The sequence below is a fragment of the Enhydra lutris genome, unplaced genomic scaffold (genome assembly GCF_002288905.1).
Source record: "Enhydra lutris kenyoni isolate GAN:26980312 unplaced genomic scaffold, ASM228890v2 scaffoldscaffold1, whole genome shotgun sequence".
Lineage (NCBI taxonomy): Eukaryota > Metazoa > Chordata > Mammalia > Carnivora > Mustelidae > Enhydra > Enhydra lutris.
This window is the reverse complement of record NW_019154085.1, coordinates 44,223,399-44,365,002: the sequence shown is the minus strand read 5'-3', so window position 1 is coordinate 44,365,002 and position 141,604 is coordinate 44,223,399. Positions and strand designations below refer to the sequence as shown.

General features: G+C 45.9%; 1 protein-coding gene across 5 annotated transcripts; it reads left to right on the top strand.

Moving 5' to 3' along the window:
- The first annotated feature begins 20,099 nt into the window (after positions 1-20,099).
- Positions 20,100-98,142, top strand: LOC111141881 (collagen type VI alpha 3 chain). Of its 5 annotated transcripts, XM_022494722.1 has the most exons (44): positions 20,100-20,151; positions 33,217-33,337; positions 34,828-35,445; positions 40,486-41,088; positions 44,824-45,408; positions 47,124-47,723; positions 49,226-49,798; positions 51,367-51,975; positions 53,634-54,239; positions 55,809-56,423; positions 57,319-57,918; positions 58,565-58,902; positions 60,084-60,162; positions 60,569-60,714; positions 62,129-62,221; positions 62,700-62,753; positions 63,522-63,593; positions 64,306-64,332; positions 64,441-64,485; positions 64,599-64,652; positions 65,212-65,274; positions 65,897-65,962; positions 66,350-66,403; positions 68,628-68,663; positions 69,253-69,315; positions 70,288-70,350; positions 71,644-71,706; positions 72,596-72,658; positions 74,134-74,184; positions 74,379-74,414; positions 74,862-74,924; positions 75,622-75,684; positions 76,870-76,902; positions 76,987-77,023; positions 77,127-77,138; positions 77,235-77,728; positions 79,230-79,326; positions 80,229-80,927; positions 82,322-82,427; positions 84,480-84,898; positions 85,933-86,196; positions 87,245-87,340; positions 96,667-96,831; positions 97,481-98,142. In XM_022494722.1, exons 2-44 carry the CDS (start codon positions 33,247-33,249, stop codon positions 97,519-97,521), a joined length of 9,555 nt encoding a protein of 3,184 aa, XP_022350430.1. In that variant the 5' UTR covers positions 20,100-20,151; positions 33,217-33,246; the 3' UTR covers positions 97,522-98,142. The 5 variants fall into 5 exon arrangements, with proteins under 5 accessions (XP_022350430.1, XP_022350439.1, XP_022350436.1 ...); XM_022494731.1 differs by lacking the exons at positions 34,828-35,445; positions 40,486-41,088 and having other exon boundaries at positions 51,373-51,975; XM_022494728.1 differs by lacking the exons at positions 34,828-35,445; positions 40,486-41,088.
- The last annotated feature ends 43,462 nt before the right edge of the window (positions 98,143-141,604 follow it).

Sequence of the window (141,604 nt, the reverse complement as noted above, 5' to 3'; positions counted from 1 at the left end):
CATGTCATAAAAGCCCTCAGGGATGGCTGGCTTGTACAATGAATGAATGAATGAATGAATGAATGAATGAAACAACAATGCCCCCATTCTGTTGCCACCAGTTTCCTGGCCATGCTGCTGCTGGGAGCCCTGCTGGGACACCAAACCTTCCATTTCTGCCCCTTTTTCATCTGTCCAGGACACAGACTTGCAGCCCACCTGCTGCCCCGCAGTTTGACCGGCAGGCTCGACTTGCATCTTCAGGGTCCGTCCGAGCATCGCCCTGTGCTTCTACAACATGAAGCAGCGGCATGAAGCAGTGTGGCCAGGATTCTGCTCAGGGCTGGAGAGGTCAGACGAGGGGAGGGTGCGGTGGGGACCCACTGGCATGGTCACAGTTACTGTTTACAGCACCTAGGCTGTTGCAACCAGTGGAAAAAGGACTTCACCGTTGCTTGTAAACTGTGAATCAGGGGCCGCCCTTGCTAATGGCTTCCTCCGTGAGTGTCCTGTTACTGAGCCCCTGGAGGGAGGAGGGGGGCTGAGGTGGCAGCGAAGCGGGCGTGCCTGTGCCAGTTGCTATGAATGGCTGCCTGGCAGTCTGTCTGCTCTTCCCAGGATGGCTCAGCAACCCCCGCTCAGTGCTCAGCCCCTCCTGGTCTGTGGCTGCGGTGGGTGGGTGGGAGATGAGCTGGCTTTCCTGTTTGCTTCCACCCTTACTCACTGCCATGTCATCTTCCGGGAGTGTCCCCACCCACCTGCCCATGTCTCCGAGTCCTGGGGCTACTCACCTTCCTCCCTGCTATATCACACCTCCATCCATGCCCCCTGTAAAGGGTGCCTGGCACTGCTTCTCCAGGTGCTCATCCTCCCCTCCCAGTCCTGTCTGTCAGCAGTGTGCTGGGTCCCACGTCCAGTACTCAGAGGCGACAACGTGGAATGTCGAGCACAAACCCACGGGGGGCAGGGTCGCTGTACAGAAGAGGTGATAGTTAGAGGTGATGTGGGCAGAGAAGAAGGGAGAGGTAGAGAACACTTCTAGGCAGAGGAACAGGAAGAGGGGATACGAGGCACCAAGGCTCTTCACCTGTCACCCCTGCTAGACCATCCTATAGACTTTGGAATGCTTTCACTACCTCCTCTCAACTATACTCCGTGACAACCTTGGGAGACCTGAAAGATGGGTGAATTATTCTCATTTTATCCTAGAGAATGGAGCTCAGGTGGAGTAACTGGCCCAGAGCCCCATGGCCGGTGAGTGGAGAGCTGTGTCTACTGCGATCCACGTCTTCTCGTTCCGTCCTCTTGTTCTTGCTGTGCCCTTTGACTGTTGGGTTGATACAGGATCTGTAATATTCCAATCCACCCCACTCTATCCTGTCCCATCCCATCCCATTCATTCTGTTGCCCTCCTTCTCCCCACACCGTCCTGCAGCCCCACCACAGCTCTAAGCAACCACTAATCTTTCTGTTACTATAGATTTGCCTCTTCAGACGATACATATAAATGGAGTACAATCGTACAATACCTGGTCTTTTGTGATCGGCTTCTGTCACTTAGTGTCTTGTGTCCAAGGTTCATCCACGTGGTAGAAGTACCAAGCCTTCTTTCATTTTTAATGTTGAATACTATTCCATTATAAGGATAGACTGCATTTCATTACCTACTCATCAGTTGGATTGTTTTTACTTTGCGGATATTATGAATAACGTTACTATGAACATTTTGTGCAGATTTTTGTTTGGATGTGTGTTTTCATTTCTCTTGGATTTAAAACTAGGAGTGGAATTGCTGGCTCATAGGGTGACTAGAGGTTTAACCTCTGGAGGCGCTGCCAGACTGTCTTCCCAAGCGCTCAGCAAAGTGGTGTTTTCACATTCCTGCCAGCAGTGAGCGTGTGAGCTTTTCACCTTCTCCACATTCTCACTGGGGATTGTCTAACCATCCTGACAGTTGTGAAGTGGCCTTTCGCTGTGGCTTTAATTTGCATTTTCTTGATGGCCGGTGATGCTGGTTCTTTTCATGCACTCACTTACCATCTGTGTATGGTCTTTGGAAAAATGCCTATTCAGATGCTTTGCCCGTTTAAAAAAAAATTGGGTTTTCTTGGTATTATTGAATCATAGGAAGTCATTATATGTTCTAGAGGCAAATCCCTAATCAGATATATGATTTACAAATATTTTCTCCCATTCTGTGGAATGTTTTCCCACTTGGAGGTGTCTTTCAAAGCACAGTAATTTTTTTTTTTTAGACTTTATTTTGAAGTCATCTCCGTCCAGCATAGGGCTTGAACTCATGACCCCAAGATCAAGAACCATGTGCTCCCCTGACTGAGCCAGTCAAGGTGCCCCTCAAAGCACAAGAACTTTTAAATTTTATGAAGTTCAATTTATTTTGTCGTTGCTGTTTTTATTTTAGAGTCATATCTGAGAAACAATTGCCTAATCCAGGTTGTGAAGATTTACCCTGTTTTTTTCCCCAAGAGTTTTACAGTTTTAACTCTTACATTTAGGTTTTTGATTCATTTTGAGTTAATTTTTGTATGCGATATGTTACAATGTGAGGTAGGGGTCAAATTTAATTCTTTTGGATATGAATATCCAGTTTCCTATCACTGGATGTGTTAGGAATGATTGAAAAGACGACACTTTCCCCTTGGAATAGTTTTGGTACCTTTGTTGAAAATCAATTGGATGTAAATGTATGTCTTTATTTCTGTACCCCATTCTATTCTATCGATCTATATGCCTCTCTTAGGCAAGGTCCATACCATTTGATTACTATTGCTCTTGATCTTGGGGTCATGAGTTCAAGCCCCATGCTGGACATAGAGACATCTTAAAAATAAAGTCTAAAAAAATTCTATATGTGGTATGATCTCTATTATTTTAAATGTGCTAAGGTATGTTTATGACCCAAAGTGTGGTCTATCTTTGTGAATATTCCATATGAGTTTGAGAAAAATGTTTATTCTGTTGTTTGATGGAGTTTTTTTTTTAAGGTTTTATTTATTTATTTGACAGAGAGAGAGATCACAAGTAGGTGGAGAGGTGGGCAGAGAGAAAGGAGGAAGCAGGTTCCCTGCTGAGCAGAGAGCCTGATGAGGGGCTCGATTCCAGGACCCTGGGATCATGACTTGAGCCGAAGGCAGAGGCTTAACCCACTGAGCCACCCAGGCACCCCTGATGGAGTATTTTTAAAATATCAATAAGATTGAGGTAATTGATAGCAATGTTCATCTATATCTTTACTGATTATCTGGTTACGTACATCTTTTTTTTTAAGATTTTATTTATTTATTTGACAGAGAGAGAGCGAGAGCGAGAGCAGGAACACAAGCAGGGGGAGTGAGAAAAGAAGCAGCAGGCTTCTCACTGATCAGGGAGCCCAATGTGGTGCTTGATACCAGGATACTGGGATCATGACCTGAGCTGAAGTCAGACACTGTTATGTACATCTTACATACGTTATTATTTGTTTAATTGATTTATCAATACCGAGAAAGGAACTTTAGTCTTTTAGTCTTATAATAGACTTTTAGTCTATTATAATAGGGGATTTGGTTTTTCTCCTTGCATTTCTATCAGTTTTTGCCTAATGTATTTTGATGCACTGTTGTTAGGTGCATGTTAAGAATTGTTATCTCTTTTTGGAGAACTGACTCCTTCCTTATGTAATGCTTCTCTTTATCTCCGACAACTTTCTTTGTCCCAAAGTCTGCTTTGTCTGAAATTAAGATAGTTACTCCGACTTTCTTTAGATAAATGTTAGCACAGTATATCTTCCTCTATTCTTTTACTCAGTCAATTATCTGAGTCTTAATATTTAAATTGGGGTTCTTACAGAAAACATGGAGTTTCTTTTTTTTTTTTTAGATTTTGTTTATTTTAGAGAGAAAGAGATAGAGAGAGAGGGACATGAGAGGAGGGAGGGGCAGAGAGGGAGGGAGAAGGCTAAGCAGTCTCTGCACTCAGTGCTGAGCCTGACGTAGGGCTGGATCCCATGACCCTGAGATATGACCTGAGCCCAAACCAAGAGTCTGAAGCTTAACCAACTGTGCCACCCAGGTGCCCCAGTTGGGTTATTTTTTAATTCACTTTGACAATTTCTATCTTTACTTGGCACATGTAGACCATTCTTATTTTAAGTAATTATTGATATAGATGTATTTTAATATCTATGATGTTTGTAAATGTTTTCTATTTATTGCACTTGTTCTTTATTCTCTTCCACCCACTTTTATGCCTTCTCTGTTTTTTTTTTTAAGATTTTATTTATTTATTTGTCAGAGAAAGAGAGAGAGAGAGAGGGAGAACACAAGCAGGCAGAGAGGCAGACAGAGGCAGAGAGAGAAGCAGGCTCCCCACTGAGCAAGGAGCCCGATGCGGAACTCGATCCCAGGACCCTGGGATCATGACCTGAGCCGAAGGCAGCGGCTTAACCAACTGAGCCACCCAGGCGTCCTGCCTTTTTTAAATTGAGCATTTTAACTCAATTTTCCCTTTCCTCAAGAAATCAACTTTAAATCTTCAAAAATCCTTGGTGGCTGTTCTAGGGGTTGTCCTACAAAATTGCAAGTAATCTGGGCCCAATTTCAGATAATACTGTACTGTTTCATAGACTCTCAATTCCTTCCTACAGCACCTTACAACTTTGCTGCCATTTATTTCATATCCACATGCTATAAGCATCTGATACCTTGTTGCTATTATTATTTTGAACAACTATCTACTACATTCATTAAGAGTAAGAACAATAGCGGATTTTATTTTCCCTTCATGAATTCCCTCTCTGATGCTTTTCCTTTCTTTATGAAGATCCAGGTTTCTGGTATCCTGGCTTTTTTATGCCCAAGAGATACGCCCAGGATGGTGCTGGGAACGTGTTAAGAAACCCCTGTGTCTATGGAGACAGAGGAATGGGCAGTAAGGGCAGGAGATGATGGACTCCAATGGGGCCATAGGGCCAAACTTGCTTTGGTTGGGTGGATTGAAGACACTGACAACCCCCCGAGTCCAATGGAGCAGTTCAGCAGTCTTTCTTAAAAGTTCTTACCAAGTTTGGGACAAATTCATACTTGTTTTGGGGCTAATAGGAGAGAGAATTTTGCCCCTAACTCTGCACTTACTCTGACTTTAATTATTGTATATTAAACTTGGATAACATATATATTCATTATCTTGGAGACTTGTAACACCAAGCAAGTTTCTTAAAGTCTGTGTTGGAACTTCAAATGTTCTAATCTTGGATATGAAATGAAGGCTGGCAAGTTAGCAAGGAAGGGCAAAGGAGACTTCTTTCTTTCCCCCTGGAGCTTGCAGACATGTGACTCAGAGCCACTTTGGGGTGTGGGTGACATGAGGGAAAAACCAAGGTTGATTTGGTATGTGGAAGAAAAATCTCATTACAGTGTATCTTCCAACAAAGACTGAAATAGTGAGAAGCTGCCTACATTTTAAGACTGAGAATAGACAGAGTAGAGAAAAACTTGATGTTCTTTTCAGGAAGACTGTGGTTAAGGGTGAGAGAATGGAGCAGCCCCCAGGGAGAACCACGGAAAAATGAGAAGGTTGTCAGGACATACCCTGTGAGTCGCAGGGTTGGGGAACCAGGAGGCTGAGTTCCAGAGCTGGCTCTGCTGCTAGCTTTCCCTGTGCCTGATGAGTCATGGTCTTTTCCTGCCTTGGTTTCCTCATCTGTAACTGTGAAGAGTTTGTATTAGATGCTCTCTCATGGGGCCTTCAATTCTCAAATTCTCTAATTCTGTGGATTGACACATTCTGACATGATGTGAGTTTCTCTTCTTCCATTGCACCAGAGTTGGAACAAACCTATGGTAGACGAAAGGCATTTATTGGACTGAAGGGCAAGCTGAGAGTTAATCTTTGTCTCTTTTGCCAACTGACAACATCCAATTAAACTTTGAAGAGAAATGGTTTTAGTTGGCAAGGTGTTTGTTCATGTGCTAGGAGCTGAGAAATTGGATTTTCTTCCAGGTCTCTTACAGAAGCAATCTGGGTAGACATGATGGTATTTCAAGAGAAGGGAGAAGTGAGGAATGTTGAGAAATTATGAATGGAGGAGGAAAGCCAAACGAGGGGCTGTGGTAATGGCCCCATTAGCCCATCTCCATTCCAGGCACCTATAGGGCTGAACTCTGGACCCAGCTGTCTTTCTTCATCTCTCTGCCTTGGAAGGATGTTCAGGGCTCAACTGTCTGGATTACAATCTCTACCCTGCCATTTATTAGATGGGTGAGCTTGGGCAAATGTCTTCACTGCTCCACACCTTGATTTCCTCATCCATAGATGCCAGTGGTGCCAGGGAGACCTCATGGAGTTGTTCTGAAGTTAGATGAGGCAAGCATGTGATGCCCTTGGCATTAAGCCTCCATTTGATGGTGGTCATTGTCACTTGGTAGGGGTGGCAGATGTCCCTGTAGAGTATCAGGGCTTAAGGCAGATGAGGCCTCCTGACCTTGGGCTCCGCATTCCAGAGACCAGGCCTCCCCACAGAGACTCAGGGAGCTGAGAACAGGATGAAAGTTCAGGGAGGACCCTGATGGCAGATGAGGAATTGGCACCATTGGGTAAACTAACCATCAAACCAGGACTAATACCTGAAATGCAGCCTTCCTCATCTCCCCCATTAACAGAGCAGAGCAGAAAAGGCAAGACTGTCTTTATAGGAGACTCCCAGCCATGCTGAGGGCCCAGGAGAAGCTTCTGGCACTGAGAGGGACAGTTGCTTTGCGAAGAGTTGAGGAAGGGGCTCAAGTCAAAGGGACACACCAAACCAACCCCCTAGAATGTCCAGGAAGGACCACAGTGCCTTTGAGTGCAGATGTCTCTAGAACCAAGTGGTAGGGCATGTGGGAAGGTCTGGTTGGCACAACCTCTCTAGGATCTGGAAGCTCAAGTGTGGGGACTGGCACTGAAAATTGATGAGCTATGGGTTGGTTTGCAACCACAATGTTCTAACTGCCTTGGAGATGTGCAGTGTCCATGTCTGAGGAGTGGTAGGGTGTGACAGAAGGGTCCCTCGACCTGCCCACCCTTGAGAGCTCTTAAAACTCATCCCAAATATTCATGGGTTGTGTTGGGGGGAGTGTAGGCCAGTGAGATGTGACCCTGGCCTCTTGCCTCTGAAGGTTTCATGTCTCTGCTTTCCTCCCCTTCCACAAGGATGCTTATGCTTTTTATTTACTTCATTCTATTTCTACTTTAAACTTATTCAAATTTCTTAGAAACTCCAGAAAATTGGTTCATTATAACTTTTCTTGGTCATCATATGTATTTTTTTTTAATGGCAGATTAAATCAAGAGGAGCTGAGCTGTATTGGGCTATTTGGATTTTGTGGAAAGTTACTATGACATGGAGTGGCTGGTTATATCATCTGAGATACCAAGGAGAATCATTTTTCAGTAAATGAGTTTTTTTCAAACGGAAAATTTCAAAGAGCTCATCCAGAACCTGGGGTACAGATAAAATGTGAAGGGTAGCATTTGATCTGGAGGAAGACAAAGCTGGACTTGTTTAAGGAGAAGAGAGGGCATGGGCAGGTTGTCTTGGGGAATGATCTTCCACCATCTTTGCAGTAGGTAGCAGGTGCAATCCCGGCTAATCGAGTCTATTAGTCAGCTGTGTTATGGTAACAAACCATTCCAAATCTCAGTGGCTTTCAACATTGAATGCTTATTTCTTCGTCATGTTGCATAAGGGCAGCTGTGGGTTGGCTGTAGGGGCTCTATGCTACACATCCTGCTGTCTGGAGAAGCCTAACCTGGTGAAGAGCTCCTATTTTGGACATACTGGTTTTGCCGTAGAAGAGAATGTTAATGTTGTGGAAGTCTGTGATGCATTTCTGGTCTACCCTAACTAGTCATGCCTAGTTTGTCATGCCTGACAGTGGGGTGGGAGTTATAACCTGCATAGAAGTAGATGCTACAAATTAAAGGCAATTGGAGGGAATGTATACTCTTCTCCTGGGGAACAGAATGAATATTGGGCATGGAGCGGGGGGGGGGGGGGGAGACAACAATACATTCTACCACACCCAGCGTGTTTTCCTCTTTTTCTTGTAAACAAGGCAAAAGCAGAGAATACTGGAAATTTCAGATCGCCTTGGCATGGTGGAATGGGTGGGTCATTAGCTGGAATCCCTACACAAATGCAGTGTGTCCTTCTTACTAAGAGTTTGTTGAAAGAGTTAAATAATGACCACTATAGACACAGTTGAGATGATCACATGTCACGTCCTGTAGTCATTGTTCTACATGTTCTACATGTCTCAAATAATTTGAAACACAAAAACTGCATTAAATTTCACTGACAAAACAAGTTACATTTGGGGCTCAGCTCTCAACATGGTCTTTTGACCTTCTTTTCCAAGCGGGAAAAATTTCTTGGAACCCAGAAATGGCAGTTCATTTGGCATTAATGAAGACCAGATATTTTTAGCAATGTTTAGAAGTGGAACTCTTCTCTAAATAAGTCCTTTGTCTTTGAAGAGTGATTAAAACACTTCTGGAAGGCATAATGACACAGCACAGCTGAGCTGTCTCAGTCCGTGCCCGTGTGGGGCAGGGTTTGCAAACACGATCGCTGTCTGGCACACAGTGTGCTCCACCACAGTGTCCTTGAAGCTGAGACATCGGGACACAGTAAAACATCCCTTGGTTATGTTCAGGTTGTTACCCACTATTATGGGCTTCTGCCATCTTGCAGGGCATTGTGGATTTCAGGAAAGGGTTTCAATGGTTCTCCTCCTCCTCCTCCTTTTCCTTCTTCTTCTATTGATGAAAATGAAACAACCATGTTTACATGCCTGGAAGTTTTTAAGGCAAATGATCCATTTCTCCAAATCGAAAAATCGTACTTTGGGACATGTCAACTTGATGCTGCTGTTAGGGACCCCCTCATACTTTTTTAGCCTTTCATTATGGTCAGAAAATTTGGAAAACAATTTTTACTCTTTTTGTTCTTTCTTGTTCTATGTTCATCCATGTATCTATGTGAAATGTCTGTTTTGTTCTCAGCATTTTCAGTACAAATATCTGACCTCTTTCTGTGGACAACAGTGCTTAGCTCTCTTACCTGCACCATTCCCCTTTCCCTGTTGATAATTGTATCACATGTTTTGGCTCAACAGTTCTACTGACATAATTATGAGAGTTACTACTGGCGTCTTCTTGGTTTGTTTATCTAGGGGCTGACCCAGGTTTCCTCCCCAAGCTTCTTCCAATTATCAACAAACACCACACTAATCTCTGTGTTTTCTACATTCCTGGCACTTCCCTTTTAGAATCTCCACCCTATCGTTCTGCTCCCAGCCCACCCATTAGTCCTTCATCATCTACCTGTAAATGCCCTTTTCCTGCGTCTTCTGTTAGATCCCTGCCTCCCAGAGCTCATGCTTTCCTCTTTTTTGTTTTCTGTCTCCACATGATGGAGCACATCCTTTAGCAGACTCCTGAGAAAAGGTACCAGGAAATAATTATTTGAGATCTGGCCTAATGGTGTCTTTATTCTATCTTTGTGTTCAATTAGTAGTTGTTCAGGTTTCTAGGATTTCCTAGAATATTTCCACCCTAGAATCCTAGGGTGGAAATATTTACTTCTCGCAGATGTTTGAAGGCATTGCCCCATCATTGCCTTGTTTCCAGCATTTCTCCCGAGGATGTCTGACAGGTCTTTTGATCCCTAATGCTTTGTATAAAAGTCCCATTTTTCATTTTGCACTTTACCTCTTGGTAAGGTTTTAGGATATTTTCTCTTTATTGTCTGTGTTTGTGAAATGTCATGGTGATGTGCCTTGGCAAGAGTCCTTCTTCATTCACCATTTCAATGTTCGAGCTGGAAACTTCCACCCTCCAATTATGGGATTTTTAAAAATATCATTTATCTGATAATTTCCTCCCTATGGTTTTCTGTTCTTTCATTCTGTGATTCTGTTTCTCAGATGTTGGACCTCCTGGATGGGCCTATAATTTTCTTGTCTTTCCTCTATTTCTTATTTTCTCTCTCTTGGAGTTTTGATCATACTCTCTGAGGGATTTCCTTTAGTTAATCTGCCAAAATATTGATTTTTTTTTTAGTTTTGCTATGACATTTTTCCCCAAATATTTTTGCCAATAAAAATTGTACATATTTATGGGGTATAAAATAATGTTTTGATATACATATACATTTGAAATGATCACAATTGGGCTAATTAGCATATCCATCACCATACATACTTATCAGCGTGTGTGTGTGTGTGTGTGTGTGTGTGTGTGTGTGTGTGTGTGTGGTGACAATACTTAAGACCAACTTTCTAGCTAATTTCAAGTATACTATACAGGGTTATTAACTATCATCATCATGCAGCACATCAGGTCCTGGAACTTATCTTAAAACTGTGTCTGTGCCCTTTGACCATCTTCTCTCGAGGTCCCCCATCCCTTCAGGCTCTGGTTACCACCATTCTCTGCTTTGGTGAGTTCAGCTTTTTTTGGATTCCACATGCAAGTGAGATTTCTTATGGTGTTTTTAACTTCTAAAAGATGTCTTACTCAATAAATATTCTCATTTAAGAAATAACATCCTTTTCTTGTTTCCTGAATGCAATATATATATGTTGAGATATATATATATATATATATTTTTTCTTTTCTTTCTACAAATGTTCATTATTATCCCCTGGAAAATTCTCTCTGCTTCCTGCATTGTCTCTGTTGCCTCTAAGTTCCTTAATCAATGAACTAACTAATTAATTAATTTCTGTTGGTTGTTTAAGTGTCTGTTTCTTATTTATGAGTTTCCCTAGAGGGCTTGATTGGTGATGAATATTTAAGAATGGGCCATGAAAATCCAGTTGGAAGCTCTGTGTTCACAACCAGAGCTTGTCGGAATAGGAGCTTCACAGTGGCATGAAGACCTGCCTATTTTCCTGTGGGACTCTGTAGATTAGCCTCTGAATATGTTTTCTTTTGGCTCAGTGAGTTTCTCTATGGAGTAACATTCTGCTTTCTACCGGGACAGTGTTATGGATTGAAGTGTATTTCCAAAAAAGGACATGCTCAATTCCTAGCCCTTAGTAACTCAGAATGTGATCTTTGGAAGACGGGGTGTTGCAGAAGTGATTGGTTAGGGGGAGGGCACACTGGAGGAGGGTGGACCCCTGATCCAATATGATAGGTGCTCTTAGGTGGCAGACCTGTCCAGGGAGAGATAGCATGGCAACAGAGACAGAGCCTGTGGCCATGTTATCACAAGCCAAGGAGAAGCTGCTGTTCCTGGAGCTGGAAGAAGAAAGGCAGGATCCTCTCCTGGAGGCTTGAGAGGGTGTGTGGCCATGCAGACATGTCTGTTTTGGACTCCCAGCCTCTATCACTGAGAGACACCAAACCTCTGGTGTGGCTCTTCGTGACAGGAGCTGCAGGACATAGTTCCAGAGGGTACAGGTCACTGACTGTTGCTGCTGGGGAGGTGGAGGGGCAAGGGGCTAGGAAGGGACACGTTTTCCTCAGGATTGTAAGATGGTCCTCTGTGGCCCTCACCCCTTCCGTGGTCAATGTAGCATCTCCCCTTGCCCTACTCTGCACCCCGTGTCTCCAGGGTCTGGACCTTCTTTGGTTTCCTTCTTCTTGAAAGGAGCCTCCTGGTTCTCCTGGGGGGAAGAAGGGGTGATCTGTATGGGGCAGGGATCTTGCGCCCGAGTCCTTCCTACCCAGACTCCCAACTAACACTTGTGTTTTCGCCTCAGCTCATTCTTGAAAAATAACTGGAACCTCCTGTTCCTGAGCCACCTGCTGCCCATATCAAAGGTCCAGTGATCAAGTCCCTCCATTCTCCTGTGGGAATGAGGACCCCTTCTTGTGGTCCCCAAGCATCTGCTCCATGAATTTTGCCAACCTCCTCCTTTAGCCTCGGTCTCACCTGGGGTATAAAAATGTTCTGGAAGGAAGTCTCCATGTCTGATGGAGACATCAACATCTGGGCATCACCCCCACTTCCTGGCACAATGTTTTCACACAAGAGCCCTTCAGGACATGTGTGTGGAATAAATGAAGGAACTCAGAAGACACTGAAGCTGAAATGATTAGACAGTTGACTTAATGCCCAAGAGAAAAATCAATCCATCACTTAAGATTGCTAAAAAAAGAAAAGAAAAGAAAAGAAAAGAAAAGAAAAGAAAAGAACCAGTCCACCCATCCTTTATAAATGGAAATTTATATTTCAAAGTTTAAAAAAATGAGTCAAAAATGGAACCTTGGTGTAGTCTGATAATTATAAAACCAAACATCTCCTTGCTAAGATTTTTGAATTCCAATCATCTGCGAAAGTTTCTTGGCTTGTCTCACATTTGGGTTTGACATCCTTAAAATTAATTGGCTGAGCATGGTTTATAGCTCAAAAAAATTCTGGGAAGAATGCTATATTTTTATTTTACACCAATTTTCCTAGAACCAGCTCAATGCTGGCGTGATACCTCTGCTCAATGTGATCTTCTTATTCCCCCAGACAGAGGGGGCTAACTTGTTCCCCCAAATTTACTTGTTCAGGATAAATATAAAACTCCTCCTGTAAGGCATTCCTTCGAAAGAACGTATATTATTACAAGGTATTTCCCTGGCACTGAAGGTCAAAGCCCTCCCTCATGCCTCTCAGGGTGAATGCTTTTGTGAACATCTAATTTCTATTTTAAGCTTTTGGGTCCAAGTGCCACTCAATGACAAAGACTTCCCTTCCTGATTAGAAAAATGATTTTAAGAAAAATCACGGAAAGTCAGGATGGGGTCCATTTTGACTGTAGCAGAAGAAATCACAAAATTCCTGTGGTTATTATGCTATGGCCTGATTGACCTGCTAACCCAGGACCCACATTAGGAAGTTGCCCTGTGAACAGCTTTTATTCATGCATCAGGCAACACTCCCTTGGTTACATGGGTTGGAAACCTGACTCAAATTAGTGTAAAAAATGAATAATTTTTTGGCTCACATAATCAAAGGGAAAGTTGAGATGGATAGGGTGGGACAAAGTCTGGGGCAGACTTGGGTTTAGACATCTGGAGCTGGGAGGCTGTGGTCCTCTCTCTCCCTTTCTCTTCTCTCTGTTTTGTTCTCTCTGGTTGGCTTTCTCCAAATGGCTGCAAATATGGCAGTTCCTGGCTTCGTACCAGAGATGGCCTGAGACTGGCCGGCTCTAGGCACAGCAGGAAACCCTGGAGAAGAGCTTAGTTTGGATCCCTTGGGTCATAGGCTCTTCCCTGAATTAACCCATGGAGATGGTGCTGGAAGGTTCTGCAGGAAAAGGAAAGCTCTCTTGAAGCACATGGTGAGAGGACATCAAGCACACGGTAATGAACACAGTATTTTCCTTCATAGTGTCCTAGCCTGGAATATGTTAGTGATTGGAGGTGAACTGTCATTTAGCTTTAGACTTTCTCTCTCTCTCTCTCTTTTTTTAAAATTTTTTCAGTGTTCCAGAATTCATTGTTTATGCACCATACCCAGTGCTCCATGAAATACATGCCCTCCATAATACCCACCACCAGGCTCACCCCATCCCCAACCCCACTTCCCTCCAAAACCCTCAGTTAGTTCCTCAGAGTGTACAGTTTCTCATGGTTCGTCTCTCACTCCAATTTCCCCCAACTCCCTTCTCCTCTCCATCTCCCCATGTCCTCTATGTTATTCCTTATGCTCCACAAATAAGTGAAACCATATCATAGTTGACTCTCTGCTTAACCTATTTCACTCAGCATAATCCCCTCCAGTCCCATCCATGTTGATACAAAAGTTGGGTATTCATCCTTTCCGATGGAGGCATGATACACCATTGTATATATGGACGATATCTTCTTTATCCATTCGTCCGTTGAGGGCATCTTGGTTCCTTCCACAGTTTGGCGACTGTGGCGATTGCTGCTATGAACATTTGGGGTACAGATGGCCCTTCTTTTCACTACATCTGTATCTTTGGGGTAAATATCCAATAGTGCAATTGCAGTTGCAATTTTTAATTTCTTAAGGAATCTCCACATTGTTTTCCAAAGTGGCTGCACCAACAGTGTAAGAGGGTTCCCCTTCCCCCACATCCTCTCCAACATTTGTTGTTTACCGTCTTGTTAATTTTGGTCATTCTAATTGGTGTAAGGTGGTTTCTCAATGTGATTTTGATTTGAATCTCCCTGATGGCTAGTGATGATGAACATTTTTTCATGTGTCTGTTAGCCATTTGTATGTCTTCATTGGAGAAGTGTCTGTTCATGTCTTCTGCCCATTTTTTGATGTGATTATCTGTTTTGTGTGTGTTGAGTTTGAGGAGTTCTTTATAAATCTTGGATATAGCTTTAGACTTTCAAGACTTGCTACAATGGCATTATTGCACCAGGGGACTGAGCAGGGGATGGAGCAGGGGAGGGGTTGCATCAATATGTGAGCGCCAGGTACCTGGGAAGAGTGGGAGGGGGTAGCTAGCCCACTGCATATGCTTATTTCCCATCCTTGCCCCTGAGCTTGGGGTTGGGAGGAGCTGAATCTGGAGAGTCAGGTGTTTATAGCCTGGGGCAGGGAAAGAAGCCAAAGGCTGGAAATCAGGCCGAGGCAAATCTGGTTGTAGGGGCTCAGTGCTGGACCTGTCCCGACATTGTCAGGCACAGCTGTCACTCACTCGTTCTGCAGACAGGGAAACTGAGCCACAGAAGGCTGAGCTGAATTGCTGGAGACCTGCGGTTCATTAGTGGCAGAGAAGGCTCTGGGGCCTCATTCCCTCTTTCCACGATGCTACTCGAGGAGGCTTGAAACTGGCACTGGGGTGGAAGGAGGAATGCCAGCCGTCCTCTGGCTGTGGGGTCAGTGGAAACCTCAAATCCTCCTCTTTGGTTGGGCTTACAATCCTTCTTCTTTTGAAATAGTAGAGTTGTGTCTCTGGAGGATTTTACATTAGGTTGCCTCTGGAATCTCACGTGGTCCCTGTCCAAGGTGGTGCTCTCCAGCCTCTCAGGCAAATCTGTGCATGTAACTGCTTATGCTGGTGATGGGCTCTGCAGGGGGCAGACTCCCAAGCAGGCAGAAAGCCTTGAGACTCTCCCCTCCATCCATGCTCCATTTCTTCTAGGAATTTGATTTTTATCTTACGGACAGAAATGCCTGTTAACTTGCCTTGTCTTTCCTTTCTCCGTGCCTTCTAAGCATCGGCAAGCGTGGGATGCGATGAGCAGGACTATCTGTGAAAATTCAGGAATGCTTACCGCACTGGCTGGGAAATGAGATTCAGCTCATGTGCCGTGACCTTAGACTCCACCCTCCTCCACTCTCACCCAAGGAAGGTGTCACTATTTGCCTCCCTAGTTTATGTCTTTGTGGAGATTAATGTGCAGCTGATGACAATGTGTTGTCCTTTTATCTGGGGAATAGTGTGATTTTAAGATTGGGGCCAATTATGCAGAAGCGGGATTCTTCTTTTCCTATAATGCTATAGTCTTCACGTCTGCATGTTATTTGCCGAATCTATTGATGCTTGTTGGGAAGATCCTTTCTCAGTCTCGAACAATATCCTTGGGTCTGTGGAGTGGGGGGTGTCAGCTGTGACCCAAAAAAGGCCTTTTCAAGTGTGGAAGGCTGTGAGGCACCTTTGGACTTGCCAGGGAATCGTGGGCTCATCTCAACTGGGGATAAAGGTCACAATGATGGGCTTCTGGGTTCCTTTAGCTCTTTTAGTGCTATCCTGTGGTTACTATGGTGATGGGGATGGGGGTGGTGGTAGGGAACCTTTCTGGGGAGGATTATATAAAATGGAAATAGGTTAGCTCTGGTCTTCTCCAGCTGGTTGTGAATCATTCCATGTCCAAAGTGTCCACCCATAACCTCCCTTAAGATCCTCACAAACTAAATGGGTCTCCCTCCAACTGAGATTCCGTGAATGACGTCAGGGGTAGGTCTGTTGTGTTATTTACATTATCTTTTCCATCATCATGGACTTATGTTGAATGAGAATGGTATTTGAGGAGAAGCCATTCTGCATTTAAAAAATGAATTAAAATTCTACGTAAGTATATTCTTCCACATTATATCATAGCATGGATAGATGGCTAATTCATTATGAGTCTGTATCTGTGTGGGTTGATTTTATGTGTTTGCTGGTTTGGTGGAGACTGCAAATGGCAGATGGAATTTATCAGAAGAAATGCCAAGAGAGAGGTACAAAAGGAACAGCAACAGAGACAGTCTTTTGAGAAGATGCTCGAAGCCTGAGAGGCAGCCAGGTAGAGGAGTCCCGTGTGTGACTGAGTGGGACATAAATGAAGAGCAACAGGCCTCTACAATCCCCTTTGGGCCTCGCATTACTCCTTTTAGTCTGTCATCTGATATATATAAACACAGCTGTTAGACCTGAAAGAAAGTTCAGAACTGATGTAATAGGTCTGTGCTGGTCAGGGGTTGGTACGGGAAAAAGAAACAGCTCTAGTTCTTGTGAGCACAAAGGGATCCATGGTGGGGATTTAGGAGATGGGGGCAGTGGGTTGGGCTTGGAGCTGGGCCTCCGGGAACCACTCCCAGGACTTCCTAGCCTCTCCTCTGGCCCATTCTGGAAGGTGGGGAGCCAGGGGCTGCACTGGAGAGCCTGTGCCCTCATACCCGGAGGTAGGGAATGTAGAGGGGGTGAGGAGGGACAAGGACACATTCCTTAGCTACAGCCTGGGTGCTGGGATGTGGACTCAGGCTGCTGTCACTCTCTTCACGACTTCCCCTCAACTTCAGACCTGCGCTGGGGCGCTGGGATGCCCAGTCCCACTGCCCCTGCCCCCATGACTCCTTGGCACGCCGGAAGCTGGAGTTTCCCTTAGAATTCTGCCTGCTACACATATTGCAACCTCTCTCCAGAAGAGACAGCAGCTAGCAGCCCAGGATAAGCTTCCAACATGGGTGCAGGTGTGAGCCCTTAGCTGCTGACACCCACACTGGCTGGCTGGGGCAGGGACCCCCCAGCCCGTGAAGGAGTCTGGGAGAGGGTGCCTAGCGCCTGATAATCAGCTAGCCAGCAGAAGGAAGACCAGCAGAGAAACCTCCAGAGGCTGCCTCTTCTTTTCTGATGTTACAGCAGCACACTGAAGAAGGGGAACCCACCCAGAGCCCTAAACGCTAGCCAGCCTGGGAAATGGGATTTGTGCCTCTCTAACTTGGGCAGGAAGATCTGGGACGAGGTGCCAGGACTAGTTCAACACAACGTTTCTGGGGAAGCTGAACTGAGAGACTCTGTGGTTTCTGAGATCCCTCAGGACTCAGGATCCTGGGGTGTTTAGGTCACTGCTGGTATCTGAGGTGGTTTCCTCCTGGGACCAGGTGTCAGAGAGGAACTTGGACATTTCAGGGAGAATCTCAAAGTCCGGTGATTAAGTGAGGAAATCACAGGAGACAAAATGCTCTCTCTAGTGATTCTGGGGGAGAATGCTGGAGTTTTCTGCCACCAGCTTACAGAAGTTTCTTCAGTCACAAGCAGTGTTGGAGATAACCTAGTTACAATGCTAGGTACAGACAAATATTCTAGAGTATGGTTCCTGATTGAACAGGGATTTTTTACGTCTTTAAATCTTGTTCTAGGTGATGAATCACCTTTGCTTTTTAAATAACGGTAATTATGGGATGAGTAAGTCACAGGAATAAAAGATACACCAAAGGGAATATAGTCAATGGTATTGTAATAGGGTTGTATGTGAAGGATGGTAGCTCCCCATATGGTGAGCACAGGTGATGTATACTCTTGTCCAGTCACCGTGTTGCACATCTGAAATTAATGGAACATGTGCGTCAACCACACTTCAGTTAAAAAAAGACACTCATTCCTAAGGCCAAGGAAGGTGTATTCTTAGGTATTTTGAAAGGAACTAGTCATATTCTTGATTGTAGAAAGGATCCACCTCAAGGGACACCCAGCACATGCTTGTCCAGTAGCCTCTGTGGGCTGGACTGCTTGGAACAGGAAGTTGTCACCAGAGTTGCCTGTTGGCAGCAGGAGACAAGCCCTGGACACATGGCTTTCCCCGGTGCTGAACTTGCAGCCGCCAACCAGCCAAGTCCAGCAAGTGTCCCAGCTGCACAGGGCTCAAGTCCGCACCTGTCCCGGGCAGCGGGGACCCTATGTGGGTTGTGGTGCCTGGACAATGGGGTTTCTGCTCAGAGCCTCTGCTCATTGTTTCTTCATCTACAGGGAAACAGCACAGTCCAGGCCTCCCTCCCTGTCCCTCAGCCTCTGTGACATTCCTGGGGCTGACCCCAAGGGCACGGAGAAGGGGTGAGGCCCTGCGCTGCGGGAGGGGAGCGTTAGCGGTGGGAGAGTCTGCGATGTGTGTGAGTGGAAGTGTCCTCCTCTGATTCCCCCACGTGGACTGCACTGGGATAAAGGCAGCTGGGAGGAGAGTGGCAAGCACAAAGCGGTTTGTTAAGGACACTACACTCTCAAGGCGGGAGAGGGCAGGCCCCGAGGTGGCAACCGTCCTGAGGTCACAAGGGTCTTTTCTTTTTATGGAAGTGGGGGTCTTGGGTCATGGACAGGACAGCACAGGACAGGCTCCTGCCCATCATCAGGAGGGCTCCACACACGGGTTGAGAGGGGATCTATTGACCCAACAAGGTTTGTACTGAGGGTCCTGACAGCCTGGTCCCACGGAGGGTGGCAAACACACTGTGTTATGCCACCTAGGGGGTGACCCTAGGCAGGAGTTGAAGAGGAGAGCTTGTATTCACACCTGTGGCTCTCGGTGGGTCAGCCCCAGGTGTTGGAAGCCACAGAGCCGGGATCAGGCTTCTGGGTGTACCTATTTGTTGCTGCCTTTGCCTGTGGCTCCTGTGTAACCAGCTGCCTGCTCTGTCTAGGAGCAGGTGTGGTCTCCTCCTGCTGTCTCCCCACCTTCCCTAAACTTGAAGGGGATAATCTGTGGAAAGGAGCACAGGATGTCTTTACTCTCCACACTTGGCTGTAAAAAGATCTCAAAGTCAGAAGTATCTATAAGAAGGTTTCTTCATACTTCCCCTGAATTTCACCGAGAGTCACAGGACGGAGAGCAGGGGTCTGGGGTGTCCGAGGCCAGGCTTTCGACTGAGCCCAGCTATGAACCTTGGTTTTTCTCACCTGCAAAATGAGGCCATAATCTCACCTAACCAAAAGAGGGAGAGAGAGAGAGAGAGAGAGAGAGAGAGATATGTATTTAAAGCCATGGGGGTGGTGATATTTGGGAGAAAAGAGAAAATGGATAACGTATATTAAAGGGTTGTAAAATGTGCAAAGCCTGGCAATTTGTTTCTCAGGAATTTTCTTGAAACTCTGAGCAAGGAAATCGTCCTCGTTCCCCTTTTCCCTGTCCTAGAATGGGACCATGAGTCTCCCAGGCAAAATCATTATGTACAGAGCTTTTAAAAAAGAAGTAGCTTCACATTCTTGTCCTTTCATTGGTGAACAGAGCTCTGCTCAGCACAAGGCCAAGAAGATGTTAATTGTTTTTATCCTTGAAAGGGAGGTTATTAAGAGAAGTCTCCATTCAGAAACTTCAAGGAGAAATGGGAGGGTGTGGTGAGGGTGGTGGGGGGGATTGCATTTCCTGTTTTCCCTGCAGATGGTGTTGGAAAACACAGCAGGAAAACCATGGATACCCGCGTAAAAAAATTCCAAAATTCATTCTCTTTGCCACCAGGGGCCCAGCCCAAAAGGTGACGAGTGGAAGAGGTGGATTTCTTTTCAAGGGTTGGGGTTTGCAGGAGTCCAGCAAAAGGCTTGGAGGGTGAAGACAGCCTTCGGAGGGTGACATCAGCCTGCAGCGGGGGCCAGAAGCAACAGAGCACAGAGAGTCTGGTTTTCATTTACAGTTGGGTCAGGCCCACAGCGGGGAGAGGGAGAGGAGGGGTCGGGAGGAGGGGTGGGGAGGAGGAGGAGGAGAAGGAGGAGGAGGAGCTGGAGGAAGCCCTGACTGTATCCTTGGATCAGGTCCAGGGTTTGGAGCTCAGTCTTCCACCAAAGGCCGCTCAGTTCTCCTGCGCTCCAGCCTCCTGCAAGGACCACAAGGGGCTTCCTCCTCCGCCCGGAGCCCCGCTCTTGCAGAAAGGAAAGCAGACGCCGTCAGCGGGAAAACCATGCGAACCTAAGTGAATAGAGAAGCCCAGGGACATACATTTCTTCAGATTTGCTCAGGGTAAGCGTGCGGTCCCCTCTGCTTTCCTGGGGTAATGGGCGAGAAGGGACGGTTTCAGACCTGGCTGAGCGTTACTAGGGGGGGGTCTCATGGTCGCTCTGTTGGAGTTGGTGTTCTGGACATGGTTCTGGTCCCTGGAAGATTCAGCTGAGCTTTCTTTCCCACTTTGGGGCCCCGGGGTTTCTGCAGCTTGGTGAAGGCCACGGCCCGCCCGTGGGCTGCAGTCGCGTGGCGTTGTGGGTTTCCTCCACCCATCCTGCAGTGTTTCTGGGCTGCAGTCTGTTTGACAGTCTCTCCTCCTTCTGGAACTTGGGGGAGGGGAAGAATTTGCTTTGTTAGCAGAAGTGTCTTCGCGAGGATTCGCAACTACCCGTTGAGCGGCTTTTTGGGGAAGATTCTGTCTGAATCTTCCCAGGTGGGCACATCAGGTGGGCCTTCTGCCCCAGGCTCCACGTGGACAGGGGCTGGTGGAGCACATCTGTTACCCTTGGGGGCTGGGGGCAACTCTGGTGCCCTGGCTCAGGGCCAAGTCAAGAGTTCTCGGCTGGTACCAAGGGTTTCCTCTTTTCAGGAACCTGAGGTCACTGTTGGAATCTCTGTCCTGGGGTGGGGGGTGGGGGGTTTGCATAAAACTGCTGCCTAGGCCAGAGGAGGAGAAGGCATTTGGTGTTCGGGCCACATGCCCAGTGGATAAGGCAGGGCTCCTGGGGCCGTGGGGCCTGCCTGGCTTGCCCAGATGTGGTGCGGGTGCCAAGTCGGACGGCCCAAGTCCTGTTCCTGAGCTGGGACACCCAGGATGGATGGTGTTCCCTGACAGTGGTCAGCCAGCCTTGGGGACCTGTTTCAAGTGTTAGAAAGTGGACCAGGATTGAAGCAGGGGTAGGGTTGCTGGGAGGAACCAAGGGAATCCGGGGGTGAGGGGGGGAAATAAAACCCACATCAGCATTTCACAGCTTGGCCCAGGAGCACACTAAGAGGCTGGTCTGGGCTCCAAGAACAAGCTGCTCTGAGCACAGGGGTGTGTCCTGCACCCAGAGGGAGTGCAGGGGTGCTGGCCCATGCCAGCCAGCTCCTTGCCTGGTGCACAGCTATCCCTGTAGGATCTGAGGTCTGCAAAGGCACTCAGAGCCCATGTGGACTGATACTGCTCCTCGACCTGAGATTCCCCCCACCTCTCAGGGTACCCATTCCCAATAGTTCAAGACACTGAACAGAAACGACTTTAATTGACATCTAGGCCACCTCTGGGGTGGAGGACCAGAAGGGTGGGACCTGTACTTTACTTTGTTCTTAATGTGGACTTGTTGCTGAGTGTGAAGGCACAGGGATGGAGAGGTGAGGGACTTTTGTAGGAGCTCAACGTATAGTAATGGTCATGTGGTCTTAACCATCTTTGTTGAGGCAGAGGTTGCCATTACTGTGAGACTTATTTTTCTCTTTCCCTAGTCTGGCAGGGAGAAAACCAAGAAGAAGACATTGGGTGGAGAACAGGGCCTGGGAGAGGATGTCACAGCAAGGTGGAAAAGTGTGGCCATCCTGCATTTTTCCTTTGGGGGAATTGGAGGGTGTGACCACCCCACCTTCCTGGGAGGTGGCCAGGGAAGCCTCTAGAAGGTTAGCTCTTGACTCCAGCTCTGCCAGCTCCATCCCACCATGCTCGTGGCTCTTCTGATGGGATATATGGCCAATGTCCAAATGAGGGGTCTTAAGGGCATTTTTGATATAAGATCTTTCTGAATAGAAATGTCTTTGTTTCCGCACTGCCCTTTATTCTGGCCACATGAGTACCTTTTGTCATTTTCATAGCTTAGAACCTAACACATCACCAATGATGAAGTAGGAAGAAACCCTCAATTGATAATCAATGATGGATTTGTAGTTTTGGGGCAGAGGGCAGCAGGGCCCACTGCTGTAACCAGCTTGAAATCAGTCCTCTATCCCTCCTGGAAGTTGGTAGAGAGTTCCTGCCTCAGGAGCTTCCTGCCCGGGCAGCTTGCTCAACCAGATAAAGCATAGTTCTGACCAGGAGCCCGCGTTGCCACCCACTTTTATGTGAAATTCCACATTTAGGGTTTAAAAGTTGCCAGCAAGCCACAGAGTCTGTGCCACGAGACTGTCTTACAGGCATGCTAATGGCCTCAGACAGTTTTCTTTACAATTCGTTTTTGTCACTATTCAGTTTGGAGGAACCCTAGAGGATCTGTTATCTCTTGGAGGAGGAATCACAGGCGGCTTCCCCTTCTCAGTGGGACAAATTGTACCAGGCGGCCTTTCCATGCCACCCCTGGGCTCTCGTGGTATCTTCGCCGTGGGAAGCAGGCAGGGAGAACCACTCCACTGTGGCACCAACAGCTGACAGTGTCAGGAGGGACCTGACATTTAAAGAAATCTCGTTAGCTGCTCTAAGCTGAAGAAATGGAAGCCCAAAGTAATTCAAATTTTAACGCAGGGAAGCTTTAAAAAGTTCCGCTAATTCAGACAGCCTTGAACTAGACAAGGACGCTTCTCTTCACCCTCACATTTCCAGATACGGTGTCTGTCTTTCCAACATAAAAATTCTGGAAGGTTATTCTCTGTTTTAAGGAAAAGATGCTGCCTTCTCCCTCTAAATAAGGGGGATGCCTGCTCCCTGCTCATCACACACAGCATCCTGATTCACAAAGGGTGGCTGTCCACATTATCTTGATTTTTGAAAGCATAATTTCGAACACCTTCTGGTCTCATAAGTCTATTCCAGGAGAGAGATGAAATTTTGAGTTAGCACATTGACCCTGTGTAGCTTACCCTGAAAACGCAGGCTGGTTTTCTGTCCTCTAGAGGGCGGTGTGTGCAGCCTTCCGAGCTCCAGAAAAGTCTTCAAGTGGTGGGAGTGCTTCAGGGTGTGGTTTCTGGGTTTGTAGGGAGTAGGTTGATAGCCTTCTCAGCAGGGCTCAGGGGTAACTTTAGCCTGTTTAAACACACATCTTTTTAAATGTGACTGTAATACCTGAAGTGGATATACATTTAGAATTTTATTTTATTTTTTTCTGTGCTCAGGTACTGAAGTGAAATTGTGCCTTGAAACGAGGCATTCTGCACGCTCAAATAATTTTATTACAAGGGCGTCAGTCAAGTAAGAACTTATAAAAGAAACATTTTGCTCCCATCCCCTAAGAAAAGTGTAAATTAACAGTAGGTTGTTTCAGAACCAAAGCCAATTTGCATATTGAGGCCATGCTGTCTCCATGTAGGACTTTTGAACTTTAAAACTGGCAGGAATAATGTGAAGGGGAACTGATCCAGTAATTCCCAAACTTTTCATTACCAGACCTCTGCTACTTGCTCCAGAGAGGCAGCTTACTTGAACATCTTTTAAAAAATTCATGGGGCGCCTGGGTGGCTCAGGGGGTTGAGCCTCTGCCTTTGGCTCAGGTCGTGATCTCCGGGTCCTGGGATCGAGCCCCGCATCGGGCTCCGTGCTCTGAGGGAAGCCTGCTTCTCCCTCTCTCTCTGCCTGCCTCTCTGTCTACTTGTGATCTCTGTCAAATAAATAAATAAAATCTTAAAAAAAAATTCACACAGACTATCATTACAAACATCCCGTTTTAAATTAGACTTATCGTTAGCTCAGATTGTTGGCCTGAGCTCCCCACCGTTGGGGTCCTGAAGGACGGGATGCCAGCTCAGAGAGAATGTACCTAACCTTCTACTTGGTTCATGTGTTCTCATTCATTCAAGCTCAATGAGCCGTGCTCTGCTCCATGGGCTGGGGAGCTTAGAGGTTGAGGGAGGGTACAGGAATGACTGAGACATAGACCTCGCCCTCTGTTTGGCAAATATGTGATTTCCATTCAGCTATTTTAAATATCAAAAAATTACTACCTGGGTGGATGCTTTCTCCACACCCTTGACATTTCAGATGAAAGAATGGAGCACAGAGAAGTGAATGACTAGTCTGAGATCACAGTGTTAGCAAAACAAAGTCAGCATTTCTGGGTGCTCCTGCCCATATTAAATTGAGCTCATAAGCAGATACCCCAAGACCAGGAATATCAAGGGAGCAGAAGTCGTTAGAGAATATTTTAGGATATCATATGAACAAAGGCACTCCTTCCTATTGACCAATCTTCTATGGAGTAGTATATTATAAGTTTACTTAGCAGAGAGGTAATTGTTTAAAAAAATCTGGAAAGAGGAGAAAAAATAAGACAAACAGGAAAAGTTCTGCCAAACCCTTTCCCAAAGGCAAATTGCTAGTCTTTTGTAGGAGTCTGGCTGCATCTAGCAGAACATGATCCTGCTGTCCTCCTTCCTGAATTCTAAGTCTCATGAGATACAGAGAAATATTCATGAGTTAGGAATGGTCAGTGGAAATCATGGTGGGAACTAGTTCTGTAAGATTTCCCTGGTGTGCATTATACATTTACTTCATGGACCCAGGGCACTGAACATTGGCCACTGGAAGGAAGAACTCATGGGTCAGTTTAATTGGAAAATTAAAAATTGAACAGCAGCTGTAGATGACTCAGGTCTCAAGGGAAGCCATTCCAGGAAACTGGTTTTTCTCTTCTGGAATCTTCATCAGTTGATTCAGCACTCCTGAGCCAGCACCCAGAGCTAGGGCCAGCTTGGCCGAGGCTCACAGATTGCGGGATGTGCCCCTGGTGGGGGGCTCTCTGTTTCTTGTGGGGGCAGCAGGACACCCATCCCTGGTCAGGCCCAGGGAAACAGAGGGAAGGAAATCATAGCAGAACCTTACACGTAAGAGCCTAGGGAGATTAACTGATCATTACTGATAGAGAGGTAAGGAAGTAGAATTTTTCCAGGCTATTACACTAAATCTGGTGTTGATAATATTATATTAGAGGTTTTGACTTAAATTTAAAAAAAAAAGTCCATTTTAAATAATTTTCTCTTTCAGATTTGATCATGAATCAGAGCAGAAAACAAAGATGTTTAATTTTTCCTTGCAGTGTGAGCACGTTTTAACCACTTTGGGTAATTCTACAGTGGAACAGCATGGTTTTGGAGAAGCCAGGAGCCCCCAAAGTTTGTGGCCAGGAAAGGCAGAGAGGTGGCCAGAGGCCAGTGCCGGCCCAAGCAGCAGTCTCTCGGGACACGGCACTGGCATGGGCTGGACATGTGTGCAATTTCTTCTGAAGTGTTTTGGAAGGTACTCTCTCTCTGCTTTAACGTCAAATCCCATCTAGTCTCTGCTGAATGTTTATCATTAGCAGGAGAAATGGGGAAAATGCCATGTCTGGCTGCCTGGTCTTTAAGAGGGCAGAATGTTTTCTACACATGCGTGGTGGTGTCGAGCTTTTCCAGCTACCACTGATGTGGAACTTTCTGCTTCGTGGTTATTATCTTGGACCTTAGGAATATGTCCTTTAAATAAGTTTCCACGTATCTGACAGCTCACCTGGAGGCTCTTCAAGTGGCCTTTACAGGGGGAAGGAAGCTAACACTGACGGTGCTTAGCCTATGCTTGCCCGTGGCCTCATTCAGTGGGGAGGCTGCGTGTGTGTGTGTGTGTGTGGGGTCATCCCATCCCTCCCTTTCTGTATTGCCCTGTTTAAATACAGGAGCTGCTGAATGGGTATCGTTTTACTTGACTTTACCAGGAGGAGCCAACAATGAAAGATCTAGACTTGGCTACTGAGTGTTTACAAGGACACTGTGGGTGGCAGTGAGGCCAAGCCAACACACATCATCAGAAGAGTTAAAATTTCGCTATCGCAGGAAACACGTTCAGAGCCTGGGTCAAACAGATAATGTCTCAGACATATGTATGTGTGGTTGATATCTTCTTCCTTTGTGCATTTTCATAGAATGGAAAGATGAGCTTCAAGTTGTAAAATAAACAGTTGAAAGACTACCTTTAGATTTAGAAGGGTTTTCTCTGAGATGTTCCAAAGCCTTTGCTTTTGAGGATTCCCCCAAAACTCTTTCAAATGGCAGGGATATATTAAATTCCACCCTCTTCCTTCTATAATGGAGGACCTAATAAATTCTTTATTCTCTTCCTTCCTGGTGGGCAAGAACGAGGACCCCTTTCCCAGGATTCCTGCCAGACAGCAAGGGGAGTGAGAGAAGGAGGCCTGAGAAGGCAGCTTGGGCTGCCAGCTTGAGCCCCTGGGGTTTCCTGAAGTGTGACTTCTGGTCTCGCTGCAGAGAGGCCACACGCCTTCCTGGTCATCAAGGATTTCTGTAGCTCCCACTTTAAATGGGACATCAGGAGTTAACAGAAATCCTAGAACTTGTAGGAGGGCCAGACTGATTTTAAAAAGCAGTGCTCACAGAAGAGTGAATAAATGCCCTCAAAATGGGGCCTCTGGATATATTTAAGCTTTTGTTTCAAAATTATTTCCTTGTGTGCCTGTGTGTGTCTCTTTCTTAAAAAAGATTTCCAGACACGGAAAATGAAAAAGCTTTTGAGTAGACGTTATGAAAACTAATTTCATGGAATTGCAGAATAGCTTGGGGGAAGTCTTTGGAATATGACCCAGTAGGATGGCAAATTGGAGGTCCATGGAAAGCCATCTTTGAAATGAGAGATGTCTGTAAATTTCAACTGGACAGATACAAAAAGGAAAAATGCAGCTCGGAACCTTCTCAGAACAAGACAGAGTGATGAAAGGAATTACTAATGCCAAATAGAAAGATAAGAATGCAACTTTAATGAAGTTCTATGATCGAATCCACTGACTTCTGGACCCAGAACCTATGACACAAAGAAGAACCTCATCGCACCCGACCCAAGGGTCTCAAGCGGCCAATTCTGACTTTTCTTTCATGTTTAAAACAAGAGCAGCAGGCAAATGGATCCTCCTGACACAGAATCAGTCCCCAGAGAAGTCTATTTTTCCCCCAGAAGAGATAGGGAGTTTCCTTGGGATCTGGGCCAGACCTGGCACCATCTCTCAGGGTTTTCAGGGGATTTTCCCATGGGCTTTGCAAACACAGACTTTGGTTAGGATTCTGGTTAGGATTCTGGTTCTATCTTGTTTTATCCATGTGGTCTTGCCTCCCCTGGTTTCAGTTTCCAGCTATAAAATGAGGGGGGTGGTGGATGGAAGAAGTCATTGGGTTGTTGGGTGGAGGGCATGAAATCCCATGGGTGAGACAGAAGTGCCATAAATACTACTCGTGCTCTCTTGTCTCTATTTCCTGGGGTGGGGGAGGGTGATGAGGGAGTGGCTGCGTCCTTCTCCCTTGCTAAAATGAGCAAGCCCACTGCATTTGGGAAGATGATGTTTGACATCTTTTAAAAACTTCAGTTTTAAAAATTGGGACTCCATGACATGATAAAAAGAATAGACTTAATTGCAAACAGACACATTAACAAATATCCAGCAGCTGGGCTAGGAACACTTGAGCCACATGACTGGCTCCCAAGCATGATGGCAAGAAAATGTGTGGGACCAAAAGCAGTTTTCCCACCTGGGGATTCAACTTGGGCCAAACCACGTGAGCTCATCAGTCATGAGTATGGCTTGGATAACACAAGCAACGTCTCCAAAACAGGAGGAGTTTTCCACATCTGTCCTCTCTCCCCTCCCCTCTCCTCTGCTCCCCTCTGTTGTCTTCCAGTCTTCTCCTCCCCTCCCTTCCTTTTTTCCTTAATATCTGGGTAGATTTTAGAAAAGATAATTCCTGTGCACTGTACACTCATTTCATTATTTTGGGTACTTCATTTATGGGGTTACTCTTCTAAAGATGAGTATCTTGGAAATAAAAGTTTTTATATGTCATTTTCAACCAATTTAAGGTTCATTTTCCTTAGAGAAGAGTTGGAGTAAGTAATGTCTCAGGAAGATGTTAGAGATTTCATCTCATTATAGTTTAGATTTTTTTGCGCTTTATCAAAGATAAGAAAATTATTTCAGAATTTCTCAGTAGAGAGCCTACTCAGCGTTTAACGTATGAGAGGACCCGAGGACTGTAAGAAGTCAGATGTGTGAGTTGCAGGGACGGTTACAAAGCCATTAGTAAACTGTTGAACACAGTGTACCCGTTTGTGAAGGCTGCTTGCAGGGGCCTGGGGTCCTCCTGTCCCACACCCAGCAGGGAGTGAGCAGATCTTATCTCCCATCCTGCTTTTTTCCATATGGATTACGCGGTCCAGTGATTTCTGCTGAGGCCCTGTGATAGTCTCCTGCTCTCATTCTTAAGCAAAAGCACTACTTAGAACCTTGCATCTTGTGTGTGGATCAAATGTTTAGAACGGTTGAGCTAGACTCCCTAAAAGACTCACATTAAAATTTTTCACTGAAGCGGTGGTGCTATGGTGCTTAAACTTTAGTGGGGAGGTAGAATAGATGCTTCTAGAATCACACGCGGACATGGATCCTATCCCCAGAAAACCCTGTATACTCAGATACTGTTGTGTACACATTTGTGGGAAGTTGACAGGTCCTTTGAAATTTATGGATCCATATTAAAAAAATGTTTTGACCAATTACAGTATTACAGGTTGTTTTAGAAAGGGCTGCCTAGAGTTTTAGGAAGAATCCAGTAGCATTTAAATAATATGGACATACGGGACGCCTGGGTGGCTCAGTTGGTTGGGCGGTTGCCTTCAGCTCAGGGCATGATCCCAGTGTTCTGGGATCGAGTCCCACATCAGGCTCCTTGCTCAGCAGGGAGCCTGCTTCTCCCTCTGCCTCTGCCTGCCTCTCTGTCTTCCTGTGCTTTCTCGCTCTCTCTCTCTCTCTCTCTAACAAATAAATAAATAAAATTAAAAAAAAGAGTCTTTAAATAATATGGACACACAATTTTCTCATAAAACTATTTTCTAGTAGGATGCTTATTGATGATAGAAAAATCCAATGTTTAATTTTAATAGAAAGAATCAACAATAGCACATGTACAATGTACTTTTACATTGTTCTAATGTGTATATCCCCAGGCGCCTGGGTGGCAATTAAGACTCTTGATACTGACTCAGGCCATGATCTCCAGATCGTGAGATTGAGTCCTGTGTTGGGCTCCATGCTGGGCGTGGAGCCTGCTTGAGGTTCTTTCTCTCCCTCTTCCCTTTCCCCCCTTTAAAAAATGTGTATATCCTCAACTGAGAACACAAACATATAAATTAAAGACCTTGCATTTACTTTTTTTTCCCCCAGAAGAAAAATTCAGAGATAGGTCTAGCAGAATGTGGGGAAAGGGAGTTATGGCTGGATGGAAAAATCTGGAAAATTTCCAGGGTAGAACATCGGCTTGAGGAATTCCTAGGTGGTGGAGGAGGCAATCCTGGGGCTGGGTTGGAAGGTCATCTTCAGTGGAGAAAGTAGACCAATCAGGCAAGTGGTGCCTGTGGGAAGTGCCCTGAACACTAGCCAGGACTCAGTTAGGACTTTGGAACACCATGGCACCAAGAGCCAAGCACTGGGGGCTGCCCTTCTCTACTGTATTGATCCATGTCTAATGCATGTTCACCATTTCAAGCCAAGATGTTTGGGTTGTGCCTTTGAAATGCTGCCATTGTGACCACTCGCTGTCACCTTACTGTAAGAAAGAAAGGATGTCCTCTTGAAGACTGGCCTCCTGATCATCACGAGAACAAATTTTTCTTCACAGTGTTGATATGTTTCCAAGAGAAAATTGTATCAACAGGTGGTTCTCTTTTTAAGCTCTCAGAAGTGGAGTCACAGGGTTGATTTATCTTTTTGTTGGCTTTCCTTGGAAATCTAAATTCGCAGTGGATCTTGGAATCCACTCTCTTTTTTATGGTTTTGCCTTTCTCCATCTAGTCCACCAACTTTTGGCCAGCTGACTGAGAGCCCACACTCTGCGTCTTGTTGTTCCTCAGAGCTGGGCCAGATGTTTGAACTCCAGCTTCTCCCTCTGGGCCTGACACCTGGTGGGCAAAACTGTGGGCCTCAGCTTAGGTTTTCTTTGTGCTTACTGCACCTGCGTCCTTAGGTGGCAGCCTTCTGAGGGCTGCCGCTTGTTTCTCCTTGGCCCTCAATGCTGTCTTGTTGAGTAGTCCAACTGGACACTGGTCTCCTGCCAAGGCCACCTCACTAAATAGACTTTCCTCTGCTATCATGACTTGTGTTTCTCTATATGACAACACTGACAATAGTAGATCATCCTTAATACTGGCTTCATTCGCAATGTGGGGAAGATGGAGTTCCTGCATTGTATGGTGGACAACTGTGAGCAGAATCATTGGGTCATCTCCTAGGGCAAGAGGAAGGTCAAGCTGGAGAGGTCAACAGGTGCAAAAGCTTAGGCCTTTCCTGGAGCTGATTTAAGAGTTCAGACCGTACTGAGGGAAGAAATAATTTTTGCACCAGGTCTCACTGTTATATCAGATTCTTTTTTACTTTCAAACGACTCAAGTCTTGTTCCCCAAAGCTTAAATTTTGCTGCCTGATACATATTTTCTTCTTCCTTTCCAAGTATTATTTATGGGAGAAAACAAACATTATGCTGATTCATTATAGGGGCAAGGAAGCATGCTTTAAGAAAATGTTTACTTGGATTTTGTTCCCATTTTAGCTCTTAGCCATGATCATACCTCAAAAAAAGTTTATATTATACCTGTTAAATCGATGGCTACATTTAAGGGGCACATTCTTACCCTTACTTTTGAAAACAGGTGATTTTTCCTGTCCTTTCTTAAAAATTGTGGTAAAACACACATAGCATAAATTTACCATCTTAGCCATAGTTTTGTAAGTATTTTTAAAATTTATTTTTGAGAGAGAGAGAGAGAGAGAGAGAGAGAGAGAGAGAGAGGTGGGGAAGGTGAGGGAGAAAGAATCCCAGACTTTCCAGTGGATCCTGAAGTGGGGCCCAATCTCATGACCCTGAGATCACGATTCAAGCCAAAATCAAGAGTCAGATGCTTAACCCACTGAGCCACCCAGGTGCCCTCCATCCTAACCATTTTTAAGTGAACAGTCCAGTAATGTTAACTATATGTTCCTTGTTGTGCAATGAATCTCTAGAATTTTCTCATCTTGCAAAACTGGAACTCTTTACTTGTTGAGCATCTCCCCCCTTCCCCACCCTTTGGCAACCACCATTCTATTTTATGTTTCTAACGGTTGGACGACTTCAGATACCACCTCTAAGTGGAATCTTGCAGTATGTGTCTTTCTGTAACTGGCTCATTTCACTTCTCATAGTGTCCACAAGCTTCATCTCACAATGTCTCATATGGTAGGATTCCCTTATTTTTTAAGGCTGAGTAATACTTCACCATATGCATGTCCCACATTTATCTTTATCTGTTCATCCATCAGTGGACATTTATGTTGTGTCTACTTCTTGGCTGTTGTGGCAAATGCTGCAACAAATTTCCATGTGCAGCTCTTTCTTTGCAATCCTATTTCAGTTATTTTGGATGTATGCCCAGAAGTGGCATTGCTGGGTTATATGGTAATTCTATTTTTAATTTTTTGAGGACCCTCCATATCATTTTCTATAGTGTCTGGATTGTTTTATATTCCCACCAGTAGGACACCAAGGTTCCAATTTTCCAACATCCTCATCAATTATTATTGTTTACTATTGTTTTGATATTCATTCTAATGGGTGTGACGTGATATCTCATTGTTTTGATTTGCATTTCTCTGATGATGAGTGATATTGAGTATCTTTTCATGTGCTTAATGGTCATTGGTGTATCTTCTTTGGAGAAATGTCTATTCAAGCACTTTTCCCATTTTTAAGTCAGATTATTTGCTGTTGCTGCTGTTGTTGAGTTGTGGGAGTTCTTTATATATTCCGGATTTGAAACCTTTGTCAGATATGGGGTTTGTGAATATTTTCTCTTTTTCTGTAGGTTGATTTCACTCTGTTGATAGTTTCCTTTGCTGCGCAGAGTTTTTGTTTGATCAACTCCCATTTGCTTTTGGTGTCATATCCACGAAAACATTGCCAAATCCAATGTTATGAAGACTTCAATATTTTCTTCTAGGAATTTTAGAGTTTCAAGTCTTATGTTTAGATCTTTAATCTGTTTTGAGCTAGTTTTTGTAAATATTATAAGATAAGCATCTAATTTTGTTCTTTTGCATGTGGATATTCAGTTTTACCTGCACTATTTGTTGAAAACTGTCCTTTTCTTATTGTTTAGACTTGGCACTCTTCTGAAAGATTGTTTGACAATATACATGAGGTGAGGGTTATTTCCAGGATCTCTGTCTCTTTCCATTGGTCTATACATCTGTCTTTATTCTAGCACCATTCTGTTTTAAAGACTGTAGCTTTGTAATATGTTTTGGAATCAGGAAATGTGACACCTCCAGTTCTATTTTTCTTTCTCAAGATCGTTGTAGCTCTTTTGGGTCTTTTGAACACCTGTATGACTTTAGGATTTTTTCCCCCTATTTCTACAAAAAAATGTCATTGGAATTTTGATAGGGCAGGGGTGCTTTCTGATTTGGGGTGAGGAGAGGGTGTTGTTTGTAGGACAAAGGTTTGGTGACACAGGCTACCGAGCCCATCTGAACATGAGCTTGGCTGGTTGAAAGTCATGTGTGCAGCCACCAAGTGGTGTGTGCCTATGGGACACCATGTAGCAACGTGGTCAGTCCTCAGGTTTGGCTTCACAAGCTTGTTGGTTCAATGTCCCTGGATACATTCCATTCGGAGATTGCTGGTTGGCATACAGCAGGTTTTTGTTGGGAAGAGAGTGCTAAATAGAGAGTAAGGGCAAGATTTGAAGTGGGTCCAGAGGCCATGGTTGTGTTGGCACATACTCCAATGTGGGCAAAGCCCATTTTCTCCATAAACTAAAGATTTCCTGGGGGATTCTTTCAAACCTAATCTACACAATTAAGCTGGGTGTCACAGACCTACCATTCTTTGTGCCCACAAATACCTTTACTCTTGATTCCTTCTGCCATTTGTTTGGTGACTTGATGCCCAACTCAGTCTGAGAGGAAACAAAGTTTAATTGCCCCCCCCCACCTTTTTTTAAGCTATGGCCAAAGGGATATAATCATTAGATTCAAAGATTCTCATGTATTGTTTAGTCAAAGCTACATTTCATAAAACGGATAAATCCTAGTTTGTAATCTGAGTGTTGAAACTGATCACTTCGCTTTGCCCTATTTTCTCGTTCAGGTTCCCACTTGGTGCTTAGACACGTTCAAAATGAGGAAACATCGACATTTGCCCTTGGTGGCCATGTTTTGTCTCTTTCTCTCAGGCTTTTCTCTTACCCGTGCCCAACAGCAGCAAGCAGGTAAGATCCAGAAACATTTCTTACTTTTATTCAAAGGAATATGTTCTCTGATTATAGATCTGAGACCTCAAGAGCTTGAGATAGAACCTAGACATGGTTTGAAGGGATGGTGAAACCCTTTGTTATCAGGTGTTCATTCAGGCTACAGACCTTTCCAGATGCTCTGTATCAGGGATAGATGGCTTATTTTTATGAAAACTTAGGTTGGATATCCTGAAGTTGGTTCACAGGTGGTTTGTCTTTACACTGGTTGTGAGCAGAAAGTTTGTTTCACAAATATTTTACCAAATATAGAGCTTTTCCACCTTTTTGGCACTGGTTTGATCTCACAGCACATAAAACTAGGGCAAGACAATGATTGAAAATAAACATTTTTCTTAAAAACAGAACACACAGATCATCCCCTCTCTATCACTCTGGGCACATAAAGACATTTTTGATCTAGAATCACCCTATCTTGAGAAAGTCAGTTTCTCAAAACCATTTTAAAAAATAGATCTGAGTTAACTCTCTTAAGAAGTTGCTTGCAGAGTTTTAGAAAATTGAGAAATGCTTCATGCAATATTAGCTTGTAGGGATGGGGGGATGGGCTTGGGTCTTCCTCTTCTTTACCTGGAAAGTTGGGAGTTGGGCAGGGATCCTCCCACAAGGTTCTGTGGTCCTTAGAGGGCAGAGAGCTGAGTACCGTCTCAAGGAAAGGGGGACATTCCTTGGGGCATCAGGGCAGCTTGAGGTAAGTAGAGTCCAGGAGCTGGCTGTGTGCGGCCAGCCTTGCCCACAGCACAGAAGGCACTCTTTGGCCCCCCACAGCCTGACACCCTGAGCCTCCTGCTTCTATTTTTCAGAGAGGACTGGATTCATCTTTGAAAAAGACAGATAACGTCTCACATCTCAAAGGCTTTTCTGGCCCTGAGAAATATATAGTCACTGGTTAGAGTACCTTTCTTCATGTTAAAAAGACAGAAAAACGAGATGCTGCTTTTTTCTACAGTGACACAAGTCTTCACTGAAGGAAGACCTCTTTATTACATTTCTTCTTCTCACAAATTACTCAAAGCATTGGAGGCTAGTTGATGTAAAGTGGTGGGAGTTTTCATGGTTCCTTCTTCTCGAGGCCCAGTCTCAGAGCCCAAACTGAAGGATGAACTCATAAAATGCTGGTGGGTGATCTCTGATGAGATAGCCTTCTGGTCTCATCAGGTGGGTCTTGGGGCTCAAGCTGTCACAAAGAATCATGCCTGAGTTAAAGACACTCCAGGGAATGCTCCCGCCCCCGCCCCCATTTTCTGGAGCCTGCCACTGGTTCCCATATAGGGTTCATTGCATATGGAACATGGGCTAGTGAGGGGCCACCAGCTGCCGTCAAGTCCCCGCACCCAGGTAAGTCAGCGAGCTCCCTCAGAGAGTGCCCAGTTCAAGGGCAGACAGAGGAGGAAGGAAGGCTTTGTGCTGAACAGGAGAAAAATCTAAACAAATGTCTTTTTTTAAAGATGTCAAAAATGGTGCTGCTGCCGATATAATATTTCTAGTGGATTCCTCTTGGAGCACTGGAAAGGAACATTTCCGACTTGTTCGAGAGTTTCTGTATGATGTTATAGAATCTTTAGCTGTGGGAGACAGTGATTTCCGTTTTGCTCTGGTCCAGTTCAACGGCAACCCACACACTGAGTTCCTGTTAAATACGTACCGTACTAAGCAAGAAGTCCTCTCCCACATTTCCAACATGTCCTATATTGGGGGAAGCAATGAGACTGGAAAAGGATTAGAATACGTAATGCAGAATCACCTTACTGAGGCTGCTGGAAGCCGGGCCCGTGATGGAGTCCCTCAGGTTATTGTAGTGTTAACCGATGGACACTCGGACGACGGCCTTACTCTGCCCTCAGTGGAACTTAAGTCTGCTGATGTTAACGTGTTTGCGATTGGAGTTGAGGAAGCAGATGAAGGAGCGTTAAAAGAAATAGCAAGCGAACCGCTCAATCTGCATGTTTTCAACCTAGAGAATTTTACCTCACTTCATGACATAGTAGGAAACTTAGTGTCCTGTGTGCAGTCATCCGTGGCTCCAGAAGGGGCTGGAGGCACAGAGACCCTTAAAGACATCACAGGTAATGGCAACATGGCCAAGCTGCTGCCCGCCTTGCTGTTCTTTGGAGATAAGCTTGGCAACCGCTGGCATTCGAGCAACACTGTGGCTAGTGGTGGGTGGGTGGGAGTGGGAAGAGATGGCTCTTCATGGGTCTAAAAACAAAGGTTTGACCATGCTCTATAGTGTCCTTCTGAAATAGAGCTCTCACCTACCTCAAACAGTTTAATATGAACTCAATAAAACCCCCATCTGCCATTATGATCCCACAGGAGGTCCTTCAACCATTCCTAGCAAAAGCAGCTTCCACGTGGTGGGTCAGGAGTTTAACAAAGATCCCTCGCACCTCTTACCTGAACAGAGAGCCTATTTCCTGGAAAGAGGGCTCCCTGCTGGATGGCTATGGCGGAGCTTGCAGAGAGAGAGTGAAAGAGGCAAGGGGACCTTCTTGGGAGGGAAATCCGGGATGGTAGTGAGTCAGCTCCTGCAATGGCCCACACAGGGGTCCTGCTTTGGGGAAGATGGGGGGAAGATGGGGACAGTGGTGTGGACCAGGATGGGGAGGAGCCCTAGAGAGGCAACCGGATGTGTAACCCAGGGAACGCTACCACTGTGGATGGATGGAGATTGAGGGCTGATTGTGAGGGTAGGTAGTGTCCAGTGATGCTCACAGGCCCATGTGGCCCTCATGAGTGTAAGGTGCAGTGGGAAGAGGGCCTTGGGGGACCTGGGAGGCTGCCATTCAGGAGGGTTAGCCACAGAGATGTTACAGTCTCTGGAGATGAGCCCAGGGTGTGTGGTGTGGACATAAGGCTGAGTGTGATGGGAGGGAATCCCTGAGGAAGGTCGGAGATCACTTGGGTACCCTGAGGAAGAGGAGGAAGTGGATGACTCTTTGAAGGAGGAGTGAGTGGGGGGTGGCCTGGGCAGGCTCCACACCACACCCAGGAAGCAACCACGGGAGCAAGATCCATGCCCATGGCTTCTCCCAAATTTCCAAAGTGGTTGCCGCCCAGGGACTCAGAGATGAGGCAGGAGGCTGGGTGACTGGCGGAGAGTCTGTCTCTTGTTAATTCCACACACGGGGTGGAGCAGGGAGAAGAAAGAGTTGAGATTCTGAGGCATAAATTGGGCAATCTAAAAGGCCACATGGGAGGGGCTGGTGGAAAGGGGCATGAGGGGCATGAGGAGTCTGGAGAAAGGTAGAGCTTTCTGGATTGTGGTGAGGATAATGGGGGAATACAGATTCAGAAAGCAAAGGCTGGGGAAGAAGTTGACTAGATGTCAGGAGAAGGAACCGGTCATCTCAGGCAGAGCTTGGAGGAGAGAAGGGTTCCAGAACTAACCAACCCCAAGTTGTTTCAGAGAGTGGTCTTCCCCAGGGTTCCCATGATCTCAGTTGTGACAGGGTTGGGAAGGTTGACACCCCTGCCAGCAGGTCTACCTCTGACAGAGGAGTGAGTGACGGCTTCCATCATTTATGTTTAACCCTGGAAAGTGTCCTCTCCTACGTGCGACATGCCTTTCATGACAGACGTGTCGATCCTGCCAGATTATAGGAGAAGGAGCTGGGACCCCCCCAGAGCATCCCAGACCAAACACTCTGGGCCACAAGGATATGACACGTGGGTATTTGTGATGACCTATCCCAGTCTCTACAATATTCTCAGTGTCAGTAATTCACCAACAATCACATTTCTGAATGGTGGAATAAGAACTAACCCGTGTCCAAACAGTGAAGTGATCAGTAGAGAAATGGGACATCTTTTCTTGAGTGCTGGCTTGGCTGACTCAGGAAAAAGAGGGGATGAGTTTACCTTTACCTTTAACCATTCTATCAATGAACAAGGAGCCTGTCCATAGAGTCTGTTTCCACACGGATGATAAAACCTTTGTTTTTATACCTAGAAAGCATCTCTGTCTTCTAGTGTCCAAGCCACTAGCAGCTCCAGGGTGGAATATTAATCCGTTTATGTTGTCTTTTCTGATTAACTTCACTCTGCAATTCCTCCAGTATCACAGCCCACTGCATGTTCCACAGCCAAAAGTAAAATAATAATCATTCTCTGCTTATGGTTTTTAAGGTTGCCAGAGGGCAGTATAGAGATTGCTAGTAAGTTAGGGCCATTTCTTCCCATCACCTGTACGTGTACGAAATGTTAATGGTCCCCACTGTTCTAAATGAACTCTGCTCAAGTCATCAGTCTCTGAAGGTTGCGTTTTAAAAAAATCTCTTTCTTATTCTTTTGTAAAGGCATTTCACTAAGATACAAAAGGTCTGCACTGAAGCGAAACTGATAAGTGGTCTGTATTCAGCGAGGATTTCAGTGTCAGCCTTCTTTTCTTTGCAAGATATCGTTTTAAAGCACTCACAAAGTCCATCTACAATTTTTCAGATTTACGTAGGAAATCTGTATGTGATCTTTTTTACTATACTTAAAAAGAGGAAGCATCCCACGAGCTCAGGAAGGCACTGAGCCCACACAAATGTGCTCAGGGAAAGAGTGTTTCCAACAGTGTTAAAGGAGCTTGATGTTTCCATGGACATTGTGAAACGTCTCTGTAGAAAATGCCAGAGAGGGTGTGACACACGAGCTGTTAAAGCAGAGAACCAGGCAACCTCCTGTTTTTAAGTTTATTATACCTGGTTATCCTTAAGAGTTGGTGTTGGTCATTGGTATGGCTTGTTGTACACAAGAACCCATAGCTCTTGTGCTCGTCTGAGGCTTTGGTTCTCCTGGATAACACAGCATGCCCTTGTTCATTCCATCATTGTGTGCATCAGAGGACAATGTTGTTTTTTCAGTGATGACAAATTATCCAACATGTTTCTATGACCTGTTGCCATTCAGCCTTTAGGAAGAGAAAAGTTCAAGGATTCTCCCACAGGGCTTCTCTTCTTTATGTACTCCTGGAAATTGCAACCACAAAATAATAATGCGATAAATTAACTAAAAAGTAGTAAACAAATAAAGAATGTGCCATTTTGTGTTTTAGGTGTTGTTTTTCTCTTCTTGACCCTAGGCTCATCACTAATCCTTCTTTTAAATGACCTGGCATGTGGAGTCAGTGGCCAATCTTCCATCATCTTTCTGGGGTGTTGATTCACGCCTGGGAAATGTTGAGGAATATGGTGGTGTGATTGACAGAGCATCTGGCTCTAGTGATGCTGTGGGCCATTTCTGAGGCCCTGCATCCTCCCAGAGATCCCTCAGGAATCTTAAGTTTTGGCTAAAGAGTAGTAAATGCTTTGGCATTCTTAGCAAAGTCCCACTCTCATTTAATACTTGGGTGTGATGTTTATTAAAAATATGAGAAGCAAATCAAAATTACTGTGTCAAAAATACTGTAGTAAATTATTCCTCTCATTAGAGCTCATAGTTACAAGTTAATATCTTCCCCTATGCAAGGAATTCATCTGCAAAAATGTCAAGGATTTTGTGGAAAGGAGGGAAGACCAAGCTGTTTCAATTCTAGCAATCCCTGGTTTGGCATACACTGTGAGGGAATTTGGGGAAGAACATAATTGCTCTATAGCAAAATTCTTTCATTTTATGAGATTGGATTTGTATCCTATTTCTATAGTGAAAATGAAAGCAATTTTGCTGGCCCAAGGAAATTTTCATTTTAAACATAAAATATTCACTGTTGTTAAAAAAGCCAGAATGACTAGTCATAGTTTTGTGATTATATCCTAAATACAGCCTCCTAAAATCTCAGAATATAAATATCACATATGCTCCCGAAGAATCCATTCCTGTTCCTGACATGCACTTATTAAAAAACATTCACCAGACTAATTTGGCTTTTCCACTAATTTTAAACCAGTCTGATATAAATGTTCTAGCCAAACGTTTGAAATATTCTGCTCAGGTCTCCAAATTATTGATTGGCCTTGTGAAATCCCCATTCTCCCTAACGGGATAGGAGTGTGTAACTTGCCATTATGGGGAGAAAAGAGGCCTAGGTCTCCGTTTTTATGTCCATCTGTATAACCCCAGAGCTAATTCTGATTCAGGGTTTATTAGAGGCTCATGGTCTCACTAGGCAGTCAGTGTGGGATGTCATAAAAATAAGGTTGGATAATTATGTCATGACTGGTTTCATATCACTCTGCTTAACATTGTTCTGCATTATGTGATTGAATATAGAGGCAATAGCAAAAACACAAGAGCAAGACATCTAGCCTAATCCCAGACCCACATGTGAATTTCATGCAACTAAATGTCATATGAAAAAGGAAAAGACCTTGATACAATGAGCACTGGGTGTTACGTACAACTGACAATTTACTGGACTCTACATCTGAAACTAATGATATACTAGATGTTAACTAATTGAATTTAAATAGAATAAGTTATTAAAAAAAGAAAAGATCAAACCAAACATCTCTAAGAGTGCTTTTAAGATGAGAACTCTAAGAGTAGCTTGAGTTCTTCCTTTCAAATTTATAGAGTCGCGTACCTACGCCATTTTGGTTTTTATAGAAAAGAGAAGAAACTGTTGCTCAAAGAATTGTCTAACATGCTGGGACGCTAAGTCACCGAACCCTGAATCTGAGATTCTGTTTCCTAGCTGTGGATTCGGACAAAGAAAATTCCTAAGATCACTTGGGGATTATAAGAGAAATGTCCAAAACTTAGAAATCATGTTTGGACTTCTGTTAAGAGCACGCACTCCCTTATCTTCTCCTGTGGGTATGGTAATGCACAATTCCATGCAACAACATCTCCCTCCAAATTCTGTAGAAGTTTCTAGAATACATACCCATGATTTCTCAGACAAATGAATATGATGTTTTGAAGTGTAACTGAAGAGTTGGTGCAAATGCAAATTTGGTATAAATGTCCCATTTTCACACCATGGTTCTTAAGAAGTTGCCTCTTATCCATTCAGAATGCAGAACTGAAACAGAATTTCACATTCCTTAATCAACATGTGTTTTGTGTGTCCATATTTCGTGTTTCTTATTGGTTTCCAAAGAAACATGTCAGAACACTGAACGATGCATGTGGTCACTTGTTCTAACGCTTTCACATTTTTGCATTTCTCTCTTTTAAAGCACAAGACTCTGCTGACATTATTTTCCTTATTGATGGATCAAACAACACCGGAAGTGTCCATTTTGCAGTCATTCGCGACTTCCTTGTAAATCTCCTTGAGAGACTCTCAGTCGGAGCTCAGCAGATCCGAGTGGGGGTGGTCCAGTATAGCGATGAGCCCAGAACCGTGTTCTCCTTGGACACCTACTCCACCAAGGCCCAGGTTCTGGATGCAGTGAAAGCCCTTGCATTCACTGGCGGGGAGCTGGCCAATGTCGGCCTTGCCCTTGATTTCGTGGTGGAGAACCACTTCACCCGGGCAGGGGGCAGCCGAGTGGAGGAAGGGGTTCCCCAGGTGCTGGTCCTCATAAGTGCTGGGCCTTCTAGTGACGAGATCCGCGATGGGGTGGTAGCACTGAAGCAGGCTAGCGTGTTCTCGTTTGGCCTCGGAGCCCAGGCCGCCTCCAGGGCCGAGCTTCAGCACATAGCTACCAATGACAACTTGGTGTTTACTGTCCCGGAATTCCGTAGCTTTGGGGACCTCCAGGAGCAATTACTGCCGTACATTGTTGGCGTGGCCCAAAGGCACATTGTCTTACAACCGCCAACCATTGTCACAGAAGGTACGTATGCTCTTCTCTCCATCCGTGGGGGAATGGGGGGTTTTGTGTATTGGTTTTTGTAGAAACAAGGCAGGCTCCTACAGAATGATTCACCTCAGGAGAACCTGTAAGTACCCACAGCAGAGTCCTTCTGCCGTGTGCTGGCTCTTGGATGTGATGTCTGTGATTGCTGCAGTGTGGGAAAAAAACCACGAGATCTGGGGGTGAGCGGGAAGCTCATGTTGACATATGCATTGTCAAGGAAGTGTGCTTTGAAGGTGAATTCTAGAGAACTGTTACTCTGATGCTGTCGAGCATCATTGTACTGTTTACTTACAATCCAGTCATCTGAAAAATGGATCTCAGGGGCTCATGACAATTCTGAGAAAACTGGTCTTGGACAATGGCATTGCCTCGAAGCTGGCATGTTAAGAGGTGTGCTCATAGGTAGGTGTGGGCTGATCCACAGGGTCCTCTCTGTGGTGGGTATTAAGGACCTCTCTTCTGAAGGTAAGCAACAACACAGATCCCTTGGGGGATATTCAGGAGATGCTGTTCGCCTGGGCTTGTCCAATTTCTGACTGGTTCTTTGGAGTGGCAAAATCATGACATACCTTCAAATGGGGGGCCTTTGGCATAAGAGCCCAGCTGGAGACATTTCTGAACATGAAACCAATCCCATTACCTAACACATATACATGCAACAAATGTGGGAGGTGAGAATGTGTTTTCAAATGTAAAGAGTCCAGCTGTGCTTGAGGCTGTGGCAGAGAAGTTTCAGGCAGACCCTCTGGTACCAAGTCCCCTTAACTGGTGATCTCATTTGTCTGCCAGAGATCACCTGTGGTATTCTGCAAAACTGCTGGGTAGGGAAAACCAGAGTTGATGCCCAATTCCATCCTGAAAATTCCCTTAATGTTTCTAGACATCCCTCTGATTGGAGGTTTCTCTGGATTTGCACACTTTTGGAAACAAACAGATGGTTTCCATAGGTCTTGTCCACATTGAGGAAACACCACAGCTGTAGCTGGGAGAACTCGCCTTTAGTCCCGGGTTTTATGGTAACCAGCTGTGTGATCCTGGACAGGCTGCAGAACCTCCCTGGGAGGTTTATTGAGTTTTATATTTGTTTATTGAATTTATGGTCTGGGAGCTATGGATGAAGACATTTCTGTTCCAGGAGAAGCTTCATGTTTTTCTTCTTCACAAGCAGCACACTGCTCTCATTTCAGTTCTCCTAAGCTAGGGGGTTAGCTCCTCACTCACAGACAGCATCTTTGTGACTACTTTGTGAATATTCAATAAAGATCCTTGGCTCTCTGGTGTGAGCTGGGCACCAGAAACACGGTGGTGGTGGACAAGAGAGACGTGGCCACTGCCCCGTTACAGGATAGTATTCCAAGTGTGAGAAGGTAGATGAGGGCAGCCTGGGGCTGTGAGGGGGAAGAACAGGGGGAGAGAGCTTCAGATGGGATGGCCAGGGATTGTGGGTTAGAGAAGCTGCAGGATAGAAAGGGGACAGCAGAGGGACAATGCTCTGGGTGCATGTCCCTGCAACACCAAGGAGCATGCCCACTTTCCAGAACTGTTGTAAGGTAGTGGGGCTGGAGCTCACTTAATCCACGGAAGGTTGGAGCTTAGGGACCACCCTCCAGTGGCTCTGTTTTCTCAGGGATCTGCGTGGTGAGATGGGGCATGGGTGTGGGCCACATTGGAGCCGAGAGCAGAGAATGAAAGTGGTCCTTCCAGAGGTTGGGAGAGGAAGGCTTCCAGGAGAGCACTGGTCATTGTGAGCTGGTGTAGGTTACTTCGCAGGTGGGCTGTGGAGCAGGGTGAGCAGATCTGGGGCCTGGCATGGCGGAGGCAGGTGGAACATGCGTGAGCAACAGGCAGAGGCCAGGCCGAGGTGGGGTGGGTGGCAATCTCCAGAAACAGTAAGGGCAGGTGGGGCCTGAATTACAGTTGCAGGGTGAGGGGTGGGGGGTGGCGTGGGAGGACAGGCCTTACTGCGGGCTAGGGTCCTGAGTCGCTGAGGATGGGCAGAGTCGGGTGGAGACAAGACAGCCCGGAGAAGTGACAGGAGGGGTCTGGATGTTTGCCGACAGCATTGGGGCACTACCAGGGAAGCCAGCCCAGTCCTGGGCTCCAGAGGTCTGGGGGAATATGTGGCATCCTGGGGGTGGGCTGGTGGCAGTCATTGTAGGAGGTGCAGGCAGAAGCCTGCTGATTAGCAGGACCTTAGGTTCAGCTCCCAGCAAGGGTATTTCAAACCCAGTCCCAGCAGAAGACAGCTGTGTTCGGGTTGTCATCACAAGTCAGGAAGGAGATGTCACTTACTGGAGGAGGAGGGGACTTGCCACTCAGCCAGCGGAGGGAGTCAGCCTGGTGATCTGGGATTACAGCTGACCTGTCTTTCTATTCATCTACGCTATGTGTTACATACATATATGTATGTACATACAGGGAATGCAGGAACCTCTGCATTTATGGTCTTAGGGTCAACTTCTACGTCCGAGGTGGGAGAGGAATGTGTGTGTGAGTGCGTGCATCTGAGCAGGCTCACTCCCCGTGTGTTCATGGAATGCACACGTGTGGTTAAGACTCTGTATACAGGTACTTACGTCTGTCTTCTGTATGTGTGCAGCGGGGAGGAGGAGGCAGGGCTGTGCCACACTCATGGTCTTTCACACACACACACACACACACACACACACACACACACACACACAGTGAGAATTCCACATGTCTGCACGTCTCTGTGAAGCATTTAAGGACTTGGAACTCATCATCTACCCCACAAGCCACGGCCAACGCAATGGTCCCTGCATGCTTGTCCCTGGGTGTTTTGTGTCCATGTGTGCATTTACGTGTTCTCCCTGAAAGAGGAGAGTTTGGACAGATAATAATAGAGTCAAATATCAAGACATATAACCCACATCCTTCTAAGTCTTGGAAGCCCCAGCAGGTGTCTGGATTGGGTGTAGTGCCTGACCTGATTCTTTGTTCCTGTGGCTCAGCCTGGCTGCTGTGTGTCCCTGTGGCAGGCAGATCCAAGTTTATAGCTGAGAGGCAGTGACTTCACCCAGATGCTTTTGCTCTGCAGTTTTTCACAGTCCTAACACGAAACTCAGCCCCTTACCAACACAGGTCTCTCACATGGACACCCTTCTGTGCCACTTGCTGACTTTGACATCGATTTCTTTTCCATAAGTTTTATGATGTCAAGTACTTGGTTTTCTTTCCTTTGCCTGAAAAACTCAGGCATGGAGAATAGAATGGAAGGGAATGGGGATGTTTACTCTCTGTCAGCTTGATGGTAGATGATCGTGATGTCACGGCAGTGAAACAAAGGACCCCCTCAGTAGGCACTGATGCTCCTTTACTCTATTAAGCTGCGGCTTCATTCTGGGCTCTCAAATCTAACCTCAGACTTTTGGCAGAAAAGAGCTTCCTGGCTTTTTTTACTGACGATGTGCTAAGCAGGTGGTGACTAAAACTTAGTTTTTGTCCAACGATTTTGTAAAAAGTTCTAGGAGTGGGTGGGGGTGGGGGATTAGGCCAACCTGCCACCCCAGAGGGAGGATGCAGCTGACAGCAATGTGTGTGTTCTGACAAATTCTCCTGGGGCTCCCACTGACTTCACACTGGCCAGAGCAAACGGGAGTGCCCTCCGAGTCTAGTTAGCTGTCTAGAGAGTCATAGTTGAATGTGATAGGTAAGGCCATTCTACTCACCTTATAATGTTGCTACCTACAGTCATTGAAGTCAACAAGAGAGACATAGTTTTCCTGGTGGATGGCTCATCCGCACTGGGACTGGCCAACTTCAATGCAATCCGCGACTTCATTGCCAAAGTCATCCAGAGGCTGGAAATCGGACAGGATCTTATCCAAGTGGCAGTGGCTCAGTATGCCGACACTGTGAGGCCAGAGTTTTATTTCAATAGCTACCCCAATAAAAGGGAAGTCATTACCGCCGTGCGGAGAATGAAACCCATGGAAGGCTCGGTCCTGTACACGGGCTCCGCTCTGGACTTTGTTCGCAACAACCTGTTCACTAGTTCGGCTGGCTACCGGGCCGCCGAGGGGGTCCCTAAGCTTCTGGTGCTGATTACAGGCGGTAAGTCCCTAGATGAAATCAGCCAGCCTGCCCAGGAGCTGAAGAGAAGCAGCATCATGTCCTTTGCCATTGGGAACAAGGCGGCGGACCAGGCTGAGCTGGAAGAGATTGCTTTTGATTCCTCCCTGGTGTTCATCCCTGCTGAGTTCCGAGCTGCCCCTTTGCAGGGCGTGCTGCCTGGCTTGCTGGCGCCTCTCAGGACCCTCTCCGGAACCTCTGAAGGTATGGTGGGGAGGAAGTCAGACTCACGGCAGGGTGGGTCTGCAGGCAGAGCCTTTGAGAAACCAACCAACCAACCAAGGAACCAAGTTTGATTTGTGCTCAGCTGAGAGACAGGTCTTAAATGATGGAAACAAGTGCCATAACCAAGATTTATTTCAGGCTTCTTTTTACCGTGAGTTGGGGATTGTGTGACTTGAATGCCGTAGGATACAATTGTAGGTCCTAAAATATCATCATATAAGAATTGTATGACTTGATGTGTCATCAAACAGAAATCATATGATGGAAACTGTAGGGCTGGGGGCCAACTGTCCTTCTAGCTTCTGGCTTAGGAGGTCACTTCTAGTTGTTACCTCTTGTCAGATCCCAGGATCTATCTCAACTGGTGACTCCTGTCCAGCCTGCTTCTGCCACCATCAAGATGTGGTTTGGCTCTTGCTTTCCTGAGCTCACATTCCCCGCTCAGTGGCCCAGCCCCCAACAGGGCACAAGGTTAACCCTCTCTCCTTTCTCTGAGGGATTTCCCTTCAGTCCATGAATGGGCATGGAGATAAAAGCCTAGTGGTTTCTAAAATCTTTCATTTAATAGGATTATCAGTGAAAAGTTATTTTCAAAGACACGGTAGTAGTCTGTGAGCTCACACACCAGTTGGGTGCAGTTCGCCGTCCTTAACGAAGATGAGTATCACAGGAGCAAGCTTTTCCGCCTCACAACTTCACCACTGGAAGACTGTCAGATGCATGACCCATATATTGCATGATGCTTGCTTTCTCCTCAGGCTCTTTGCTCTTCTGAAAGTCTCTCTCTCTCTTCGTTCCTTCAGGCTTCCAGTCCACACTCTCAAAGCCAAAGCCGTTTGATACACACAGGAAAAAATTAGTCGTCAGGTTGAAATTTTAGTGAGACACCAGGGAAGAGATGGAAGAGATTTTTTTTTTTTTTTAAAGGCATGTATTCCTAAGCGTGCTGCTACAAATTCTGTAATTTGGGAACTGTTCTTTTGAATCTCCATTTGCCTATCTTCAACCAAGCATGCCAAATAGTCTTTTTGCATCCTAACATGTTTCCGTGATCCTATTCTCTCCCTCTGGAGGAATTCCCAAGGGCACCCCGTGGGATTATTGCCAGGCAATGCCGTGACTCCCAACAGAAGGGAACCAAGAAAGAATGACAAAGGGGTCATCCTAAGAATACTTCAGGAGGAGAACAGCATAGTTTTATTATTTTTTTCCCTAGCCTTCAGGAACTTGTCTTCTCAGGCGACTTGGGCTAACACTTCTAACCTATCTGCAAATGTGTAGAGGGGAACCCTGGGGGACCTGGTGTCCCCCATGTGAGCCTGGCTGCGACCACAGTCCTAAACCCGAGTGAGGTGGAAATGCAGGGCATGCTGGTCACTTCCCTTCCAGGGAAGAAAGGTTCTGCTTCAAGGATTCTGATCATTTTTGTTGGTTGCAAACTCTCCCTTTGGCGCTCTCTCTCTCCATGAGCCAACTTGGTGTTGTCAACTTGGCTACTGATACGCCTCACACACCCCAGCCACCATGAAAGGAAAATATGCCGCCTTCTGCCATATTTGACGAGCCGGACACGCTTTGCCTCACCGACTGTCTGTGTGTTCTAAATGTTGGCATGTGTGCCCATGGTGTGGGCACACATGGAGTGCCCCTGGCGGTTGTGTATGTCTCACTCTGTTTTCTGTGCTTCACTGCAGTTCACGTAAACAAAAGGGATATCATCTTTCTTTTGGATGGATCGCTCAACGTCGGAAAGGCCAATTTCCCTTATGTGCGGGACTTTGTCATGAACGTAGTTAACAGCCTTGATGTCGGAGGCGACAATATTCGTGTCGGTTTAGTGCAATTTAGTGACACTCCAGTAACGGAGTTCTCCCTAAACACATACCAGGCCAAGTCAGATTTGCTGGCCCATGTGAGGCAGCTGCAGCTCAAGGGGGGGTCGGGCCTGAACACGGGCTCGGCCCTGAGCTACGTGCACGCGCACCACTTCACCGAAGCTGGCGGCAGCAGGATCCGTGAACACGTGCCGCAGCTCTTGCTCCTGCTTACGGCCGGGCAGTCCGAGGACACCTACTTGCCCGCTGCCAATGCTTTAGCGCGTGCAGGGGTCCTCACCTTCTGTGTGGGGGCTGGCCGGGCGAATAAGGCAGAACTTGAGCAGATGGCTTTTAACCCAAGCCTGGTGTATCTCATGGATGATTTCAGCTCCCTGCCGGCTTTGCCTCAGCAGCTGATTCAGCCCCTGACCACTTATGTTAGTGGAGGGGTGGAGGAGGTGCCGCTCGCCCAGCCAGGTAAAGCTCCCCGACTGCGCGGGGCTCCCTTCCCTCAACACCTCCCCCCAGGGGAGGACAGGTGGCCCAGCCTGAGCTCGAGAGCCTGCGGAGCTATAGAACGAAGACCGGGCATCTGTGGTCCAGGTGTTTTGGATGGGGGCTTGAGATACCGTGCCAGCAAGTTTAGATCCTCTGTCTAAAGGGTGTTTGTTCACAAAAGAAAGTCTAGGACATCCAGCTGCCATTCCTCCCGTCTTACCACCACCCCCCTTTTTTTGTCCCAGTGCCTGAGAATTTTCTGGAGCACAGATCCAGATAGAAGTGAGAGGGAGAGGGATGGCGTCCCTTTCATATGGGAGAATGCATCAGGGTCATTTAAAAATGGCAATTGTTTTATTTATATGATTTTTAAAAAATATTCAAAATCTGCCAAAGGTAGAAAATTACTTTTTTTGAGAAGCCCAACAAGGGCTGCGTCTTGATGTGATGACAGAATGATTTCCAAAGGAAGTCTGGACTCTTGCTGTCACTGCACATTAGTGCAGGGGTGAGATTCCAACACATTGGCTCTACCAGCTTGCTGAGATCACACAGATGGGGAGCAAGACTGAGACAACTGAAACCTAATAAAAATACCTCTGAGAATTCTTTGAGCTGAAAATAATGCTCACGTGACATGTTATAGACCCCTATGGGCTGTCCTCCCTGTTTTCTGTTGGCTAAGTACCGCAGATTGGGATGCACTGATATACAGGGTGACCCAGAGTAATGATGGGCACTCTTTGGGGTCCTAGTCCATAACCTCAAAGTTAGGAAAAGATAATCCAGTTAGAGCAGATAGGTGTCAACTCAGTTCTCCTTGGGTGGCTAAGCCATGTCAGCCTTTGTTGCTAGAGACGGGTCAATTTTTAAGCAAAAGGATGACCAGGACCACATTTTAAGTAGTTTAATTTATAACAGTTGGAAAACACTCTTCTGCTAGAGTGATATGACCTCCTGATGCAAGAATAGGACCCTCTGGGGCTCCCGTTGTCTTGCTTTGTTGAAGAAGCATGATACTGGATTGAGTAGAACCATCAAGTTCAAGTCCTTTGCAAACAGGCACTGCTTTGAAATGGGACGTTTTAACTACAGCTGTGCTTCAGGTTTTTTTTTTTTTAAAGATTTTTAATTATTTATTTATTTGACAGAGAGAGAGATAGAGAGAGAGAGAGAGAGATCACAAGTAGGCAGAGCAGAAGGTAGCAGTAGGCAGAGAGAGAGGGGGAAGCAGGCTCCCTGCTGAGATGAGAGCCCAAGATCATGACCTGAGCCAAAGGCAGAGGCTTAACCTACTGAGCCACCCAGGCATCCCATGCTTCAGGTTTTGACAGTGGGTTTTCTCCTTCCTTGCTGGTATAGTGCTCATCAGACGATTGTGTGACCTCCCATGACCAAATGCTAGTGGTGCTGGGCTGAAGTCATGTCGGTGCTGGTTATGTTCTCCTCCCTCACTGTGTCCCAACCTACTTCTGTTGTAGAAAGCAAGCGAGACATTCTATTCCTCTTCGATGGCTCAGCCAATCTCTCGGGCCAGTTCCCTGCCGTCCGCGACTTTCTCTACAAGGTTATTGATGAGCTTGATGTGAAACCGGAGGGGACCCGGATTGCAGTGGCTCAGTACAGTGATGACGTCAGGGTGGAGTCCCGTTTTGATGAGCACCAGAATAAACCTGAAATCCTGAGTCTTGTCAAGAGAATGAAGATCAAGACCGGCAAAGCCCTCAATCTGGGCTACGCACTGGACTACGCACAGAGGTACATTTTTGTGAAGTCTGCGGGAAGCCGGATCGAGGATGGAGTGCTTCAGTTCCTGGTGCTGCTGGTTGCAGGAAGGTCATCAGATCGTCTGGACACTCCTGCACTCAACCTGAAGCAGAGTGGGGTGGTGACTTTCGTACTGCAGGCCAAGAACGCAGATCCTGCTGAGCTGGAGCTGATGGTGCCTTCCCCCGTCTTCATTCTGGCCGCCGAGTCACTTCCCAAGATCGGAGAGCTTCAACCTCAGATTGTCAATCTCTTAAAATCGGTGCACAATGGGGCACCGGCACCAGGTATGTCACAGACATTCCGCTTGCTTCCACAACCCAGTTCTGCAATGCATGAGGACAGTAGGCTGCTGGCTCTTTCTTCTCCCACTTTATTGTCTAACTGCTCTCAGGGCAAATCAGGAGAATCAGGGTGACATTAGATAGATATTTCATAATTAGATGATAAAGATTTAGACATATTAAGAGTTAAGAATCCTTTTACAAACACTGTTTTTACACTATGCCTAATAGAAGCCACATACCATGGATGCGTTATAGCTAAAACAGTCTACAGCTTCATAGTCCTCCAATGTCTTACTTTAAGTGGGTCTCACTGTGCTGTAATTCATCCACAACTCATTCATCAAGAATATAAGATGTGATGAGCGGTGGGTAAATTTCCACTGTAAACACAGCACTGGAATTTCCAACTGCTGATCTGTGTTACCATGACTTTGTGTTTAACCGCTTTCCATTTGTTGATAAAAATGCAGTGAAAAGAGTAGGGGCGCCTGGGTGGCTCAATGGGTCAAGTCTCTGCTTTCGGCTCAGGTCATGATCTCAGGGTCCTGGGATCGAGCCCCGCATCAGGCTCTCTGCTCAGCAGGGAGCCTGCTTCCCCCTCTCTCTCTGCCTGCCTCTCTGCCTACTTGTGATATCTCTCTGTCAAATAAATGAATAAAATCTTTAAGGAAAAAAAAATGCAGTGAAAAGAGTAATTAATTTCAAGTATAAATCTTTTTATTGAAAACTGATAATTTAGTACTTTTGCATTGACTCTTCAGACATACACTGCTGGTTTTGAACTATAAGCCTGACATCTGGTCTCCATTTCTCCCCATTGATCCACTGTGACTTGCAGCAAATCATTCGAGAGCTCCCATCTATGTAATGTGCTTATGGTTACGCGGGTTCCGCCATCCTGTCTCTCCACCAGCACTGTTTCCTGAGTATACCTTTGAAAATTGACAATGCTGTTCAAGCATCAGGAAGTTCTAAAATAAAGGGCTATCATCTACCTACCTACCTATCTATCATCTCTCTATATTGCTGTATTCATTTTTGATTTCTGCAGTAACAAATTACCATAAACTTAGTGGCTTAAAAGAAAATGGATTCATTGTCTTCCAGTTTTAGAGGTGAGCAATCCAAAATCAGTTTCACTGGGCTAAAAGCAAGGTGTCAATCAGATTGCATTCCTTGTGGAGGTTCTCATGGCTTGTGCATTCCCTGGCCTTGTGCGACCCACACTTCTTGGCTTGGGGCCCCTACCTGCATCTGAAAAGCAGAAGCAGAGCCTCTTCTGTCTTCTCTGGCTTCTGCTTCCTCCCCTAGAGCTTCTCCTTAAACGCTCATCACCTTATCTCCCTCTTAGAAGGACACATGATTGATTATACTGAGTCTACTTGGATAATCCAGGATAATTTCCTCATCCCCAAACACTTCATGTAATCGTACCTGCAAAGCCCTCTCCATAAGGTCTGAGGATTCTGAATTGGATAGCTGTGTGGGGCCATTATTCAAACCAATCATGACCCATAGCAGATGGTCCCTTTTGGTCCCTTGTGTCATTGAGGCTGTCTCCCTCCCAGTTTCAGGTGAAAAGGATGTGGTATTTCTGATTGATGGCTCTGAGGGCGTCAGGAGCGGCTTCCCTCTGTTGAAAGAATTTGTCCAGAGAGTGGTGGAGAGCCTGGATGTGGGCCCAGACCGGGTTCGTGTGGCCGTGGTACAGTACAGTGACCGGACCAGACCCGAGTTCTACCTAAATTCCTACATGGATCAGCAGAGTGTGGTCAGCGCCGTACGCAGGCTGAACCTACTGGGAGGGCCGACCCCCAACACTGGGGCTGCCCTGGACTTCGTCCTGAGGAATATCCTGATTAGCTCGGCCGGAAGCAGGATAGCAGAAGGTGTCCCCCAGCTCCTGATTGTCCTCACGGCAGACAGGTCTGGGGATGACGTGAGGGGTCCCTCGGTCGTCCTGAAGAGGGGAGGGGCAGTGCCCATTGGCATCGGCATCGGGAATGCTGACATCACCGAGATGCAGACCATCTCCTTCATCCCCGACTTTGCCGTGGCCATTCCTACCTTCCGGCAGCTGGGGACCATCCAGCCTGGGATCTCCGAGAGAGTCATCCAGCTCAACCGGGAAGAACTAAGGAGGCTGCAGCCAGTTCTGCTCCCCCCAACGAGCCCGGGTAAGGAGGGCATTCCTTGGGTCATTATTCCTAGAAACCGCTGGGGCTACTTGTTTGGACTATGGGCTTTGAAGTGTCCTCTGTTTTTTTTTTTTTTTTCTGCCATATTGGGTGAAAACTGGCTTTTCATGAAGAAATAGGGGCCATATGCCTTTGCTCTCAGTGGCCAGAAGTGAGAGGGGGGTTGGGGACCTGCTACAATTCATGTTTTGGGTCAAATTAAAGTTTTGAAGAGTGCTGACCCCTAAGTCTATGTAGAGGCTTCTGCATAATATCGGGAGGGATGGGGCCATCTCACTTATGACACCAGCTCAATATCAGTTCTTAGCTGTCCCTGGCAGCCTTCTGTGATCAGGGAGGGGACATGACCACAGGGTCCCTCAAGCTGGGGCACAGTCTCTGAAATATTGGTATTTCCAGAACCGAAGTGTGATGACTGTTCTTAAATGTGGCTGGTGTTGAGAAGTAAATGTCTTAATTGGCAGGAGTGCGCCTTGCTCTTACAGCTGCAGTCCTATCTATTTCATCTTTCCTATTTTGCTTTTGTAGGCCTGGTTATAATAAGCTAGAAATCAGTGTGAGCCTGGCCACTGAGAATGAAGAGGGCTGAGATATATTTCCCCTCACAGTCCCCACCAAGGACCTGCCTGCACTGAGCCCTTGGTAGAGAGGGTCTCAGTACTGAGGAGGCAGTAGTGACTTACCTTCTACAGAGTGCCCTCTGGGGGGGGGGAAAGGCAGAGGGGAACAAAAGGAAGGGAAAAGTAGAAGCAAGGGAGACAACAGTCAGATGCTGGATATGGTGCCCTTTGGGTGAATGAAGGAGGTGAGGACGACCAACATGGTGCAGTTGAGAAGGGCTTTTCTTTGCTGGTGTCCGGAACAGAGTACAGTATGCCTCACAGGCTTCTGTGGAATGTTCTAAAGGGTTTGTGGTGAAATAAATCTGGGAGACAGTTGATGTGTATTGCATTTCTCCAATTCAGTAAGAGAACCACATTTCCAAAATGTATGTGACTGCAGGGTCCTTCTAATATGGTGCACTCTGGGTACCAGGGTTCTCAAGAATGCACTTTGGAAATCTTGTCATAGTGTACATGTGACTTCTTTACTTTAAATACGAGCGTATATTTCTACAGCATATTTGCTCTCCCACTCTTCAAAATGACGACTATTTTCTACCTTTGCCTTCTTCCTATCCTCCTACCTCTACACTTAGCCTCTTTTCAGAACTGCTCTCTGTATCTCAGCCCCACCTGTTCGCAGGTGAGCTGTCTCTGCCTCCTGGGCATCGCCCCTCTCATCTACTCAAGGGCACCATCCACCATTCTCTCTCCTGCCTCATTGCTTCTCCACCAAGGATGAGAAGGACGATTTCTTTCTGGATAAAAACACTTCACTTTTTCTTCTTTCTTAAAGACTGTCTCTTGATGCCTTCTTCCCCCTCCAGCAGTGCCTCAATCTCCTTTTAAAAGAGTTATCTAAATCTTTACAAATCCCCTCTGAGCTCACCCTGATCTGTATTTTAACTAGAATAGTCAGAATGAAGATACCTTGCCTGTTGGGTGGTGATTCCATGACAAACTGGGAGGTGTTTCATTAACACTAAGAATTTGGTGCCTGCAAAGGTGAAGCCCCTGATAACATGTGATTCGCAGGTGTTGGAAGCAAGAAGGATGTGGTCTTTCTCATTGATGGGTCCCAAAGTGCTGGTCCTGAATTTCAGTATATCCGCACCCTCATTGAGAGGCTGGTTGACTACCTGGACGTGGGCTTTGACACGACTCGGGTGGCAGTCATCCAGTTCAGCGAGGACCCCAGGGTGGAATTCCTGCTGAACGCCCATTCCAGTAAGGATGAAGTACAGAATGCAGTGAGGCGGTTGAGGCCCAAAGGTGGGAGGCAAATCAACATTGGGAGTGCCCTGGAGTACGTGTCAAGGAATATCTTCAAGAGGCCCCTGGGAAGCCGGATTGAAGAGGGTGTCCCTCAGTTCCTGGTCCTCATTTCATCTGGGAAATCTGATGACGAGGTAGACGATTCTGCAGCCGAGCTCAAGCGGTCTGGTGTGGCACCATTTACCGTGGCAAGGAATGCAGACCAGGAAGAGCTGGTGAAGATCTCCCTGAACCCTGAATACGTGTTCTCAGTGAGCACATTCCGGGAACTGCCCAGCCTAGAGCAGAAACTGCTGACCCCCATCACAACCCTAACTTCAGAACAGATACAGAGGATCCTGGCCAGCACCCGCTATTCTTCTCCAGGTAAGATGGGCTATTTGTTGTTGTTCTCTGAGTATTTTTTTTTCGATATAAAAATATAACAAGTTCAGAGGTCCGTGGAACTCATGATAAGTTAAAATAAAATAAAGGGACACCTGACATTGAACTAGTTACATCTATTGCTTGTTGAAAGGAGGGAAGATGCACATAGTGGGGAACCACGGAGCATCTCAGTAAGAGGGCATTAGAATGGACTTAGGATAGGATTTGAGTTCATGGTAGGCAGTTCTGTGGAAGGCTGAAGGAAATGGCAATTTGGCCTGGATAAGCTATTGTCAAACAGTGAAAGTAATTCTGTGATTAGGTATCTTTCTACATCCTGTGGCTAAAGCTGTAATTGGTAAAGAAGCAGCAGTCATTCCCATTAGCCAGGATGGCAGGTGTTTGGTTATTTTTGTCTTCTTTTTGTCACTGTGTATGCATGTATGATTCTGGTGTTGATGTCCTGTGAAATCTTTTGTATTCTACAGGAGAACCCAAGGCCTGGATGTGTGTACTGGTCCAGCTTTTCTCTTTCTTAATATTAATGGCTCAATTCCATGACTTGCTCAGCTTTTGCTGTGCTGTGTTTCCATTATAAGTAGCCGAGGGATTTATGAAGCAAACAGGCTGAATTTGTTGAGTGGCAATGTATGAGCAGCTCAATAAAATGACAACCAAGAAGGACCTAGAATTCTAACTAAGAGGAAAACATGGTTCATTTTTCCCAGGACTTGTTGATTAGTTTTGTAGTTAAAAATGGATTGATTCAGGGGCGCCTGGGTGGCTCAGTGGTTAAAGCCTCTGCCTTCGGCTCAGGTCATGATCTCAGGGTCCTAGGATCGAGTCCCACATCAGGCTCTCTGCTCAGCAGGGAGCCTGCCTCCTCCTCCTGTCTCTCTCTGCCTGCCTCTCTGCCTACTTGTGATCTGTCAAATAAATTAAAAAAAAAATCTTTAAAAAATGGATTGATTCATATAAAGAAAATAGGGACAATAACAATGAAGACAAAAAAATTGTGTAAATGCTAGGCAGGAGGAAATCCCATGAGTCAATCACATGGGGAGCTCTTGTGGCACACTGGGAGAGAGTTGGCATTCTCCAGGTGTCCCTATGTGAGTGGTGGCCTTGGACAGACAGGCCCTTTGATCTCAGTTGTCTCTCTCTCCTTGTATACCAAAGATGTTGCTCTGGGTGATCTTGATCCCTTCTGTAGTAAAAGCTCATAATTCTGTAGAATCTGATAATCCTGTTTCTAAATGCTGTTTACACTTTTTAAAAACAAGTTGTAACCCAGACTGCAAAGCCAAAATCAAAATAAAGTAAATGTAGAAAGTTTTGGAGAACCTTGAATAATTCAAAAACCAGAAACTGTTTTGGTGGAAAAGGCCCAAATTTTAGTGGTTAATTTTAAAAAGCTCAAGAGATAAGCACATGTACCTCAGCTTATAATTATAAAGTTAATTAATAATGTACAATGGAAGGCAAAGTTCAGAAATGCAAGCGGAAACAAAACCAGAGAAACAACCAGTCATGTACGGAGTTTTCCTCTTCTTTTCTTTCTGCCCACAGCTACGGAGAGTGATGCTGCGGACATTGTCTTCCTAATCGATAGTTCTGACAGTATCAAGCCTGATGACGTTGCACATATTCGGGACTTTGTTATCAAGATCGTTCGCAGACTCAACATTGGCCCGAATAAAGTGAGGATTGGGGTTGTACAATTCAGCAATGAAGTCTTCCCAGAATTCTTCCTGAAGACCCATAAATCCCAGGCCACTGTGCTCGATGCCATACGTCGCCTGAGGTTCAAAGGGGGGTCCCCACTGAACACTGGCAAAGCTCTGGAATTTGTGGCAAGAAACCTCTTTGTTAAGTCTGCTGGGAGCCGGATAGAAGACGGGGTGCCCCAACACCTGGTTCTCTTTTTGGGTGGAAAATCCCAGGATGATATTTCCAGATTTTCACAGGTGATTAGTTCCTCAGGGATTGTGAGTTTAGGAGTAGGAGACCGAAATATCGACAGAACAGAGCTACAGACCATCACCAACGACCCTAGGCTGATCTTCACGGTGCGAGAGTTCAAAGAGCTCCCCAGCATAGAAGACAGGGTCATGCACGCCTTTGGACCCTCTGGGGTCACGCCTGCACCTCCAGGAGTGGACGTACCTTCTCCCTCACGGCCAGGTATGACCCGTGGGACCTGTAACTACAGAGCACATCATCAGTTATCTTTTAATTGAAAAATATCATCAGCATTTATTTTAATAATTTTCATCTGTTAGGGTTGTTGCTGCACATAAAACTAGAAACTAAATATTGGACAAATGATTCAGTTGAAACTGTAGAAGGAAACAGAGCCTGAGAAACATGGTTAAGGATTCCTCCGAGAGGCTTCTCTGAGGTTACTCCCAGTGCCATGGAAAGGTTCTGCGAAGGAGCATTGAGGATTAGCCATAGATTCATTGGCTCTCAGAATAGGATGAAACCTTGGAGGTTAGCTAATCCATGCCCCTCTTTTACTCCAGTCTTGATAGCTTGATTGTAATTAGGAAATTACCCCCAGATGCCATTGAGTTTTGGCAGGCTTCCATGAAGCTCTTAGCATGTGGGTAAGCAATTCTCCAAAGGTGAATGGGGTCTGCTTCCCATTTTCCAACCTGCTTCTCCCAGCCCTTTTTTGGATCTGCCTCTAGCTCATCTCCCTCGACTCCTGTCAGACATCATTGTTTATTTTTGGCCAGAAGGAAAGGGGTTAGTGGCATTTACTAAAACATCTGAGTTTATGGACCGCTGAATCTGTGACGTGATACCATTTTGCATGGGATAATCAGGATCAGTTCTCAGTTTCCCCGAGTCCTTCTGTCTCCTATCTTTTCGTTCAGATGATTTATCATTTGTCTTCTTGTTTTTAGCATCATGGTGGGTGTGAATTTAGGAACTATAGAGTCAAGCAATAAAGCAAAGGTGTTCACTGTGAATATGTTACGGGAATGTCTTATTCCAATTACTTTACACATTGTGTATTTGGTGTGGATATGGAAACTGGATTTCTCCTCATTTCCATTTTAATCATTTTTAGAGAAAAAGAAAGCAGACATTGTGTTCCTATTGGATGGCTCCATCAATTTCAGGAGGGACAGTTTCCAGGAAGTGCTCCGTTTTGTGTCTGAAATTGTGGACACTTTGTATGAGGGGGGTGACTCCATTCAAGTTGGGCTGGTCCAGTACAACTCTGACCCCACTGATGAGTTCTTCCTGAAGGACTTTTCCACCAAGGAGCAGATTATTGATGCCATCAACAAAGTGGTCTACAAAGGAGGGAGACACGCAAACACCAAGGTGGGCATTGAGCACCTGCGGGTGAATCACTTCGTGCCCGAGGCGGGCAGCCGCTTGGATCAGAGGGTCCCTCAGATCGCCTTTGTGATCACGGGTGGAAAGTCCGTGGAGGATGCCCAGGAGGCCAGCCTGGCACTCACCCAGAAAGGTGTCAAAGTGTTTGCCGTGGGGGTGAAGAACATCGACTCAGAGGAGATTGGGAAAATAGCGTCGAACAGTGCTACCGGGTTCCGAGTGGGGAACGTCCAGGAGCTGTCTGAATTGAGCGAGCAAGTTCTGGAAACTCTGCATGATGCAATGCATGAAACCTTATGTCCGGGTGTGACTGATATTTCCAAAGGTAACGATCTACTTTACGTGCACATTTTTATCCTGTCATGCGGATGTTTAGGACTTGTTATTTAGGTGCGTGGTGCTAACCCATGGCTTCCTTGAGCCTTTGGCTGCTTCAGGCATTTTTCCTATATCTGGGTGGGTTGGGTCCTGGCAACCACCTGTCCTTGTTATTGAGAAGGATATGTTACTTTTCAGGTAAGGGTGGAAATCTGTATTTTGTTGTTCTTCCAAGATTTACTTTTTCCCTCTGTTCCTGGATCCCCCAAATAATTCAGACTGATTGATCCTTGTTTCTGTTTATAGGTTTTATTAGATCAGCTATTTGAGATCAGAGTATTTGAGTTCTCAAGTGCATTTAACTTAAAGCACAAATTGGGGATGCATGTAAACACTGACTAGAGAGCAGGCCAAAATGGATTAACATCCAGAAAAGCAAACCCATTAAAATGGCCTACACTCTCAGTTCCCAAGAGTCAGCACCAGTGTTCCCCAAGAGAGAGGCAGACTGGATTGCTTCTCCAAGCTCATACGTAGAGGATCTGGTTTTGCCCTTGAGCGTGACGCCTGGTGCTGATCCTGGAGCTGTACCTGTATGTCCGACTCATCTCGGCCACCTGACTTAGATCTCCTTGCATATTTCCCTTTTGCAGCCTGTAACCTGGATGTGATTCTGGGGTTTGACGGATCAAGGGATCAGAATGTATTTGTGACCCAGAAGGGCCTTGAGTCCAAGGTGGATGCCATCTTGAATAGAATCAGCCAGATGCAAAGAATCAGCTGCAGCGGCGGCCAGATGCCCAATGTGCGCGTGTCAGTGGTGGCCAACACGCCCTCAGGTCCCGTGGAGGCCTTTGACTTTGCTGAGTACCAGCCGGAGCTGTTTGAGAAGTTCCGGAACATGCGTGGCCAGCACCCCTATGTCCTCACTGCGGACACGTTGAAGGTCTATCAGAACAAGTTCAGACAGTCCTCACCAGACAATGTAAAGGTGAGCACGGGCTCCCCTTCTTTCAGCTTCCTGCACAGTTTCTGGACTTCTAGTGGTCAGGGGGAGCACCTCAATGTCCAGATGCCCCTTTCCCCAAAGTGTTCTTCATCTATAAACATTCTTCATGTTTGATGTGGTTGACAGCACTGAACATAAACACGTTTTATCGCCAACTGATCATAAAGTCTGAAATGTTGTATCTTCCTCATTTCAGTAGTTTTACTTGTGCTCTAAAAAATAATTCCTGGAAACCAGTATTTAAGTTGGACTGAGTTGAAGTTATGAATAATTCATGTTTAATTATAGTCCTACCCATCAAGGACATCATCCTCTGTTTCTCTTTCTCTCCATGGGATGCGTAGATACATGCATATATATATCTATACAGATATAGTGTGAAAACACACACATGCATACACACACACACACACACACACACACACACACACACACACACTCTCTACTAGTCTGCTCAGATGCCATAGCAGATTACCACACACTGGATTGCTAAAACAACGGAAATTTATTCTCACAGTCCCAGAGATGCTGCAAGTCTGAGATCAGAGTGTCTGCTGGGTTGGTCCTCAGAGGCTTCTCTCCTTGGTCTCCAGAAGGCCACCTTCTCCTTCTGTCTCCATATGGCCTTCCCTCTGTGTGTCTGTGTCCCAGTCTCCTCTTCTTAGGAGACAAGCCCATGGATGAAAGCCCACCCCAATGACCTCACTGAATTTAATGACCCTTTAACAGCCTAATCACCAAATACAGTCATATTCTGGAGTACCGAAGGTTAAGTCTTCAACATATGATATTTGGAGGGGCCTAGATCAACCCATAACAAACATAAATACACACACACACACACACACACACACAATTTCTAGAAATTATATCACATAAATAGGAAAATGAGATAAACTCTTTACTTTTATTGTGTGTGTGTGTGTGTGTGTGTGTGTGTGTGTGTTTTTAGTTAATCAAACACCACAATCGCCTTATTTATTTTATCCCTCATTTAGTGCAGAGTATTAAAGAGCTATGCACGGGAGATGATGGCTTCTAAACATTGGCCCCAGTGTCCTCAACTGTAAGGTGGAGGCTTTGAACGGTCCAATCTCCCCTCTGAGAGTCTGTACTCTTTCCTTCTAATTGTGGCTGGGGTTTGACCTGTTCTTTATTTGTAGGTGGTCATTCATTTTACGGATGGAGTGGATGGAAGTCTGGCTGATTTACAAAAGGCATCTGAGGAACTCCGACAAGAAGGTGGGTTGCGAGCTTTCTAACCATGAGAAGTTGGCCGGGGTGAGACGCAGGAGTCCCCTGCGGCACCCCTGGGGCTCCTCCCCACAGCCTGAACCTCTGTCAGCTGCCTGGAGCTGTCAGAGATCCCCCCCATAGCACAGAAGGCTAGAATGTATGGACATGTTCTGTGACGTCACCTCCGGCATTTCTCCTGGTCAGCTTAGTTATAGAGCTGAAACAATTGCCTGAGAGGTGCCCGAAGTTCCTGGATGTGAATTCTTCAGAGTAGCTAACTAGTTTGATGCCATACAGTTCAGGTAAAGGCCACATTTTACACTGAATTTTCTTTAAAAATAGAAAGTCAGGAGGGCGGAGAGATTGTGGCTCGGAATGCTGGCTGAGCTGTCCTGAATGTCTCTCATTGCAGGGGTCCACGCTCTGATCCTGGTGGGCCTTGAACGTGTAGCCAACTTGGAGCAGCTGATGCAGCTGGAGTTTGGGCGAGGCTTTCTGTACAGCCGGCCACTGAGGCTCAACTTGCTGGACCTTGATTATGAACTGGCAGAGCAGCTTGTGAGTTTCTATGCCTCTCCCCACAAACTGGTCTAGATACCAAATTCTTTGTCATCTTCAGAAAACGAAGGTATTTTTTCTTCTTTTGCCCAATGAATGGCAGAGGGGCCCTTTGGGTAGGTAATTCAATAATTCAATTCATTTAATTCATTTGGGAGGGACTTGCCTTGTTGCCACCTCCAGCGCAAGTCCTGAAACTGAGGTATCCAAGAGCTGGGAGAACAGCCCATGGGATGGTGGGTCTCTAGGCATGCTGCTGCTGGTGTCACCTGGCCATTTCCTCTGCTCCCCCTCATGAGCGTCTTGCTCTTCATAAGCTTGCCATGAAGGTGAAACATCAGAGTGACTGTCCCCAAATAAGGAAGAGTGTCATCGGCATCAGAAAGCTTGCACGTGAAAACAAGGCTATGCAGGAAGAGAAAGACCATTTCTGGGCAGAGGTGCCTCTCCGTTGCTTTCTCTCCTAGTTTCTTCTGGAGGAGATGAAGGTGCCCCCCTGAGGCTTCCCAGTGCGCAGGTTCAGCCTCTCTCAGCTGGAAGTGCTAGCTCCTGGGTTGGGAGTGGGGCAGACCTTTGGGGGATGTGGGGCTGAGTGGTCAATTTAGGGATTGTTTGCTGCTGGCAAGAGTGGGTCATGGGACAAACTGACTGTCCCTTCTTCCCAGAGCTGGCTTTAGGATTTTATTTTGTTATTGGGTGGAAGGAGTTGTGTTAGCTGGTGTATCTGGGACATGGAAGAACGTGAAATCTCTAAGAAGCCCAGGGCAAGAAAAGCATTTGACCACCATAAATTGAAAAGTCGGAAATGTTTCTTGGGCCTGCGCTTTCCCGCAAGGTCAGGGGCTAGGATCGGAAGGGAACGTCGAGGGTGTCTGCTGAGGGTGGCCCCACTGGTGACCCAGAGTGGTGGTCCTAGTGGTTAAGAGGCAGATCACTGGGGTCTGCCCCCACATGGGGGCTGTTCCCAAGGCTTCCTCTGGGTGGACAGCATTATCTGTGCTCTAACCATGGTTGTGAGGAAGCGTGTATGGATCTCTATCCTGGAGATCCTTCTGTCTGTGCCATATGCAATTTGTGTCTTACGTCTTGCTCTTTGCATTTGAGAATACGTGAGTTATGTTTAACGTTTGAAATTGGAAGCTGCATATTGGAAACTTCTAGAAATAAGGCCCAGCCTGAGGTGACACCGTGAATAAGATCTCTTTGACCTTGGTTGCTCTTCATGCTCCCATTTGTGACTTCCCACTGCCCTCCTGATGCTAAGCCAGTCTCGGAGGGAACGCCACGCGGGCAGAACTTCATCTCTCACTGAGAAAGCCACACACGAAGATTTTGACCTTCACAGCATATTTATGCTCTTTGTTTTTTTTTCCTAGGCTTTGTTGAGACTTAAACTTTCTTTTCCTTTTGGTAGGACAACATTGCTGAGAAAGCTTGCTGCGGAGTTCCCTGCAAATGCTCCGGACAAAGGGGAGACCGCGGGCCCATTGGCAGCATCGGGCCAAAGGTAAGGCAACTTTGCCCTCCCGTACACCTGGGGCTAGATCTCAGCGGAGTCCCAAGGGTGCAGCAGGAGGGCCGAGGGGCACTGGATGCCCACAGCCTTCTCTCTTTCCTCGGGGTGAGGGCATCTGCTCTTTTATACATTGTTCTTCATTTTACAAAATACTGTTAAAATTGGTGGGCATCCCTGGTTGGTGGGCATCACGGACAGCCTCCCTGTGGATGATGAGCAGGATTCTGAGCAAATGTGTCTAAGTTACAGGAAACAAACAGAATTTCTTGGTAGATCAGCCTGAAAGATCCTGATTAATTACGCTGGAATAATGAGCGGAAGCCCAAGTTCAAGGGGACGGCTAAAGCCATGCTAATTTAGCCATGCTAAAGCCACTGCTCTATTGAAGGAAGGGGGTCATGGAGACATTTGAAGGTGGAACAAAGAGAACTATGGGCTTTAACTGAGGAACTGATTTTCTCTGTTCTAGGGTATTCCCGGGGAAGATGGCTATCGAGGTTATCCCGGTGACGAGGGCGGCCCCGTAAGTACAAAATAATTTGTTCTTGAAGTTTTTATTCCCTCCTTGCTCCCCACACGGTGGGGTTGGGTTCTGGGCTTCAGAATCTCTATTTCCAGTGACTTTCTTACTGGCAAAACAGTTTCTGACGTCCTCAACAGCTGTCCTCAGATCTCTACACTGTGGAGCACAGTGTGATGACCGGGACATGCACGATGTGGGCATGAGTTATGGGTGTCCTGGTTCTGTTTCAGAGGGACACACTTGACGGCCTCTGGGACTGGGGACCACCGAAGGGTCCCATTGGGGGTTCAGGAAGCAGTACCTGGGACTGAGGAGGTCTGAGAGGCTTTGAGACCCTAGAAGGAAGGCCGACCCTGGGATGGGGATAAAGGGCCCCATGGGGAGCATGTGAAATCACAGGGTTCCAGCTGGAAGTGCTAGGTGCAGGGTTGACCCCAGCACCCTTCGGAATGCTTGGAACAAAAGATGGTACAGAGGAGTCCTCAGGCCAAGGATTCTTCCAGCACCCAGTACCCAGAGCCCGGCCCACCCTTGTTCCTCCTGGGAGGTACCCTCTGAGCTTAAGACGCTCCCAGGCCCTGCTCCCTCCAGGGGCAGGAACCACCCAAGGCTGGGGGTACAGGGGTGTTGGAGGCTTCACTGGGGTCGAGCAGCATCCCTGCCCAGTGAAATCTACCTTCTAGGACACGCCTTTCCTGGCAGAGCAAACTCAGTGGAGGTTTGTGACAAGGAGCTCCAACCTATAACTGCCTTTGTCTGTCCTGGCAGGGTGAGCGCGGTCCTCCTGGTGTGAACGGCACACAAGGTTTCCAGGGCTGCCCCGGGCAGAGAGGAATAAAGGTACAGTGTGCTGACCCTTGAGTGTGTGTGTGTGGAGAGACCACAGCCCCAGGGCCCCGACAGGCAGAGGCCACTCAGCAGCATGTGTGAAAGTGAGACAGTTTCCCCAAATGCCTCCTTGGGGAGGAAGACCCCCAGGGGTTTCAGTGGCCTCTCATTGGAGGGTGGGTCCAAAGTCTGGTGGGCTCAGCAGCCCTGGCTGCTGTGGGAAGGGGGTCTGAGGATGGTGGAATAGTTTCCCACAGGCACGTCAAGAGGCAGTCACAAGGACAGAGAATGCATGGGCCAGCGTGGAGGGAGGGCCAGTGGCCAGTGTCTCCAGCCCCAGACCCCGAGAGAAGCCAGGGAAGTGTTGGGGCAGGGTGAATGGCACACACTGGAAGGTTCCTTATGTGAAATGCTTGGATGCTCTTTCTCCTCCGTTGGCTGAAGTTTGAAAGCAGCTGCTGGAGGGAAGGGGCCACAGGGCCACAAAGTCACAAAAGGGCCTTGGAGCCTAGTCCCCTCCTGCCCAGGGACCCAAGGTCCCAGCAAATTAGCCTTAGGATCCCCCATGTGATGGAGAGTCGGGGTGTGGGGGAGACAGATGAGTCTGCAACACTGAATTTTGGGTTCGGGGTGTTCAGGTGGGGTGGGGCCCCCAGCCTGTTCTAGACTCTTCTCTTTGGCCTCCAGGAAGGACCTAATGTTTCCCCTTTCCCCTACCTTCCAGGGCTCTCGTGGATTCCCAGGAGAGAAGGTACCTACACTTGTTTTTGTTTTTTAAATTTAAAGCTGTCCTAGTATTTGTCATTTTTCCTTTGCCAGATGGCTTTCTATACTCACTCTGTGTCTTGCTCCCTCGTAGGGTGAATTAGGAGAAATCGGGCTAGATGGTCTCGACGGTGAAGATGTAAGCGATTTCACACTCAGTCCACACCGCGTCCAGTCCTAAACATCCCGGCCACTCATACCTCGGTCCTGGAAATTGTGCTGGGAGTGACGTTTTCTCATTATCTTTGACAGGGAGACAAAGGATTGCCTGGTTCTTCTGGAGAGAAAGGGAATCCCGGTAGAAGGGTCAGTATATTTCCATAGTGTTGCCATTAAAGAAAAACTAAAACATTTTACTTTTTAAAAAATTTTACATTAAATTACATTAAATTTTACATATATATATGTAAAATTTATATATATGTAATATATACATATACATATATATATATGTAAAATATATATGTGTGGCGAGAGAGAGAGAGAGGGAGAGAGACTGCTTCCTCCAGGCAGCCTTTCCTGATGTCCTCGAGGGGGGCATCCTTGGTATCTCCTCTGTCCTCTGTCAGCTGTTACAGATACATCAGATTTTTTTGTTTGTTTGTTTGAAGATTATGTTCCATAGTGCAGGGACCGAGTGAGTTCTGTTTAAAAAACTCTCTAGTGTCTAGTACAGAATAGGTCCCATTAATATTTGGATTACCTGAACAGATCAGAAATACCTAGAAGTCATTTTACCTTCATGCAAATGAGCAAATGGGAAATGTTGTTCTGTTGAAGATTTATGAACCAAAGAACATGAGTTTAAGGGTGAGATACAAATTAGAAACTCTGATTTTTGTCTCTACTTGTGCTTTTTATTTAGGGTGACAAAGGACCTAAAGGGGACAAAGGAGAGAGAGGGGACATTGGAATTCGAGGTGACCCGGTAAGGGAACTTCCTCATCCACAGGTTGAGACCCATGTCTGGAGAAGAGGGTCATGGGGAAGGGGTTGAAAGGAAGAATTTTAAACCAGAATTTTGAAATTGTCTTCAGATATGTTGATAACATATGTGGTTTGTCCTTTTCTTACAATTTTGGAGATATGTTTGCTTTCTACCTACAAAGGTAAGTGCTTGCAAGGCTTAACATACAAAGGAAGACCTCAGAAGTTTCTCGACAGCTGGTCTCAGGCACTTTAATCCAGCAGGATTGGGTGGTTAGAAAGGTATTAAGGGTGGCAAAAATGTCAGACCCTGAGCCACCACCCCTTGACCACGTCCCACAGAGCCCACCCACCCCACCAGGACAGCCTGACAACAGGGTCACCAACCACTCTCGGCTTCGGATGGTGGGCAGTGGTCCTTCCTCACTGGGGAGGGCAGGGGCCCGGAGTCACTATTGCCTCGTTCTGGCCCGAAGGATGGGAGGCTGGCCTGGCATGGGTCTCAGAGAGCCACAGAACCAGAAAAACTGCAAACCCTTTTATTCCTTCTCTTTCCCTAAACGGAAATCAAACATTCTTTTCTTGCCTATGCGGCTCATGTCCCTGACCCGTGTTGTTGACAGGGTGACTCAGGACGGGACAGTCAGCAGAGAGGACCCAAAGGAGAAACTGGAGACATTGGTCCCATGGTACGGTGCTCTGCATTCCCAGACCCCCTTTGCTGAGGGCTTCCCCAGCTATAGCGGCCATGAAAGTGGTCTCCAGGGCTGTGGGGCATACGAGGTTGGGAGCAGACCTGTGTGTGGGTGACGGGCATCTCCCCAATAGGGAGCAGAAGCAACTGCCACCAAGAGGGGTTTCCTTTCTGCAGAATTTGTGCCCCTTAGATATTCATGGAAGGTGTTTGTCAAGACAGAGGCTTGTGGAGATGGTCATGACCCCTGTCTAAGGGGTTCCACCAGGCATCACCCCCTAGTTGTGTGCCCCTTTTCCTGTGGTGTCTGGTGCAATGCACCAGAGCTGGACAGTCTCCTTCGTAGATGAAAATCTTATGCCAAATTTTTTTCCCACTTCAGGGTCTCCCAGGGAGAGACGGGGTATCTGGAAGTCCTGGAGAAACCGGGAAGGACGTGAGTGCCTCTTGGGCCTTGGGGGACTCTGTAGGGAGATTTAGCAAGTGCCCCCAGAGTTGCCGAGATGATCTGGGGCATAGCTACTCAGCAACTTTACATTTAGGGACTTTAAGGGGATTTCTGGAACTGTTGTCACCCAAAGCTTGCTGCTTATAAAATTTTTCATTCTTACAATTTGCTCTGTGCTCTGTCTCTTCCCCCACCTCCTGGTTCTGCCTCCTTCCCATGAGAAAAACCACATCTAACAGATGCTTTTAGAAGGAGTATCTTTGCTGCTTTCAAATATTTGGCTAGGTTTTACCCTGTTAAATATTTTTAAAATCCAAACAGAAGCCTGAGTACAGGGGAGTGAGGGAGTGAGGGGAAGCAAGGCTGACAGGTTGTATACAGGCTGGTTGAATGATTGTTTGCTTGTGAGGATGGAATTCAAGAGATACACCCCGGTTCTGTTTGCTCGTGAATGGTATCTTGTAGCTGTCTTTTCAAGACATTTCACAAACGTCTGTTGTAAGACAGCTGGTGGCGTGCCGGCTCTTTGAGTCTTGTTGAAGAGTTGATAAAGCAGAAGCTGGGTATACAATCTTCAGGTGGCTTCCCGGGAACCTAGAGCTTGGGGTTCTGGAAGGGGGAGAGAGTCCCTGCATGGGGAGGATGGTCTGGAAGTTAGTAAGTCTTCAGGTGCTCACTGGCTGGTGCAGACAGCCACGGGAGGCTTAGCAAGAACGTAACCTCCACCAGCCACGCCCTGGGGGGATGATGGTGGGAGGACCGTCAGAGATGTGACCTGAGCTGAGGGTTTTGGAAGGAATGACTTTCACCCGTGATCAGATGATAGGCTTTGGGCATCAGTTTTTCAATTATGCTTTTAAAATTCAGAATAAAACAGAATTGAAAAGGCCACCTTGAAAGTTCTGAGGATTAGAGCTGGGTAATTCTGAGGAGCCGAGTAATGACACAGGAATTGAGGACACACTCGATGGTCATGACAGGCTCTCAGCTCCATGGGTGAGCAGAGCCAAGGCTTGTTTTCATGAAAGGACTTAAGATAGAGGCATGCATACGATTTGTTTGATTTCTAGGTGCAAGGTAGAAACTTGGGTTTGAATTTGATGTGGTCGAGGGCTCTTGTAGCCTCCGTTCTTCCGTTGAGGCTGGGTGAGGCCTGGCCGCTGGCCTCCTCCTTCTATTCTATTATGACCTCACTGTGCCAGGTTCATGCTGAGGTGAAATGGTCCCTCTCTCTGGGCCACCTTGCCCCTCACACCACCACATCAGGCGTCTGGAGGCTGCCTCTGGCATGAGCTGTGTGTCATTAAGCACTGGTGGCCTCTGGCCTTGCTCCAGGATGTCCCTTTTTGGGAGAGGCCAGCCAGACTGTTACTTTCAAGGAGTGGTCTGGCTTCTCTCCTCTTCTACTGGTCCATGTGTCACCCGTGGAAGAAGGCCAAAGTCTTCCATTAAAGGAGCTGCCTCCACAGTGACTAATGGCAGAACAGTCACCCCAGAAAATCTCTGGGCTGGTCCACTGGGAGCAGAGAATGCGAGCTGGTGTGTTACAGAATCCAGAATACCAGCCCTTAACCTCACAGAGATACGCCCAGGACCTTCATGCATTCCCATCCTAAACCTTTGCATGAGAGAGGAAGCATCACAAAATCGGGATTGAAGGATTACTTAGCACGGCAGGCCCACATGTATTTGAACTAAGGGTCACTCCTGGAACATCGAGAACGATGTTGCCAAGTCATGAGCCCAGACTAAATACAGTTGGGCTTTTAGGTTCCACATATGTGCTTTCCTTAATGGAGTGTGTGTTATATTGGCCAGGAGCATTTGGAGAGTTTGGGACTCTCTGACATTAGAATGAGCGTATTTCATTACTTCTCCCCACTGTTAGGAAAATGATCATAAGGCGGACAGGTTGACATTACCATTTCACACGCTTGTTTGAAGCTGGCTGGGATCGTGCAGCCGGAGCGAGTCGTTATTTTGCGTGGCAGGTCTGAAGTTAACTGTGAAAGCTTGCGTTTGGGTGGTTAACAGGGTTGCATGGACGCGAGGGTGGAGAGTGGAGAGTGGAGATGAGGGCAGGAGGGAGGGCGTCTCTTGTGCATTTCCCTGGGCTGGCTAGTTTTGGCATCTGGTGCTCGGGGGCTCCCATCACAGAGAGCCCCGGGCTCTATCCCCAGGCTCCCTTTCAGTTTCTTTGACTTCTCCACAGGGTGGCTTTGGCCGAAGGGGACCCGCGGGAGCTAAGGTAGGTCTCTCACTTGGCGCCTCTTTTCTGCTGTCATGTCAGGACTCACTGTGTGCTTTCAAAGGGCAGGGAGGCAATCCAGCCAGGGGGCCAAAAACATTGTCCCTTGGCCACCAAGGCACAGAGCTCAGATAGCTGCCCCCACTTTCTCCGCCAACTCCTTAACTTGAGCCTCTTCTAAACGGCCTGTGAAACTGAGTGGCCGTGGGGACGAGGGGCAGAGATAGAGGCAAGAGATGGAGGACACTGTGTCCGGGAGCCCCTCAGCCTTAACGTGCCTGCTTTTCTGGGCCTTGGCCTGTTTTAGCACCTTACTGTGTCTGTCTGTTCACCTGTGCAAGGTAGGACTCCCCATTTCACAAAGCCGTCCTGAGGAGACGTTGAAAAGAGTGGGAAACTATCATAAGAGTGCGGAGTGACACGGGCTGCAAGGTGTCGTGTCTCATCCTGGAGGCACGGTGCCAGTGGCCCCTGCCCCCTGCATGGGGCTGTTCGCCTGTCCCCCTGTCCAGATGTGACGGTGGAGCACACAGCTGACATTGGCATAAACCACTCTGACCTCTCCCCTTCATCTTCTTTTGTTTCCAAGGGCAACAAGGGCGGCCCCGGCCAACCAGGCTCGGTGGGAGAGCAGGGGACCCGAGGTGCACAGGTCAGTACCCCCGGCAAGGCCGCGGGCCTGTGAGTCTTTCCCAGATGCTCTGGTATTTGTTTTTATATTTAAATGAGGTGACAGTCAGTTTTACAAAATTGAATGCAAATTAATCTTTGTAAAGTGAACAATTGGTGGTGGGTAGTCCATTCAGTGTTGTACAAGCATCAGCTTTATATAGTTTGCAAACATGTTCACTGTCCCCAGAGGAGTCCCCTCCCTGTCAAGCAGTCACTCCCATTTCCCCTCCCCCAGCTGCTGGAAACCTCTCATTTCCCTTCTGTCTCTGTGGATTTCTCTCTCCTGGAAATTTCGTGGGAATGGAATCACATTCTCTGTGACCTGTCTGGCTTCCTTCCCTGGGCATCATATTTTTGATGTCCATCCGTGTAGTAGCAGGTGTCTCTGCTCCCTTCCTCTTCATGGCTGAGGCATATATTGCAGTGTGGACAGACCACAACTGGTTTATGCAGGTGTCAGCTGGTGGACACCTGGGCTCTTTCCCCTTTTGGAAATTGTGAATAGTGCAGCTATGCACATCTGCATATAAGCTTTTGTTTGAACTCCTGTTCCTTGGCATTTTTAAAAAGAAGTAATTTACTTATTTTAAAGGGAGGGGGGGAGGGCGGGGAGAATTGGGGGAAGAGGGAGAAGGAGAGAAGCTCAAGCAGACTCTGCAGTGAGTGTGGAGCCCAACATGGGGCTTGATCTCACAACCATGAGAACATGACCTGAGCTGAAATCAAGAGTCCAATGCTTAACTGACTGAGCCACCTGGGCACCCCCTGCATTTGTTTTTTAAACTCACTTCCCCATTTGTGTCCTGGGTTGGGGTTGCTATTCGCCGAGACTGAAGAGTGGTCACTAGCAGGGTTTTGGGCCAGCAGAAGCGAGGCTCTGGCCTCTGGGTCCTGAGCTTCCTCACGGAACGCCCCCTCCTCGCAGCACTTATGTTGGCTTTTTACTTTTCAGGGTCCACCTGGTCCCACAGGTCCTCCAGGCCTGATCGGTGAACAGGGCATTTCTGGGCCTCGGGTAAGTTGGCTGGATCCCAGCCCTGTCTTTAGCTAAGCAGAGCACAGGGATGCACAGGCTGAGGTCCCGGGGACTGTATTACTGTAGACAGACTTCCCATCGCCTCCTCCCCGGCCACCCAGACCCTGGGTCACCCTCAGTCTTCACAGTGACTGGCCAGTTTCCCCGAGGGAAGAAGAGACCCTTTTCCTTGTTGCTCCAGGGTCTTCTAAATCCCAGTACTGCTGCTTCCAAACCTGGACCAGCTGGGTGGTAAGCAGAGGGAGGCCGTCCTGCATCCCCCAAGTCTGAGGATAGAACACAAGATCTAACTAAATCTGTCCAAATTCTCAGCCCATGCCAAATTGTGTCATAGGTGGCCCCTAGAGATTGCCTTGTGGTTTGGTATTTTGTGTAAGGCATCTCCCAGCCTCAGGTTCAACGCAGAAGCTGTTCCTTAAACTTGAACGGCCACAGGCATGAGCTTCTGTCTCGGTGGTTGGTGACGATATGTGGCACGTGTCAGAGCTGAGTGGGGACCGGGTTCCTAGCACACACACTCCGCATCCCTCCCGCCTGATGGGTACCCTGGCATTTGTTATGGAAAGTCAGAGCTACCAAAAACTGGCAGAGACCTGACCTGTTGCAACATGAGTGAACAAAGGTTGGGACAGTGAAGCAGGAACTTCGTGCGAGCCATTGTTTGCGGAGACAATCCTTCCCCCATCTGCGATCTGAGATGTATCTATTTTCTGAGCTTCTGTGGTTTCTGTCCCATTATCTAAGTTCTGATTAGTCACGAGTTTAAGGTGGAATGGGGGCATGGTGAAGCTCTTCGAGGGGTCACCAGTGACAAGTAGTTGCTCCCCTCTGTTGTTGGTGTGTCTGTTTTGCTCATTTCTGGGCTCTGGAGGCCACACTCCATTTTTAGAACTATGTTTCCTCATTATCTATTTGTTCCCTCAATGGATACACGTCCACAGGACCCCACACCTGTATACACAGGTGTTGGCATGGAGGTGTGCAAAGGGAAACAAAGGCAGGTGAAATCTGGGTGCTGGCCCTTTAGTCAGGGACTTGGGGTATGTGGTTACAGCAGCATGGGTCCTTTTGCGAACACTTGTGTCACATGGTCACCCTGATGGTTTAGATTTGCACAAGTCCTGTCCATGCGAGCTTGCATTCAGGTCTCTAGCACCATGGTTGGCACTCAGTGCGGCTGGATGGGGTGCAGGGCTCAGGACTTTTGGCTTGGTGGGGGAGGTGAACATTTCATAAATATTTCATTGACAGACTCCTTTTCCTGTGCTCTAGGGAAGCGGAGGGACCGCGGGTGTTCCTGGAGAACGTGGCAGGACCGGTCCCCTGGGAAGGAAGGTTTGTCTTGACAAACGTAGAGCTCATTTCCTGAGGTCAAGCCCCAGCCAGACAGCCCCCTCCCCTGCAGCCTCTGTCTCATCTGTCCTTGTGCTCCCAACCCCCCCCCCCTGCCGCCTCGCGTGCACCCAGCTTCCCCCATCGCCAGCCGGCTTGGTCAGGGGGGATCCCTGTCCTGTCCCCGCTCAAGGAAACACGCAGGCTGTACTCAGCAGACTGGCTGTCTTGGGGCCAGGACCTGCCAGCAGCTGGGGGTTCTCTGATCTCTTCATGCGGCAGCACGTGGCTCCTCGCCATAGGCAGACTGGAGGCGCTTAGTACTGCATCAGAGCTGCGTTGAACACGCATTCTTTAAACACTGGCTGTGCACACACGGAGAGCACTGGCCATATTTAGCTAATCCAGGAGCCCCACATCCCCGACTGTTTTGGATAATGGCAGCTTGTTCTACGCAGGCTGTCTGAGAACAAACTTTCCATAAGCCTGAAGAGAAAGAACAGTTTATCAGAACCAGTCTGAAAAGCCAGCATTTTCTCAGTCAAGAAAATGTGCTCATGGAAATGCACAGTCATCTCTGGGTCTCTTGCTGGTGTTGCTGGGTGTCCCCCGGAATTCAGCGCCCACTGACTTTCCTGGCTTCTTCCCCCTGTTTCTCCTTCTCATTTCCCCGCCAACATGTCCCTGTGCTGGGTTAACGCAAGGAGCAAACACAGACTCTCCTGGATTCTTTTCTGCGAATCTGCACACTAACACTGCAATTTAAAAAATAATTTTTATCAGAATCTAGAAGTTAGCAGCTTGCGTCATTGTGTAGAGCGCAAGGGCTTGGAATCACATTTTAAGTTGGCCTTGGACCCACAGCTGTCTCAGCTTTATTTCTTGTGTGTAGGGTGAGCCTGGAGAGCCAGGACCAAAGGGAGGCGTCGGGAGCCGGGGCCCCCGAGGGGAGACGGTAAGGTCATGACGTGCTGTGGTTCACCCTTCGCTGAAAGGTGGGAGGCGAGGAGGTGGGGACCTTGCTCTGGGCTAGGCTTCATCCTCGCAAATCGGGTTGGTTCTGAATAGAGGAAACTTGATCATTGCTTCTTGTATCCTTGGGGATCTGATTGAACACAGTGAAACCTTCTTATAAACAGCAAATCAATTTCCAAGTAAGTTACATTTCATCAGGAAGAGTGGGTGAAGACAATTTTTTCCCTAAGAATGTGGGGACACAATGGAGCTTGAACCACCTTCATTTTCGGTTCTGCAAATGGTTTGTGACCATGACTGGGTAGAGCTTTCCTGCAAAGAAATAAATGTCCTTTGGTTAAAATGGAGTTGGATCTGATCTGGTCTTGATCCAGATAGAAACAATTTCCTTTGAATGAGACATCTAGGAATAGAGGTTATTACTTTGATAACTCATTTAGAAGTATCATTTAAAAATAATCTATAACGATAATCTATCTGCTCAGTAACAATAATTTTGTAGTATACATTTCCTTTACAGGGAAAAGATGTCTACAGAGCATGGAGAATTTTTCAAAAATGAGGTGGTATACCTAAACATTGTAAATGGACCAGTTTATCTGATTTATAATCCCAAACTTTAAAATTTTTTTTGCATGTATGCAATTTCTTTACAAGAAACTGAAGTTTAAAAGATCCATTTCTGTTATTATTAGTTTCAGGAGCGGGGGTGGGGTGGGGAATCAAACTTTAAAATCTATTCAGACCGTTGAAGGAAATCTCTTCTTGATTCTGTGTCCATACATTTTTGGGCAATGGCTCTTCACCTGTTGATGTTTGCTTAAAGCTATAAATGAACTAGGGAGCCATGCTCGACATATGTTTTAGGGATATGAATGTATAGTTTACATGCAATCTTCTGATTCTTTTGAAATAGTTGATGGAGTCCAGTTCTGAAAGTCTTCCATGGGGGTGTTGACAGGGCAGATCTGAGAGCATAGGAGGGGGGTGTTTGGAAGGAAGGCAGTCTTGTGGCACGACTGGAAGGAGGAGGGGGCTACAGAGGAGGGGACAGGTTTGAGCACAGGAGACTTGGGAAGGTATGAAAGACTGAGTCCCATGTTTTTGCTGTGAAGGAGAATCAAAGATTCCTAGATGCAGAGAGTCAGGATGGCTTTCTGAGTCTCAGTTCAGTGGGTCTTTGATTCTTCACCCAAGTGCTGTCTTTCCCAGTGGCTGTCCATTGTTCTTTACAGTTGTGCCACACCAGCACCATTTTGCCAAAGGAGTCCATTAAGCTTACTGTAGTACAGACTCCATCTTGTTGCACCTGGAGGATGGAGTGGGAGCAGGAACACTTCCCTGATCTGGGAACACTTCAGGAAACCAAGGACACTGTGCTCAGGGCTCTAGACAGAGGTGGTTGTGCCTTGCCCAGCGTGGCGGCCCACAGTAATGCTCTCTTTCCACCCCCAGGGTGATGATGGCAGAGACGGGGTTGGCAATGAAGGACGCAGAGGCAAAAAAGTGCGTATCTGCTAGATTTCTTGAACTTCTGACAGCTTGTATTTTTTAAGAATTATTTCCCAAAATTTTATTGTAATATCGTGAATTTTTTCTCTTGATGACTCCAGGGATATATTTTTCCTGCTCAAGAATAATTTATTTTAGATGCCTTTAAATTGGGACCAAATATTGAGTTATTTATTTATCTCTTACAGGGAGAAAGAGGATTCCCTGGATACCCAGGTTCAAAGGTAATACTTGCAAAATAAATACTTGCCTAGTGATGGGACATCGCCATTGTTTGGAGCTGAGTCTGGTACGATCATGGGTTGAAAATCAGAATATCGTGGTGCCAGTGCTGGGTCAGCCGCTTATTAACCAGTGACCCGTGGAAGGCCCCATCTCTCTGATGTACTCCCTCCCCTGTTACATGGAGGTGACAGTGAGTGTTAAATGAAATGACATGGCAGTAACGTACTTTGCAAACTTAAAATGCTGGGATCTGTATGATATTGTCCTTACGGTTCAATAAGCTAAGGCCGACTCTGCGAAGGACACAGGTGTACTAGGAACCCAGTAGAATGTAAATCAGAGTGAGCCACTTGGCTTCCCTGGGAAGTGTGGTCTAGATGCCCAAGGCCCTCAGCTAGACTCTCCATTTCAGATATTAATGCATCTCTTTCTGGCTCTCTTCCCAGGGTGCCCCTGGTGAGCCGGGGACAGGCGGAGCGGTGGGACCCAAAGGCATTAGAGGCCGAAGGGTGAGTCTGTCTGCACCTGGATGCAGGTGGGGAATGAGAACATGTGAGGTGAAGATTATCCCTCTTCACTTGCAGTGGGGCTAGTGGTAGTAAAGGGTAGAAGAAAAGGAGTCCTAAGCCCTAGACCAGTGTCCTCTGGACCCTCCATGATTGTCTGCACTGTCCTCCTTCAGCAATGCTGTCCTTATGGGGAGGTCCCAAGAACCCCTTCCTCTAACACATCTCAGGGATCACTAGACTGCACACTCCCTCTCTCCCCATCATGACAGTCCTCTTCCTTAAGCTACTTTTAGTGCTGAATGACTCTCTTCAATGGATGTTTACTCTCCTCTTAAGATTGCACGGTGTCCTGACTTAACAAACTGCAGTCTAGATGTGGGAAACTGTTATTTTTAGTGAAAACCATCATATTATCCTATTCATTTGCTCAATGAAGAGTCAAACTACACCGTTTAAGATTGAAGGTAGGGTCTTAAAACATTGGATTGGTTGTCTCCACTGAACAGTGACCTGATTAATTGTCATTTTTTGGTTTCTTGTACATCCTCATTCTTGGTTCTGGGGGAGGCATCTTACAGTGAGAGAGTTCTCGTGGTGAAAGGGAATGTAGGGTTAGATCACCTTCACCGCTTCTGCCAACCGCAGGAGTTGGGAATCTTCTGCCACAGCTGAGCAGTGTTTGTTCTGCCCTTTCTAGGGAAATTCAGGACCTCCAGGGGCAGTTGGGCAGAAGGGAGACCCTGGCTATCCAGGACCATCTGTGAGTATCCACCCAATTCTGATCAAGCCACTGGAACGGGATGCTCTCCACATACCTCTTTATAAACTTTCCACTGTCTCGTCTCCTCACAGAGCGGGTTGCTGCATTTTTGTCATTACTGCATTTTTTTTTTAAACAAACCACTTTTCTTTTGATACCACAATAGAGAAAAGAGCTTTTGAATTTTAGAGTTACAAGAAACTTTAAAAAGAAGTTTCTTGTGGAACCTTGTGCTCTAGGGTATATTGTAATTTGCCTTCATAATTTCCTGGTGTAGGTTTGTTTGAGGTTTGTGTACAGGACCAAAAAAAAAAAAAATACAAGTTTTATACCTCTTGGGTTACATCTTGCAGAATTAGTATAATTTATGTCAGATGTTGGTTTGCAGACTTCTTCCTTTGGTTTATAAAATCCCCGGGAGAGCTTCAGATTTGTGGTTTAAAAACCTCGAGTGCCCGGCCACCTGGGGACTGGAGGGTGACCTGCAGCCTTTCCACTATGTCTCTTCACTATGAATGTCTTTGTTTCCTTATTTGAAACTCTCCCTGTGTTGTCTCCCGACATGAAATTTGATGAGGTTCAAGGAATGATGGATAATCACTCCTACAAGAAATGTTGAGGGACTAAGACAGGTTGAACTTGGGTGAAGGCCAAGTCAGGTGATTACCGCCTTTTAAACGTGAACCATTTAATGGGAAAAAGTAAGCTAGTCACGTTTCTTGTGGGAAGACACCTGACTGGCTCACAAGAGGACTGCTTGACATCAGGACAGCCACATATTGGGACGAGAGGCTGAGCGTCACTGTGGGTCTATCCTCGGAGCTCCTTTGACTGGGGTGGAATCCGCCTGGAGCCGAGGGTTAGCTAAGTGACTCCTCACTGTCCCTTCTGTGTTGAGACTCAAGCCTAAGTGTGTGATCCCTTTGATTTGTCATCAGCTTCCAAGTTTCCAAAATGTAGAACTACTTATCTTGCAAGATAAACACTTTTGCCCTCAAAGTTGTCTCTCTTTTATTCCTTGAGCAGTAAAATCAAATTTATAGGGAGAGCCTGGAAAGGTTCAAGGTCAGCTAAGGTCTACCTTTGCTTCCTCTGTTGTATTTCTGAGATTGGAGGGTGGATCCTTTGCACTGGTGGTCCCGCCCATCTGCCTGGCTTCTCATCCGTTCCTTCCTTGTTTCACAGGGTCCCAAAGGCAACAGAGGGGACTCCATGGATGTAAGTTGCATGCATACACCTCTAGTCATTGCATTGTAAGCCTTTTGTCCACCCCCCTCACATTTCTTTCCTTTCCTTTTACAGCAATGTGCCCTTGTCCAGAGCATCAAAGATAAATGCCGTAAGTACATGATTCTCTGTTGTCCATGACACGCTTCTGTATTTTACATTTGAAATTCTGACACAGTAAACATGTTTCATTGCTCTCTTTCTCTCTTTCATAGCTTGCTGCTATGGTAAGTTGATTTTAGCCATTTGACTTCCTCCTGCAGAAAGAAGAGCCCCTTTTCCAGTAAGTCAGATTTGTCTTTGAAAATCCCCACTCCCTGCAGGGCCCCTGGAATGTCCTGTCTTCCCGACGGAGCTGGCCTTTGCTTTAGACACCTCAGAGGGTGTCACCCAAGACATATTTAGCCGGATGAGGGATGTGCTTCTGAAGATTGTGGGTGACTTGACCATTGCTGAGAGCAACTGCCCGCGGGGGGCACGTGTGGCTGTGGTCACCTACAACAACGAGGTGACCACAGAGATCCGGTTTGCTGACTCCAAGAAGAAATCGGTCCTCCTGGACAAGATCAAGAACCTCCAGGTGGCTCTGACATCCAAGCAACAGAGTCTGGAAACAGCCATGTCCTTCGTGGCCAGGAACACATTTAAGCGCGTGAGGAATGGATTCCTGATGAGGAAGGTGGCTGTTTTCTTCAGCAATAAGCCCACAAAGGCATCCCCACAGCTCAGGGAGGCTGTGCTGAAGCTTTCAGATGCAGGGATCACACCCTTGTTCCTCACGAGCCAGGAGGACCGGCAGCTCATCAATGCGTTACAGGTCTGTGCCCTGTGGGTGTCCTTGGCACTTTCCTCTGTTCTTCTTGGGCCCCGAGAAGGTTCTCAGACCCATCTGTGCCTCCTTGAGTAGTTCATGCGGAATTTTCCAAAGCTCCTGGATGAGGTTGTTGTGATTGGCAACTACCTGAGTGAGATTTCCAGGACAGCCAATGGGGCTGGCTGTAGGGCAACATCCAGATGCCTGTGATTTATTCCCATGTGTCCCTCCTCACATGCTGGAGGAGCATCTCCCAGGGCTGACCCTGAGGCCTACAGTTTTCTAGTCTGATCTCCCTTCAACATCAATGACTCTAGCACCCCTATCTATGCCCCTCTTCAAACCTTTCCTCAACCTGGATGGCGGCCAAGGCTTAGCCTTCACTGTGAAGCTACAAAGTGCTCCCTTGTCATTAGCTTGTTTAATTATTATAACAATAGAAATAATTGCTATAGTAATTGGTGAATGAATCAATTAATATTTATTCAGTGCCAATTCTGGCAACATTGCTCAAGATAAGTCGGGGGTGGGCATGATTGGAAAGAGCCCTAGTTCCGTTAACGCCCCCTGGCCCCCCGCACACTTTGTAGCTTCAGGTCACCACAAATAACATGGTTACGTCATTTAACTGCCTGGGTCTTAGATTTCTTGCCAGTGAAAGGTGGGGTGTGGCGGGATGGTCTCTAGCATCTTTCCTCCCAAACTGGGGTTTCTATGGTCCTACCACTGCCTATGTCAGTGAAAGACAGTCTGGATGTTGGTGCCATCTCTTGGGGCTTCTTCTGCCAAACCACAGGCTGTCTTGAGCCCAGAGCACTGAGCTTGGGAAGCCAGCTGTGGTTGCCAGCTGTCTTCCCTTGTAAGAGTGCTCATTTATGTACACTTTCCCTCGTAGGGGCTGAGGGACCCAGAACCACATGGCTCTTGACCGCACTGTTTCAGCAAGTTAGAAAAGTCAATTAATCATTCATTAATTTAATTCAATTATTTACTAAATAACTACTTAGTGATGTTGTGCTAGGCACCATGATGATGAGCAGGGCTTCCTGAGCCTTCTAGAAGTGACTTTATTACTTGCTTTGCCGTTATATCCTTTTCTGGACCAGGGAGAGCTGGAGAGGATGGGGCTACCCTTTGTCAGTGGCTGGAACTGCTGCTAAAAATAGCCATATTACTCATGTTCCCACTAGCCCCTAGAAGGAATTTACCATTATCCCCATTTTGCAGCTGAGGAAACTGACAGAAAGGACAGCAGTGGGATTTGAACTGTAGCTCATCTGTACAGAAGAAAACCTGTGTTTTCCTATTAAGCTCAGTAGCTCCTCCTTAAGAAAACCCCCAAGAGGATACTGATAAGGTATCAAGGGTACCAAGAAAACCCCCGAGAGGATACTGAATCTGTTGGGTGGTTTATTTTTCTGAGGTGACTCTCCTCCTGAGCTCCATTTCAAGTAGTTCCTTACCATGGACACTCCTACCAGCCATTTCCTTTTGTTTCAACCAGATCAATAACACAGCGGTGGGACATGCACTCGTCCTCCCCGCTAGGAGAGATCTCACGGACTTCCTGAAGAATGTCCTCACGTGTCATGTTTGCCTGGGTAAGGGGCTTCTCTAGGAAATCTGTTACAAAGCATGCTATCCATAGAGCGACACTTGAATGAATAGTTGCCATTTATGGAAAGGGGTTGTGTTAAATGAAGATTCACAGAGCCGCATGTTTACCAGTGAAATTCCTATATAGGTAGCTTCCATATTTAGAGTGGATCCCCTCAAACAGAGCTTCTCTAGGGAATGATTGATTTTATGGGAAATAAAGGAAAAAGTCAGCTTTGTTTACAGTTTGACCTTAGAGTTCAGATTTCAATTGTTGATCTTTGTGACTTTCTGGAACACATTTCTTCCAAGAGTGGCAAAGAAATAGTTTCCTTTCCTTTCCTTTCGCTCTCCTCTCCTCTCCTCTCCTCTCTTCTCCTTCCTCTCTCTCCTCCTCTCTCCTTTCCTCTCCTCTTCTCTTCTTTTCTTTTTTTCCTTCTTCTTCCTCCTCTGCCCTTCTCCTCCGCATCCTTTCCCTATGTCTTCCCCCTCCTCCCACTCCTCCTCCTCCTCTTCCTCTTCCTCCTCCTTCCCCTCCACCTCCTCCTCCTCCTTCTGCTTTTCCTTTTTCTCCTTTCTCTTCCTCCTCCTCTTCTTCTACTTCTCCTTCTCTTCCTCCTCATCCTTCTTCCTCTCCTCCTCCTTCTTCCTCTTCTCCTCCTCCTCTTCCTCTTTCTCTTCTTCTAATGTCAGTCCCATAGTGTACTAACAAGGACTTTAGCTTCCTGATTTGTTTCATTTAGGGTTAGATGATGAGAACTGAAATCTGGCCACAAAACGGCATCAAGCTATAAATGGGCTTCTATATTATGTGACGATTTTAATTACCCCCGACTCTCAGCACACTGACGTACAATATCTTGCTGTGGGAGTCACAGAATAAATGGGTTTCCATGCTTCTTTCTAGACATCTGCAACATTGACCCATCCTGTGGATTTGGCAGCTGGAGGCCTTCCTTCAGGGACAGGAGAGCGGCTGGCAGTGATGCAGACATTGACATGGCGTTCATCCTAGATAGCTCTGAGTCCACCACTCTGTTCCAGTTCAATGAAATGAGGAAGTACATAGGGTACCTGGTCAGACAGCTGGACCTCAGCTCAGACCCCAAGGCCTCCCAGCACTTCACCAGGGTAGCCGTTGTGCAGCATGCACCCTACGAGTCTGTGGGGAACGCCAGCGTGCCGCCCGTGAAGGTGGAATTCTCCCTGACTGACTACAGCTCCAAGGAGAAACTGGTGGACTTTCTCCACAGCAGAATGACACAGCTGCAGGGGACCAGGGACCTGGGCAGTGCCATTGAATACACCATAGAGAACGTCTTTGAAAGCGCCCCCAACCCACGGGACCTGAAGATCATGGTTCTGATGCTGACGGGAGAGGTGGAGAAGGAGCAGCTGGAAGAGGCCCAGAGAATCATCTTGCAGGCCAAATGCAAGGGTTACTTCTTTGTGATTCTCAGCATTGGCAGGAAGGTGAACATCAAGGAGGTATACGGCTTTGCCAGCGAGCCAAATGACGTCTTCTTCAAACTACTGGATAAGTCGACTGAACTCAACGAAGAGCCTCTGATGCGCTTTGGGAGGTTGTTACCATCCTTTGTCAGCAGTAAGTCCTACATCAGACAGTGTGGGCTGGTCCAGGGTTTTCTGCCAGCTCGTAGCCTTGGGCTCTCTGGGACATGGGGCTATGGAGAAGATGTCTGGTGTACTGACGTTGACTTGTCCATTCATCCAACACATATGTATTGACACCTGCCATGTCATAGACACCCTTTAGAAGCCAGGTTGGCTGTGAACACATGGAAATTCTGTCCTCGTTCACTCACTTTTTCAGCCAAATTGGACTGGCATCTCTCAGCCATAGACCCTGTGTTCCTGAGAGTGAACACGGGTCAAGTGCACATTGTGCATGACATCATAAGTGGGGAAGCTCCTCAAAGGCCTTGTGTTGATCTGGGCTTAGCCACAACCCCCACACTTGGAAACCGTGGACCTTTGCTGATGTGAATCTCCTCCCCGCTTTAGTGACAAACCCACATTCAGCTTCAAAGCAAATCCCTAGCTGCCTCTACTCACCATGAATGCTCCCCACTCCCAAGGCTTTGTCATCTTTAACCTGCGCCCTATCTACTTATCTACTCCATGGCCTGCTGGTTATTCCTTTGTGGCCTGTGTTCCCGGTAGACTGGACGGTCCTTGAGGAGATGCATTGATTCCCCTGTGCTCCAGGGCCCGGCACAGTACACAGCCAGCCCCAAGGCAGCACGGGAGAGTATCTAACCTCTGAGGGAGCTCTGGAAGTTAGGGACGAACATGTATGTACAGAGAGTTTATTACTCTCGGGAAAGGTGAGGTCCTTGAAAACTGTATTCACATTTGTGAAGGCCTGTCCCTCAAAAGCATTAGAGAAAAAGCGTGAAGCGAAAGTGAGGCAGCAAGTTCACCCTGGGGCCACAGTCACTACCTTCTGAAGATTAAAAACAATTTTATTAAACACAAAATTGAGAAAACGTAAGAAGTAATTTGGTTACCATTTGATGTTCAAGGGCTTCGAACTTGTTCAACTCTGTTTGATTTTTTCTTTTATTCCTGTCTCCTCCTGACATTGGGTAAATATTTTCTTCAATCCAATCATCCAAATATTGCCAAATAGAAGATTTTGGCTTGAGATGTTTTATGGGTCAAGGACCATGGTGCTTAATGTTTAAATTTACTACATATAACTTGTCTGGAGGAATGAATTAATTTAACAAATATTTATGGACTGCCTGCTGTGTGATCCATTTAACTCATTAGCAGATTAATTTTAATTTGCATGGGACTCATGTGCACTTAATTTTTTTCCCCCCCTGGGGCTCCTGGGTTGCTCAGTTCATTAAGCGTCTGCCTTTGGCTCAGGTCATGATCCCTGCCCAGGGTCCTGGGATTGAACCCCATGTCAGGCTCTCTGTCAGATAAATAAATAAAATCTTAAAAATTTTTTTTTCTGTTTCTTTCCAGGTGAAAATGCTTTTTACTTGTCCCCAGATATCAGGAAAGAGTGTGATTGGTTCCAAGGGGACCAAGTGTCAATTAAGAACCCTGTGAAGTTTGGTCACAAACAATTGTAAGTATCATAATAATTGTCTTGAAAAGTACAGTGTAGAGAGAATGCAGAGGTCCCCCAGACAATGCCTAACCTTATGGGTAAAGACAATGAAATCCAGGAAATGTGACTTCCTAAAGGTCATATGGAACATTCTTTCCAACCTGTTGTAACCATTTGCTTTGGTTGCAGACCAAACTCCCCAAAACTTAATGGCTGAAAGCAACTATTTATTTAATCTGTAGTTCTGTGGGTTAGCAGTTTTTCTTGGGCTCAGCTGGACAGTCCTCTGGCCTCGGCTGGGCTCACTTCTATGTCTGTGGTCAGCAGCCTGTCTGCTGTGGATGGGGGTCCAGACGGTCTCAGCTGGTTGGCTCGCCTCTGCTTTATGTGGCCTCTTCTTCTCCAGGAGGCTAGGTTGGAGGTTTGCTTCCAGGTGGATGGGCAAGGTTCCATGAAAGAAGTCAGACGGCATGAGGCCTTTTGAGCCCTGGGCTGGAGCCAACACACTGGTACTTCTGCCGTATTCCATTGGTCAATACACGTCCAACGGCCAGCCAGGCTAGATTCAAGAGTTGGGGGCTTGACTCAGTGGGAGGCCTTGTCATAGCCCATTGTGAAGGGCATGGGGGCAGAAGGGGTGGGAAATTGGGGCCATGTGGTGAAATAGTCCACTACACCTGGTATCAATCCTACAGAAGGATTGAACTACATTAACCAAAAAATGGGCTCCAAATCTTAAAATGATTAGTGTTACAATAACACAGGTGATGGTGGTAACCCTAGGAGGCAATGTATGTGTTCTACTGAGAAAGCCAACGAGACGGTGGGGGCTGGGGAACTTGTACCCACAGGGATGCTGGCCCAGCTCCATCTGTGTTACCAACTCCAGCGCGGAGAGGTGGGCTGTGTGGCCATGTGACATAGGGCGAGGTGACGGGGACATGGTGGCTGGAACTGAGCCCAGGCAATGTGCCAGCAGTTTGTCCCCCTCAAGGGAGTGCCACAGACTGTCATGCTTGCTAGGTCGGAGAGCTTTCCGACCGTAGCACCCGGGGGATGTGGACTTGACATCCTTGACAAACTAGTGTGGGGCTTACTCCCGGCTTGACCTCCAGAGTGGGGACAGAGAGCCCACCTCCATCTCTCACACCTGAAATCTTCCAGCTCTTACCCTCGTCCTTGAAGGCAGGCTCCGTGCTCAGCTGAGCAGACTGACCATCGCTACCGAGGGTTCTGTGAGCTGTGTCCTGCTTGTCCAGGTCCAGAAGCTCTTTTCCTTGTCTTAGTTATCTTTGTGATTTCTCTCAAACACTCCCTGAACTGTCTTCCACCTTATCTTCAGGAAAACAGGAGGAACACTATAACCTAGTGTTTGAAGTTGTAGGACATCACCTGGGACATAGGCTGCTCGGGCCTTAGAGCAGTGGCCGACAACGAATAAGTGAGAGTCTGTCTCCGGACAATGAGTGAATGACACCTGGGTCTGGGCTGTTGCATCTGATTATGTGGCTGTGCTTTTCAGGGATTTGTAATAGATCAAAAAATTGTGAAAAATACCACAACACCTGCAAAATAATGTAAACAAATACACACAGTGAGCTCTGGGAAGGGAAGCACATGCTGACTTAATCACTTGGAGCTCAACGCAGCATTTTGTTGTGTGGATACTTTCTTAGAATGAGAGTAATTATTAACTGGTTTCATTTAATTTTTGGTATATATGCGTCAGTTGGTCAATTTTAAAAATTATTATTGTTAATGATAATGACATAATATTTACTATAGCTCATAAATTAAAAGCAAGATGTCAGATATATTTATAGTACAATACAGCCTTCATTTTTAATGATTCTATTACTTTATATGCATTTCAATATCATTTCCGTGGCACAGATTCTAAAAGGAAGGAATTTAATGTACGCGATATTATCCGTAAAACATAAAAACTACTGCATGCGTTTTGATAAAGCAGCAAAGTTCATGTAACTCGTGGGAATTATGTTTTTGTAAATTTTAGAGAGCAGGCAAAACTATGTATGGTTTGAAATGATATTTGATTTGTTTTAACAGAAATATCCCGAATAATGTAACTTCAAGTCCTACATCCAAACTAGTGACCACCACAAAGCCAGTGACCACCACAGAACCAGTGACCACCACAACCAAGCCGGTGACCACCACGACCAAGCCAGTGACGGTGGTAAACCTGCCGGCCTCGAAGCCGGCTGCAGCAAAGCCAGCCCCGCCTAAACCAGCTGCTGTGAGACCCGTGGCCTCGAGGCCCGTGGCCACCAAACCCGAAGCCACCAAGACAGCCACAGTCAAACCTGCAGTGGCCGCAAAGCCGGCAGCCGCGAAGTCAGTGGCCCCAAAGCCAGCTGCTGTAAGGCCCCCCACTGTAGCCAGACCAGTGGCCACTAAACCTGAGACCCCCAAGCCCCAGGCAGCCAAACAGGCAGCCACCAAACCAGCCCCTGCTAAGCCTGCAGGTAAGAAAGCATGCTCAGGGCTGCCAGCGAGGGGCATCCTCGATTCCTGTGTTCACGGCATTCCCCCTGAAGCCTGTTTATAAATCAAGTGAAATGCAGTCATTGATCCAGGATTTGTACCTCTAGATCATGTACTTGAGAAGGCGCTGGTCAGAGCGCACAATTATCAAAACATTGCTTTTTTTTTTTCCTGTTAGAAAGCAGTTTTCCTCTTCCTCTCTGAGGCTCGTGAGCTCCACACAAAGAGCAGGTGGGATGAGTCTCCCACCTTCTGCTGCCTCTTTTCCCCCTGCCCAGGCCAAGCCCTGAACCCTACCTCCGGGTGGGGCAGAAGCACATTCCTACTGGACAAATCCCATGCAGCACGCTGTGGGAATTGTGGGGTGCTCCGTTGAGCTGACCAGCAGCTCAGAGCCTTCCCTCCCGAGACTGAATATGTGCTAATGCTGTCCATGGGGGAAACACCTTCCAGATGGAGTTAGATATGAGGATGGGTGGGCTTCCAGAGACCCAGAGTTAGTTATTTTGTTCTTTCTCCGGATGCGGGAATATACTAGAGAGCCACATACCATACGGAAAGGTGAAGGCAGAATGTATATGTTTGTGAAAAGGTGGAAATTGTCTTCCTTCGATGATCAGACAGGAAGCAGGGATTCCTTTAAAAGAATTTCTGGTCATGTCCTAAAGTTCCATGACTTCGTGCATTTTAAATGATGGGACTCATTCTGTCTTGAATGCTTGCCCGTGTCTTTTCAAAGTCTTTCCTGAACAGGAGCGATTCTCAATAGAAAAGGAATAGATCTTTACCTTGCTGAGAAATAACGAGAGGATGCATTCCATTTTTCATGGATGTTGGTAGCTTCCGACACTTATGTTCCTGGGGAGCTCGAACAAGAAATTGGTGCCCTGCTCACCTAAATTTCTGTTCCGTTGCCTGCCGATTCATCTCTTTCCATTGCTGTCTGTCGCCTGTGTGTCACAGTCATGTGGGGCTTTAAGCTTTATCTCTGCACTGTGCTTCACCTGTCTTCCAGTGAAGGCATCCCGAGAGGTCCAGGTGTCCGACATCACCGAGAACAGCGCCAGACTCCGCTGGGAGAGGCCCGAGCTCCCCAGCCCTTACTTTTATGACCTCACCGTCACCTCGGCCCATGACCAGTCCCTGGTGCTGCGGCAGAACCTGTCGGTGACGGAGCGTGCCATTGGGGGCCTGCTTGCTGGCCACACGTACCACGTGGCCGTGGTCTGCTACTTGAAGTCGCAGGTCAGAGCCACTTACCAAGGAAGCTTCAGCACAAGTGAGTACACGGTCAGCCCCGAACAGTCGGTCCCTGATATTTCCATGTGCAACCTCAAATGGGACATAAAGGGGATGATTCCGATTCACTGAATCTGAAATAACAAGGTTAGAGCAAATTCCTGGGTGTGTTTGGGGCATGCCCAGGTTCAGAAATTAACACAACGGAAGGCGGGGTTCCTTGGGAACTGTTGCCGTGCCCTTGGGGTCTTGGGATACTTCATGGAGGAAGGAGGATCCATCTGGCCCAAGGGCAGCCCCTACTCTGAGAGAAAGAAGTAGGTTCACGGGTCCTGGCTGGGGTCTCGACCCCCCTCCATGACCGTGTTTCTGAAGTATGTCTCCATGTTCAATGAGCACAGAGTGCCACCGAGACTCTGGCTCCTCAGAGTCACCGAGTCCATGCAATCTTACATCCCAAGGCCATGGGATGTCTATGGCCACTGTGCAATGGGGCTCAGCGCACCCCTCCCTAGTTCACCATGCTGGGGTCTGCCCTCCGTGGCTCTGCCCTCCGTGTCCCATTGTCCCCCTGGCTCCTTTGTGGCACCGAGACCTGAGACCTACTCTTGCATGCATTCTAGTCTCTGTTATTTTTCACACCCCTGACCTTTCAGAGTTCTCCCAGATTCCCCCAACCCCCTTCTTCTTGACCCATGCTGCTCCTGGGATGCAGAGGGGTCCACATTCCTTTCCCTGGGGTCAATGTCACTAAGATCAAGGAACTCTGCCTGAGGAAAGGGAATTCCCAGCAGTTACCATGTAATCCATGAAGATAGGACTGCAAAGACCCTTCAACCCCAGGTCTCTTTTTTCATGGATGGAAGCAGAAGCGGTTATGTGGGAAATTTTCAGAGCTTTCCTCCATTTGCTTGTTGAGATGAGTGGAACTTGCCGACGACAGACATCCGTAGTGTCTGTAGAGACTTGGTGGGTGTTGCCCTCATGTGAGCTCTTCACCTGGAAAGGTTGCTTGCCTTGGTCCCTGAGAATTCCTAAGCCCTTTAGCTTCTGGGTTTCCTACTGGTTGCACGTGTTTTCTTTTCTAGAGAAAGTTCAGCTTCCCTCTCTACAAGCAAGGTCGGCTTCTAGTTCAACCATCAATCTCATGGTGAGCACGGAACCGGTGGCTGGTGGTGAGACAGGTGAGTTGTGAGAGTAATAAGTCCATTAACAGCACTAAAAGCCTCCTTCCAGACCTTCTCAAACCTTTGAAACCTGGATTCTAGGTTGTCTGCTGGGGTTCTAATTCTCAGGCAAGCCTGACTTCTGTGGGAAAGTTCCCAGTGGGCTCTCTGTGGCCCAATGTGGTCTTATTCTGCATAGTCCAAGTTGTAAATGGTCACTTTCCTTTCCTGTCACCAGTCTCTTCAAGAAAACTAGATGGGAATTGCTTTGGGGCTGGAGCCAAGAATTCATGTGTCTCTTGATCAGATTCCCCTGTTACTCCTATTGGGGTTGGAGCTGATTTATGGCTTATGATGCTGGAAGCATAGCAACTTGCCCCCTCAGTGACTTTATCTAATAACAACTGCTTAAAAGAACACAAAACAGATTAGGACACGTGAAATAAGTGGGTTTGGAAGTGACCCCTGGGGTGGACATTCTTATCCTAATTCCCTAAGTACACAACCTGCCTTAGTCTATCATCCCCGTGTCTGTGTGCCTGAGCCTGAGTGTGTGCATATTTCAATCAGTGGTGGGTTGTACCTGTTTCTGGAACAGAGAGCTGTTTACATGCTTTTGTCATGGGCAGTGGGACCTTGCGACTCTGTGTGACCTCAGCCCTCATTCAGTGGAATGTGAGCTTGGAGTGTTCACCCATGAGAGACTGGTTATTGATACAGTTAATACGCTCTGTTTATGGGTGTCCTGCAAAAGATGTTGGCAGTAATACCCAAAGTCAAAATTTCATGGGCATTTGCATACTGTATTTTTTTATGGGCCCCAAAGCCAAAGACTTCCACTCACTGGGGACAAGTCCTTGTTCTTTAATGTACTGGCCACTGTCCCTAGGAGGAAGGCATTCCTCTTTACAGTGTTTCTTTCTGTAATTGACTCTGACCAAAGGCATTTACTGAGGCTTGCTGCTTTGGGGCTGGATTGAAAAGCCCTGTGCCTTCTCTGTATGCACTGCCTTGCCAGAAGCCCCGGCACACTGCTTTCTGGGCCTTTCTTCAGGATTCCTCATGTTTCTCTTTCCTCTGTAAGTTTTTAAAATGATGTCTGTTTCTTCATCTTACCCTTTCTGTGGAGACTGTGTCCTGTCTCATCTGTGTTTACACAAAATTGGATGATTTCTGACTCCACACATCCATCTCTTCGGGGCACTTGCAGAAAGAGACCTCTTGATTCTTTTAGTTGTTTCTGAAGAGAATCTTCTCTGTTGCTAGAATATTCTATTCCATCAAGAGGCTTCCCTTATAGCCATGTCTGTGTTTACAGCTGTATTTATTATCTGTATCTGTATGTGTATCTATATTCTGTCTCTACATCTGTATACATCTGTCTGTCCATCATCCTTAGTTCAGCTGCATCCAGACTGACATGTGGCATCAAGAGTTATTAGAGAGAAACCGAGTCACAGCAGGAATTGTGGAACTATTATACACATAGACGTGTAATTACTCTAAGCCAATGAATAACTTATATAACTGAAAAGTACTTAAAATAACTCGCTTTTGGACACAAATTTAGGAATCGGTCTGTGGTAGAGACAGACGTGTGTTTTTCAAACTCCTGCAGCCTTCCTGTTGGAAGGATTGACAGAAGAGCAAGACATTCTCTTCTCTCGATCTAAATTTATGGGAACGATTCAGGAATTCAAGGTAGACTGGGTAATTTAAACTTGAACTTGTTAGGGGCTGTTGAAAAAGATTTTGTACACTTTTAATGTTCTAATTTTCAATTCAAACTAACACAATGGGAAGTAGGGTTAGGGATGGAGAAGATACCCAAGTCTCTACACAGAAGCAGTCTTCTGAGTCCTGAATCAGAAGGCTGAATGAGCCTTTGTCCCCTGCACTGGGACACCTGCAGCTCCTAAACCACTCCCGCTCCCTGCTTGAGTCCCCTGCATGGTGACTGGGTTCCCACCATGGCGCTTGAACTCAGACAGAAGCTGCAAAGAACTCACTAGGATTTCCCCCAAGATATGGTCAGGACAGAAATCATAACTTCAAAGTCACTGTGCTCTTGCTTCCCCACTCACTGGGAATGCTACCCCTCCCAGAGTGTAGGAAATACAAAATTCCTGCAAATCCAGTGCTTCATTGAAGGAAAATGACTGAGAGTAAGTTCCATGGTGAGCTTTGGGCATGTTTCTGGTTTTCTTATGTGTGGTCCAGGAGGAACACAAATATATAAACGGTATTTAATTAATATAAACAATGTAATCTTTAAACAAGAATCTGGCTGGGCTGTTATGTTTGTTGTTTAAGACTGAGTCATAGGTTCAGACTTAAGAAAGTCCTTTTAATCCAGACCTTTTTACCACTTAGGTCTCCTCTCACCATGTGACAGGGAAAAGTTTTTTTGTTAGGGGGACGTGTGAGTCTTTCATGGTTACAAGTAGTTAGATACAGATGATCCTAACCTTTCTCTTTCATGGTGGTTACTATGTAACCTCAAGCCCAGAACTTAGAGGTTTTTTAACCCTTCCCTGTGTGGGCACATGCATAGCTGTGTGTTTCCCAGCTAGGGATTCAAGTTAGTGTGAAGATATAACTTGCTTTTTGAAAATTTAAATTCAATTAGCCAACATATAGTAAGTACATCATTAGTTTCAGTGATTCATCAGTTGCCTACTGCATGCCATGCTCAAGAACAAGGCCCTCAGTCACCACCCCTCGCCCCACAGTAAGAAAATAGCACTTGGCTGGAGAAGGCCCTTCACACACATTTACTCAACGAATACATGTAGGTGTGCACGTGCACGGCATTTTTGGAAGCTCTTTTTGAAGGAAACCAATTTGATATTTATTGTGAAATGTTTACATCTCACAATGGAATTGGGAGTCAGAATCAGGAGGTGAAAGCTTCCCCTCTTTCCCAGCCTCCTCTCCCTCCCCCACTTCCCTGCTATAATGAAGTCCTCTTGGGAATTTTCCCCAGGGAGAAAAACATTTCTATGACATTCATATTTTTTGCAGGTAGAAAAAGAGTGATAATGAATCATTTTATAAAGTTAACTTTTTAAAAATATACTAACGGGGGGGTGGGAGGTTAGGATAGGGTGGCTGGGTTATGAACATTGGGGAGGGTATGTGCTATGGTGAGGGCTGTGAAATATGTAAGCCTGATGGCAGATAATACATTATATGTCCATATATATATATATATATATATATATATATATATATATATATATATATGTATATATATATATATAGACTGTATTCATGCCCAGTAGTGGCTTGCATATTTTGCATCCAAAGATCAATTACCATACCATGCAGTATTTCTCCAAAGATGTATTTTCTTGATAATGCAGGCAAAATTAAATTTAAAAGCTAATTTTTATCTGTTGACGTGAGTGTAGTTTAATTGAACTGGTTAATTAGAAGCATGGCTTGTAGTTACAGAGATGTGTCCATATCCCAGGATCAAATGTTAGATACTTTTCTTTGTCTTTTTTCTTTTTTAAACCTCCATGAATAAAAATTCTCTGGGGTTTGATTCTCCCTTAAGGAACCGTAGTTTGTTATAGCCTAGCACTTTGGATTTAGAACACATGGTGACCAGTGTTTGAATCTGTGTAGGGACTTGTGGGTGAATACCTATTAAATGTAAAGTCCTCTGTCCATGTCATCTGATGGAGAGGAAGAAGAGTGAGCAGTTTTACATCTTGACTTTTCGTTGGTATAGGTAAACGTTGGACAATTTGGAAATTATGCTTAACAGATATTCCTTTATTAGGCACTCCTTTGTTTGATGTAGACACATACTGGGAGGAGCTAGTGAGGGCATCCTTTCTCCCCCAGATAAGGTCTGGCCCTCTTCAGCATTGAGTATTTGTGTACCAGGAAGGCCTGGACTTTGAGGGGAAGGTTGACGACAGTGACAGACCGACGGCCTCATTACTCACCCCTCAGGGTTCTAGGCTTTGCAGTATTACACAATTCCATTTTAAATGGTTAGTACTTGCATTTTTTTCAGCCAAGCAAAACAAATCCCCACATTCCAAAAAATCCCATCCCACATTATGCTCTTCTCAGGATCTAAAAGAATCACATCCACTTTTCTGTGATGCATTTGCTGCCTGTAAGGGCAGTTAGCAACAACTAAACCAACCTTTCAGCAATTCTCACAACCTTTAAAACCAGTGGGCATGCCTGTGCCCCTTTTTGTTGTGGTTAGCTTTGGGACTGCTACAGAATTGCTAATTTTGGCTTTAGGTTTTGGGCACATTTCCTTCATCCTTGTTTTTGGCTAAAGAGGACTTGGATAGATATTTTCTATGGATATCACTGCTAACAGAAAGACTCCAAGGTTTCTAAACAACACACAGTTCTTCTTTCTCAGAAAATTAACTTTTTCCAATATTACATAGAGAATTCTAAGTTATTGGCTTGCCCCATATGTATTGGAGAAGTTTCAATGCAAAAGAGAGCCCAGATAACTCCCCGAATGTATAACATTCTTTTTTACTTATTCTAGAAATTAACAATCTGTAGAAATAACCACTTTGGTCAGGTGTTAGTGAGTCACATAGCTCTGAAGGAAGTTCTTCAATGTTTTACTTATTTTATTGATTCTAAAATTCAATATTTTCCCCTAGTAAGACTTCTGAAATTGAAGTGTGACTCACAGTTGATGACATGGCATGCTTTTGACAGTGTTTTGTCCTACTTAGGGGGATATAAAATAATAGTGCACATTGAAATTAAGATATCTTAGATTGGATGAAATACAGCATTTGGCTGACTGTGTTCCAGTCTGTCACATTGACTGGCACAAAATGGCGTAATGAGGAAAATAGATGACTTTATGTTAATGCTCATTTATAGAATGAACTTAACCTCACAGATTGAGGTCGGCTAAACAGCTATAAATATTTTCTCTGCTTGGTAGAAGAGAAATAGCCTTTCCAAGGCTGTTGGTTTGCTGTTGTGTGAAGATGTGTCTGTATCAACGACAATATTTGGGTTATGAGGAGGATCACAGGGTATTTGCCATTTTTTTATTGTGAAATATAAAAATGCTAAAAAATAAAAATCCATTGGTCAAGATGTAAAAAGCAAAGGACCCCCCCAAACCTTAACCACAGTCACGTTCAAAATAAGGTTAAAATACAAAGTTTCCTCTGTACCCTTTGACCCAGCTTATGCTCAGATGTAGACTCAGGCATTCACTCATTCAGGCAAATCATACCTGCTTCTTTGGCTGGAAGCACCTGATTCCACATCAACTATGCTGGGTCTATTAAACCTCCTTATGTTTGAAACCATTACATCAATGAGGAGCATATGTACACATATTAACAATCGCAGCATAAACACCCACCCCTCCATTCCACACACCAATTTTGCTCAAGGAAGAAATCTCAAAACTATATAAAAAAAAAAGGGGCAATATTTTTCAATGGAATGCAGTTTCTTTTTCAAAGTGTAATATCATAGGTAGTCATTGTTGAGAATCCACAACATATGGGAAAACACAAGAAAACATTCGTTGCAATGCTTATGACCACTGTTAATGACCTGATCAATATCTTTCCTGATTTCCACGAATACGATGCTTGGGCATGCTCACACACGCCTGAACGCGCACATGTCTTTGTGACAAAAATAGACTGTGTTTCTGAGGGTGCCTTGCACCCCATGGTTCTGTTCTAGGATTCCTAGGATGGCTCCTGAAGCTTTTGTGAACAGTTGGGATTCCCTGGCAGGGTTTTCTAGACATTGTGCTGGTCTCTGTTTCTCCTTGTGTTTGGATGCTCACTGATGCCCATGACCAGTCACCGTTTCACCAGAAAGTTTCACCAGATGGTGATCGGCATCAGGCAGCTCCTCAAGTCTGTCTTTTAAGATGAAGTCTATTTACATTATTCTGGGCAAAAGTGAATCAGGAATGGTTATTGACCATTGTCACTCCCTATTGTCCTTTCGGCTCCTCTTTTTTTTTTTTTAATTTTGTTTATTTTTTTATAAACATATAATATATTTTTATCCCCAGGGGTACAGGTCTGTGAATCGCCAGGTTTACACACTTCACAGCACTCATCATAGCACATACCCTCCCCAATATCCATAACCCCACCCCCCCAACCCCCTCCCCCCATCAACCCTCAGTTTGTTTTGTGAGATTAAGAGTCACTTATGGTTTGTCTCCCTCCCAATCCCATCTTGTTTCATTTACTCTTCTCCTACCCCCTTAACCCCCCATGTTGCATCTCCTCTCCCTCATATCAGGGAGATCATATGATAGTTGTCTTTCTCTGATTGACTTATTTCGCTAAGCATGATACCCTCTAGTTCCATCCACGTCGTCGCAAATGGCAAGATTTCATTTCTTTTGATGGCTGCACAGTATTCCATTGTGTATATATACCACATCTTCTTTATCCATTCGTCTGTTGATGGACATCTAGGTTCTTTCCATAGTTTGGCTATTGTAGACATTGCTGCTATAAACATTCAGGTGCACGTGCCCCTTCGGATCACTACGTTTGTATCTTTAGGGTAATACCCAGCAGTGCAATTGCTGGGTCATAGGGTAGTTCTATTTTCAACATTTTGAGGAACCTCCATGCTGTTTTCCAGAGTGGTTGCACCAGCTTGCATTCCCACCAACAGTGTAGGAGGGTTCCCCTTTCTCCGCATCCTCGCCAGCATCTGTCATTTCCTGACTTGTTAATTTTAGCCATTCTGACTGGTGTGAGGTGGTGTCTCATTGTGGTTTTGATTTGTATTTCCCTGATGCCGAGTGATATGGAGCACTTTTTCATGTGTCTGTTGGCCATCGGGATGTCTTCTTTGCAGACATATCTGTTCATGTCCTCTGCCCATTTCTTGATTGGATTATTTGTTCTTTGGGTGTTGAGTTTGCTAAGTTCTTTATAGATTTGGGACACTAGCCCTTTATCTGATATGTCATTTGCAAATATCTTCTCCCATTCTGTCAGTTGTCTTTTGGTTTTGTTAACTCTTTCGGTTCCTCTTGAGTTCTCGATATATGGAAGAGAAAATTAGCACACGGGCAGCCAGACCACACTCTCACATTGGAGAGGACCCCAGGCTCCCTCCAGGCTGTGCTCATTTTGGAGAGAGCTTGTGAGCAACTGTTGTGTCCAAAGACTTGTTCTGGGGAGAAGCTCGATGAAGTCCTTCAAACCACATGTCTTTGGACATAAGACATTTTTATTTTTGTGTCTTTTAAATGGTTGTTTCAGCATAGACACAGCATTGGTGAGTGCAGTCTGCATGGCGTGTCCCGGAAACCAAGATGATGGTAATTTAAAAGTACAAGGCTTCTTAAGGATCAAATGTCCCATTTTCATGCTTAAAAATGAAGAATCCCATGTTTCAGTCTCTTTACAGTGTGGGGCCCTCATGAATACATTTCTCTTGCTCTACCAGATTTCTGCATGTCCACAGTGCCAGCACCCTGTGCCATGCTGGTAAACCCTATAGGGTCTTAGCAGCGACCATCACTGGCACCAAGGGTGTAGGATACAAGGGCAAGAGTTTGGGGCTGGACATTAAGGGCACAAATCCCAGGAAGCCAGAAAGCAACTAGTGAGGGAGCAGAGTGTCCTTTCATTGGGTGGCCTCAAGCTGTGTGTCCTTGGGTCTGGGAAAATTCGTATCCGTTTCAGGAGTGTGAGGAAGAGTGGGAACAGAATAGTCGAACACAAGTGGCCAGGACTGAGAGCATTTGGAACAAAGATGGAATGAACATGAACCATGCAGGGGATGCTAGGGGGGAGAGAAGGGAGGGAAAGGGTTACCATTTGGTCTGAGCTTCCCATGAATAGGGGAATCCACTGGCAAAAAAGGGGTAAGCTTTGGTGGTAGAATAATTTTGCCTTTCTCTGTCCCCTGCATGACATTTCTGGAAAACAAGGCATTTTCCTTCAGTTGGCTGAAAACTTTTTTCAAGTGGAAAAAAGTTGTTTTCCTAAATTGTCATCATTTCATTCTGGACTCATTGGTTCTTCCAACTACCTTCTGGTTTTCTGGGCCTCTGAGAGGGTATACAATTAGGAGATACTGTGGAACTCCCAGTCTTTGTGTCTGCATCATGGCCTCCCCAGGTGATCAGGGGGTGTTTTAGGCCAATGCTGAGCCTCAGTCCTGGGTACCTCTGAGTCTGGTCCATGATGGTTGACCCAAGCTTTGATTCTCTAGTCCAAGACCTTGGTTTATCTTTTACTTCTTGGTGCAATCATATCTGCAGGCCCTCAGATCTGAGGGCAGCTGAGGGCAACCCACAGGGGTGGGGACAGAGGCCCATGGAGATGTCAGCCCTGAGGGACCGGGGTGGGGGGCTGGTGACTCTGGCACGTTGGCTACTCCCATAAACGTGCAGCATCATCCACTCCAGGGACTTCTGTTGAAGGAAGGTTTACGGTTTTCAAACTTTTGGATAATGGTTGACAGTAATGCCTCTCTTTCCCAGCATGCTCTGGAGTTTGCCAGAAAACTCTGTAAATAGACGTTTTACTGTGGAAGGGCTGTAAACTTTTCTTTCCAGGCATCATGGAGAGAGTGTAGCTTCTACTTTGCAGCTCGATGTTTCAGAAGTATGCATTTAAAACATAAACTTCCTTAACTGGAAAAAGAATGCTTCTGTGTCTTCAAAATAGCTTTGCTCTGTGACATTTTTGCCATCATGGGTTTTAGATCAGTGGTAACACTTCTTTTACTTGTTTAATTTGGCTACTCTCAAAGGCCCTCAGCTACACACACACACACACACACACATGCGTGCGTGCGCAAACACAAACGCACAGATTCAAAAAGGATTTTTCTTTTCAACTTTAACTTTTATTCCCCATCTGCTTGTCTTGTCATGAAATGTATGGCTTTATTTTAACTATATTCTGACAGAGTGTAGTTGCTACTTTGCCGGGGAGTAGAAAACGACATAGTTTTTATTAAGATGTAGTTCCTTCCATGGGGCTTTAATAGCGAAGGAATTAGAAAACAAATGGCCCCATGGCTGGAAGGAGAAAACACAGTTCATTTCTTCTGAAAGTATCCGATAATGATGGCTTGCATTTGGGATCGGAGGGAAGTTAGCGAGGTCTTTCCATCAAGGTCATTGTATTATTGCCTTTATTGAGAATCACATGCATCCCACAGCCAGGGGTGGAGGCAGGGCCTGGCGAAGCTAAGAGGGTCTTCCTCCTCAAAACTCTCCTCTTTGCTCTGACAACCTTGTGTCGAGACCTTCAGCCCCATGCACTGGCTGCGGCTTGTCCCTTGTGTGTCCTAATGAAAACTCTTTTCTCATCCTGTTATTAAAGACATATGTAAGTTGCCCAAAGAAGAAGGAACTTGCAGGAAATTCATGTTAAAATGGTACTATGATGTGGAGACCAAAAGCTGCATGAGATTCTGGTACGGAGGCTGCAGTGGCAACGAAAACAGATTTAATTCACAGAAAGAATGTGAAACGGTTTGCGCTCCTGGTAAGTGACCCATGATCCTTTTGTGTCTGTGGCTTTTGTAAGTCAGAGAAGAGATCCAGGCCAATTTTTCACCTTGTGAAGATATTTGAATGACAATGATTATGAGAGCTGTGACAGAGGAAGTGGATGGTATCTTTAGATAAGGAAGATAATTCAAATAAAACACAGGAAATTCATTTTCTGAATTATCATTATTTCCTAAAAACGTATTTGTATACTTGGATTCTTGCCAACGAGGGAAGACACACCCGACTATTCCTCCCTCTTCATCTTTAAATAATTATGCTTCCTCTAAACACTGCTGTTTACACTGGGACCACCCACTGTCACCATGGTGTTGGTCAACTTGACTGCTGATACGAGAGCCTGGCCAGAGCCAGAATGGGAAGAGCACAGGGTGCACAAAGGCCCTGGGGCCGGGCAAGGCAGCAAACCCGCTCACACTGCACACAAGGCCCTGAACCTGGGCCAGGGAGGGCCAGGTGAGCTGTGAAAGACACTCAGCAAAAAAGCGAGATGAGGGAGGAAAACCAGAGGCCGTAGGACAATTTTCGTGAGAAACACCATGTCCTTTTTGGTCACTAACATGGCTTTTACCCCTGCACTTCTTTCTCGCCCTCCCCCATCTGCCCCGTCCATCAACACTCAGCGCTCGTCAACCCCGGAGTCATTGCTGCCATGGGGACTTAAGCGTGGACGACTAGTAGCACATACCTCTTGAAGAAGAAGGAGTCAGCCGTTGCAACTCGTCTCTGTAGAAGCTCTGGGTATAGACATCCTCGCACTGTTCCATTTCCTGCTTTGATTTACACTCGAACTTGGGAGGAGCCATTCTGCCGCATGACCCATCAATATGGTGCTAAATGTGTCTGTGGACCCAACGCTCTCTGTCTCCGGGCAGTTATATCGTATACTTTGAACGTCGTGTAATAGTTACCCATGGCCGGTGTTCATGTGAACATTTCTATAAACTCCGACTCCGCCTGGAGTTTCACACTCTGCCTGTTTCGGGCACGTGTAAGGTCTAGGATGGAACTCCACATTTCACCGCTATCTGTATACTTCTGCTTGGTTCATTTCTTCCCTCTCCAGTAAGCACGACTTTAGATGGAAAGCCTTGTATGGCGAAGAAACAAGAGTCCAACTTTTTTTTTTTTTTAACTTCCCTAATTTCCTAGATTAGATTTCAAGCTAATTTTCCTTTTCTAAAGCCTCTAACAAATGACCTAGTTTTAGAAGGAAGCAAAATCCCTAAATCTTTGTGCACTGTTGTGGGACCAATGCCTTCATTAAAGAATGAAAAGAAAGTCATAATAGAGAATATTTTTGGCATTCCTCTAATGTTGTGATTTTTTTTTTTTTTTTTTTTTTTGGTGCAGGGTGGGGGAGGGTGTTTAATTTTAATTTTAAAAATTTTAGGAAATTTATACAAAGAAACTTTTTAATAAAGTATATTGAAAGTGTCATGGGTTTGGTGTTACTGGCTGTCATATTTCCATAGCACCTGCTGTCATGAGGACCCCAGGCTGGAGGAGTGCGGCCCAGCCCACCACCACCCTTTTGTTTCTAGGGGAGGGACAAGGCTGCTCTATCATGGGGTGCAGGGAGACCATGGCTCAGCCCACCAGCATGGCAGCTCTCTGTGGCCCTGTGGTGCCTTCCCTGCTTAGGACCCTTTCTGGAATCTTCATGATCTTCAGATCCAGGAGGCTTTTATCCTGTGCTCTGCCTTCTGGTTGGACCCAGAGTCTTGACCTCCTTACCTGCATCCTCTTTAAAGTGACTGTTTCCAAGGGTTGGGTTGGTTCCCGCCCCACAGGGGCTGAGAGATGGGGCACAGTTGGCCAGGACACCCTAACCTTCTTCTGGAGTCTCAAAGACAAAGCATAAAGTCTTTTTGTTTTGTTTCATTTTTCCTTAAAGACCTTTTTCTCCTGTCTTCAGAAGTAACACAAGAAACAAATAAATATGTATTTATTTGAACCTGAAGCCCACTTGGGAAAGAAACTGAATTAGTTTGATAAATCACATGTGCTCTGACCAATGCTCCAGTCAAAGCTGTGGGGAACTTGGATGTGGGTGGAACTGCTTTATGTCAGATGGGGGAGGAATCTGTCTGTTAATCTACAGAGAGGAAGAAGAGGAGGTCAGAGGGTATGCAGAGCTCCCTGTGATCCTCTCCCTGTGACTTCCACCCAGATCTTTAGTTGAACTTCCTAAATCCTCAAAATGTACTCAGTGTGGCCCCATCTGCCTAGAAACTGGTAGACGCACTGAGCTCTGTGCCCCTATCAAGTTGGGGAAAAGACAGAGAAGTAGAAGGATGGGGTGGACAGAGGAAACCTTTGCTGGGAATTTGCAGAAATTTGAGGGAGGACTCTGGACTTCAGAGGACATTGGGGATGTGAGTTTCCTTGCCTTCTTTGGGACTGAGAGAGGCTGGCTGAACATCAGGGCAGCTTCAGGGGAACTAAAAATCTTTGGGAACTCCTAAGACACTCTCACAGCAGGGCACCTTTGCTCACGTCCTGCACAGAAGCCCCATAGGGTTCCTCTCTCTACCCCTGTTCTGGGTGAATGACATGCCAAGCCAACCCTTCTCTAAATCATGCTGACCCCTTCTCATCTTTAAGGATCCCTTTTTTGGATTAAGGCCAACCTAGGGGACTTGAAAAGAGCTCAGAGATGGTCATGAATTCTCTTTAAATAGATGGATAGTCAACCTGGGTGGGAAATGTGCATTCTGGGACTTTCTCAGGGACGGCTGCTCCAAAGTTCCCTAGCTCCAAAGGAAAGACCCCCTTTCCAGAGCTTTATCTTCTCATAGTTCTGGAGGTTGGACATCCAAAATTGAGGAGTTGGCCAGGACATGCTACCCCTGAAATCTGTAGGAAATCCTTTCTGCTTCTTTGCTTTCTGGTGACCCCTTGGTTTGTACCTGCATCCCCCTGATTCTGACCCTGTCTACATACAGCTCTCTCCTCATAATGACATTAGTCATGTGGGATTAGGGGCCTGCCTACTGCAGTGTGACCTCACCTTATCTATCTGTGATGACCTTATTTCCAAATATCTTGATGTACTGGGGGATTAGGACTTTTGACTTATCCTTTTTTGGGGGGGAGGTACACCACCATTGAGCTCATAAGGCCGTGTTATAATTTCTGATAACCTGCTCCCCACTTGGTCACTATGCAGCTAGCGCCTGCAAGGGCTTTCAGCTGAATCCTATCACTTTCTAGTCACTTTTGGTCATACAAACCATCTCTAATGGGTTTTACGGCTGGGTCCCCTTCATTTTAAAACTTAAATACCAGATAGTCTTTTGCTGTGAACCCCAGTGCTGGCTAGACTCATGGTGCTGAGTGGAGTTGGAGTGGAGATGTCCATGGCTTTTTCTTTTCCCAATTCCTCCTCATCCTCTGGGCCTGTGGAGTTCTGTGTGTAGCACCCTCTGGGCTTCTGGGGCCAGGCTGGCTCTCTGCTGCTGCCTTGCCCTGCCTTGGACTATCTCTGCAGCAGGTCCCCAGGCTGGCTCTCTGGAGAAACATATTGGTTCTTGGGGGGAAACTGGAGGTCCTAGTTTTCTGCCCCTTCCTGCCACACTTCCTGCCCCTTCTGCCATCCTAGGAAGTGAGTCCCTTCCTTTCCCCATGGGAGATAAAAGAAGCAAGCACTGCTTTGCCCTCTAAAGGCCACCATAACAGGTGCCATGGTCCTCTTCTGCCTGAGTAGTGACCGTAGAGTCCTCAGGGCAGTGTGCTCTGAGCTGGGCCCTTGAAGATCCACTCTGAGAAGGTAGGATCTGCCAGGCAGGCAACATCAGCCTCTAGTAGGAATGCAATAAGCGTGCGCTGGGCCCTTTTGTGATGGGCTAAACATTGCACTTCCCCCTTCTCCTCAGGGGGCATCTAGAAGGAAGACTCACACCCAAGGCACCCCAGTAGCCTGTGAAGTTCCTTAGTGACAAATGGACATTTCACTGAAGACACTTTGAGGGGTCTGGAGAGAAGTTTCTTGCATATTCTGCGGTTTATTTCATACAAATGCCCTTGGACAAGCTGCCTCTACTCCAGAGGTCCTCACCCCCAGCAGTTGCCTCAAGTCTACCCGTCCTCTTACCTCACCCAGTCTCTTGTAATCCTCCATGTCCACAGCAGTTCCGGCCCTCTTCTTGGTGTGGGCACTTTGGATGGGAAAACAAAAGCCCAAAAGCTGGGGAATGGTGGGTGTCATGCTTCTGGCCTTGTTCACAGGACACCTATTCACCCCATCACATTTAAAAAAACCTCAGGTTTGCACGCAACAAAAAATGCATCCATTTATGTGTGGTGTTTGATGAGTTTTGACAAATGAATGCCCCCATATTATCCTCCCCCCACTCACAATTGGCAGCATTTCCATGATCCCATCTGGCCATGCATGCGAGTTTCCACGACTTCACCAAGTATACAGTCAGGGAGGCACAAAGATTCATGTTCAAACGTATTCCGTGTGGCTTTATATGCGATGACAAAAATCAATTTGAGATCATGAAAATGGCCAACAAGAAGGGGATGCTTAAATTCAGCTTACCTTGTTCGCAACAAAAAAAGATAAGTAGTCAGTAAATACGTCATAATGTTGATAAATGACCCATGCCATTAATCGGTTGTGGTTTATCACAGAATATTAAAAAGGATACAAATCTGCATATTTAATATGATAATTGCATATATGTACAGACACACACACAAACATTTTCTTTTTAAGAAAGAGAAAATATATTAAAAGCAAATACAATAAAAATCTCTTGGCCAGCTGCAGTGCCTTCCCCTATACCTAGACCCTAATTTTTTTTTTTAGACCCTAATGTTTAAGTTGCTTTTTATCCCCATGTTAATTACAAAAACGTTGAGAAGCCACAATGGGCTTAGCTACCCCAGAACCCCAGATTTCCAACTGTAACACAAAGATCCCATTTCCATGTAGTTCTGTTTTGTTCAACAGAGATCCTTGGTTTTATGTTCATTCATTTGGTCAATACTGAGCACATTGTATGTGTCCCCAAGGAGCTCATAGTCTCAAGGTGGGAGAGGGACAAGAGTGGGAAATGTGACAAGAAGCCAGTGCCAGGCTGCTCTGGGAGCTGGCCTGGATGGAGGCAGGGGCAGCCACCAAATCCCAGCAGGGTGACCATGGGGGTCTGGCGGGGGACTCCACTGTGGAAAAAACACTTGCGGATGATGAGGGAGGTGGCCAGGTGGCTAACTGAGGAAGGTTCTGGGCAGAGGGGACCCTAGAGCACAGAGTGCACCTCAAGGGTGGGAAGAGAGCCCAGAGAATGAGCGGAGGGCTGGGGGTGTACTGGGGGCCTCACAAGCCTGCTGGCTTTCACTTGGACACATGAGAGCCATTGCTCAGTGTGCTCAAGGGACCTGACATGAATTTTAAAGGGTCCCCTGGCTGCTTGGCATGGACATCAGAGCAGTGAGATGGGGGTACCAGTGACGACACTGTGGCGTAAACTCAGGTGACAGTGAGAGGCGAATGACAGTGGCCAAGACCAAGAAACAGCAGAGGAGATGAAGTGTGGGCTCTGGGTACATTTTGATCTAAAATATGCAAGAATTGATAGAATTGTCATGTTTCGTTTTTCACATGTATACACACAGAGGAACTAAAATCCCTGCTTTAGATCATCTGTCCCGACTTTGCGTTCAGCAAAGTGTGGTCTGAGTAGCAGGAACCCAGACCCCCTGACAGCTGTGGACTTCTTTTCAAGACCCGTCCATTGCCAGACCATACCGCAGACCCTGTGTTCTTCCCTGAATCCTGGTGCGCCCCTGGCCTGAATGTCCATGCCGTCCTTTCTGGGGTAGCCTCAAAGAACTTCCAGCCCGCCCTTGTGGATGTGGCTTGCACACTTGTTTTGGATTCTGTGAGCAAGACCTAGACCTCTCTCGGGGTGATGCCCTGAAGGTGTGGCGTGTCCTTGCAGCTAGTGTGAACTTAAACCGAATTCACATCTATCCAGTAGCGGTTGTGTGTTCAGATGAAGTATTAGGTGCTTCACACACCTACCCCAGGCAGTGCTGCTAGGTAGCGGTCACTGGCCTAACTGGCATCTACCCAGATGACAAAACAGTGGGTCAGAGTGGTTTAGTTCATCCTGGTAACAATCTAATGGAGGCTGTATCTGAGCAAGTCATCGACCCAGAAGCGCTCCAGACTTCCCAAGGACATGTGGGTTCTTGAGGGACCCTCACTGTCATTCCCCAGGGGCTTTGGACTGTTCCCCTGGGAGCTGGGTTTCAACTGGGTTCCATCTTCTCTGGCACAAAGCACATTCTACCCAGCATCCTACCCAAGACCTAGTGTTTCTCTCCATGGACAGAGAGTCTCTCTCCATTCTTCCTTTTTCCTTTTATTACAACCATTCTCATCTCTTTCTCGGTATCCAGAGCTGCTCTGCTCAGGGAAGGAGTCAGAGAAGTTCGACGTTTGGCTCAAGTTCAGGGCCTGAGTAGAAGATGGCCTGCTTGAGCCTCTGTGGCCAGGTCACAGGGACATCTGGTTGGACCCAACTATTAGCAAATTTCAGTCCATTCATCATCTTTGCTGGATTTGTGATTAAGTGCCTTTCACTCCCTCCTCACCTAAACATTTTTTCTTTTTTGTTTAAATTATATTTTATTTTTTCAGTGTTCCAAGATTCATTGTTTATGCACCACACGCAGTGCTCCATGCAATACATGCCTTCCTTAATACCCTTCATCGGGATCACCTAACCTCCCACCCCCCTTTCTCCAAAACCCTCAGTTTGTTTCTCAGAGTCCACAGTCTCTCATGCTTCATCTCCCCCTCTGATTTCCCCCAATTCACTTTTCCTTTCCTTCTCCCAATGTCCTCCAAGGTATTCCTTATGCTCCACAAGTAAGTGAAGCCATATGATAATTGTCTTTCTCTGCTTGACTTATTTCACTTAGCATAATCTCCTTCAGTCTTGTCTATGTTGATGTGAAAGTTGGGTATTCATCCTTTCTGATGGCTGAGTAATATTCCATTGTATATATGGACCATATCTTCTTTATCCATTTGTCTGTTGAAGGGCATCTTGGCTCTTTCCACAGTTTGGTGATTGTGGCCATTGCTGCTATGATCATTGGGGTACATATGGCGCTTCTTTTCACTGTATCTGTATCTTCACCCACAACTTTCTGTAGAACTAAAAATCAATCAATCAACCAACCAATCAATCACAATAAGTGGAAGAATTTTTGTAGGAAGCCAATATCATAAATCCAGAAGGTAAATTTTAAGTTTCTTCCCCCATGGTGATTCATTTTTAGGGAATGGATCGGATTTCCTGGCCAAATTCTCCATGTTGTCAGATTTCCAGCTCGACCTGGTTGGTGCTCAGGAGCCAGGTTCTCCGGGCCCACCCACTGGGGTGCGTCTTCCAGAGAAGCTAGGGACTGTTGCCCAGGGGCCTGCTCCTTCTCCAACCTCAGTATGCTGGGCTGAGCTTTGATGTCAACTGTGCCTCCCACCTTCTTCTGGGATGAAGTGCAAGTGGTGGACTATTCTAGGCACCATCAGATGGATTCCCAGGGGGGTCTTCCTGTTTCTTTGGAATCATGACTCTAGAATTGGACAGTCCTTCGGAGGTTTGGAGGCCCAGCGTGGACCCAGTGCAGGGATGTCTTTCCACCTTGTTCCTGATTCTGGAACCTGCATGGTCAGCATAAAATGGCCACAGAGAGAAAAACCAAAGGAGAAGCATTTTAAAGTCCAGTTGTTGGAGCCCAGAGACATTTGGTGGTGGGGACTGGGAAACGGCCTCTGTGCATAATGGGGACACCTTCCAAGTAACACTTGACCTGGAAAGTAGATATTATTTTCCTGCCTTAAGTCAGAGGTGTCTGTGAAAACCTTCAGGCCACTGTTGTAAAATGTCATCTTGTGGAAGGGTCTTGGGCATCTGCAGAGGGATCTCGCCAAGCATGTTTGAATTCAAGAGGAATGCTGAGGTCCCAGGATTGGTGTTACTTTTCCAGGAGATGTTAGAAACAGACATGGTTAGCACGCTACAAAAAAAAAAAAAAAATGCTGGAGTCGGTCTACTCGAGAAAGGATACTTCAATTTTTTTTTAAAAGATTTTATTTATTTATTTGACAGACAGAGATCACAAGTAGGCAGAGAGGCAGACAGATAGAGAGAGAGGTGGAAGCAGGCTCCCTGCAGAGCAGAGAGCCCAATGTGGGGCTCGATCCCAGGACACTGGGACCATGACCTGAGCCGAAGGCAGAGGCTTTAACCCACTGAGCCACCCAGGTGCCCCAAGGATACTTCAATTTTTAAAGACTCATATTAGAGAAGTTGTGTTTGATAGGTGCATTCTGGCTCAGGGAGCTCCTGGTCACTTGTGAACCAGGCCTAGTTTGGGTGCATCTGAGAGTGGACCCTAACTGCTGGGTTGCAGGCAGCTGGTTTGGAAAAGTTTGTAGAAAGCGCAGGTGACAGAATTGAGAAGAAAGACCCAGAATAGTCAAGAGAAGTATGTTATTTTTGAGCAGACCACTCTTAGGGTGGCTGTGGACTACCAGGGTTCACCTCACTGGGGAGTATGTGATGAGGAAGAGGAGGATGGAGGCTTTTCTCTTGACTCTCATGTTTTTTGGTTGGGGCTGCCTTGGGGGTGTGAGGTGTCTGGCATTTTTGAGAAAGTCCTCAGGCTCAGAAATAGGGAGACGTGGCTCCTGAGGTGGAGAGCCGTCAGCACACCTGGAACCGTCTACCGTGACTGCTGGGGAATTCACGGGTGGGCTCAGGAGGATGGTGTAGATGGCCCTGGCCAGCAGGCCATTTGGACATGAACCCACAGGAGCTTAAGCGGAGACATGTGCTATGGTGAGTGCTATGAAGTGTGTAAATCTGGTGATTCACAGACCTGTACCCCTGGGGATAAAAATATATTATATGTTTATAAAAAAATAAAATAAAAAAAAATTGAGTTGATGAGAGAGGGCTGTCAGAAAGAACGGCAGGAGACACTCCACTCCTGATTACTCTTGTGGGAGCAACGATGGAGCTGATCCTCTGAGTTCTTCCCAGAAGTCCTTGTATGCCCAGCCCTCCACCAGGTGGGGTGGCAAACTGTTTTGGTAAAGGACCACTCAGTGTCCAGCGGTCTGGCGGTTCTACAGAGAGTCGTAGGGCTGGTGGTGTGAATTTTGGCTGTGACTACCACTGCTCAGCAACCTGGTTCCTGTCTGTTTTTGGAAATGATTGTCTAGTCCTCCCATTGTTGCTGTTAGCCACTCAATATCCTTCTAATAAAGTAATTTTCTCTCTGTGTTAAGCAGAGGGACTTTCTGGCCGTGGCAGCTCAGAGCCTGGACTGGCTCACATGCCATCATCTGTTGCTTACTCAACAAGCATTTGCTGAGCACCTGTCATGTGCCAGTGCTACAGGAGGCATCCAGATACAGATGAGGAACACATACTCTCCCTCACTGAGCTCACATGGCGAGGGGGATGGACAGTGGATGTCAGGCCATGCAATACACAAGGAGGCTTCAGCGGGGACAGAGAGGGTTGGTGGAGGTCTTTGGGGGGTGTGTGGTGAGAGCAAGCCTTTCTAGGAGTTGGTTTATGAGCTTAAACTCAAAAGGGCAGGAGGGAGCCAGCCTTGGGAGGACCTGGGAGAGGATTTTAGGTTGAGAGAAAAGGTGGATTAAAGGCTCTTCTGAGTCTGGTACATGGAGTCTGGTGCTTTGGAGAAGCACGAGGGTGGCTGGTGAGGCCACAACCCACATGGGAGGCGGCAGTTGTAGGAACTGCAGCCCTGGTTAGAGAAAATGGAGACTTGAGTCAGGTTGGTCATGGACATGGAGAAGGGAGGACAGGTTTGGACTTACTTGGGGGGTAGGGCCCATAAGACATGGTGAAGACTTAAACATATGGTAAGAAGAGAAGCCAGATAGTCTTTGATGCCTTTCACTGAGATGGTGTGCCATTGGCTTATTTTCAAAAGTGGGGTCATCAACAACTCTGCCAGGTGCATTTAATTTGGGATGCCCCTTGACCTTTCTGGAGGTGGTACCAGAGAGGTAGCTAAAGTCCAGGGAGGGGCTGGCTTGGGAACAGAACGTCTTTTAAGCCGTGAGTCCAGAGAGACGGCCTGGTCTGCGAGTGTAGGTGAAGAAGGGAGTGGGGTCAGGAGAGGCCTCTTGGCGCATGGACAGCTGGGGCTGAACAGATGCAACAGACCCAGCCCAGGAGGCTGATGAGGAGCATCTGGAGCAAGAGGAAGGCACCCAGGAGGGAAAGGGGTCATGGGAAGCATGAAAGCAAACTATTTCAAGGACACGGAGCGCTCAACTGTGTTGAATCCTGCTGAGACCAGGCCATGGAGGTCTAGAGAAGACCTGTGTGGATGCTGATGTGTGCTGTAGAGGCTCTCACCCGCTGGAAAATGAAACCCCTTCTCAAACTGGCTTGGATCTTAGGGACATTTTTTTTACCTCAGCTGCACAGGAAATCTGAAGCCTGGGCTGTGGAAGCGGTCAGTCAGGTGGCTGGAGAATGCTGTCGTTTCATCACGGTCTGCTATCTTCGGGTGGGGCTCTATGCTCCAGGTTGCTACCAAGATGCTCTTATTGAGTCATGGCACCATTTAAGGGAAAAGCAGTTCCGGTCTTTCTGTGGCTCTCTCAGGAGTGAGGCAGTGTCTCCCCACAGCCCCCAGCAGACGCCCCCAGGGTACTCCCTTTCCCAAGCCAGTCACTGGCAGGATGACTGGGGGGCCAAGAAGCCCCCCTCCCTTCAGGCCTGGGACCCTGAGGGTCAGTGGGACTCTGGTCAGGAGGATGTGGGTCAATTGGATCCATGAGCATACCCATCACTGGGTGGATTTGTGTGTGTGTCCATGGCACACGATGGTACATGCCATTTAAGACACTATATAGTTCATCCAGTGGCATAAGATTTACTCTTTTCTCATGAATTCTTTCAAAAATTTCCAAACAGAACACAGAATAGCAAAGACAAAGCTTTGTGGCTTTGGTTGAAGGGAAGCACTGGCGCTAACGGGACTTTCTAACATTTAGTTGATCGTGGTTCCCTCACCTGGGTCCTGGAAAACCCACGACTGTTAACCCAGCCCCCTCAGCGAGGTGCCCTTTGGCAGCATGCCTTGATATGGATGTCGGTGCTCTGTGCCAGGGCCCCAGCTTGTGCCTAATCTCTCCCGCCCACCCAACTTCCTGGTTGCCTTCACTGACTTCTGGGCCAGACTTAATGCTTGGGACCTATGACAAGGTTTTGGAAAACAGTATAATGGTTGGGTATTAGTTTAGTGCGAAAGACTTCAGACATTTTTTGATCTTCATTTTTCTGTAGTTAGTGGGATAATAGAGGGCTTGGCCTTATTTATATGCAATAAAGAGTTTGTTGAATTTCCTATCTCATCAAGGGAATGAGAGCTACTCAGGATAAGACACAACCTCAGGATATCAAAACCAAATATTAACCACTTCCAGAAACAAAAACTTAGGCATATTATACACTAGTCAGCATCAAGGCCCAAAGTTAGAAATATCCTAATGCTATTCTATTCTATTCTGTTCTATTCTATTCTATTCTATTCTTCTTAGAATATATTCAGAAAACTGTTTCCTTCTGTGGATTGCCCTGGGAAAGGCGTGAGCTGAGGACCAGGTCTGTTTAGCATCAAGCTCTAACCAACAGGCCAAACAGCTTTGATTCGTAAAGTAAACGTCTGAAGGGGATTTATGTGAGTGTCTCTGAAGTCTCTGCCACAGATGAATCACACAGGGATGGTCTTTCCACCGACCATCAGAATGTAACACATCTACGGGCTCCAACCCTCGTCTGGGTTTGAGTTTCAAGATAAAACCTATTTTCCCTTAAAGGATGCTTGTGTGCAGGTCCTCATTGGTTTGCTGATTGTCCCCAAAGAGCTTCCTAGGATGGAAATGCGTCTTCCACGCGGGGTCTGGGCTCCTGTCCCCTTAGCCATCCGATGTGGCTTTCTCAGGCCTTTTAAGGAAACACAGTCAGCCTCTGGAAGCATTTCAGGCGCCGCATTCCCGATTGCACACATGGAACCCATTGCCTGCCATCAGCAGGAGAGTGTCTGCCAGCGTGGCAGGGAGGAGCTAAAAATAGCTTCACTGCCCGCCCCAGCCCCCATCCATCGGCATGAAAATACGGAAGTAGGAGTCGCTTCTCAATCTGACCCCAAAGTGATTTTTGATTTTCAGGGAGGAGCTGCTCTAGCGCGGAGCCCCTCAGACCCCCGTGTCTTGTAACCACCCTGACTGTGCGGACAGTGACACCTTCTTGGCACCTGGGCCCTGCCTGAGGACCCCACCTTTCTCATGAGAGAGTTTCCAGGTGGACAGAGAAGAACAGGCTGAAGAAATGCGTTTGCAGCCAGCAGCCACGGTGACCCATCTCAGAGACCACCCCCGGGCTCAGCCCCAGGGTCTGGAGCTCACTCGCTTGCTTTCAGTGTGGTCACAGATGGTCGCAGCCCTCCGCCTCGGCAGGTTCGCAGACAAGGAAGGCCAGAGGAGAGACTGCCAGGACCGGAGGCCGGTGTGGGGGTATGTCTGTCTACAGGCACTCAGGTTTGACGACTTGCGCTCACTGCTGACAGAGAAATGTCCTCCAGGCGAGGCTGGGCCTTGGGCCACCAGTTTACAATCTCGGGTTTGGAGACACTGAGTTAAAATTCAATATTCGCTGCATCTGGTCTGTTTTATATGGATTGTGCAAAACTTTGCAGCTTTGGCCTGGAAATGGAGTCCCCTTGACCTCCAGGTCCCCTCATGTGACCCCAACGGAAGGACGGAACACAGGGTAAGGCCGGGAGGTCTTTGCCCTGTGCCCGACTCAGGCAGTTGCTGAAGTTCTCTGAGGGTTCGGCCACGCTGCCTTCATAAAGAATAAATAGAGTGTGTCCTAGATGTGTGGCCGTTCAGGGCCACGAGGAAGGGGAAGGCCACGTGCAGTGTGAGCCAAATACTGAAGCCATTTTCATAAACTGAGTTCTCAGAGGAAGAAGTTTCTGGAAATGAAGCCACAGACCAGATCTCCTTTCTCGACCTCGCCTTGGGGTTTGGCTTACTTTGGTCACCCTCACATCTGGTATTTATAGAATCTAAGCAGATCTAGGGACAGTCATGTGAGTGTGTGCTGGTGGGGTCCATGTGAGTTTTAACTCCCTATTTCAGTGCGTGTTGGCTCTCAGTGGGTGTCCTCTGTGAGGGTTGCTTGCTGGACTCGGCATGCATCGACAGTGCTGGGTACAACAAGACTTTATCTGTCCCATCAAGTCAAGGAGGCAGAGGTGCATACAGATCGGCTGTGCTCTGGGCGGAGCTGGAATAGAGGCATGCCCAAGACCCCGAGCCCCTGAGAGCCAGGCCCCGGGGAAAGTCAGTGGGACAAGAAGATAGAAAATCTCCGACTTTCTCTTAAATAGCATTTCAGAGGCAGCTGCACCAATAAGTGAACACAGGTGGTATTTGTTCCCATGCAGGGGAAACTAGAGAAGAGAGAAGAGCCTCTGAGTCATCCCAGGGGGCACCAAGGAGACGTGACAGTGGGGCTGGCAGCTCCATGTGGCCATGAAGGACGAGGTGATTCTGCTCCGTGTGCACCTGGGCTCCGGGCACTGCTTGCAAGCTTCAGAAGGACATCAATTAAAAATTTGAGTGCGCAAGTGGCACGATTACATTTCATTGTAGCAGGACAGTCTACTCCCCATTTGCTGTCCTCACGAAATGCTTGGCTTCAGGGAGGCAGGAAAGGAGGCTGTTAGTGGTCTAGTTAGAGAGGACAAAGACCCTCATAGGGCTGTGCGCCAGGGAGGGGTAGAGGAGACGCAGGGTCAGAGCAAGAGGACTAGTGGCTAGCTCGATGGGGCTGGCAAGGACGGGGGTGAGCCCCTGGCGGTTTCCAGGCGTTGCAGAATGCGGTTCGAGGTAAAGCCATTCCTTGAGACAGGGAACATGCGATGAGTTAGGGACCGGTCAGGAAAGTGAGCAATCCTGATTTTGAGGGTCTTCTGGTGTGTATGTTAATAAGTAAGCAGTTAGCTCCACAAGTGCAGCTGAGGAGGGCAGTCAGTCGGATGACAGATTGAGGAGAATCTCTGTACCGTTGAAGCCTGGAATCCCAATGCTCTTGTTCAGAGGGACATGCAGAGAGCAAAAGGAAGCCAGGCAGGAGCTAGGGAGCCGGGCAGGTAAGAATAGACCCCGGGGTGGAACCTTCGCTGGGGTTCACAGGGAATGGGAGATGGGAAGCAGGAGATGGGGGGAGATGCTTTTGCAAGTGAAGGGTGAATGAGGACAGAATGTCAAGGGGAAAAAACATTAATTGCTGCATGCTGAACAGATCGCCATGTTGTTTCCTGTTACTGATCATGGTTCTGCAGTATAATTTTCATACATTTGTGATCTTTCATGCCTGTGCACGACCCATGATTACAGCAGCTCGTTTTTCAAATACCCACATTGTTTCGACTTTTTCACTATTAAAAATAATGCGGTGGTAAGTAACCTCATGCATAGATCTTAACACAGCTTTTTGTTCCTGCAGAATAAATAGTAAGAAAGGGAATATATGGTCAGGTCTGTTCTCATTCTTGTGTCCTGGTGCGCATCACCAAACTGCCCACACAAAAAGTCACACCGATTTCTACTCCTACTAATGGGCTTTGAAATATTCCATCTGTCTGATAGGAAAGATGTTGATTTTATTAAATCTTTGCCCTTTCAATATATGAGAATTTATGTGGCATTATTTTCATTTTTAAATCATCAGAGAGGTTAACAATTTAAACCAACAGAATTCATTCTAAACCATTGTAAAAAGTCTAACAGTATAGACGCAAAGGATTTTTCAGGCCAGAGACTGTGCTCCGTGCCTGGCACCCAGCACATCACATTCTCCCCACAAAGGTGCAAGCTCTCCATTTTGTAGACAGGGTGACAAATCTCAGAGAGGTTTTGTAATCACCCTGGGTCACACAGCTGCTAAGTGGACGCAAACTGGCTTTTGGATTCAACGCAGTCTGAGAGGCCATCTTGCTCGCTGTGCTATTTTTCTTTGGGCTTATTTATTCTGTTTTAAATCTTTCTTCACTTATTGAATGACTTTCACTAATTGCACATTTCTAAAGTAGTCATCATTTTCCTTATATTTTGTGGCTTTGAATATTTATGAACTCACATCTATTGTATTTTTTTTCCCCTTAACACACCTCATCTCTGCCGCCACGTGTGTAAATGTCATTCTCTCTGCCGGTTAGAACACCGTATAGCACATGCTGTCCGGCACCTGCCCAGGCCCCGGGGTCTTCTCTGGCAAGCGCCCCATGGCCCCACCTCCTCACATCAGAAGTCAGGTCTTATTCAAGGAACCACAGCAAGGTCCAAAGTCCCTGGGGCCAGCTGTTGATCGCAGAAGCAAGGTGAGTGTCAAATGTCATGTCAGGCAGGCAAGCGTTTAAGAGGAGTTGGCTTGGAGTTGTCAGGCTGTGGCTCAGACACCACGGGTACCACCAGCTGAAATGGAGAGGCAGCTCGCCAAGGTTCAGTGGCCAGAGAAACTCCAGGTGTTGTGAACAGAGATCTCAGGTTTCGTAACATCTCAGGTCATCCTTGGGCCCAAGAGCCACTGGGCCATCCTCAGCGCTCCATGACCTACTACTGGAGAAAAAGCAAGGTCTCTGAAAATGGGGGACTGGTAGTAGTAACACCATGGTACATGGCCTTACCTTGTTCCTGGAAGGATGCCCAGATCAGGGTATGGGTACATCTCTGGGGATGTGGGGGTTATGTGCCAAGGTCCTGCTGAGGGTGAATTTGCCAAAGCTATCACGCTTCCAGCTCCCAGTCTTTGCTGTAGTAAGGCAGGAAGCCAAGTATCTGATTTGGTACCATCTTGAGAACAGGACTTGGTCTCCCCACCAAGCTAGAGGTTGGACAGGTTGTGTGGACCATTGTAGGACTCTTTGTATCTTCTTCGAGAAAAGCATTGGAATTAGAGTTCTTATCTTTTTGCATTACCATCTCTCCATCATTTCCAGCTTTCTTCCATAATCATTAAGTTATTTTTATTTTATTCCTCTTGAATCATTTTAAACCTCTATTTTTGTATCCTTTAATTCTTTTTAATGGCATCTTCATTGTTCATAACCTCAGGGGATGCTACTTCATTTTGCCTTTCTAAATTTAAAAGCGTTTTCAGTTGTTTATTTTTTTCAGTGCTTTGAAAATTAATTTTGTAAACTTCAGGACTTGTATTTTTTAAATTTATTTTTACTGCTATTAGCTTATTTTCTTTAAAGACTTTTTAGTTTATCATAAGACACACACTTGGAACAGCCCATGGGGACCAGCTGTGAGGCCCCTATGCATCTCTTTGATCCAGCATGGATAGCCCTCTGAAACTCTGTGAGGGGCCAGTGACAAGCCTCAACTGGACACTGTCACAGCAGAGTTCCTGTGGATTTTGGAACCTAGCCCCATCCCCTTGAGCACACAAGGACTCTTCTTCTGGAGGTAGCTTCTGTCATGCCAATAAGCATAAGCTGGTCATGCCACCTAGGTTGCCAGCCACGAGCCAAGTGGCTCCCCGCCAACCTGCCATGGAGGCAGGTACACCCAGCATCACTCCCTCAGTAACTGGAAGATCTGGGCTGGTACGGGCAATGTCTGTAGACACAGGCACTTGGTATGAGCTAGTAGCTGACAATCCTACTTCCCTCACAATGCCACCCCTTCTTCAACTCACACTTGTGGCAGTTATAGAGGAGAAGAAAAATGGAGCACAATATATATATAATATATATATAACACATATTATATATAATTATATTATATACCTCAACCAACTCAGTTCAATTATCACAAATACCATATACATATATGCATATATTATATATCTGCAAAGTGCATCAATGCCATGTGACAGTGGACTGATGGTGTGTTAAGCTCTTATTCAGGGTAACCTTAAGGAAAGCAGAGAAGCAAAAACCTTCTAAAGGCAGAACTTTGACAATCATCTTGTCTATTTGGTATGAAGTAACCTTAACTGGGAGGAAAATAATAACCAAGAGCACATGTGCTCACACTGACTGCTTTTGTGGCAACCAGGGGTGAAGAAATTGTGAGGGATGAGGAGCCATACTGATGAATGGACCATGGCGTGAAAGTCAAGAACCTAAAATGAGCATGCTGGAGGATTAGAGACAAAGAAATTTGGGGGTAAAAGGCTGGTCCTTTTGAAATGAGCCCAGAAGCTGAGAACATTCAACTCACTTGAAAGTCCTCCTAAAAATCCCACTGCAGCGGCTGCTCTCAGCCATCAGGCAGATGGGATGACTCACCCTGGGGATCTTTGTTAGCTTCTTTCTTCCAATGATCGTCTAAAAACATCCAAGTGGCCCTGGAACTGATGATCAAGCCTATGTATGGGATCCATGATATGGACTCTGTTTTATCAAGGCGAGCCTGGCCATTGCCGTTGTGTGGTTTACTTGCTAGCAAATTTTTCAAACTTTATCTCCTGATATGGTATCTTGAGAGACCAACCAACAACTCCATGTGGTGGGTTGATAACGTTGGACCCATTCCACCACAAAGGAACAGTGATCTCTCCTTCTTGAAACAGACACTTTGATTTTGGGTTTGGTTTTCCTGGTGACTGTGCTCTCTGCCAGCACCACCATCCATGGGCTTACTGAATGCCTTATTCACTGCCACAGCATTGTCTCTGAAGGGAATCACTTCATATCAAATTAATTTCACTGGCTTTATCATGTACCCCATAGCCCCCAAACAACTGACCTTATAGAAGGAATGGTGAATCAGTTAGGATAGGTTAAGTTATGGTGAAGTAATAAAAAAAAGCCCAGCACAACAACGGGTTATCTCCCATTCACATTTCAGGTCCAATCCAGCCTGAGGATGAAGCCTTCATCCTCACTAATGTTTCCACAGTTACCGACGTAGAAAAAAAAAAAAAAAAGAGTAACGCATACCCTGATGGGCATTATCACTTCCTCTCATGTATCATTGACCACATCAGGGTACAAGGCAAACTTAAATTCCAGGGAAGGAGGAAGGACTTTCCTACTAGCTTTCTGGAAGGAAAGGAGAATCAGAGTATAAGTGATCATCCTCATGATTAACATAAATGTTTTACTGAAAACACAGATCTGTGCCAGCCAGGGAATAACACCACACGATGTTATGGTGTTGTCCTACAGGCTGTCCTTATCCTCTTAGCCAGATACCAGTGTATGGTGCTATTTCTTTCATAACTAATATATATGGGTATAAGAACAATGAAATGGAAGGGGATGTGTAATATTCCATAAGTATCCCTGATAAACTGATTGTATTTTTTTTTTCTTCGTGTTGTCATGATGGTATTATCTTCTGTGTTAGAGATGGTAGTGCCCTAGAAAGGATTGTTTCCTCCATCTACCCAGTGGGATTAATGCTACTATTTGGCCATTCAGGTTTCCTCATGCTGTAGAGCTAACTGGCAAAGAAGTGGATTATAGTGCCTATATGATTGATCCTGACCCTCCAAGGTGAAAAAGTTATTTGCTACGAGGAGAATAGGGATGTGGCCTCTGGGGTTCCCTGCTGTGCCTCTGTGGACCACCAAGACACTGGCTAGGGTTAATTGAAAATGGTTGCCATTCCATAGAGGCAGGACCGCCAAGGGCTCAGACTCCTTGCCACAAAGAGTCAGGCTCCTCCCTGGCTAAGAACCTCAACCAATTCAGTTCAGTTATCACAAATGTACCACACAAATGCAAGATGTTCATATTAGGGAAGCTCCGTGTGTGTCCAAAGGGGGTATAAGGGAGTTCTATTCAGTACTTTCTGCTCAGTACTTCCATGAACCTAAAAGTGCTCTAAAAAAGAAAGTCTAATAATTTAAAAAACATAAAAAGTGAATTAAAAAACAGATAGGAAGGGGCGCCTGGGTGGCTCAGTGGGTTAAGCCTCTGCCTTCAGCTCAGGTCATGATCTCAGGATCCTGGAATCGAGCCCCTGATGAGGCTCTCTGCTCAGCGGGGAACCTGCTTCCCCCTCTCAGCCTGCCTTTCTGCCTACTTGTGATTTCTCGATCTCTCTGTCAAATAAATAAATAAATAAATCTTAAAAAAAAAAAAAAAACCCAAATAGGAAAAGATTAACTGGGGGTGTGTTCTTTTGAGAACACCTGTTAAAAGGCATGGGAACCTTGGGTAGTTGAAGGGTTTGTGACCTGGACAGTTGCCATTTTTGGCTGCCCAGCCTTCTCTGCTCTTCCGTATGGCATGCCTCTCTCTTTGCTGTTGGAATGGCAGATCTGGTGCCCGTCTCCCTCCACAGTAGCCAAAGGGGCAAGAATGCTTTACTGTCCTGATTTGGCCAGCGGATGGCTGCTTTCTGATCACAAGGCATGGCAGAGCTGCCCCCCTCTCTTCCCTGTAGGTCAGGTGTGGCCAGGTAACTTGCTTTGGCCAATGGTAATGTGGGTGGAATTGGCACACCATGCGTGGAGGGAAAAGTTTGAAGATGACATCATGGCTCACACTCCCCTTTCCCGCTTCTGCAATCCAGGAAGTGAATAACATGTGGGTCTCTATCACTTAGTTCCTGAGAACGAGGGCAAGCAAGGCTCCCTGGGGGGACACACAGCACAATTGAGAAACACAGTAGTGGTGGCAGTAAGTGAGCTGTGCTGGAACATCAGCTGCTACTTAACCCTGCCCAGGATAATACGCACTTGAGAACATCTCTGAGTGATAAAGGATTGAAACATAACCCTGAAGGATCCAAGGGGAGAGCCATCACTCCCATCATACATTCAGATGTGTGAAAAAATATATATATTTAAAGGCAGGCAGGAAGAACCCATCATAGTAGTACCCCCAGCTATGGCAGAGTGAGTGAATTTTGCTTCTTCTCCACACGCTTCTGTTACCAGATTCTCTTTTCATTTTTATATTTTAATATTTTATTAATCATAGTTTGTGTTGCATTTATTTTGACTTTTTAAAACATTGCATTAAAATATTGCCTTATTTACTTGATTGGTGAGGTTTTCGGTGCTCCCTTAAATTTTGTGACCATGGGGAGTGACTCCGGTGACTCACCTTGGTCTCACTCTCCCCTCTGCCCATCGCCAATGTGCTCTCTCAGCCTGTGCTTATCCTTGGTGGTGGAGCCCAAGACTGCTTCACTTACCATCAGATAAACACCACCTGGTACAACCCTTGACATTGTAGGAACCCGATGACTCTTTGTTGATAAATGAACATGTAATTTAATAATAGTAACAACAACAACAACAACAACAACACTGTTCACAGGATGGAGATGAAGAGGGTAATGGGGACAGAATAAGCATCGACCCCTTCTTCCTCAACCTTTTCTAGCTATGTTCACCTAGACCTCTTCCGCTGGGGGAGTCTTTTCCCATCCTTCCTGGACCAGTTTTGACCAGGGCAGGAGATATGTCAGCATCCTTGGCTCCTCACCTGTCAGGGTCCTGAGTTATTTTTCTGTCTGGTATCCAATTCCTGCTTCCCTAACCTCTAGTGAGCCCCAAGTGGTATAACTGAGTCCCTCCCTATGCCCTGTCCGATGCTGCTATTCACTCTGAGTCCAGAGCTCAGCTCCAACTACAGTCTCCTGGCTAAGGTCTGGCTTCCTGCTTGACTTCTGCAGGATCCAGGAGCACAGGATATTGGTTCCTCTGCTCCAGCCCCTGTCCGCAGATTACCTGAGCCAGGTGGACAAGGAGCACGAGCTTCCTCTGTTTGGGATGCAAGCTGATCCACTTGTGAATCCATTTGATATCGTGTAGCCTCATCTGCTTCCATATGTTTGAATGTGCCCCTCCCATCTGGACAGGGGTTCCTAATGTACATGGAATGTTCTTCATAAACTGTATTGTTCAATATAGTTTTTCTTTTAAGCCTTCAGTGAATATTTCCTTTTGCTATGATAGAACATGATTATCAAAAGGTGTTCTGAATATTACTGTTAAAGCTGGAAGCTACTTTACATTTCTGTGATTTCATCTTAGTTCAGCATGGTCTCACTGCTCCCTACTTTTAAATTACTTTTTATCTTAAGTTTGATAATTTCATTATTGTGAATACAGTCAAATTAATGTTATTCTGAAGCATTTACACATTATATAAGGTTTTTTTTTGTTGTTGTTGTTTTGTAAGTACAAGGAGATCAGTTGGAGATTGTGATATAATAGCATAATGGCAGAAAACTCTGATGCCATGACAGATGTTAAACTTGAGATCAAAGGCAATGCTCAGTCATTTGTGGTGGTTGGTCTTGTATGAATTAGCCATGATTCATATCAAGGAAAACATCTGTTACTGTGTTAGTCATGGAGAAGCCTATGGTCTAGCCTGGCTTTGGAGTTGGCGATTTCATATACATTGTTTCACTTAATGTGCACAACAGAAGGTGGTGGAGAAGAGGCCATGGTGGAGAAGAGGCCATGATGAACAAGGTACCGAGTGGAAGAAGGAACAATGAACCTATTTTACAGATGAGTAAATTAAGCTCTGAGGCTTGGAGTGGCTAAGTCAAGATCACACACTTGACGGGAGTGCTGGCTTTTTGCCTGTGATCCTAGTTTCACATTTCAGAGCCTCCTACCCCTACCAGCTGCTCTGTGTGTTTGAGCTCTGTGTCGATCATTTCTTTGGTGATTGAACGGCACCAGCTAGCATGTGTGACTGTCCATACATGAGAGGTATCATTTCAATGAGATTGGCTCACCCCTCTCTTTGAATGAGCTGTCACAAGGGTGCTAGAATCCTTTCATTAATATGAATTGGGTTGTCAAGTATGAAACATGTTCTATTAAAACAAAACATGATTAACTTTGTTTTGGGGATGAGTACTATTAATGTTTTCAGCTATATGAATTGCTCTTAACTTCCAAACTGTCCATATGTAGTAGGTGTGTTTTTAAGGAAGTTATTACAACTAGAACTTTGAGGTTTGAGGTTTGAGGTTTGAGGTTTACGCCCAGATGGATGGTGTTCCTTAGCTGGTTGAAGATATTGAGACGGGGCCATGAAAGGTGTGCTCAGATGATGTCAAGATTGCCCCAAGTATGCAGCAATAGAGGGCATGTTTGTAGTTTTCAAGGCACATGCTCATGATCTCAGCTAAATTGATACTCATCACAACCTGAAGAGACAGGCAGAATAGATACTGCGTTCATTTCCTTGATAAGACAATGAGGACACTCAGGGGCCAAAGTTAGAGAAGTCATACCTGATTATATGACTGCTTTTTGACTGCATATGTTTTCACAATAGTAAAGAAGTTAACTATGATGTTTTGCAAGGTGGCTCGTATTAACTCTTTCCCATCACTTCATTTCACTCAGGGAGGATCTACGGCACAGAACTACTCTCATAGCTGCCACTACCCACAGACATCATTTCCTTCTTTCACAGGAGTTTAGCTGGGGAATGTGGTTGACTTTGTGCATCATCTGTTCCTCATCAAGTCATTTGATGAGGTTTTTATGGTCTGCTTGTGGACATGCTGGAGAACTATGGGAGGAGGTTGGTATAATGAGGTGAATTACTTAGCGGCTAATAGTGTCCAAAGGAACTATTGACTCAGTAACCCAAAGATTTTTGGCCTTTGTGTTGCAGAACTCCATCCCCAGTTCCACACTGTTGAGTATTTTTATCCATGCCATGGACAGATGCACAGAACACATTATTTTCACATTTATAGGTGGTGCAAACCAGGGAGGTTAGCCCTTGATGGAAGGGACTGGATCTGCAAAATCCACTTCGACTGGCATAAATGGAAACACTTATATTCTGGTCTGCTTACTTAAATCCCACAGATAAACTACTTTCTAATATAAGATAAAGTAGTAATGTTTAGTAGTAGCATGTCGCAAAGATCTTAACAATTCTAGGCAGTGTTAGTACCCATTAAATCTGAATAGACTCTGATATACCCACTGAAGAGATAGTCTGATCTCAGGGTTTATAGAAATATGGTGTTTGGTAGAGGTCTGATTGGGCCACACTTGAGGAATTGCCACTCTGGAAGGGGCCCATGTAAACTGTAGCATGTGTGGGACAGTGTGCTCAGAGTGTGGCAGTGGTAGCAGTCCTTGGCCTGGGAGGATGGTTGAAGGACCCAGAGCTCTTCTATGTGGCAAAGAGGAGATGTGGAGGTAAGACGTCATCGGTCATTTCTTGAATATATATGAAAAACTTTCTATAGGAGAAAAAACATTCCTGTTGTTTTTAGCTCTAAGGTTTAAAACCAAATGGGTAAATACCTAGTAATGCAACTGCAGGGTCATAGGGTAGCTCTACTTTCAACATTTTGAGGAAATTGCATACTGTTTTCTAGAATGGCTATACCAGTTTGCATTCCCACAAACTGTTTATCCCAAGGATACAAACACAGTGATTCAAAGGGGCACATACACCCCAATGTTTATAGCAGCAGTGTCCACAACAGCCAAACTATGAAAGAGCCCAGATGTCCATCAACAGATGAATGGATAAAGAAGAGGTGATAAGTGTGTGTACACACACACACACACACACACACACACACACAAATTATATATATATATATATAATGACATGTTGTCCTGGATGTGGATGGAAGCCCTTGGTAAGTCTGTCTGGAGGCTACACCTTCTTCTGCTGTTGAATGACTTCCTTGTTCTAGTTCCTTCTGGACCAGCTTATGAGAATAAATGGACATATTTTCCTGTGGTGTGGATGAGTGTGTGGACTACTCATAAGTCTAATCCACTCCCGAGGTGCATCTTGGAGATTGAAGGGAAAATCTCAGAATCTCTAAGCTCAACTTGGGAGTTTTCTAGTGACCTAACTACCTAAAATATTGCTTCGATTCCTTTCTCTTACTTTTGAGGTATATATCTCCATACAGACTGTAGATCCAGACTTCTCAGGTTACATTCAAACCTTCAAACCAAATTTGCTTATGTTCATTTTTTCCTTCATTTAATATGAATTTACGGAAAGTCTATCATATACTAGACATTGTTCTAAGCATTGTGAATATAACCGTGAACAAAACGAAGTTGTTATTTTCAAGTAGCTTACATTTTAGTGAAAGAAAACTAGATCAAACTTGTAAACTGTTCAGTAAAATACAGTCTCTTTTTCTTTGCACACATCCCAAAACTCTATTTCTCAATGCCCTTTAAAGCTGTGTATATCCATATAATGGAATCCTTTCCAGTCAAAGGAGTAAAAGTAATATGTTCCAATTGGAGGACAATGAAAACCTTCTAATGCATATCTCCCCATGTTTTATTATCTTCTGTTTTCTCTATCTGGGGGTGATTGACAGAACCACAAAATGGAAGGAGTATGTATCCCTGAGTGACTGCATGGAAGGGGGCTGAACTGCCAATCTGAATACCCTCCAAGCCTATTACGTGAGCAAGAAATAAAACTTGTATTATGTTGAGCCATTGCATATTTGAGTCTATTTGTTATTAGATCAGTTTAGCCTACCCTAAATAATATACAGAGGTATCCAAATAAATACATAGCATATTTGACAATGATACGTGCTCAGCAAAAAAAAATATAACGGAGTAGGGGAGTTGAAAGTTATGTGTGCGTGTGTGTACATGAGTGTGCATGTGTCTGCATGACTGTGTGTGTGTGTGTGTGTATGTGTGCGTGTGTGTGCATTTGCATTATAAATGATGCTGAGGGAAGGCCTTTCTGGAAAGAACCCATTTGAGCAGACATCTGAAGGAAGTGAAGATGTGAGCCAGTCATGAAAATATATGATGAAAGGCAGGGGTGTGGTAACGAGGGAGTATCCCAGGCAGAAGCAACCATAAATACAAAGTCTCTGAGATAGACATATGTTTTTAGTTGGGGCCCAAAGGAGCTAGCATCTTGAATTCCTCTGTCTCTTCCCAGATAGCCTCATTCTAATTGTGAGGATTTCTTATTTTTCTTACTGATACATCAACTTCAGCTTTAGAAATGGTGCAGTTTCACAAATGACATGTTTATCTAAAACTTAGCATCATTAGAATGCCAGAAACAGGGAGAAAGAACTTCCCTTAACAAATGATAAACTTTTGCTGTTATATTTCTGCTTCTGGGCAGTCACCTAGGACTGGAGCTTGCATTCTGTTTCAGCTCCTTACTAAGGCAGGAAGAGGGAGTAAAAACATCTTGGTACTATGATGTTTTTTACCAGGTATCCTAAAGCATTGACCTCAATAGGTGATCTGAGCCCCAGGCAATGAACAGGAATTGTCAGCTTTCCTTCTCAGGATGGAGGGATTTTGAGGACTATCACCTCACCTCTATTTATCCAATTCCATATCTCAGAATCAGTTACTTACAATCAATTTCTGATTTTTTTTAGTATGAATATTTTGCTTATAAATAGAAGAAACCACTAAACAATAGGGGAAATTTCAATAATTATTGAGTTGGCTTATGGAATTTGAAGACTTGACTCATAGATTAAACACTATCTGGATACCATCTATTCTTAGACATAAATTTTAAAAATTAATATTTTTCTGCTTTATTCCACATGTGCTTACTTAACCATGATGTATGCATTCACCTGGGACACAGTAAAAGTGGCACAGATCATGTTAAAGAAACCAAGCCAATGAAAACGTTATTTGCAAAATAAGAGAGACTGAAGAAAAAAAGAACAAGGTAGAGGGAACAACCAAGTTTCAAGGCATACATAGAAGAGAAGAAAGGGGAAATATTTATGCTAATTAAATTAAAAATGCACAAAACCTTGCTCACCCCTTTCTTTGCATTTCCCAAGATGATTATTAGTAGCATTGCACATGGGATAATGGCACAGGGTTTTGAGTCCAATTGACTATTGTTCCAATACCAAATTTACCACTTATGACCTGTGCATCCTCAGGTAAATCGTTTAGTTTAATGGGGTTGTTTTCAGGATTCAAAAATATAATGATTATAAAATACATGCCCAAGTACTTGACATTTGTAAACTCCAGTAATTAATATATTTAGTTGCAATTTATTTTAAAATCAATATCCCCATCCAATTATCCCTCACAGGGTGTCTGTCTCTTAACATAGGGTAACTGTTCCTATTTTTTTAAAAAAGATTTTATTTATTTATTTGACAGACAGTGATCACAAGTAGGCAGAGAGGCAGTCAGAGAGAGAGTTGGGAAGCAGGCTCCCCGCTGAGCAGAGAGCCTGATGTGGGGCTTGATCCCAGGACCCTGAGATCATGATCTGATCCGAAGGTGGAGGCTTAACCCACTGAGCCACCCAGGTGCCCCCAACTATCCCTATTCTTAAGGGCTCTGTTATTTCTTGGGAGCTTAAGGAGTGAAGAGAAAATGAGCCCAGGGAACAGACTTATCATTTTCCTTGTTCTGAGCCTGATACACAGTGAGACTCACCAGATCCCACGTACATCCCATCTTTCTTGCAGGTACTGGGTCCAGACCATGAATTCTGGCCAAGGAGATGGGATATATGTTCTATCCTGTTGGGACAGTAAAAAAGCCACACTCTTCAATCTCTCTATGATGAATCTGGCCCCATGTTCTCAGTGATATAGCTACAAAATTGTGGTGGCATCATTAGCTTGGGTCCTTGAGTGTGGGAGGAGGTCACTCACTGCTAACCATATAGGACAGGTAATATGAGTCAAAACTAACTTTTTGGTGTATGAAGGTCTTGCAATTTTGATGTTGGTTACTGCACGTGACCTAGACCTCCACAGCCACCACCGTCCCACTAACACACCATTTAAGAAATGATAAAGACCAGCTGATGTCTTACATTCAAAGAACCTACATTTCTATAAATTGCAATAATTGACAAGAATCTCACTACAGATATTATGTCTGCCACAACAGTGTCATTCTATGCAGGAAGAGAAATGACCAATACCATCTCTTTCTTTTTTAAATTTAATTTTATTTTTTCAGTGTTCCAAGATTCATTGTTTATGCGCCACACCCAGTGCTCCATGCAATGCGTGCCCTCCTTAATACCCACCACCAGGCTCACCCATCCCCCCACCCCCTCCCCTCTAAAACCCTCAGTTTATTTCTTGGGTCCACAGACTCTCATGCTTCGTCTCCCTCTCCAATTTTGCCCAATTCACTTTTCCTTTCCTTCTCCTAATGTCCTCCATGCAATTCCATCTCTTTCCCCTCAGCACCTGGCACTGTGTTTAGCACCTACTAAACATCACAGATGGTCATTACCTGTTCTTTATGTTGGTCATTGCCTAGTAGGACCCATGAACTAGAATAGGACTCGGTGGCCTCTACTGTAATTCACATTTTCATTTTCTTACTTAATTCTTCTGAAGTCATAATTGACATTATGACCATAGGAAAAACATCTGATTGACTTGGTAATTTTTAGGTTAAAATTTTTGACATATTCATTTTATTTCTCCAATAACATAAGTCAGTTAAGAGAAATATCACACATCACATGCTTCTATGAAAAATGTAAAAACAGAATTAGGTTGGTTTTTTTTTTAAAAGATTTTATTTATTTATTTATTTGACAGACAGATCACAAGTAGGCAGAGAAGCAGGCAGAAAGGCAGGTGGTGGGGGGCTGTGAAGCAGGCTCCCTGCCAAGCAGAGAGCCCAATGAGGGGCTCGATCCCAGAAACTTGAGATCATGACCTGAGCTGAAGGCAGAGGCTTAACCCACTGAGCCACCCAGGTGCCCCCAGAATTGGGTTTTTAACTTTGATTCCACATAGGGGAATTAAAGGGCTTCTTGGAAGCTTACAATAAACTCACAAAATGCAGCACTGAGACCTACCAGAAGTTCTAAGAAAAGAGACAGCATTTGGAGAAATTTAAAAATCGCTGTGATGGTTTCATTTACTCCTTTGGTCCTCAGTTTCTCCATCTGTGAAGCTAGGATGATGTTACATTTGAAGCAACTTAGAAGCAGTCAGATCAGGTGCTAAAAACATGGACTTGGTGCCAGACTGTCTGGTTCCCATCACAGGACAGGGTGGTGGCTTCCCAGCTGCATGGGCATGTTACTTATCTTTTCTCTGCCTTGGTTTTCTCATCCGTAACATAAAGTTAAGAGTCCTTATTTTGCAGAGTTGTTATGAAGTAGGTGAGTCAGGATTTCCAGTGCCTATATTTCCAGTGGCATATATCTGTATGTGTTAACTATCTCTGCTGTTGAAAATAGTTTATTTAAAATATCAATCGCCATATCTCCTTAATATCATAGATGTACTGTATTGTAAACTGTTATGTTTTACCAAACTCTAATTCTGATATAATTTGTTAAAATGCCTTATCAAAGAAAACTTCCCTTTTGTCTCCTTCTCAAATATAAAAATTGAAAAAATTATCAACTTAGGAGATGCTGGCCAACTTGAAACGACATGGAAGGGAGGCAGTTCTTCTAAAAAAGGAGATACTCTGAGTAAATAGTCCCCAAAGTGGTCCTGAGTGTGCTCCAGATGAGTAATGATTTATGAACAGGAAATCTGGTAGGCTGGGCTTCAGTTAAACAGTGTGGGTAGATGGAAACCAGATGTTTGACCTTCATCTCGGAGGCCCACAGAGCAAGCGGTGTGAAGAGGCGAGGGAAAGGAAGAGGGGGGAGGAGAGAGGCTAGCAGACGAGGAGACAACGGAGGAGGACGTGTGTAACAGGGACACAGAGAGGAGCAGGAGGATGGGACAGAGAGCAGTCAGCCAGGCAGGCAACAGTGGAAATAGAACGCCCTCCAAAGTCAACACACGACATATTTCATCAGCCAGAAAACCTGGTGCTTGTTTAGGATATACGTTTGGTCTTAACCTATGTTCCCATGGAAAAGTTCAGATATTTTTATTAACTTCAAGTACTTGGGATACAGAGACTATATGTATGGGAGTGTAGGTAAATACACACAATGCATTTCAAAATGTATTTCAATGAAATACCTCTCTTCTTTTCCAAGTAATCTCTGAAAGAGTCCAATTCCCTAAAAGCTGAAAACAAGACTTTTAGTGTGATTCTAGCAAAGAAAAGAAAATATAAGTGTGTGTTCTTCCTGATTGCCAAACTGTCTAATAGAAAGGAAATCAGAGATCTCTCAGAGGGGTCAGCAAACTGTGGACCAATTTTTGTCCATAGTCTGTTTTCATACAGTTTATAGGCTAAGAACTTTTTGCATTTTTAAAGCGTTGTGGGAAAAAAAGACAAAAGGAATAAGAAGATGAAACAGGATTGTGTGTAGCCCCCAAAGTCCCCAAACATTTACTATCTGGTCCTTTAGAGAAAAGTTTGCTAGCCTCTGATATAGAACACAGTCCCATTGCTAGTGATGCCCGTGTGGACAACACAGGTCTGCTTGATGACAATCACTGCAAATGAAACAATTCTTAGAAATTATTTTACGGACCCACTGAGTGCTGGTTGGGTTAAAGTTCATTTGATCAAGTCATGCTAATCCACTGTGCCTCATCCTCCAAAATGAGCCAAGCCAACAAATAGTGCATGCTGGGGCCAGGCAGGGATGGAAAGCTTCTCTGGCTGCATCACAGGGAAAGCACATGATGTTCTGGGTCTGTGCAGACTTAAGTCAGCATCCAAGCTCAGAGCTGGCACTCACCTTTGAAACCTCAAAAAGGAAAATGACCAACGAGTGTGAAAAGTCACAGAAGAATGCATCTTGGGCTTTGGGAAGACCTGAAGAGTAAGGCACGCAGAGAGGCAGCTAGCAGATTGTGTCCTTGCGTAGATAAAAATGACACTGACCAAATAATGTAATGAACAAGAACGGTAGTAATTAAGTTCACGGCAACTAAAATTTATTGGGTGTTTATGGCGTGCCAGGCATTGTGCTAAGCACTTGTCCTGAATTCTATTTAACTCTCATAATGACCCTCTGAGGATGAAGGAACAGATTCAGTGGTAAATTAGCATTTCCAAAGTCAAATAGTGTTAAGTGCCAGAGCCATAGTCTGAGAACAGATTCTTAACCGTCACCTTTATTACTTCTTCAAATATAGAAAGTGTTTGAATAAAAATATAGAGGGTGCAAATGTAATTGAAAATAAATCTTTATTATCCATATTTTCTCTCCCTTTTTCTTTTTAAAACCATGGTAATAAAACACCTTGAATAAGCAGTGAGGTGTCCCAGAGTTTCATTCAAGGTTTTATTTTCCGTGTAGTCTGAAATGTGCTGTGTCGGTCTACCCTCAGAGCTCTATACCCACAGACTTTCCTTCCAAGAGACTCGAATGTTCCATTTTTCTTGCTGAAAAGACTGTTCCCTGGTGCTCAAGTTCAGTGACTATACGATATACCTTAACTTGACAAGAGTTGGAAGTAAAACTCATTTGTCAACAAATGCATTTTCTTCCAGAACTATTTCCAAGTAGTCTCTTATCTTGAAAGTATGCAGAGGCACGGCATGGGAAATTCAGACTGTGCTCAAGGAGAAGTAAATGTGGTTACTGGGCCACAGCTATGAGTCAGCTGCCCACACGGTTTACTCAAACAGGGAAAACAGTGGTTAGCAGCACCAGCCATGATCAATCTCTCTCTGTCTCTGGAATTTAGCTAGCAAAGTTTTGAACAAGAAATCTCCTACAAATTCCCCCCTTTGCTCTTACGTTGGTAATGTGTCTGATGCTTGCAAGACCTTTCCTGTATCTTTGTTTTCATGTAGTTCAGATATGATGTGTCTTGGTGTGCCTATTCTTCTTCAGTGTTTATCCTGTTTTTCAGATTCTCTGACCTTCTTGTGTCTGTGGTCTGATGTTTTTTACTGTTTTGATAAATCCTTCTCTGATACTACTTCAAATATTACTTCTGGTCCCAATTCCCCTCCTCCCACCCCTCCCTCTGGGATGCCAATTAGTTATGCTAGACTTTGAGATACCGTCTCATAGCCTTTGGGCTCTCTGTTCTATTTTCTCCCCTCCTTCTTCTCTTTGTGTTTTATTTGGTCATTTCCATTGGGCTACCTTTATGTTCAGTAATTCACTGGCTGGGTTGAGTCTAGTCATGAGCCTGTGGAAGTTTTCTTCATACCTAATTTAATTTCCAACATTTCCATTTGAATCTTTTTGCAATAGCTTCTCTCCAGTGAGATTCTTCATCTGCTCATGCATATTGTTCACCTTTTCCAGTAGAGTCTTTAATATATTAATCATAGTTATTTTAAATTTTCAAATACTTCAATTTTGAGTTATCTCTGAATCTGGACCCATTGATTATTTTGTCTGTTGGTGGTAGATCACTTTTGTCTTGCTCTTTTTCCTATATCTCATGATTATTGATGAAATGCTAGACATTGTGCATGGAACAGAAAAGTCTGGACTCAACAGTATTCATTTTTGGTAAATGGGCACACCTTTCCTTTTGCTAGACTGCTCTGTGGAGGTTAAGTCAATCACATGAGGGGTTGAATTACAGCTTGATTTTGGTGTTGCTGAGTTACCTTCAGTGCCCCACCAGCTTCAGTGGTCCCTTGTGCTTCAAGTGGGCACTAAAGGGGTTTCTCAAAATTCCCACTCTGTTTCCAGCCTTCTCTGTGAGACTAGTCCCGAGACAGGCTCTCTGTCCATAGTCTTGCCCTTCTCTAAGCTGTAGTCTGTGGTTCTTTTAGCTTTGTGGGGAAGATGATGGGGAATCTTTGTTGCCCTGGTCCAGCTTCTGTCTTAGGCAGCTCTGTGTGTCTGGGTCTCCAAGATGAGACTTTCTCTGTGGTCCTTCCCCTCCTCTTCATAGCAAACAAATTATCTTGTACCCAGCCCTTCCCCAACAGTGGGAGATAGCTAATGACATTGGCATAGAATTGTAGGCCCAGGACTCCTTGATCTTTGATCCTATGGACAGAGGGATTTTTCTTCCACTCTTTCCAGAGATACAATGAGTCTTCACTTAAGCCCTGGAGGTGACAGAGGTTTTTGCCTTTTCACAGTGGCTTGAGCTTTGTTCCATATGCCAGTTCCTTCCCTCAGTTATGCATGAGCTGGGGAGACACTCTCTCAACTCCTACCCCACACTCCCCATCTCATTAGAGAGCACCCAGCAGGGGCCCAGGGAGAAGCCCTTGATATGCAATCTCCTTCTGTATCTGGGAATCCCAGGAGGCTCCATACTGTCACACCCCACACTCGACTTTACAAAGTTGTTGCAAAGTCCCTCTTATCTGCTTGTATGGTGTTTGGAATGTCTTCCTCATGTGTTTGTGTTCTGTTTCGCTTTTGCAGGGACCAGTTTGTCCTTGGATTTCAGGCTACTCTATGGCCCTTTAACCTCAGCACCCTGCTTGGTTGAAGAAAAGATATGATTCTGTTACATACCGCTTTTCCTTACTGTTAGGGCAGATTGATAATCTTTCCCCTTTTCTATATCCTAGACAGAAGCAGCACCTCATATCTGTCAGAATTTAAATTTGGAAATTTTTATAACTGACAAGTTAGCAGTGAGAATAAAAGACACACAAAAGAGAAGCAGAAACAGATGAGGGGCAGGAAGAAGAGCTTGATCGGGTCCCTAGAATTGCTCTGAATCCAACCAGGTCCTGAATTCTGTCTTGGCACCTATGAGTCCTGCCTGGACATCACAGTTCTGAATGTCTAGGAGGTGCTTGTAGTCTTATGACCATATTTGTACTTTTGTCCACTCATTCATTTGTTCATTCATTTGGGACATCCTTATTAAGAACATCTTGATCCAAATTCTCTATGGGATACTGAGAATTCACCAGGGAACAAGCCGACATAATTCTTGCCCTCATGGAGATTTTAGTCTAACTGAGCAAATGGGTATTAAAAGAAGTAAAAAAATAAACATCTAATAAGCATTATTAAGGAAGAGTTTTTGTTGTTACGTGAGTCCTAATGTAGGGTGCTAAACTAGCATGGAAGTCTCCCCCAGGATCCAGAGGCTGTGGAGACTGGAAACGTACCTCTTAGATCTCCGACTACAGGGATACTATCAGACCAATGTCCTAGCTGTTGTGCTCTGAAATCTACACTGTGTGAACACTGAAACTATGTTTCCCCATAACTGGCAGAACAGGCAAATTTTCTTCAGCTGCACTGTGGTTTACAAATCTTTCACCAGCCTCCCATCCTTTCCCATTTCTTTGACAAGAAGTCAGACCTGCTTCATGGTCTGATGACCCTCCAGCCTCCTCTGCCCCCCTCCCCCACTCCCCTCACAGGCATTTCCCTAATAATCTCATGTACATCCAATTCCAGCTTGGCGTCTGCTTCTTAAAGGATGTGGACCAACACAAAGGCCAACACCTGAAAGTGGGGCAAGGGTGATCCAGGTGAATTGGAGGGCTTTGGGGAATGGGTAAGATAGGCCGTGGAACAGCTGGTTCAAAAGTCATGTAGGACAATGCTCACTGGGTTTTCAAAGGACTAAATGCTGCTACACATCCATCAGAATGCCTGAAACCCAAAACGCTGGTGACACCTATGCTGATAAGGACGTGGAGCAATAGGAGCTCTCATTTGTTTCTAGTGGGAACAACAAGTGGTATGACCACATTGAAAGACAGTTTACCATTTCTTATAAAATAAACACACTCTTACCATACACCCCAATAATCGCACTCTCGGTATTGACCCAATGGAGTTGAAAATTTACATCTACACAAAAATCTGCACATAGATCCTTACAGCAGCTTTGTTCATAATTGCCAAGACTTGGGAGTAACGGACATGTCCCTCAGTAGGTGAATGATTAAATAAACCATGTAACATCCAGATAATAGAGTATTACTCAGCGCTAAAAGGAAATGAGTTATGACATGCCATGAAAAGACATGGAAAAAATTAAATACAGATTCCTAAGTGAAAGATGCCAATCTGAAAAGGCTATGTACTGCATGATTCTAAGTCTATGACATTCTGGAAAAGGCAATACTATAGAGACAGTAAAAATATCCATGGTTGCCAGGGCTTAGCGGGGAGGAAGGGAGGAGAAAGCAGACCATGGAGGATTTTTAAGGTGATGAGACCATTCTGAATGACACCATAATGGTAGATACAGGTCCTTATACATTTGTCCAAACCCATGTCAAGTGAACCCTAGTGTGCACTATGGACTTTGGGTGATGACGATGTGTCAGTGTAGGTGCAACAAGTTGTAAGAAGTGTACCACTTCGGGTGGGGATATTGGCAGTGGGGGGAGGTTGTACAGGTGTGGGGCCAGGGGGTGCATGGGAACTCTTTCTTCCTTGCTCTCAATTTTGCTGTGAACCTTAAACTGCTCTAAAAAATAGCCTATTAAAAGAAAGACTGAGAACAATCTAGAGCGTTTGCACCTGGGAGGGGGAGCGGTGGAGAGAGATGAGCCTAGAACAGGAGCTGATGCCTTCTCCTAAGGATTTTGGCTTCTATCAAAGATAGTGGTAATCCACAAAGGAGTCCATGTTGCGAAGAGACATGGATTGATTTTTATTTTTAAAGACCCTTATAGACATAGACATGATGGTTAGAACAGATTGATTAGGGGATGAGGGGGAGCTGCATGGAGACCAGTGAGGTCTCCAGTGAGGGAAGCAACAATAGAAGTTTTTTGGCAGAGATGACGATGGGTAATGGGAGAGACAGAACGTGCGACATTGGGGTAGTACGTAGAACTGGCCATATTGTGTGAAGAGAGGTCAAAGACATCTTCAGATTTTAGTGTTTTTTTTTTTTTGTTTGTTTGTTTTTGTTTTTGTTTTTAATAAAGAGACAGTGAGAGATGGACTACAAGGAGGGGAAGCGAGAGAGGGAGAAACAGGATTCCTGCAGAGCAGGGAGCCCCATGCAGGGTTTGATCTCAAGACACTGGGATCATGACCTGAGCTGAAGGCAGATGCTTAACAACTGAGCCACCCAGGTGCCCCCAGATTTTAGTCTTGAGCAAGAGGCTGAACGATGACCTCATCCACTGGCATGCCACTACAGGATAGAGTCAGTGTTCCTTTGGGGAGTGGGCATGGAGGAGTTTTGAGCATGTTGAATCTGGGGAGCCAGCTAGACATCTATGTAGAGCTGTTAAGGACATGGTGAGAGTTTGTGGGTCTGGAGCTCAAAGTGGACTGCGGCAGGAGATTGCAGAGTATTCAGTCCATAGAAGGTGCCTAAAGTCCCAGCATGGACAGGACTGCAGGAAGACTTTCACCTGAAGAGAATGGGTTCTGGCCACACTGAGGGACTTCAGCATTTAAGGGCAGAAGAATTTGAGCTGGAGAAAAAGAGGGCCAGGGACCTGGGAAGACGGCATGCTGGGGACCACGAGTTCCCTTTCCAGGATGGTGGGGGAGAAATTGCCTGAGTTTTAAAGGAAGTGAGGACGTATATCTGATGAAGAAGCCTGATTTAGGTAGAGACAGCAGCAGGTAGGTAGTAGGTAGCAGAGATAGGAGCAAGCGCGGTTCTGCCTGGGGAACTGCAAATTGTAGGAGCCATGGGAGAATGGGGTGCTGAATGATGAGGGCAGAAGCTGAGGCCACAAGATGGGGGGCAGTCCCTCAAGGGCACTCTGTTCCATCTGACACCTGCTGTGCTCATTTGAATATTTTAAGCAGGGACAGCATGATCTAATTTGCATGTTAATAAGCTCATGGGAGCAGCCCTGTGGTGAGCTACAGGAGGGGGAGGCAGAGGTGTAGAGACCAGCCACAAAAGGAGGCTGTTGATCCAGAAGGGCAGCAAGGAGCTGGGGTTGATGCAGTGGCCACGGGGAGGGCGGGCAGCAGCGTCCAGGGCCATGAGCAAAACAGCACTGAGAGGACGTGCTCTTAGGTGTCTAACACCTCAGGATGTTCAAAATTGTAAATTTCCATCTTGTAAGCATTATTCTTAGAGAAACAGCCTATTAATCACCAAGTCACTGGTTCCAGTCCAGGCATAATTCATCAAAGTGGAAATGTCATTCCTTTAAGGATGTTGTGTAGCAGGTGTAAGTTGGTGCTACTCTAAGTCTTTTTTGGAAACCTTGCATCTATCCCCATTACATGCATTTCATATGAAGAGCTATCCAAAATTATTAAATGTTTTTCCTCCGTCGCTGGGGCCCAACAATAGCTATCTTAATACCATTATAAGTGGGTTGTCACGGAATGCAAGTTCCTTGGTGATATAAAAATTTACTATAAAATTCTGTCTTCCCAAGTAAAAGCCCCAATCAGAACTGCTAAAGCATGGGGCACCTGGGTGGCTCAGTTGGTTAAGCATCTGCTTTCAGCTCAGGTCATGATCTCAGGGTCCTGGGATCAAGCCACATTGGGCTCCCTGAGCCATCCAGGTCCCCCTAGACAAGTCATCCTATATTACCCAATTCAATTTAAAAATTATGAAAGTGCAGTCTGATTATACCAGAAGCACAAAATATGACCCTAATGAAGTTGTTATGGCTCACGATGGAATTTGCCAAGGCAGCGTAGCACACATGTGATCACCTGCCAGCACTTACTGTGAAGAATTCTGTGAAATTTCCTTACATGACAACAAACACCATTGGATTACTCCAAACAGTAAATACCAGATTGAATAAGATAAAGTAAAATGGAGGTGACATGAGGGGTGGGGGAGGGTTTATGGTCATCATTCTCATTTCCACCAGGATGGTTACAAAGGGGGGTGAAGGGAAGGACCTCCCTTTTGCACACTCCATCTTGGATTCAGACACACAGGGTGGGCTTTGAGCTGAAATTAGAAACTTGGAAATATCTGGTTATCACTAGAGGCTCCACTGCTTGTCCCGAATCTGATCCAGGGTAGATGGACCCTGTCCCCTCCACCTACAAAACTCATAACAGCTTCGGACTTAAGGCTGTGCTTCTTGATTTAATAACACCGACTTTCATCAGCCAGTGGTCCCTCTCTGTCTCCAACTCCTGGTATTTCTGCTCCTCCATTTAGATGTTCATGGTTAAGTGAGACATTTCCTTCCTTCCCTCCCTCCTTCCATTCCTCCTTCCCTCCCTCCCTCCCTTCCTAACTTCCTTCCTTCCTTCCCACCCTCTTTCCCTTCCTCCCTCTATCCCTCCCACCCTTTCCCGAAAACATTTGAGCATGTTATGCCCCCCAGTACTAGGGATACACCTGTATAAAAACATAAACAAATTTCTGTCTTCATGGAATTTGTATTCCAGTAAGAGGGGGTGGTAATTCAATATGACTGCTAAGTGGATTAAATTTAGGTGTCTTTCAACTTGTAGTGGAACCTCAAGACCTGTGTTTGAATCTTCACTCTGTTCACTTTCTGTACGATTTAAAACACTGCGTCTCTGAGCTTTAATTTACAAAATGCCTGGGAGGATTAAGTGTTTTCTCACAAAATGTGCAGTGCTCCACAAGTTAATATATTATTATCCGTGTACACATATTGAAAACTGTAGCTCTAGTAAGCTTCATGACATTTAAATGGCGGTTGGATTGCTAAATCCTATAATCCAGTACACTGCGTGTGGGCTCCTTTGTCTTTGAGATAGACAGGAGTAATTTCCAAAATTAGGTCAAAGAACTTGGAGATGAATTTCTTGGGATCACCCCCAAACCAGTCTGTCTTTGAGAAGGCCTATCATCAAGAAGTAGAGTTTCTGCCCGAGCTGTGGTCACAAGGACCTCCAGTTCTATTCATTACACTCCCTTGGGGAACGTGCCAAAAATTCAGCCGAAGCCTCATGATTTCCATCATTGCTCATGCTCTCAACAAGTCAGATCATTTTGGAAGTGGAACAGCATTACATTTTACATTGAACCTTCATTAGTAAAAGGAAATTTAACTTTGACGCTAAGGCAGGACCCTTTTTACATGGGAACATAGAGCAAAACTTGTGTGTTTGGTTTGAGTTGTTTCAACATTATAGTAATTTCATTCTGATTTTGACTGTATGATAATAGAAGAGGTGGACAATTTTCTTTAGGCTTCTAACATTTGCTAGTAAACCTCTGTTTATCCCAGACTTTCCTGCTCTTTATCATTAACCCGACCCATGTCTCATCTGGCCAAACTTTGACATCCATCTCTCTGCCTACTTTTCCCCACAACCCCTGAAGTCCTGTTCCGACCCAGTGACAGCCTCTGGGTTTTGCCACCGTGATGCCAGATATTAGGAATTATTTCTTTAAAAAAGTTCTTAATTTATGCATTGATATCATGTAGACAGAGCAATCAATGGTCATTCTTTGAATATTCTGATTTTCCATTTGAAAATAATCATGATTTTTTTGAGGACAGTAAGACCCTAAATTATTTCAGCCAATTAGAATATCAATATTATGGGGCATCTGGGTGGCTCAGTGGGTTAAAGCGTCTGCCTTCGGCTCAGGTCATGATCCCAGGGTCCTGGGATCAAGCCCTGCATTGGGCTCTCTGCTCGGCAGGAAGCCTGCTTCCTCCTCTCTTTCTGCCTCCCTCTCTGCCTACTTGAGATCTCTGTCTGTCAAATAAATAAACAAAATCTTTTTTAAAAAAGAATATCAATAATATGAATTGTTCTCTATTTTGGAAGCAAGAGAAGTAAACCCAAGCCTAATATCAAAAATTTCTTCATGTAACAAATATTAATTGTGCACCTGCTGAAGGTAAAATGTTGTGTTTGCCCTCAGGTCCCATTGTGAACAGACAGTCATGGCTGCTGTCTCTGCTGGGCCTGTCATAGCAGGGAAATGGATCAGAAACTAACACATATACTAATGGGACCAATATCCCTCTTGGTCAGCCCCGACCACTCATGCATGACCCTGTGCTCCTGTGTCCCTCCTTTCAGCCAAGGGGGGGTTCAGGTTGTCCCCTAGATGCTGTAACTAAAGATTGGAAGTGAACAAACAGTTTAGGAAATTTTTAGCTAACATAGATTGAAGCGAAAAGATTATTTGATTAATCCTCCAGTTGAATTAGCCAGAAACCTAGCCTCATTTTTTTCTAGTTAATTGAAGTGTGGTACAGACAGTCAGAAAGGGCTAACTATACCTTTTGGAGAACTTCCATGTTTGTAAATATTCTCAGCATTATTTCCTCTGTGCCTCCTGATTCCCTGGTGAGGTTGGCAAATTGAAGTATTGGTCTTATTTTATAGTTGAGCAGGAGCATAGCTTTGAATATTTACTGTGCGGTAGAGCCTTGTTCTGCTGGCTATAGGGGTTAAAAAATCAAATTGAGAGGACAACTTATTGAAAGAGTGACCTAGATTATGTTGCTACAATAAGGAAATCTCAGTAAATTAAGTGCACAGGATGTAGATGGTCTAGAGGGAGTTTCTCCCAACTAGACCATGTCAGAATGACCTCATTCAGAGACTACAGGTCAACAGGCTTATTATGGCCAATTTTTCATCTCAAACCACTGGTGTGGGTGACCACAGGAATTCCTGAAAGATACAGACAGTGGGTGATTCTCATGGTTTGGACTGGGTGCTCCTGAAGATACTTCCCTTCTGGGTAGTTCTTTGGGAGGCTGTAATACGACACAGGGAGTGGGGATGGCTTCTGGAATTTTCGTTTACTGGATCTTCTCCACTAGATTAGCTCCCACATATACAATACTAATTGTCAGTTTTGCTCTAATTCCAAACACACACAGAAACATTTTTTTAAAACTCAGGTACAGAAATTTATATCATCCCTTTAAAATTCCATACAATTAGTCTGGACTCACTCTTCCTGTTTCCTACTCTGAAATGAGAGGGCCAGGGTACAGGCGAAAAGCCATTCACGCTCCAGCCGTCTCTGGTCCTATGCTGGGAGGGGACTTCCACATCAGGAGCTGCGATGTAAATGCAGACCAGCATGTAGAAAAGACCTTCCTTGGGAACCGCCAGTGAGTGATGATCAAAGAAATGTCAGGGACAAGAACCCGTTGTTTTTTCTTCAGCATATCGTGAAGCTTTTGGCTGTGAACAAATGAATGTGGGAACAGTCAGTCCCATGCATCTAAAGCTGGTGTCTGAGAGAAGAGGCCATCGAGATGGCTGGCCCATGACCCCCTGGAGTCCGTGCCACGCACTGCCCCACCACCCACAGACCTGTAACCTCTTGTCATCTCTCTAATTTCCCTTGGCAGGAGACCCCTGCTCCTGAGAGGTGCAGGCCCCCCACCTGCGTTCTGAATCCCCTCCTGTCTTCCTTCAAAGAATCTCCATCCAACAGGTCTCTCTCTCCCATGTCATTAGATTCTTCCCCATCATTCCATGTGGCAACATTAGCTCTCGTACCTCCTGTCCTAAAATGAACCAAGAAAACAAATGGCACATGAACTTCTCCGGCTACCTGTCACTTCTCAGCTCCAAGTTACGGTGACGCTTCCCTTTCTAGTCACCATAACAGAACCATTCTAACCACCCTTCTCTACCCACTGGAGTGGCATTTCCCCAGACCATCAATGCCTGCCATGTTGCCAAATTCCATGGATATGACTGTTGTCATCTTACCTAAACAGCTGATGAGTTTTAATACCCTTAAAAAAAAAAAAAGATTTTCTTTTATTTATTTGAGAAAGAGATGCAGAGAGAGAGAGAGAGAGAACAGGAGCAGGGGCAGAGAGAGAGGGAGAAGCAGACTCCATGCTGAGCAGGGAGCCCGACTCAGTGCTTGATCCCAGGACCCTGGGATCATGACTGAGCTGAAGGCAGATGCTTCACCAAGTGAGCCACCAGGCATCCTGGGTTTTAATACTCTTGACCTCTTTGAAAACCTTTCTTCCTTCCACTGCCATGACTCCTCCTGGTTTTTCTTCTGCCTGATGCAGCCCTAGTCTGTGTCCCTGGCCCAGTCTCGCTGCCCCTGTCATGCGTCTCACCCCCACACATGGGTGCAGCATGCACAGTGTTGCTGTGGTTCAGGGTATCTTGGGAGGGGTGACGGAGAAGCTGGAACCAGCCTTTAGAGAGGAAAATGAGAGGGGTCTCCCACTCCAAAGTAAAAAATGCCCTAGTAGAGGGAGCAGGACTCTGTCTGCTCTATTACAAATGCCATATATGCTGTGAAGGAAAGGTCCCTTCGTATTTGAATTCACTGCAAAGCAATTGGAAAGCAAAGTCACTGGGCTATAGTCAAAGTGATAGCTACAGCAGCAATTCCCGTTCCTTTAACGTGTACTCTCAAAGGTGGGTGATAAAATCAGTCTCTGGTCAGTATCTGGGCAGTCACCAGGCATGGCCCTGCTGGGCCACAGGAAGCAGCAGCCTCCTGGGTGGATCAGAGTCAACGTAACCTCAACAGGACTTGGCAGCCTGCCGGCAGGTGCGATGCAGCATGGAGAGATGATTCTCCTATCAGAGGGTTGCTCAGAAAGCCTGGTGGTTAAGCCGGAGCTGTCAGAACAAAATGAAGGCATCAAAAATCAAAGGCAAAGCTTTGTAATTTAGTTCAGTGAATGAGCTGGGTGAGAAAAGTGAGTCCATTTCAACAGAGAGGATGAATTTGTCAAATTTGTATTAGGATCCCACAATCACCTTTAATAACGACTATTTTCTACTTCTTACTAAAGATGCACAGAGAAGAGATTCTAGATTCCGTTCAGTGTTCCCGCTGATGAGAGAGAGACGCATAGCACTAGTCAGTTATTAAAATGATTAATACAGGCAGCAAACTACTGTTTTCCTAAACACAGAGCAACAATGTGGCAGTTTTCCTATTTTTTATTGTATTTAATAGTTGCAAGAAATGAAGGGTGAGTCAAAGGTGTACATTTTCAGATACCCATTTAATCTATAGAAATTTTGCAAACATTTCCGTGTTCCAGTACAAGTTCCTGAAAAAAACAAAAAAAGGGAGTTATTCCATGCCTCCAGCTTAATTTAAGTATAAGGATTTATAATCCTTAATCACCCTGTGGAGGTCAACATCTCAGCTCCCAGAAACAGCCATGTAAGTTCTGAACAATTTTTAAGTCATCTGATTTTGCATGGTGACTTAGGAAAGCAAATGTGCACAGTCTCATCCTCTAAACCAGCGCAGTTCCCCAAGTCCTGCTGTATTCTGGTCCCGAGCCTCACGATACAGGTCACTGTCATCACCATTGTGGGTGGCGTGGAGCTGGCATTTCTGCTCAGGTTGTTGTTTAGCTCTGTTGATGAGGTTAGAGTTCCCCAAGTGGGAGTTTGTAAGTAGAGGAGTTTCTGTATACTGAGCAGAAGCGAACATTCTCTGTGAAAGTGGGAAGCGTGGTGAGTAGGTAGATGATAGAAGATAATAGACAGATGGATAGATGATAGACAGATAGACGATGGACAGACAGCCCAGGATCAATTGGAGGAGGAAAGCCAGGTGTCTTCGCACTTCTGTGAAAGTGACTTGTTCCTTGACTTCCTCCTCAGGGACCCTGTGAACCTTGCACCCGATCAAGTCTCCCCTCCTGCTGCCAGAAAGCCCAGGACTGCATTGAAGCTCTTCCCTGGCAGGTATAAGGATCCTCATAGGCTGCGTCTCGGATGCTGACCTCAGTCTTGGGTCCCCTCATTTTGTTTTTCCTTTCCCTAGAGTTTTTGTTTTAATTTAGTCTGGTGTTTATCTTTATGAACCATGTTTTTTAAAAAAAGGGGGATGGCTCAGATATAAGTCAGGGAAGTTGGTTCCTGGTTCTGGGAAGGCAGTGTTTCTCATGGCTTTAACCACAGGGCAGAGTTCCTGCTCCAGAAAACCCAAAGGGAAGAGGAACACTCTTTTCTGAGCTTGTGGCTCCCATGGAGCTTTCCATATCCTCTCCATCTCCTCCCAGACACGAGCAAAGAGGGGGTTGCGAGCCCAGGCTTGCTAGAGCCCGTGTAGAGGGACAAGCGTGTTCTCTGCTCTTCCCAGACAGCACACTGTGGCCTCTGGGCCAGCTGGCATCAGGAGGCTCAATCCTTCCCCCACTTGGAGGCAAAGTGCCCAGTATGGAAAAAGAATTCAAACTGTCACTTAGAGTTTTGCAACCAGCCTTCTACAAACAACAAGGTGACGCACAAGCCACTGGGAACTCGGTAGCCCCTTTGCCTCTGTTCATAGAGAGAAATACTAATATCTCCTCAATCCTTTCAACCATAATCCCACGCCATGTTTCCTCAGTGGCTGCATTTGCATATGCATTAACTAGGATTCTTTCTGCATAGATGTGATATTTATTAGCCAAGTGGATAAATGCTACAGTTCAAAGCACATCAACAAACCAACTGGTGGTGGTTTTATGTATTTGTATCCAGCAGAGTGCTGAGGGTGGCAGTTCTGTCCAGGAAGCTGGCTTTATTGTTTGAACTGAGTGGCAGGGAGAAGCAGAGAAGAGTGCTGTATTGGAGCAGACCAGCTGGGACACCACTGGTTGTAATCGTCGGAAGCAGAGACATGTTGCCCAGCCTCTCTAAGCCTTGTCTAGTGAGTAACGTCGATAGTGCACATTTCAGAGGATTTTTGCGAGAATTAACAAGGAGTCTATGGAATGTCTGTGAGCAGGTGTTCAGTGAATGACGTCTTTGTTCCTTTCCATGGGTACAGATCCCATGGTCAGTGCTCCCAGCATTGTCCCCTTATCTGGAGATGGGGCGGGACTTACCCACGAACCCATGGCCAGGGAGGGACTGAATCCCAAGCTGGGCTCCATGGACCCTGCACTGGGGACCCAGAATCTGAGCTCTCCTTGAGGGCTTCTTGAGGATCCTGTGCAAACAAGGGGTCCTGGTGGGTTGTGGACTCTCCTCTACCATCTGCTGGGGTACGCATGTGCCAAGTGGAACGGACAGGGTGGGAATGGAGACTGTGCCTGAAAAGGAAGGCAGACCTGCCCGAGATGGTGCCGGGGTGTCGTGGTCCCAGAGGGGCTGAGGAGCGTGGGGAGGTGGGTGGGGAGGCACCCCCGAGAGTCTGGGGCGTCCCCAGCACCCCTCAGGCTCAGCTGCAGTAGCTTCTGGGAGCCCGTTGCATGGTGTGCAAGGCCTGTGTGCTCCCTGCACGCACAGCAGGCTGCTGGGCCAAAGCTGGATTGCCAGGTCAGAGTTGAAGCTATTTCAAGAGTTGTCTTTGATATATAAGAGCTGAGGTCTGGAAACTTCTAGAAGAGGCAAACGCCTTGCCCAGTGTGACAGCTTCTGAGTTATTTTCTTTGGCAGCCGATCCTCTGTAGCTGATCCAGACACGACACCACCCGGCCCTAACGGGTCCAACCAGACCAGAGACCCACTGGAGGAATGACGCCACACCTGGGCAGCCTGAGGGTTCCATGGAAAAGCCATTTCCATGGCAACAGACCCTTCACCAAAGAAATGGTGTGAGGTCACTTGGGACAGAAATAGAACTGTTTTCACCTTTGCTCCAGGATAAAGGGATTTGGGGTTTCTGTCAGTCGAGATAGAAGAATAAAAAAGATTCTCTGCATTTAAGAATGAGGATAATTATGTAAAATTCTGACTGCCCTTACGTAGCTGAACATCTTCCCAGAGAAAGTTGTTCATCATTTATTGCAGACAAAGCACAATGATGGAGAATCAAAGGAAAATGGGATTTCTGATTTATTGGTTGGGAAACAATAAAACTGATGGACATAAAATCCACAAACCTTAGTACAGCATAATTTGTTTGCTGTAATTATGCAAATGCAGTCTGTCCCTGCCCAAGCTAGTTGTTCCTTTTATAAAGCAGTGGAGGCAAACACTATTTTTAACAATGTGTTTATTATACAAGTAACAATTATTCTCTGTGGAACTCTGGAAGAATAGAGGAGAGTATAAAGAGAAAA

Bases quoted from the DNA above. Each gene is read 5' to 3' on its own strand.
- LOC111141881 (XM_022494722.1), top strand. From the start codon at position 33,247: ATGAGGAAACATCGACATTTGCCCTTGGTGGCCATGTTTTGTCTCTTT. The intron at 41,089-44,823 runs GTACGTATGCTC...TGCTACCTACAG, and splicing joins GCCAACCATTGTCACAGAAG to TCATTGAAGTCAACAAGAGA. The intron at 96,832-97,480 runs GTAAGTGACCCA...ATCAACACTCAG, and splicing joins TGAAACGGTTTGCGCTCCTG to CGCTCGTCAACCCCGGAGTC.